The 144,179-nt window shown below is 36.3% G+C and overlaps 4 protein-coding genes across 4 annotated transcripts; all 4 read right to left on the bottom strand.

The window, feature by feature from the left end:
• Nucleotides 1-4,359: 4,359 nt before the first annotated feature.
• LOC146733694 (uncharacterized) lies at nt 4,360-5,343 on the bottom strand. Its single transcript, XM_085490900.1, has one exon. It carries the CDS (start codon nt 5,341-5,343, stop codon nt 4,360-4,362), a length of 984 nt encoding a protein of 327 aa, XP_085347026.1.
• A 65,846-nt stretch (nt 5,344-71,189) lies between these two features.
• On the bottom strand, nt 71,190-84,834 carry LOC102801840 (cytidine deaminase-like). Its single transcript, XM_006811630.3, has 6 exons — nt 84,712-84,834; nt 84,247-84,416; nt 76,855-76,971; nt 72,754-72,865; nt 72,027-72,084; nt 71,190-71,473 (listed from the first exon to the last, which is right to left on the bottom strand). The coding sequence occupies exons 2-6, from the start codon at nt 84,257-84,259 to the stop codon at nt 71,360-71,362; spliced, it is 414 nt and encodes a 137-aa protein (XP_006811693.1). The 5' UTR covers nt 84,260-84,416; nt 84,712-84,834; the 3' UTR covers nt 71,190-71,359.
• Nucleotides 84,835-87,530: 2,696 nt separating this feature from the next.
• On the bottom strand, nt 87,531-109,418 carry LOC100377212 (protocadherin Fat 4-like). The gene is made up of 27 exons (XM_085490899.1): nt 109,370-109,418; nt 108,861-109,277; nt 106,572-108,673; nt 105,162-105,266; nt 104,489-104,611; nt 103,542-104,289; nt 102,611-102,676; nt 101,969-102,522; nt 101,734-101,844; nt 101,254-101,437; nt 101,047-101,153; nt 100,279-100,519; nt 98,052-98,342; nt 97,743-97,876; nt 97,137-97,332; nt 93,024-93,235; nt 92,546-92,719; nt 92,165-92,282; nt 91,758-91,888; nt 90,736-90,857; nt 90,536-90,615; nt 90,034-90,133; nt 89,867-89,894; nt 89,346-89,482; nt 89,164-89,246; nt 88,332-88,406; nt 87,531-88,183 (listed from the first exon to the last, which is right to left on the bottom strand). Exons 1-27 carry the CDS (start codon nt 109,416-109,418, stop codon nt 88,158-88,160), a joined length of 6,714 nt encoding a protein of 2,237 aa, XP_085347025.1. The 3' UTR covers nt 87,531-88,157.
• A 1,559-nt stretch (nt 109,419-110,977) lies between these two features.
• Nucleotides 110,978-123,717, bottom strand: LOC146733693 (protocadherin Fat 4-like). The gene is made up of 18 exons (XM_085490898.1): nt 123,651-123,717; nt 122,532-122,582; nt 121,566-122,389; nt 121,082-121,186; nt 120,198-120,317; nt 119,141-119,882; nt 118,833-118,901; nt 118,476-118,630; nt 117,060-117,798; nt 116,685-116,750; nt 116,227-116,381; nt 114,699-115,437; nt 114,271-114,336; nt 113,877-114,031; nt 112,515-113,244; nt 112,345-112,410; nt 112,067-112,221; nt 110,978-111,736 (listed from the first exon to the last, which is right to left on the bottom strand). Exons 1-18 carry the CDS (start codon nt 123,715-123,717, stop codon nt 110,978-110,980), a joined length of 5,763 nt encoding a protein of 1,920 aa, XP_085347024.1.
• Between the last annotated feature and the right edge of the window lie 20,462 nt (nt 123,718-144,179).

Genomic DNA, 144,179 nt, shown 5'->3' with positions numbered 1-144,179 from the left:
ATTGATATTCCCACAGTTGGAAACATTCCACCGCACCGCGGTCCCTTACCCCAACCACTGTTGTACCCATGTTTCCCTCTGAGACCAGTTCCCTCGTATGCATCATCCAGTGTTAATGTTGCAGATGTAGATGCAGAAAAATACCAGGATCTGCTTGAAAGCCTGATTTTAACAGATGGTGAATCATTCGACTTGGAGCAGAAAACGCGAGATCAGTCGAAGAGCGAGTTGTGAAAAACATTGCGTAAACATAGAGTAACTGCTTCTATGTTTAGGAAGGTTTGTCAGGCAATGGACAAGAAAATCAGCAAGGCCATAGACAACATAATTAGAGACAAAATTGAGCCCAAGGCACCATCAAGTTTTGTGCAAAGGATGTTTGATCATGGTTTGAAAATGGAGCCAATCATAGCAGACAAGTATGTTGCCTACATGCACAGCATCGGGCATCCCGTACAGGTCTTTGACAGTGGACTTGTCATAAATGAAAATAATCTGTGGCTAGCAGCATTACCAGACAAAAAAGTTGTCGACATGACTGAAGAAAATCCATTTGGCCTACTTGAAATGAAAGCACCTGCCCATACCATGTACATAAATGTAACTCCTCTTGAAGCTTGCAACTCTCCAACATTTTACCTGGAAAATGTGAATGGGTTTCCTAAGTTACAAAACAACCATGGTAATGGATACTTTGAACAGGTTCAAGGGCAGATGGCCTTAACTGGTGCAAATTGGTGCGATTTTGTGGTATGCACAAAAAAGGCATGTCTGTTGAGCGTATACGATTTGATCAGTCTTTCTGGCTTGATAAGGTACAATGTCTAGAAGAATTCTTTTTCAAACACTTTCTTCCAGCATTACTTGGAAAACATGAAGATTAAAGATGTAGTCAAAGCTCACAAAAATGCATTTGATAGGCCAAGGGCATTGAATATCATGAACCTTAAAGGGACATTCACAGATTCTGCAGTGAGGGTCGGTGAAAATTTTAGATTTTTGTCTTTTTGGTCTTATATGGTTGCAAACTGATTAAAAACAAGAACTGCCAAAGCAGACTTGTATATACAATTCAGAAGTGCCAAAGAAACACATGTTTGAGTTTCTTTCGGGGTCCTGAAAGAAAAGATAACATTATAGCCAATGGAGATATGTAATACACATAATACATAACTTGGCAATGCAAAGTTAAAATTGACTGAAATTTTAGAATGAAGGTTTTCTTGGGTGTATCTACTGATACATGCCATTAAAAGTGGGAGTCAAAATCGGTGAATGTCCTTTTAACTTTGCCTATAACAAGTTGTAAAACAGGTTGAGATTAAACTTTACTCACAGACAAATGTAGAGTTAAAAGTTAAGTTGAAATGTTTATTTCAGTATTGTTGCTGTACACATAGTTATATGAAAGTGGTACACAAAATTTTAAAATACCGTAAGCAAAAATAAATCAATTGAAATTGTCACAAATAAACTTACTTTGGGAAAAGTAACTTGCCAGTCATATTAAATGGGTTCTGGATTTGTTCATACAAATTTGGCGTCAAACTATTCAGAACAGATGTTTTGCATTTCTGATTTTAACTTTCTGTGACCTACATGGAGTAGGTTTTGAAAAATCAGATCATCAGAAGTGGCATGTTACTTTGTGAATGAGTTTATAGGCCTATAGTAATGCAAGAAACATGCTGACAGTTCTTGACACAGTATCCCTCCCTGACCAATTTTGTGACTATTTTTATGTAATTTTTTCTCGTAAATGTTAACTCATTGGTGACTGGTAACTTGGTAAGATATGTTTATTGCAGGGGCAAGGAATTCAGTAACTTCAGACAAATTCAGTAACTCATGACAAGTAGTTATTGATCAAATATTGATTTTATTTTCACACTTTTTGACTGTAACACCATAACTGATGCCTCTACTGAAATAAAATGGAAATATCCATATGATGATTAATATACAAACTTGCTTTAGTATATGCAGGCTAATCAATTAAAATTGCTTTGCAACTGCAGGCAATCATTGTGAGACATTCCAACATTTACAGAGGGAACAACAATGATGGAAAAAATTGTTATTCATCACATTTTAGAAAGATGAAACTTATTTCACTGGAATAAAAAAAGGGGTTGTGAAAAACAAAAACAACTTTACACCATCAGTTTTGCGATCATTGTGCAAAATTGAGGGGATTTGTTTTGTGCCTCTGTATGAAATACCTCGGCTCCAAACCAATCCCGAGCTGATTTTACTCAATGACCACAAAAAAGATGGTACGCAGTTATTATTGTATAAAATGTTCCATTGCAATAATTATAAGTAAATAATCAAGAGAGCTCTGCAATGAAATGAATTATACAAAATAAAACACACTGAGTAAACTGATGAGGTTGTACAATGTTTTTTATTGCTGTTAGTCTACAGAAAATCTTTTTCTCCCACCAGCTATTTTATGGGCCTACATGTGTGCGGTTCTACTGTTTTTTGTCAACATTTTCTTTGCCTTTATACAGGTACAATTTGGTAAAATTGTGTGAATTGATAAAACACTGAATATGCAAATGATGGGTTACATGTATGTGCCTGAAGGGTCACAAGGCATCAGGGGTAGCACTCGGCTGATTTTTGGGGTCCTGGACTCGCGCAAAACCACTTGGGACTCGTTATTTCTGCCTATTTTTGACTCCTGTGTGCGAAGCACAAAAAGGGAGTCTTTGCAGTGTGCGCGCGCGCGCGCGTGCGTGCGTGCGTGCGATCTCAAGAACCATACATTGATTTTTGATGTAACTTGGTGCATAGATGCTCTGGGCCAATGCGCAGATTTATTTAGGTTTTGGTAAAATCCATGCATATTAATTACATAATTTGCATAATTAATTTTCAGCTATTGATATTTCAAGTAGTAATCATCACATTTCAATGAAATTTGGTACAGGACACTGCACAGACCTGATAGTTTTAGGCTAATTTCAGTATATATTAATTAGCTAATTTGCATAATTAATTAATTTTCAGCTTTTGATATTTCAAGTAGTAATCATCACATTTCAATGACACTTGGTACATAGATGTCATAGGACACTGCACAAACCTGATAGTTTTTAGGGTAATATGAGTACATATTAATTATCTAATTTGCATAATTAATTAATTTTCAGCTTTTGATATATCAAGTAGTAATCATCATGTTTCAATGAGACTTGCTACATAGATCTTCTAGGATTATGCAGAGACCTAATTAGTTTTAATTGGATATTAATTACCTAATTTGCATAATGTTCCACTGATATATAAAGAACCACAAATTGGATTTTAATGAAACTTTTAAAGAGAACTATGCAGAAACCCAATTAGTTTTTGGTAAATATTTATGCTTATTAATCTCCTAATTAACATAATTAATCAACACTGATATCTCAATTTCTGATCATCACATTTGAATAAAATTTGGTACATAAATGCTTTAGGACAATAGACAGGCCTGATTAATTTTGGGTTAAAATTTGTTCATATTAATTCTCTAATTAGCATAATAATTCATAATTTTTTGTTCTGTTCATATTAATTACCTGATGTACATAATTAGTTTTCAGCTTTTCTATCAATATCTCATGTACAAGTAATTTTGAATTAATTTTTAATGTGTCTTCAATACTCTCAGCACATGGGAGTTCTTTCTAAGCTTTCTTTGATTCATGTTGTTTTACCAAGTAAAGTTTGGAAACAATATTGACCTTAATCAAACATGTACATGTCCAGTGCAATATAATATCTTAACTCAATAACATTTTTTGAATATTTATATCTTGAGAAATACGAAAAATTAAAAAATGAGTCCACTGTCATTTACCGTATAACCGCCCAGGGCCCTTAACAAAGTCATTTTGCATGGGCCCTTATTTTTGAAACTGAAAGAATAAATTTCGAGTAAAAACAACCCCCTCTTCAAAGCAAGAACTTGCCCTAAATACCATGAAAAACTATTTTGTTGGAGTTTATTACCTCACATACATGATTGGAACCCATCGAGTGCAAATATCATGTACCATGTTTCACAAAAAAACTTGGGTGGGCGTTTATAAGGGCATGGGCCGGTTATTGGAATGAATATGGTACATGAATGACACTTTTTGTTACAAGCTCTCTCAAGATATTTGAAATGAAAACAGATTTAATTGTATGACACAGGTCTAAATAGTAATCTCATTTTCTTATTATTCAAATTTCGCAAAATATCAAATATTAAAAAAAATGAGTTAAGTATAATACGAAATGTAATCAAAAATAGCAACTCGATTTTCAAGAGCCTTATAGACGGTACATGTACCAACACCTTCCATTCAGTACTAACATAATTTATATTACAGAGCTAACATTGTCAATGACACACACAGGATGATCTGAAAGAAGTGGGTTCTGAAAGTTTGTCAGGATTGCACATACTGACCAAATCTGGTTGATGGAACCTGTCATATTCAGAGGAATTGGTGTGTCAAATATGTGGAAGTTCTTGATCCGATTTATTGCGCGCTCCACATGGATCCTTTCGGCTGCAATTTCTTGTGTTGCCAAGACTTCTTCCTCTGAAAATTGTCCCTTTCGTTCCAGAAATGGAGGAATGTTGAGCCTCACATTTTTTGCATCTACTTTTTCCGACAACAAATCGTCAATGAGGAAACCTTTATCGGCCATGACAACATCATTGTCACTGAAGTTCATACCCAAAATTCCACTTTCCTCTGTGATCTTTCGGTCAGATACTGATCCGGTGTACAATTTGCTGACAAATGTTACAGCTCCTGATGGAGCGATGCCAACCAGTCCTTTCACTGTACATGCACTTTTGTATTGGGAAAAGAACTCGCTGTTAAGTACTAGGGTTGACGGTGTTTCAGTTTTTATTTCAGTACAGTCTATAATCACTCTGGTGGTTGGGAACTTCTTCCTAAAGCTTTCAGGCATAGTTTGATCTATGGTCCTGCGATCAAGCCACATATTTAGACTTCCTAGTTTAAGAAACATTAAATTCACCCATGTTAAAATGTAGCGTGAAACAGTAGTTGTACTGATGCCAAACAAATGTGCAAGATGGAGCTCTGAGAAACCAGTTCTTAAACGCACAAGAGTTAAAAAGAACTGTTCCTGGTAATCCAGAGCTGGTGCTGGTCCTTTTTTGTGTGGTTGTGGCCCATCACAGTAGGAATGGTCCTCATGTTCATTTGCTGTTGTAGCAGTCCTTTTACATGAATACAACTCTATGTTTCCACCATTTTGCCCAGGATCTAGTAAATTGTAGATGATAGTACATACATTGTATGTGAACCCGGTGTAAAACTCCATTGATGAGTCATCGTTCTTAAACGTATTGAGTCTAAAGTTCAAACTGTTCTTGGCTCTTTCTTTTGCTTCTTAAAGTTCTTTTTGAAGTGTCTTTACATGCTCAACATTTCTTTCAGCTTCTAATGATGCTTTTTTTATATTTTCCATTTGGGTTTTTAGTTCCTCATTTTCTTTGCACAGGATATCTTCAGGTGTTTCTTCGTCTTGTTCAACATTGCTTGTACCTTCATATTCTTTGTTTTGTTCAAAATTAAGACAGCGCTTGGAAGGTAGTCTTCTTGTTTTACCAATTTTAGGAGTAAAATCAAAGACGGATGGCACAGCATTAGGTCTGAGTTTGCGGTTAATAGTAAACTGGTCAACAGTGAAGTCATCCTCGTGAAAATGCAAAGAACATACTTTGGTATATTTAGATATAGTAAAATGTTTGCCTGGGTCGCGTTTTATAGCATGAATCCATTTTAAACGTATCTGTTTCCGTGATGGTATCTTGTGGAAGCTAACTTTTCGGCCATCCTGAATTCTGTAACCGGCTTTTGGACATTCTGGAACGCAGCAATTGTGCACCATACTAGCTGTTCCTGAAAAATGAAAATACAAAACCAATATTAACACTGTTGTCAATTTAATCAAAGGCTAAAAATAAAATATACTACATGTATACATGTATGATGTACCTATAATGTACATGTACTATATACATGTACTAGTCCCAGTGACTTAAAGGGATATTCACAGATCCTGCAGGGAAGGTTGGGTGAACATTTTACATTTTTGGTCTAAATTGGTAGTGCAAACCCACAATGAACAATTTACAGTTATTTCACAGAAAACAACAACTACCAAAGCAGTTGCCCAGATAATTCTGTAGGGACAAAAAGTGGTCAACATCTGTGTATAACCCTTTATCAACAGGGGACCCTCATCATCTTTGACTTTGGTCTATAAAGCCTATTACAATTAATTATGAGTTTCCTGTTCATCGCCCGCGTCAGCATATTTAATTATTTTGCATTTTGGTTAAAAAAACAAAACGTTTCAAAAACATGTTTGAAATTCCTTTTGAAATTGATGCTTAATTCACCCCATTTCAAGTTGTCATTTGTAAATCGCAATACACAATGTTGAATTATCGTAAACAATAGTCTCTGGATCAAGCTTGAGCTGGATTGGTAGACAACATTCTAAGGTTATCTAACTTTTGCAAATATTGGGCTCAATGAGTCTACACAGGCCTTAAGCTAAGTGAAATTCAACCACAGCCTAAGCAATGGGTGTCTCTACAGTTCTGCTATTTATTTCTTTTTCCCCATTTATTAAAATGCACAGTTGTGTGTCAATGGTTCAATAAATTGTCCGTGTGGAATCAGATCCGCCACTGGTATCATGTGTTTTGCAACTGCAGTGGCAGTGCATTGCAGTAAGCTTATCCAATTGGCAATGCAAAGTACATGACTTTTCTTCTGAAATTCACCATGAAAAAGACCTTCAATTAGCAAAGCATAGCTCTACTTTTAACATTTTAAATATATATTATACTAATTGTAATTTAAAGCAACATACCTGCTGGCAAGGGTGCAAATCTTCCTTAGTTTTTACCGACTTGGTGTTCCACCCTGTGATTAGGTTGCCGCCATCTGATTTCAGTACCCAACTTGAAGGGAGCCCTCTGTTGACGATTGTAAAACAGCCATTCCTCAAAAAGGCTTATTCACATTAGTGTACCATTTATTAGCTGACGGTATAGCGCCACCTATAGTTCGAGTTGCATTTATTACTTTGTTTTTGAGGCAGCAGATAACGAACACACAGACGCAATTTACTGCGTGAGAGCTGGTGGAATTATTGATCTTCTAATACTTTTATGTCGCATCGTGTTTATTGAACATAGAAACTTCTGAAATACGACTATACCTAATTTGTGGTCGGGACCTACAAATACGGTATGAAATAATTGTTTTTGAGTGATAATGATAATTCATGTATTTGCGTTGGGGCATGAAATGTTTATTTACCGATGATGCAATAACATTTCCTTCAAAGTCCTGTTCATTTGATGATCACATCATTTTTGCTCTTGGTATTTCACAGATTACGCATGCCTAATGATTTCTAAGTGATTATTTGATATGTTAGTGATATATTGATATATTAGTGATAGTTGTTTCGCCAATAGATGGCGCTGTCAGTCTACCACTCATTGCATTGTCAATTTCAAATGCCATAATTAGAGTTGAGATGAGACATTATATTTATTGTTTCTTTTATTTATTTGCTATTTCAGTCAATCGTTCATCACATGTGTACTCATACTTCATTTGCAAAGTTAGGTTGTACTGAGCTATATTCGAAGGAAATAAACTGTCATCAATCATTACGGACATTTGTTTCATTATTGTGAGGAGGACGCATTGATGACGGAGTAACCCAGCTAATCGGCATATGAGTCTATAGACATTTTCGTGAGTTACTAGTAAAAACACAGGGCTCTGGACTACGCGTTTTAGGACGCTACAAGTTTTCTCTAGCAATTTTATACGCACACAATGTAATTATGCGTCTATTAATTTATTGTCACAGTATACATTTATTGAAGCATTTGACACTACACGAACACAAATTATGTAATGTGACCTCGATGTCACCCTTGGACAAATCTGGACAAGTGTGGTGAATGAACAGGTTCGACACCTGTCGGCATCTTTTATTCTATGTTTTGGCATATTACCTCAAACTTTGCAAATAGAAGTGTGCATGGAAAGAAATGGTGTCAATTACCTTTGTTTGAACAATTAGGCATTTTAGATATTTATAAACAAATTAGTACCTTAGTGCATGATACAATTTATGACAGATTACCACCTATTTTCCACAACTACTTCCCGCAGATCAAACATAATTATAACACAAGACAAAAATACAAATGTAATCTTTCTCTCCCCAAAGTTAAGAAAAAATGTGGTCAATCTTCTATAAAATATATTGGCCCGAAAATATGGAACACAATTCCGACTCGTATTAGATCTATACAGTCGAGAAACATATTCAAAAAAGAATACAAAAAATATCTTTTGTATACTTGGTGTTAACTTGGTGTTTTCTTGTACATAAAATGTATATACATATCTATATATTTATATATATATTTGTTTTCGCTATTTATTTGACTAGCCCTAATACTTAATCATTATGAATATTTATTTAAGAAGATGGGAATGGACTAGATTAGCAGTCACTTGACGGCTATTTTCCGATCCTATTCTCACTTTTGTTCTTGCATTGTATTTAGTTTTTGATTCTATTATTGTATTGGTCATAATAAGAATAAACTTATTTATTTATAACTGTAATAAAGGTGATTGACAGGTCGTCCGTGTTTACAATTCTGGGAGGTAAATAAGAATCTACCAGGTGTGCTTGTGATACCAAGTGATACAGGGTCCAATCATTATTCTGTGAGACTGCTGCAATCTCCTGCTATCAGCGGTGCCCTCCATAATAACAGCGTTCGTCTGCAAGCAAGACTCTTGTATTTTGTCGTTTTTGTGTTGCCGAAACCATTGACTGGCATCAATTTCCACATCCTTAATATGTGAGTTATCACCAATGTACACTTCCCCAGGCAATCAATTATTTTAGTGAATTTATTTATTGTATCATTCTGTTCTTTGTTTCTTGTAATTATTTTGAGAGGTATTAAAGCCAGGAGTTTTAACTTGATATTTTGCTGTATGTGTATTACATTTACAGTACAGTACTCTTGTTTACTACCCCATTCTCGCAGTAGACGTGCATAATGTCGTGCAAAGTGTGCTTTGGTTCATTACGAGCCACCGGTGAGTACATTATTGTTTAAATATACTCCCAATTGCATATGCAAATTTTGTGTTTGAACCAATCAAATCGATGGATTAACACCATCAATATACTAGTGTAATATAATATGCATTTTGCGAGTAATATACCATGTAATATCCACTTTCATTCAATGCAATGTGATCGAGTCTCAACCAATCACACCATGTGTAACAACAATGAGATGTGATAAATATCTGTATTATTATTACTATCATTATAAACTTTATTGCCATACTAGGCCACCGGCCCATCACAATCTCAAGTTTACATTTCTTGAAAACAATAATAATACATAAATACATAAATTAACTGTAATATAAAATACTGCCCATCAAGAGATTAATGTTAGTGTCTCTGACCTTAACTTTAAAGCTTGATACAGGAATTTTGACAAATTACAAAGTGTAATGGGTACCTCACTTGTTATTAATTTTATGAAAGTGTGGTGTCCCTGGTCATGTAATGACCAACGCGGTAATAGCTCGTCTCTGTAGGCCTGGTATATGGGACATTCGAAAATTCGGTGTAATTCATCTTCAATTATTCCGCTATTGCATACATAATACACATTTCCTTTCAAAACGATCTATATTATGCATACGGCCAGATTATATTGCTAATTGGTGACTCGAGCAACGAAGTGGCTCATAGTTGAGCATTCTTCCCACCATTCCTGTTGCCACATGTCCTTAATTCTTTGTGCAAAATTTGCGAAGATGCATCCCTTGATTGATCCACACTATCCCAAATCCAACCTATTCAAAATATCTCGAATATGCATTACCCAGTAAATTTTACCACGTTCGTCTTCCCGTACTAAAAGAAGATACGACTGCTTTGCAATCCTACAATCCTATTTTCTTTCATACATAATAATTTTAACCACCATTTGATACGTTTAATATATGTAGTACCCAGTAACGTCCTAGTTCACCTAATACAGCTAAATTTTGGGTACCCACTTTAACACCCATAAATCTTTTACAGTATTTATAATGGACCCGCTCAATACATTCATACTTCTTAAACCCCCAAACTTCAGACTCGTATATCAGAATTGGATATATCATATCACAATATGGAGAGCTTTACTTGCTTGGTCTGATAATGTTTCTGTAGCTTTGTGCCAAACATTCCAAACGTTTTCTTAACAATACCCCCATTTCTGAAAACAATGATTTTGGTTTTTGATAGATTAACCTTCATTTCCCATTTTTAATTAAATAGACTGAGGACGTTTAGCAGTCTCTGTAGACCTATTACAGTAACAGCAAATAAAACAATATCATCTGTATAAAGCAGAATAAACAGGTCTTTCAATTCCTGTGTTATTTGAATACCCATGTGACCAGCGTTTTCAAGCATTACTTGCAATTCATTTATAAATATAGCAAAAAGAAAGGGGCTTAATACACAGCCTTGCCTGACCACTACTAACACATGCTTTAACGTCTTTGTATATACTCTTTATCATTGTAAGCATTTTACCTTGTATACCATTTTCTAGCATAAATAAACAACAATTATTTATTAAAACGTGTGCAATACATTGTTGCGGGATTTGTGTGCTGGCCATTGAGGTACAGGTAGCCTCTCTGGGGATACTGAATTCAGATATGTAATGAAATAAAGGACAATATAATAAAGTAGTAAAAAATTAGAACTTTAACATTATAACACTGAAAAGTCAATATCCAACATAATAATGACACCAATAAAAACATTGTCAAAAATATAAATATTTAATAGTGAAGTGGGCACAAAAAATGTACGTCTTAATGGATATCCACCAAAAGGAGAGTAACTGCAAAATATTATTTTGAACAAAACATTAAGTATTTATAACATGTTTCAATAAACAATACATGCCTAAATAAATATGTATATAAGTACAACTAAAGTTTTTTGAAAGAAATTGATACAAAACATTTGTAAAACTGGGTTATTAAAGAGTTTATGACCTGAAATTACCACAAATTGGTCTGTTGCGTTTCCTTCTGATTTAGCGGCTCAAAACATGGTGATGACTCTGGAGGGACGCATATTATTATAATAATAATGAGTAGAGCGAATTGTAACCGGCAAACCAATGAGAGCACATCTTTTGATTCTATCTGATTTATGCAATTCTATTGCACAGCTTCACGCTTTTGAAAGTATTCAATTAGTGCATTCTGCACTGTCCCTGGTCATCATTAATATTTAATGGGAATTAATTTGCTGCAGAAATGACCAGTTGTGGAAATTTTGTGCGAAGCCATTTTTTGTTTTAATAGCCAAATTTCTATGGGGCTAGTTTAGTGGGTATTATCAAGGGGAAAACAAATTGACATTAGCGATGGCACTTGAGGAGGAAGTCCAGATATACTAATACTAACCAAATATTTATAACATTTTCAATAAAAAACTGTCATATATAAATATATATTAAGTGGAACATAAACATAAGTTAGAAAAAGGATTTTATTCAGTGTTTGAAAAAATGGGTTATACAATTCAGAGTTGAAAGTTCACAGGATATTTGCATTGTTTTTGTTTCATTCTTGAACAGTTGTGCATTAACTAGTCTGCTGTGAGAGTATTCGAACAGTTGTTTTTAAAGGAGGCTACATTTAAAATGTGATATGGTGGTTGAAGGCTTGTGCAGATTCTGACCTTAATAGAATGTGACGGACCAAGAGACGTTGCACAAAACAACATTCTATTTCCTTCACGTTTCCTACTTGTGTGCGTATTTTCTTTGTTCATTATCGACTTCGAAAAAAGGGCTTTTGTTTTCGGTCATTTGGGCGTACCAGTTAAAAAGAGGTTGCATTCGTCTGTTTTCTGGTTTGTCCAAAATATTTATAACAAACTCGCACAGATTTGAATTATATTATTTAATTGCTGGTATTTTGGAATTTAAGGAAAATAGTATGAACTAAGCATTCAAAATGGAAAGGAAACAAAAAAGGGAGCCAAAAAAGAGGACTATGTTTTTTTATTGCAAATCTTATTTTATTATGATTTAAGGTAGCGGAATAGTTTTTTGGGCACTTTTCACATTGTTTTTTTGAAAATCACAAGCATAGCACCATAAGGCATGCCACATACATTAGTGTATTTATTTTATTGAAAAAATAATATCTTGTACAAGTAAACTGGTTTTTTTCTTGTGTGCAAACAAATACCCAAGTTTTTTGTTTATCCAGTGTACACCCCATGAGTGCTTCTCATTAATATTCATGGTTAACAAACATAACTGAACTGGGGCTAAGCTATTTACAAACAACTGATAAGATATCTGTTTGTAGTTTACACACAGCTGATAAGATGTGTACACTGCTTCGTTTCAAGAGGAGGAACCTGTACAGCAAAAACAAAAAACACTTTCGAAACACAACAAATTTTGTATAAACAAAATTGTACATGAGTGTATCACATGTTACCGGATTTTGCCATAAATTCGCACGGGCCATTTAACGGCAGTTTGGTATTTTTTAAGATTTTTTTTTTAATATTTTGGGAAGACAAATTTATGTTCTAAATGTTATTTTTAAATGTGTTGTCAAAATAAAAGTACAATGTCACAGTTGGAGATTTTTTTTTATTTCTGTTTGATACATTATATGCTTTTTAGGATCAGATCAGGGGGACTTGACTCTTACCGAGTTCCGTGTTGATTGACATTCAACGAGATCCGAATTTTTAATTTGATGGCTGGTTTGAATTTATCCACTTTTACAGTGATCAATATAAGCGTTTGGAAATAGCATAATTATATTGCGTGAGTGAAAGAAGCCAGTGAAACAGCGTGTTCTATTTATTTCTAACGCGCGTGGTCGGCGTCTTTGATTGCGATTGTTTAGTATTTTTGTCTTCGAAATTTATCACTGGCTGCGTTTTTTTTGGGGGGGGGGGTCACGTCTCGCAACTGAAAGTCCAAGCTGACTTTGTTTTGGCTGTAAAACTAAAAGCCCCCAACGTCGGATTCGTCAGCGTCATTCACAAATACTTGAAGGGCATCTGTGATATCTTTACCTTCAAACTGTTCTTCTCCAGAGTTAGCTTCCCCAGCTAACACCTCTTGAAGTTTGCTGTTCAGTAATTTACTTTCATTGACTCCACCGTCATTCACAGCAGTTTTCGTTTCAACGGCGGTACTCACAATGTTAAAGGATGTTTCCCAAGATAGTACGACGTATTCAATGCGGAAGTGTGAATTATAAACAGACCAGAAAAGTTCGGTTAAAGCAACAAAAAGACGACAAAAAGACACTTTGAAGCCCCGTCATAGCCATAACAAGAAACCACGTGGGGTTGTTTAGTGTCTGTCAATATTTTAGAATACTGCATTTTCATTGGTCGAATTACGTTGAAAGAGTCGTCAATTGAAACAAATATTACAGTCTGTTGACAGTGATTGATCACTGTTATCATCATGAGAAAAAAAATTTATCCGCAATGTACTTGCTGTTGGGGAGCCACACTACGGTAGCTTCCTTTGCCGAGATCGCCAGAATCTTCACGATAAAGTAGCAAGTTTAAAACTTGATGCAGCACAATTATTTGCGAACATAATGGACTTGAATTTAGCTGATGGTGGTTGTTACTATTTTAAACCAAAATCAAACCAAAGTCCGACGTACCTGCAAAAAGAGTGCATGTAAATGTGCTGTACTAAGACGAACACTTTGGTGAGGAGGGGCAGCGTTTCCTTCGAATTTGTCTGAAAATCGCTTTAGGCTATTCAGGTAAAATGAAAATTAAACTTGCACGAACACTACAAAAGGTCCCTCCCGAAAATAACAAGTTCAACAAAAACGGACTCGTCGGATGATGATTTACAATATTTTCGTGTTGAAAATTTACTCTGCATTTCTTCCAATTCCACACATAAAAAAACTTACCCCACAGCCGTCATTCCATTTTCTTATTCTACCGTATTCTGCGCAAGTTTGCTCGCGGGAGTCTGATAATTATTGTCGGAAAGTGTTCTTGTGTCTCTAAAAGACTTTGAAACTTGTGGAATACTCAAGAAAATAAGTTTGCAAATAAAACGGCCCAAACATAAATACGCTATGTTGACAAACACTTCAACTGCCCAGTGTAGTATTTGTGTTGTTTGCTCCCTGCAAACAGAACCGCCCACTTTGCATAATCCCAGCTGTAATGAATGACGTCACCGTTCGTTATCAGCACAGACCGTGTCAAAACTCCATAGCGTGAAAGAAAACGGTAAAAATACAGTTTTTTCACAGACATAAATGTCGAATCGTGATTTTTTCTGAAAACAACCTTCAAGGTAATTTATTTACTACCAACCTATATAATTGTTGCTGCTAAAACGGGAGTTAACCTTGATTGAAGTTTAAAATCATAAAAGTGCCGATTTCTCGGTGTTCGATTTCTGGCAATTGCCGTTGACCTAATTTTAAATGGCGTTTCTGTGAGTAGCGCTACGATGTCGCCGTTTGGCTTTTCGTACTCTCGAATATGTTGGCTTCGTATCCGTATTTACATTTTTGCGAAATTCTATCGCGTATTTTCACAAACCTCGCGCAAACCACCGGTATACACTAACTTCAACACCAAAAAACGTGCTTGAAATTTTCCATTTTCGGAGAGGAAAAAAAACTTAATTTAAAAAATAGAAATACGGATTTAAACTTCATGACCCTTGCTTCAAAACAGTGTAAAGTTTTTGGCCGCATGCATAACCGTAGAGCTGACATTTAAAAATGTATTCACGTTAGTTAATTATCAGCCGCGCCGATTTTCAGAATCACGTGACGCTAAAACAAACACAATGTTCACAAAATATTAATAATACAAAAGTACAAGTCAAGGGCTTTCCAAACATAAATAGATTGTATAGGTTCTTGTAAAATTTACTCCGATTACAGATGTTTACATTTTTCATGCCAAAAAACTATCCCGCTACCTTAAAGGAGGAACTAAGTGTTAGAGAAATTAGTGAATGTTTTTGTTTTTGTATATTGTAGACTATTGTAAATGACTGCTCAGTCATCAGTAACACAGCAGCGACGTGGTCAGCTGTCAGTTTCTGACGTGGTGGTCTATCATGTTGAAGACTTCAACGTTGAAATATAATTAGTGAGGCAAGACCTAATGTCGAAGTGTTGTGGAAATGTGCTTTTTATTGAGGTAAGTATGTATCTGCATCATCACTTGCAATGGTGTGTTCTTTAAACTTTCCTCGTTAACAAATTATATCGTTTGTTTTTTTACAATTTCGCCCTTAATGCGCACCACATCTTTTTTTTGTAAAATGCACCTTTGATTTGTATGATATTGACTGGTTTGGGTGCATAATGAAACATAAATTTGTTTGGTACTAAAGTGTGAACTCGTCTTCGTTGTAGTTGTTATAGCAGGGTTGGACGTCAACATGATGCTGTTACGCTGGTTGTTTTTTCTGCTACTAGTAATAGATGATCTTTATAATTTGGAGCCAAAAATAATACAACTTTCACATATTTTGTTTGGCTGACTTGTAAGTAATGACCAAGTCTGTTGCCTGTAATGTTAACATCATGTATATATCCAACGGTTGGTAGTGATATTGATTCTGTCTGAGCAATTGCAGAGAGTATGGTATATCTAAATGGGAGAAACATTATCTTATTAATTAGTTTGAAAGTTTCATGAGAAAGAAAATAAGTATTGCGATTTCTTATTTGTATTCATCTTATTTTGTTCGCAAATATATAAAGTTATGTAGCACTGAATTCTGTAATTGCTTTGCATGGGGGTGAATATTGAAAAGATGAAGTAATGTTGTACTGATTCTATTCTTACCATCTGACTGGTGTGAACCACTTGTGTTCATTGGATCTGGAAATTAAATTAATATATATATATATATATATACATAACTTGACATTTGAAATGGTACATTTGTGTAGTTTAAACATACTTAAAACAAATGTTTCTTAGTTTTTGTTGTAATATTATAATGTATAATAAAGTGGAAATTAGCAAATTGGTTGAACATGCAGGCTTTGCTCTAATGTGTATGTCAAGTTCTGTTTCTATTTGTGATAATTTTGCCTCTGTTTCTGGTGGTTGTTTAAGAGGACGTGTTGAGATTTGAGTCATCAAAGGTTTCCGCCATGTTGTTTTGAAGTCGCGAGTTCACTCATTAGACTTCCTTGCAATCCGAGATATCCTGTGCTTGGGATGTCATTGTGTAGAGGCAGACATCACATCAATAAACAACCCATCACCTACGGTTGTGAAGGCGTTATATCATGTAAGACAACCTAGGACAATCACAGAAAGACCATTAAAGTATTTTAATACACAGTATTAGACATACAATATTCGCTCTCCTTTCCCTAAAAAGAGATTCCTTGTAACTGTTTATTCTGAATTCATTGGGTGATCTTTTTTAAAACATCTTATCTGATGTTAAAGAAAACAGTACTGCATCAAAATATATCTGTTCATTCATACCCATGCTTTATTACCAATTTTTCAAATGTGATATTATCTCCGAAGTTGAGATCATCAAGTTTGTAATGTAATGTTCTTTGAGTGTATTTCCTGTTTCCTCATAAATATCAATAGGTAATAAATTGAAGGCAATGGCAAACAACACCTAGACACAGCGACCATGTCATCAGTTTTCATCAGGAGTGTCATTTGAACATGTTATGTATCAGTGAATTGTTTTATGTCTTTATCATTATCAACCCCATATTGTGAAGCATCCTGATCCTTTTAGCTGAAACTCAACTCTTATAAAACAATCTGCAATTTCACCAATTGGATGGAATGCACTCGTGCATGAATAAACCGTTGAACAGAGTGTCAAAGTGACGTGCACAAGTAAAATGATCAGATTTTCATTTCATAACTTTTTTATGAACATTCTTACCAAGACTTTTCAGTAAGTGGGTTCATTTTGTCTCTGCTAATGACATGAAAAATGTTTGAATCCCATGCCGTTGTATCATGGCAAATATGTCTTTCTTCTGATTTTACAAATAAGGTAGTGTTTTCTCATCGTTTTCAATACTTTATTTTCTTCATCGTGGCAAACTATGTTTTTTACTTTTTCGCCCGACTGCAATTCACCAGCAGCTATTTCACATCGTTGTAAATTACATTTATGTAAACAACTGTGTCACTTACTATCATGGTGTCGTCAATAGTGCGTTCATACGTGCTTCAAAACTGTGTCATGTCAGTGACGATGATTATAATCTGACTGAGCCCTGTATGGAACGGTTTGACGTCATCTTCCGCAAAGACTGAAAGATAATTTAATAAGCACCTCAGTATAAACTAGTGGGGAGGGGTAAAAGCTCCATTATAATAATATTCAAATGTGTAAACTTTGTCATTTGTATCTTTGTAATCAAGTGCCACAAGTGTCGTTACTTCACCTAAAATGACCTTAGAGATATCATGAATTACGTGTTATTACTTTATAATTGAGATCAGAACGCACTGCTTTTGTATTTTAATAGTGATGTCAATACTCCCTGTTTACAAGTTGCCATGAAGCTCTTCCATACCATAATGTAAGTACGGACATTACAAACATATAACCAACGCATACACGATATTTGAACTCGCGACCACGGCAACGCGCCTTGCCCCTCTATGTAAACTCGCACCTCAGTACGCTCAGTCACCGATCCGAATATGGCGGCTCCAATGAATGCGTCACCACAGTGATTAAGAGAGATGCGTAATTGAGTGAAATAAGTGCCGTTCACAATTAACACATTCATGCTGTTAGAAAAACTGTTAAATGTTCATTTACCAAAAGTACAAGTACAAGGTTTCAAAACATTATTTAAACAAAAAGCTTCACAAATACAAACAAAATTATTATGCAATACAATTTTGAGAATTCTGGTGCACATTTTTATTGAGAATAATTGTCGGTAATGCACAAACATACAGTTGCAAGGTTAAGCAAATCATGCTGAAAGTAGTTAATTAATATTCCAATTAGATAATTAGGATGTACACATTATGTTGAACATACGGTCAAAGTTCGCTCGAGGTCGAAGATTGACAATACTTTAGCTTGTTTAAACACGATTTGACCCAGACAAACAGACCAAGGAAAGGATAAACAGACAAGGGGGACTTTACCTCCTATGTGTTTTGAACAAATAACATGAGCAAATGATTCACCAATATTTTTATAGGGAAATATGGCGCTCAAGTGTCTGAAGATTATTTTGTACTAGTAGGACTCATTCATTTCCCCTGAGTCTCGTTAAGCTTGTTGTTCTCATGCACCAGACCTTCATAATAATCAAGTGCAGTGGTCATTCTCGCCAAGGATCCGCTATACCTAATTAATATGACGAAACCAAATGTCATGAATAATGAACTAAATATGTCTATGTGCCTTCTACACTGAATCATCAAGTACCACACATCACACAAAACGTGTATGTGACATCCAACAAACATGAACAGATGAAAGCCATATAGTTCAAAAAAGGCGACAGTGTTTAGTTGTGTTTAGATGTTCGTTTGGAGGAGTATAAGGAATAATTGAACACTTTTTTTTATTGGGCTGCTTAAACCAATATCAACGCCGAGAAAAAAACGCTACAACAATCTAGGTTACAGAAAAAAGATAATATATGCGTGGCATATACTCCTCTCAGAATCGGCTGATAGTATACGCCATTCCTATAGATAGTATACGCCATTCCTATAGATAGTATATGCCATTCCTATAGATCACGCCCTGGGACACTTGTTTGACATCCAGATGACGTATATGGGTGAAAACTATAACAAGTCACAGCTTAAGTCATAAAATATTATTTTTGTTGTGCATCAATGATTTGTATCATATTAACATGCAGTTCATGTAATGTAGTGCTTTCTTCATATTATGTGGTGAATTTACCATGTGCATTTACGTTGTGTGGTACATTTATCATATTATATGGTACATATACCATGTTATATAGTGTATTGTCACCATAAATGCACCTCATAACACGATAAATTAACAATGAAATTACACGATGAATTCTCTACATAACCATGTAAATAAATTGAAATGTAGCATTCACTTTTTGTTGAATTATCTCAATGAAATACAACTAAACCATCTTGTACCGTTCATGGCAATAATAATACATGCACTGCTGACAATTTATTAGGGTTGTACAAACCCGTTTGTTCACCTAATAATACCTACCAGAAAATCCGTGGAAACAATAAATTTTATTTATTACTCGTTAGGCTTAATTACATATTACAGCTCCAAACAGAAACTATTAAAGAATATACCCGGGTCCAAAGGACAACATTCTCTAAAAAAAAAAGCCTCGCCTAAGGGGTCACCCCAGGGCAATCACGCACTCGAGGCCTGTAGTTTTCATTCTCCCAAATGGTACACCACAGCAGGTCGCTCGGAAGCTTGTGGGGAGATGGACATCACCTACCAAAACAATCCATGGAAATAATAAATTTCATTTATCACTTGTTAGGCACGCTCACCGAGGATGGGAAGCTTCAACGCCTGAAATGCACACATTTTTCGACACAAAAAAGAAGAAATGGTCAAAAACTTAGAGAAATCTAAAACTACTCGCTAACAAGGAGTCTTGACGTGCCATGCAACCAATCAGATGACAATCAGGGACTTGGTGCCTCAAATGTAGACACCCCCCCCCGCCAACTTAGGGAGCCTTACTAAGGCCTGAACAATAAAATAGGGCCCAAACAATTTTGATATATTAAAACAGTATATTGGTTGGGTTTGATAGCATAGATCGGAGCCAGCAACAACAAGCAAAAAGAGGCTGGTTTTGACTAAAGACGCCATCGCGTTAACGCTTTCGTGCACTATGCCCTTAGGTGGTGCAGGCTGGGTCCACAAAAACTGTTTGACCTGTGGCCACTGATCCCAACCTCTAGAGACCCACCTCCAACGCTTGGAGGTCTCCAAGGTAATAGTAATGAAGACATTCTGAAATCTCCAGAATCCTGCTCAAGCAAGACACCATACATCAAAGCCAAAGAGTTGGCTACTCTTCACTCTTCGTATGCCCTCAGCTAGTGACGTTCCAAACTGGTTGTTGAAGAAGCCGTTAAATTATACATCCCATGATCGTATCGAGTATCCACTGTGAAATGGTGATATTCGAGGCAGAATGGCTTTGCTTTCCCTGCCCATACAGACAAACATGTGCTTCTCGCCCCTGGACACCTTGGTGCAATCAAAGTACCAGCTCAGAGCTCGGACAGGACAATTCGTTCATGACGGTCCTCCGTGCCCACTATGTTCCTGAGGTGTGGGATGACGATCGCTTTCAGGTCACGTCCTGGGAATTGGTTCTTGGAAACACCGGTCACTGGTAGCATAGTGGTTGTCGCATCAGACTCATGATCGGTAGGCCTAAGTTCAAATCCTACCTTAGGCTGAACATCAAAAGGGTCGACCCCTACTCTGGGTGAGTGTACCACAGACTCAATGGAAAGGCCAATTCCACTGGCCGAGATTCATTCACTAACGAATGCGACTTTGGGGGAACCTTGGTTAAGGTCCGCAGATGCTTGTGTTCGACCGGGCCTGGTTGACGCGAGGATAGCGCATTACAAATTCCCATTTGACAGAGAGATGGCCACACAGCCCTGTCATGTAGTTCCAAACATGACTTCTGTGGCAAAATGCACTAGGTGTCGTCACTAACACTTGAAATTTGCACATACAAAAAAAAAAAGTCAGGTGAGACAACAGTGACACTGAATGTCCGGAACTGTCGCCTGGCACAAAAAATATTTAAAAAAAAAAAAAGCCCATCAGAGTCTTCAAAATAACTTGCAAACTCATAAAGGAGGCACATCCGTCAGTGAAGGACAGTGTTCTGATCTCTGAACGCTGCCTACCTAGCACCAGAGCAAAATAGAAAAACTGTTTTCATAATGACTTACTCCATGTCGCCTTTCCATAGGCTCATAGGGGGGTCGTAACGCCGCCAGGATCAACAACAAGTCCCAGTTGAGATGATTCGTTAGCCCTTTGGCGCACAGCATTTCAAGCGAAAGACTTAAACAATTGTAGCATAACCAAATTCGGGGCCGGTTTCAGTCCAGCAGATTCTGATAATACTGAATATAGATTTTTCTTGATCAAATAAATACAAGAAAAAATCGGCTACCTCGCTAATAGAGGGACGGAGATGATCAATCTCCCTTCCGCTACACCAATTGATGTAGGGTCTCCAACTGGAGTCTGGTGTTGTTCGACTGTGCCAAAAGCGAAACACTTGGATAACTTCTCAGAAAAGCCTTGTGATTGCATGAAGATGGAACAATGTGGGGCTCATCGGAGGGAGTACCATCCAGCTGGGACAGCAGGTCCAGAAGATCCGGCAACTCCCCTGGGGACATGACTAGAAGGTCCAGCAACATTAGGACCAGACCTTCACTGGACATTTGAGCACCACCAGTGTCTGAAGGCAGGTGAGCTCGAGCTTGGCATTCCAGTGATTGGAAAAGAGATCAACCTTGGGACCGTCCCAAAGACAAAAAAGGCGATCTACCACCTACTGGGGGATCTGCCACTCGGTGTTTGAATTTGTATTTGAATTAATAATGAAGTCTGTAACCTTAGATTCCACAGATGCATATTGAATATCATTTGGACTCCCAGGCGTACATAGGTGCCATTTGGCTGGCTCTCAAAGACATTATGGTCGAGATATGTTCGATTGCAGTTTGTTTTTGTATTTTCCTTTACATTCACTCTAACCATTGCATTGTTGGTTACACTATATCCGTCGCAATTGAATGCCTAGACATCAATATCCACAACATGATCAATTACTTTCAACCCAAACTCAAACATTTCACTGATGACATTATTTTGGTACATCCAAAGATAGTTTTCAAGATAAACTCCATAGTAGATCTCACCTCTTGTTGTCGAACCTAAATCGGTTGCATACACAGAAGAAACAAATGCATATATTTACTTTAAAACATTATTATAAATCTAGGGCTGATTTGATCACAAACCTCAAAATATCAAGTGCTTTATCGCGACTAGTTCAGGGGTGTAACAATGAATGTATGTGGGTCTCAAATCTATAGTGATTGCGAAGTATCATATCATTGATTTTGCGTGCGAGATCATTTCCAATGGAGACAACACAATTATTGAAATAAATTATAATATCCTGTTAGCTCGGTCATCTGATTACTACAAGTAGACTGAAATTCAAGAGAACAGCGTGATTTTACTTTATTTTAGTTTTACCTCCACCTAAAATAGTATTGACAACATATCTATATTATCAAAGCACTTAATGAACAGTTCAGAATAGAAACCTTGTTTTGCTTTCTACAGGACATTTGTGATCATATTCCGATATCTTTTGTATCTGAACAAGTAAATATATACCTGATATTTTATTATCACTTTTGAACATATTATTCAGCAGTTATCTACGTTATCTAAATTTTCTTTTGGGTTTATATATTTGAAAATAATGGGTTAGTGTTTATGTTATATACTCAAAAACATATTTGTGAAATTATTAATTATCTTATGACGGTCAAAGCTCAGCCCAATCTGCTTTGTCTAGGTAATCTTGGAATAACCTAATATTCCTTTTTGAATGATGTATAAAGGTTATTCGGTCGGGTTGCTAGAAATGAATTGCTAAAGATAGATTTGCGATAATATTGAAATCACCAACCAGAATGCATACCAATGTGTGTAAGGCATATCTTTTCTTTTAAATGAAATACATTGATGATATTTTTCTCTAATCATTCACTGAAATGTTATATTTACAATGGATAATACACATACAATTAATATGGAGTTAAGCAAGTGATATAACGAATGTTACCGACTAGAATGGGATTATGTAACCCGTTGAAGCATAGATGTTGGGTTATTACTCATGTATATATGCAAGCACTCAGTGAGAGTGGAATTATACACTCCATCAAAATGTGTATTGTCAAATTTAAATGTGAATAATTCGTCAATACGTGCACAGGTACAATGACAGTGTTTGTGAAAGCTGTTTTTACAGTGCTGCATTGAAGAGAACTGACTGACAGAGGAATGCTACTTATTGCCCGTAGATCAGTCTTTAAAAAAATGTATGTATTACTGGATAATCATTCCCGAGTTCTAGTTAGTCCCCGTTCGGACAAAGTCCGAAAACGGGGACTTATAATTCGGTCTTCGTCCGTGCGTCTGTGCGTCCGTCCGGAGTCATATCTCGCAATCCCTTGGACCGATTCCGTTCATTCTTTGCATGTGCCTAGTACTTTATGTGGGACATATGCACATGCAGCGGTTTAGCGATTCGATTCAAAATGGCCGACTGGCAGCCATCTTGTTTTTTGAAAATGTTGTATTTTGAACATGCTTTGCCAGTTTTCATTCAAACTTGGTACATAGATTATACATGTTAGGATACATGTCCATGACGATTTATTTGACAATTGGATCAAAGATGGTCGACTGGCAGGCATCTTGTTTTTTTGTTTTTTTATGCGGTATATTGGACGTGCTCTGTCAGTTATCATTCAAATTTGGCACATACATGTACTTTAAACATGTTAGGATGCATGTCCATGACAATTTGTTTCAAAATCTGGCCAAAGATGGCCGATTGACAGCCATCTGACTTTTTGGCCTTACTACTATATTTCCTCAATTTATGTACCATTTTTATTCGTATTTGGCACATACATCATACATATCAGTGTGTTTCATAATCAGATCAAAGATGGCCGAATAACGGCTGTTTTATATTTTTGGCCATATTACTACTACACGGAACACATGTTTTGATGTAAATAAACAATTTGTTGTATACGTCACTTGGAACTCAAGTTTCAAGGACACACTTGCGACAACCCCTCCTCTTTAATATGACGAGCACAAAGAAAACTCTCAAAAATTTAACGGGGACTGTGTCATTTTCAATGACTTGTTGATACATATATCTTCACAATCGTTTAGGAGAATTTTTGATATGTATTAGAGGAGTGGGAGTGTGGTGAAGACTGATATACAGAGACTCATAATGCAGACTGCACGTATTTATTGATACAAATAACTTATTTTATTCCGAGATTATTCCAAGTTTATTTTTCCTATGATGTAATTATTACGTAATTATTAATATTGGTACAATTTATATCGCATAAGAAGGATATTTATCCCAAACGATTATCATTTACTCACCAATTACAGTGTGGCTTTTGTTGCGTATGGAAGTTATTTTCACAAGTGATGCGGTGTATCCTACGGCCGTACAAAATAAGTGACTGCCTAAAGTACCATTACTGTTGTTCAAATTTCATTTCACTCGGCAAGTATATTCATGTACCCCAAGGGAAAAATATCATACTTCTAATTATTGTTTATTTCTGCTATGTTTCGAAAAACGCTACTACTTTGTTTGCTCTCAGACCTCATTTGCATATGAGCTGTGAAAATACCGATTTTGATTTCAGGGACGAATCAAAATAAACTGCAGTACATATGTAATAATTAATAGTATCTTGCATCTAATTCAAAATCACTTGACGAAGTGGTTATCAGTCACTTGTGGCCCATAAACACAATCGATCAAATACTAAATCGATCAAATACTAAAATCGACCTACTTAACAGTTTCTCAACTAATTTAGAAAAGTTGGTCTCCTACTTATCGTTCTGCTACTTGAAACAACCGACTCGCTATTTGAGATATGTAGGTGTTGAAATAGACAGAGAACGGGTGTTCAGTGCGAGTAGCACTAATCCGAAATAATACTTGATACGATGGTAAAACTGTTGTCGATCGAGCGGTAAAATTGGCTTTAGATCTAGTCCTAAAATGTACACAATGCGGGGCAATGTTTTTATATTCTTAACAACGTGAAATGATGCCATTATATTAAATAATCCTGTAATTATTGTCTGAAAATAAATAGTTCAAAAGTATTGCATAATTTATTCATTGCATTGTGTACATACTTTTCACTGTTATTTACCTCCATGTTTATCGACCGAGAAATCATATTTAGCTTCAAGAACAGTGAAAGTGAAGGCTGAAAATGGTAATTTTTGCAGATTGTAAATATTGACACTGGGTGAATGTTTGTGGTTTCAACAAAGGTGTATGTAAAATTGCTGAGAAATTCAGCGTTCATTTTAAAAAATCACTCACTGGCCGCAGTTTTCTTTTTTGTCGACACCACACTTGATGAAATAGATCCTCGAAAATGAGATTATGCGAGTTGATGCTGTAACTCACAAAAGGATTTGAATTAAAAAGAAAGTATGCATATTACAAGTTTCCAGTCGCCGTGAACTTCGATGGGATTTGTGTGTGTTTAGTGAATGGACCTGTTGCTCTGTTCCGCCATGAACTAGACACAGAAAAAATAAAAATGAACTTCTTTCTTGTTATCATGGCGTTAAACTTTGAGGGCAATGGTAAATGTTGATTGATTCAGGCCTGCTGTTAAATTGTATCAAATACGACAGTAAGATAATTTAACCAACAACGGGGTCAGTTACCGGTCAAATTGTGTAAATATTTTACAATTACAATGAAGCATAACATGGATAATAATTAATAATTAACGTGTTTTCGTTGATGTAGTACTTATTAGTAATTCAACTTCAGTTGTGCGAAAAAAACTAAATCTCGGTATCCATATAATTTCTAGCTTACAACGCCAATATCATTATACGGAAGCATATGCTAGTAAGATGTATTATTTTACTTTCATAAAATTTATAATTAATTAGAAATTGACGCTTTTTGATCACCGTTTGATTCTGTTTTGTACTCTCGATATATATTTAGATATAGCGCAGCATTTACACTTACACTTGGACCTGTCCTCTGTATCAATTACGACTGTCAAATAACTTACCGACAAATCGATGCATTAACACGCCCCTGGGATTGTGCTTTCTGTTAATTATTAGTGGAGAGTCAATACTACGACTAAAGAACGTACCGCATACTGTGTGGCATTCATTCAAACACTTATAAACCACATTGACATGCCCATCACATCGTGCTGTCGTTTTAGTTAGATTATATGGAGTATCGTTAAGTGTATTAAAAAACGTTTGTGTTCGGCTATTTGTTAGTCCCCGTTCGGACGCAGTCCGAAAACGGGGACTTATGTTTTGCCCTGTGTGCGTCCGTGCGTCCGTGCGTCCGTGATCACCTGTATCTCGAACATGCATGGACCGATTAAGTTCAAACTTCACTCATACATCACACATTATATGGGACATATGCACATGCATTTTTTTCATGAACCGATTAACGATAGCCGAATAGCGGCCATTTTAAGGCCGAAAATGCATCAAAATCGCACATTTTCACCATTCTGGACCCGGATCTCAGTTATGCATGGACGGATTTTGTTCAAATTTGGTACATACATTAAACATAATAGGACCTTGATGCACGTCATTTTTTTTTTTGGATCGGGTTCGAAATGGCCGACTGGCGGCCATTTTGTTTCAAAGAATTCAGTTCTGGATCCGTATCTGAGACATGCTTGGATTGATCGAGTTCAAACTTCACACACACAAGGTACATCATGTCACAAATATGTATGTGCATTTGTTTCATGATCTCATTAACGATAGCCAAATGGCGGCCGCTTTAAGGCCGAAAATGCATTGAAATCGCACATTTTCACCATTCCGGACCCGGATCTCAGTTATGCATGGACGGATTTCATTCAAATTTGGTACATACATTAAACATAATAGGACCTTGATGCACGTCATTTTTTTTTCCGGATCAAGTTCGAAATAGCCGACTGGCAGCCATTTTGTTTTAAAGAATTCAGTTCTGGATTCGTATCCGAGACATATCTGGATTGATCAAGTTCAAACTTCACACACACAAGGTACATCATGTCACAAATATGTATGTGCATTTGTTTCATGATCTCATTAACGATAGGCAAATGGCGGCCGCTTTAAGGCCGAAAATGCATTGAAATCGCACATTTTCACCATTCCGGACCCGGATCTCAGTTATGCATGGACGGATTTCATTCAAATTTGGTACATACATTAAACATAATAGGACCTTGATGCACGTCATTTTTTTTTTCGGATCAAGTTCGAAATAGCCGACTGGCGGCCATTTTGTTTTAAAGAATTCAGTTCTGGATTCGTATCCGAGACATATCTGGATTGATCAAGTTCAAACTTCACACACACAAGGTACATCATGTCACAAATATGTATGTGCATTTGTTTCATGATCTCATTAACGATAGCCGAATAGCGGCCATTTTAAGGCCGAAAATGCATCAAAATCGCACATTTTCACCATTCCGGACCCGGATCTCAGTTATGCATGGACGGATTTTGTTCAAATTTGGTACATACATTAAACATAATAGGACCTTGATGCACGTCATTTTTTTTTTTGGATCGGGTTCGAAATGGCCGACTGGCGGCCATTTTGTTTTAAAGAATTCAGTTCCGGATTCGTATCTGAGACATGCTTGGATTGATCGAGTTCAAACTTCACACACACAAGGTACATCATGTCACAAATATGTATGTGCATTTGTTTCATGATCTCATTAACGATAGCCAAATGGGGGCCGCTTTAAGGCCGAAAATGCATTGAAATCGCACATTTTCACCATTCCGAACCCGTATCTCAGTTATGCATGGATGGATTTTGTTCAAATTTGGTACATACATTAAACATAATAGGACCTTGATGCACGTCATTTTTTTTTTCGGATCAAGTTCGAAATAGCCGACTGGCGGCCATTTTGTTTTAAAGAATTCAGTTCTGGATTCGTATCCGAGACATATCTGGATTGGTCAAGTTCAAACTTCACACACACAAGGTACATCATGTCACAAATATGTATGTGCATTTGTTTCATGATCTCATTAACGATAGCCGAATAGCGGCCATTTTAAGGCCGAAAATGCATCAAAATCGCACATTTTCACCATTCCGGACCCGGATCTCAGTTATGCATGGACGGATTTTGTTCAAATTTGGTACATACATTAAACATAATAGGACCTTGATGCACGTCATTTTTTTTTTGGATCGGGTTCGAAATGGCCGACTGGCGGCCATTTTGTTTTAAAGAATTCAGTTCTGGATCCGTATCTGAGACATGCTTGGATTGATCGAGTTCAAACTTCACACACACAAGGTACATCATGTCACAAATATGTATGTGCATTTGTTTCATGATCTCATTAACGATAGCCAAATGGGGGCCGCTTTAAGGCCGAAAATGCATTGAAATCGCACATTTTCACCATTCCGGACCCGTATCTCAGTTATGCATGGATGGATTTTGTTCAAATTTGGTACATACATTAAACATAATAGGACCTTGATGCACGTCTTTTTTTTCGGATCAAGTTCAAAATGGTCGACTGGCGGCCATTTTGTTAAAGAATTCAGTTCTGGATCCGTATCCAAGACATGTCTGGATTGATCAAGTTCAAACTTCACACACACATGGTACATCATGTCACAAATAGATATGTGCATTTGTTTCATGATCTGCTTAACAATAGCGGAATGATGGCCATTTTAAGGCCGAAAATGCATCAAAATCACATATTTTCACAATTCCAGAACCGGATCTCAGTCATGCATGGATGGATTTTGTTCAGATTTAGCACAATGTGTTGTACATATGCAGGTGCATTTCGGTCATGATCTGCTTTGAATGTATATGTCACTCAAATATGAACGGAACGGGGACGTGTCATTGACAATGACTTGTTTTTATATGGAATATCAAACTGAGTTACACTGGACAGCATTTTCGCGAATCTCAGAGGTTACAAACCATGGCAGACCGTGGACCTACTGAGCGAATCTCAGAGGTTACAAACCATGATAGACAGTACGATAACACATGAGTGACCTTGAATTACCGATTGAATTTAGAAAATCACGCCCTGTTCCTTGTTTAGTTGTTGGCGGTGACACTGAACTGGGCGTAGTCTGAGGAAGCTTGATTCGCTAGGCAGATAATTATTACACTGTAGGGATACCAGGTTCGATTCAAAGGAATACACATTCATTTCACACAAAATGTGATTTAAGAAATACAACTTCATACTACAGTCATGTGTGAATCCATCGGAAAAAAATGGAATGTTATTAGTCCTACAAATAACGCACTTGTTCGATCAAAACATAATCATATGTTTTATAATAGCTACACAATTTGGTCGAAGGATACGTGGGGGCACGCAAATGTTTTATTTTGTTTCTCACATCTCACTGAAGTTTGTACGGGATTATGGTGTCTGCGACAAACCAATCAGCAGATTATACCAAGATGACAAACACAACGAATAATTGGCTTTTGGAGCTCCTCACTCTAACATCAAGTGCCAGTGTTAACTTAATTGTTACTATTTCGATTATTAAAGCATTATTATTAGTATCTTGCATCTAATTCAAAATTATTCGACGTAATTGATGTTATTATTGTACGTAATTGATGTTATTATGCGTACGAATGGTATTACCTGAAAAAAATGATACATATTCCAAGTGGTTATCAGTCACTTAGAGTGGCCCATAAACACAATCGATCAGATACTAAACTACTAAATCGATCAACTACTAAAATCAACGTACTTAACAATTTCTCCGCTACTTACCTATCTAACTATCGGTTTGCTACTAGAAACAATCGACTCGCTATTTGAGATATGAAATGAGTGTTCAGTGCGAGTAGCACTAGTCCGAAATAATAATTGATCTAATGGTAAAATTGTTGCCGATCCAGTGGTAAAATGGCTTTAGATTTACTCCTAAAATGTACTGAGTGCGAGGGCACAATACAAGTTTTTGTATTGTCAGCGACGTCGAGAAATAACGCTATTATATAAAATAGTCCCGTAATTGTTTTCCATATAATTGTTACGTAATTCATTCATTGCATTTTGTACATAGTTGTCATTGTTATTCTCCTCCATGTCTATCATTTATAGCTTTATGGACAGTGGAGGTGAAGGTAATTTTTGCAGATTGTAAATATTGACACTGTGTGGATGTTTGTGGTTTCAACAATGGTGTATGTAAGCTGAGGAATTCAGCGTTCATTTAAAAAAACACTGACGTTTAGTTTTCTTTTTTGTCGACACCACACTTAATGAAATAATCCTTTAAAATGAGATTATGTGAGATAATAGTGTAAAATGTAAATTTGCAAATAACAAGTTTTGGGTGCCGTGAACTTCGATAGGATGGCCTGTGAATGGGCCTGTTGTTGTTGTTGCCATGAACTAAAGACAGAAACAATAAAAATGAACTGTCTTCTTGTTATGGCGTCATGGTGCAATTAACAGGGAGTCACGATGCAGAAGCCGCGCACTCAAATGACTCATTGTTCTCTGATTATTTCAGCACCTATTCTGGGCAATTTTAGCCATTTTGAAAACTTCCGAACTTTAATTTGAGAGTCTCCAAGCACATTTTATCTCGTGTCCAAATCATTTCCAATTTCGCAATCGGTAGTTAGGTAGGTTTTCTTTCCATAGGGGTTTTTATACCGATGATGAAGAGTCACAATGTATATTTGACAAGTCACGGACCTTGTTTTTTTTTTTTTTTTGCTTGGGGTCATATCACTATTTAAAATAACCAACTGGCGGCGAGATCTAAGGGTAGTTTACGTCAATCAACTTTGCTATGCTGTCTGGGCTCTGCGAACGGATATCGAGTGATTAATACTTGATGGGATTTAGAAAGAACATAGAATTTTCTGAGTCAAAAAACTTGATTTCATAACCTTTAGATTCAAGCGAGGTTGGTTTTATATGGTCTTTTTTAACTCCAATCCCGGTCTTGCGATCGTTTACCGCCTACACCCGACGTTACACTGTCGTCATCACTCGCTCCTGGTCTCTCCGTCGTGCATACCCCCTCTCCCCACCTTCTTGTACAGGGGTACAAAATCACCAGCCTTTGCGACCGTTTACCGCTGCACCTGATGTTACCCTGTCACCCACACCCGCTTCCAGCCTCTTAGTGGTGCACATCTGCTTTCCCGACCCTCCAGTATCAGCTATTACAAAATCTCCAGACTTTGCAATCGTTTACCGCCCGATTCATTTCTTTTGGGAGTCTCACCAAGCTGGTCATTCTCATCCACTAGACCTTCATAATAATCACGTGCAGTTGTCATTCTCGTCAAAGGGGGATGTGTTCTCAAGCTCCGCTATATACCTAATAAGTATGACGAAAGCAAATATCCCATATGCATCGAATAACCAGTTTAATGAACTGAATAGGTATATGTGCTTTCTACACTGAATCATCAAGTACCACACATTATCCAAAACATGTACGTGACATCAAACAAACATAAACAGATGAAAGCAATGTAGTTCAAAACAACGACAGTGTTAGGATGTTCGTTTGGAGGAGTATAGGGAAAAATTTAAAACTGTGTGTTTTTTATTGGGCTGCTTAAAACAATATCAACACTGAGAAAAAAACGCTACACCAATCTATGTCACAGAATGGAGATAATGCATAATACACACATGGCCAAACCAGTGAACAACATATAATACTCTCAGAATCGGCTAATAGGTCAGCTTAAAATAACTTAATATTCGTTTTTGAATAATATCAAAATGTTATTTGGTTTGTTTGCTAGAAAGCAATTGCTAGAAATAGATTGTAAATTTTCGATTATTGAAATTACCAGCCAGAATACATTTACCGCCTTGATGTTAGAAGTTTACACATATCGATTTCAACCCATTTGTTTCTAGTGAGTATTTTTTGTTGCGTTTAAATGGTATATATTTGTATTTAACTTGCCAGACTTCGAACAATGCTAATATTTGTTACCTTTCACACGCATCTAAACCGAGGTTTTTGAAATTCCTGCTGAGAGATCTGTCATTGATATAAAAAATTTAAATTGTGGAATCGGGTTTTGTTGCAATCAAATAACAGAAAAGGCTGGAGTAGTATACTTCACAGTTGTCGTAATTATCTTTGCAGTCTTGAATTTGGACTCTGACAATTGACATTGAAGACATTTTTACAATGTTATATTTACTGATAGTTATACTACCCCTCCGAGTAGATTAACGGGAAATAGCGGCTCCTTTTGGAGCCTCGGTCTGGTAAAAGTCCGAGGCGCGCAGCGCCAAGGACTTTTACCTGACCGAGGCTCAAAAAGGAGCCGCTATTTCCCGTTAATCTACGAGGAGGGGTAGTGTAACGAAGTCATACTGCGAATTTGACGAGTTTTGCACGGCTTATTTTAAATCCTGTGGTCATGGCGGATGTTTACAGCGCTATTGTGTAAATCGCAATTCTAAACCAGGTGTCGTCAACCGCAATTATCAGCCGTGCTCATTGGCTATAGCAGATGTGTTGAAAAGCTCTAGCCAATCGGCATTTACTCAGCAGAGTTTGTTTTGTTTAACAATAGAATCCACCAACAGTGGACTTTAATGTATTACCATAACCAACACTGATTGGACCACGTAGAATTGCATATAAAACATTCGATCACGTGAATTTGGTGCTTATTTGTGAGAATAGTGTAGCACGTTGTTGGGTGAACTCCGGAGATCCGCCAGAATCATGTCCGCTCAAGAATTTGCTGCTCCGGAAATTGACTGGGATTTGGAAAACTGGTTGTCCCAAATTGATGTGGACGACGCCGAGGACTTTAAACTGAGCGATATTCAGAAAGAATTCCGTTTTTGGCCTCCAGTTGACAGCAAACAAGTCACCGAATACCAGCAGTCGCGCAGACAACCAGACAACTCGCAGCGCTACAAAATGGGGCGTCAAAACATGGAATGAGTGGAAAGAGCAAAGCAGATGACTGATATCGCTGGGATAAAAGGTTATCATACTGGGCATTCAGGAAAGGTACGTATTAGAATTTGCACTTAATATTATATTCACAGACACGATATGTCGGATTCATTTCACGCGATAAAGATTTAATGCAAACGGCTCTGGCGTGTTTTAAAACAGCTGAACGATTGAACGTACTATAACAATATGATGATATTTTACATTGCTATGAGGTGGACTGTTACAAGCTGTTGTACTTTCATATTGATACATTGTATTTTATTTTAATTAAACAGGTTACACAGGCAACTACGCTGTTCCGGCAAAATTTCGACGAGCAGCTAATAGCAGAAAGAACGGGTCACTCCAGTCTAGCAATTAGAAGCGACGAGCAGACGAAAGCGGTGTCAGACGCATTGCAGCCACCCAAACCGAAAACTGCGAAAGAAGCGAAAACACATGACATATCCACCACCCCAACAGACGAGGACAAATCTAATACCACTGTCATAACCGATTCTTCCCAAGTGTCCGTGAATTTTGTAAAAGGAAATATGAAACTTGAAATACTTTTTTAAAATGTATCGTACAATCGTCATTGCGTATTTAAATAATTAAATGAAAATTCCACCTTGTTCTTTGTTTTCATTCAGTGGCCACCTGTTATGTTAATCAGCTTTTCACTCCTGTTGTGCTCATGAATATTTAAATTAATCCATTCATTATTAACAGTCCCGGCTTGTTAATCTATTGATAAAACAGTACCGTTAACAAGAATGCATAATTAATTAGGTTGAAACTGTCCGCTAACGAAAGTAAGAAACAGTTAGAACAATGGGGACGAGACAAAAAGTAGTATAACAATGGATAATACACATACAATTAATATAGTTATGCAAGTGTTGTATAATATAATGAATGTTGCCGACTAGAATGAGATTATGTAATCTGTTGAAGCATAGATACTACTCGTGTATATATGCAAGCTATCAGAGATAATATTATATATTTGAAATAATAAGATGTGACTAATTGAATACTTTATCAGTAATATTACGTATGTTATATTTGAAGATTTCGCCAGTTATAAAATGAAAAAAAAATACAATATAAACACACATCCTGAGAATGTGATTTCAGAAATACTACTCCATACTACAATCATTGGAACAAGATCGAATAACGTACTTGTTTGATCAAAACATAATCATGTGTTTTATAATAAATACAAATCTTGGTCGGAGGAGACGATGTGTACATACAAATGTATTATTTTATTTCTTAAAACGAACGATTCTTTTGCTCTTGGAGTTCTTCACTCTAGCACCAAGTGTCAGTGTTAGTTTTCTTGGGGCATGGTGTCATGTATATAGACAAGCACTCGGAGAGTGGAATTATACACTCCATCAAAATGTGTATTGTCACTTAATGTGAATCATTTATCAATAGGTGCACGACTGTAATGAGAGCGTTTGTGAGATCTATTTTTACACTGCCGCTTTGAAGAGACCCGACTGACAGAGGAATCCTATTGATTGTTGTCCGTTGATCAGTTCCTACAAAGCTGTATGTTTTACTGGATCATTATTCCCGAGTTTATGTTGATACATATATCTTTACAATCGTTTAAGAGTGACTTCCGTTGTGTATTGGTTGTGGGAGTGTGGTGAAGATTGATATATAGAGACTCATAATGCAGATTGTACAAGTCAAGCATTTAGTGATACAAATCACATAACTTATTTTATTCCGAGATCATTCCGAGTTTATTTTTCCAATGATGTAATTATTATTATTATTACGTAATTATTATTATTGGTACGATTTATATCGCATAAAGATGATATCTATCCCAAACGATTGTCCGCCAATTACAGTGTCAGTGTTGAAATAATGTGTTAATATCTAAACCTAACAGATACAAGGTGTATTTCTGTGCTGAGATATCTATTCATACGGACCTAGATATAGTACATAGAGTGGGAGCTGCTGCGGAGTTAGAGAACGACTTTGAGTTAAATAATGCCTTTTTATAGATAGTTGTGTAAGGAGTGTATTTTAACTGTTATTTGATGACCAAAAGTGGTCAGTAATCGTGTACATCAATCATTCGACATGCATCGTCATTAGAAAATTGACACTCGTCAATGAAAAAGATGCGAACATGTCGTAATTTACGTAAGGTATTATATTGTGTTTTTATCAGTCCCTGTCGTATGTGCATTAGATGTTGTTGTAAAGTAAAGTCCAATAAATAGGGAGTTACGATGCAAAAGCCACGCACTCACATGATTATTTGTTGATTGAGGTCATACTATTGGTATTTCGAATACCCGACTGGCGGTGAGATCTAAGATTATTTTACATCGATCTGTTTTGAACTCTCTTATTGAATTAATACTTAGTGGAATTTGGTTTGGTGACTGAATTTTTTGAGTGAACTAAACTTAATTTTGTTTTAAATTGGTCGTCTTTTGTCGCAGATATAAAAACTTCTAATTACTTTTGTGTCACAACACGTCCCCTTAAGGAGAAAAGTTTAATGCAAGTTTTATCTATAGTGATTAACTAATTGCAAATTCTCCGAACCAACCTATCCGAGGAGATAACTTTAATGAACCCAACAAGCCATTACGTCAGGGCTTTAGAGCTAGCCGATGTAAGGCTATGTGTGCATCTTATATTTAGAACAGTCAAAATGTGTCGAGCAATAGTGGGTGAAAAACAGATGAAGCATCGCAGTTTTATTTCAATAGGAGACGAAGATGACGTTTAATTATGAGTGATATGCATTCAAACATGTGAAAGTCTCTACTTGCTGAAACAATCTTAGGCTTTAATTAATACATACAATCTCTCTGCCAGTATTATTATATTCGAAATAATAATATTCAATTAGTTCCACAAAATATTATTACGGTGTTTAAAGATTTCGTTATACTTGATAAACACAACAATCCAAGACTATAACTTCACATAGTATGAGGTTATACGAAGATACCTCAAAGTATACACGAAGACAGTACAGCGGAAGTATCGACCGACGCGCAGCGAAGGTCGATGCGACGGCGTACTGTCTGAGTGCATATTTTGAGGTATCTTTGTAATAACCTTATTATTATACATCTTTTCATTCTAAGGATACATCATGGGATGCCGAAATCCAAAAAGTTTAGATCAGAATCAGCGAACTTCTTTGTGTTCGTCCGGTCAAACCCTGGTGGCAGCCATGTTTATTTTTATTATTAGAAGACGCTTGCGCACGTAATAATTCCATTTTTGGAATTAGTCCTACAAATAACGTACTTGTTTGATCATGTGGACATGCAAATGTGTTGTTTTGTTTCTTACAGCGAATGATTCCTTTGCTCTTGGAGATAGTCACTATCACCAAGTGTCAGTGTTAGTTTTTTTGGTGCATAGAGTGGTGAACTTAATTGTTTCTAGTTCAATTATTGACGTATTGAAGTATTTCGCATCTAATTCAAAATGACTTGACAAAATAATGTACGTAATTGATGTACGAATTGTATTGCCTGAAAAAGGATACGTGTGCCAAGTGGTTATCAGTCACTTTGAGTGGCCCATAAACACAATCGATCAAATACTAAAATACTAAATCGACCAACTACTAAAATTGATCTACAATTTCTCGGCTACTTGAGAAATATCGGTCTCCTACTTATCAGTTCACCTATCGGTCTGCTACTTGAAACAATCGACTCACTATTTGAGGTATGTAGGTATTTGAAATGGACAGAGAATGACTGTTCAGTGCGAGTAGCACTAATCCGAAATAATACTTGATCTAATGGTAAAACTGTTGTCGATAGAGTGGTGCCTCATTGTTCACTGCGGCTGATATTGATTCGGCACCTAGTCTGGGCAATTCAAGCCATTGTGGAAACTTCCGAACTTTAAAGCGGGGGAGTCGTAACCTGCGCATGCGTCAGATGGTCACAGCGTGTCAACGTCTACCCATGAGCCTTTGCGTTTTAGCGTGTGTTGTTATCGTCGCTTGGGACTCAATTCCCGCGCGTGCGCAAGTAAAGGCTCTCCCGCTTTAATTTGAGAGTCTACTTTGTACACAACTGCCGGCCAAGCACATTTTATCTCGTGTACACGTTTTATTTTTCGTAATCCGTAGTTAGGCAGTTAGGTAGATCTTCTTTCCATGGGGGTTTATATACCGATGATAAAGCGACACGATGTATATTTGACAAGTCATGGACTGGTATCACATACCTTGTTTTTTTTCGTTTGGGGTCATATCAGTATTTAAATAACCAACTGGCGGTGAGATCTAAGGTGATTTCACGTCAATCAACTTTGTTATGCTGTCTGGGCTCTGTGAACGGTTATCGAGTGATTAATATTCGATAGAATTTGGAATGGACATTGCATTTTCCGATTAAAAAAAACACCTTGATTTTAGATACAAACGCAGTTGGTTTTATATGATATTTTTTGGTCCAGGGATATAAACACTTCTAATTAGCTGACGCAAGGCTATATGTGCATTGTATATTGAACACTCCTGTATTAGTCAACCGGAGTCAAGCAATAGTGGTTGAAAAAACAGTTGAAGTATTTAAATTATTAGTATTTAAAGTATTTAACAGCGGGTGAAGATGTTTGATTTTGGATGTTTTGCATTTTCTCATATAAATGGAGGCAATATGAGTTCTTTACTTGATAAACACAACAAGCCCAGACTATAACTACATATACAAATACATATACGGTCCTCAAGTATTAATATATTTAAAATAATAAGACAAAAGACCATGTATTCTTTCCCAGTAATATTATGTATGTTATATTTCAAGATTTCGTTATACAATCAAATTGACAAAATAAACACATATTCTCAAAATGTGTGAAATTTGATTTCAGATATACTAATTCATACTACAATCATGTGTGAATTGGATTCCATTGGAATAAATTCGAATGTTATTAGTCCTACAAATAACGTATTTGTTCGATAATCATGTTTTAGCCAATAACTACAAATATTGGTCGGAGGAGACGATGTGGACATGCAAATGAAATATTTTGTTTCTTACGTCTGGGGTTTGTATAGGATTACGGTGTCATACTATCTGAGACTACCCAATCAATAGAGTACACCAAGATGACTGACATAGCGAACTATTCGTTGGCTTTCGGACATTTTCATCCTAGTAGGAAGCGTCGGTGTTAGGTTTCTTGGTGTGTCGATGGATATACTTATGTTTCAAGTTCAATTATTGAGGCATTGAGATTTTGCATAACAATTCTGGCACCTGATTAAAAATGACTTGACGAACATTGTATGTAGTTAATGTTATAATTGATACGTAGTATTGGAAAAGAAAGAATACGTATTCGAAGCGGTTATCAGTCACTTACAGTAAGTAACCCATATACATAATCGATCAGCTATTTGAAAACAAATTGGACCACTAATTAATTATTTTTCCGCTGATTGAATATCGGTCCGCTATTTGGGAAAAATCAATCAGCTCCTTGAAGATTGACCACCTACTCGAAAATCGGCCTGCTATTTTAATCAATCGACCCACTACTTAAGTATGTACGCGTGTTGAAATGGACATAACACGAGTGTTCAGTGCGAGTAGCACTAATACAAAACAGTGTTGATCTAAGGGTAAAGTTGTTGTCGATCTAACGGTGAAATGTCACTAGATCCAGTGCTTAAATGCACACAATACAATATGAAAGACATTTATTTTATATTCTTAACGACGTCGAGAAATGAAGCGAGTATATAAAATAGTTCCGTAATTATTTCCTAAAAATAAACATTTCCATAAAATTGTTTATCGACCGGGAAATCATGTTAAGCTTATTTAGTGAACACTGTATGCATGTTTCAACAATGGTGTATGTATGCTGTGGAATTCAGCGTTCATTTGAAAAATCATCTTTATTTGTCGACACCAAACTCGAAAATGAGATGTAAATGTGCTGTAAACCACAACAAGATTTGAATTAAAAGAAAATTGCATATTACAAGGTCCATTGAGTACAATAATGCATAGTATTTGACATTCATCAACAATAATAATCACTATTAATAATCAACTCGTGCAAAAAAAACTATATCTTGGAATACGTATAATTTCTTACAGCGCCAATTGCCTTACGCCGAACAATATACTACTCAGATTTATTATTTCTCTTTCATGTGACCTATGATTATTTCGAAATCGACGCTTTTTGATCAACGGTTTATTCCACTTTGTCTTCTCGTTATCTATTTATTACCGCCATTAAACATAAATAATAAATAATGTATTCAGAAATTCCTGTAAAATATATATATATATATTGATCCTCAATAATACTGCAAAGTAATGTGTATTAAACGTGTGTGCATGATGTCACCATGATAACACATCTTTGTACAAACAAATGAAAGATGTCCCCATCTCATATGAATGAATTTAATTAAGTCCCAATGAATGCTTATAACATGTCAAACATGTGCATAATAGGAGAATGTATTTTTTAAAATGGTCAATGAAAGTAGAAATGATTAAACAATGTTATACACAGGTACAAACGGTTAGGTATACACTATTGTATATAATAATAATGCAGAGTTTATATAAATGTTTTATGAATGACTTATTAAAGATAAGTAAAGACAAAATGCAAATAAGTGTCTGTAATTTAATTAGCATAACTACGCTTGTTGACAGTGTGCTTAGAGCTACACGTGAAAGTCAGATGTTGCTTGTATCTTGTCCCGTCATCGAGTAGGAATTGTCTCATTTTTGTCCAGGGCAGATATTAATTCGGCACTTAGTCAATTTAAGCCATTATGGCAACTTCTGAACTTTAATTGGACTGTTACTTCGGTACACGACTTCAGGCCATGCAAATTTTATCCCGTGTCCCAATCTTGTTTTTCGCTTTTAGAAACATAGTGTGGCAATTTTGGCATATTCATAGTTTAAAATCAGAATGTATTATTGGAACGGCTAAGAAAAGATACTTATCCCACGCCATTAATTGTTACCCACCATTGACAGTGTGAATATGTAAATAGTGAGTTAATACCTAAACAGATAACAGATACAAGGTGTATTGCTGTGCTGAGATTCATACGGTTCATACGGACCTTGGATAGCGAAAGAGATAGAAGCTACTGACGGAGTTGCAGAACGCTTTTCAGGTAAAAAATAATATTTTAATAAATAGCTACGCAAAGAGGGGCTGCTAACTGTCAATTAAAAATCGGTAATTGATTTCAGTATTTATTCGCTATGCATCGACAATGAAAAATTGGCACTCGTCAATAAAACGAGGTGGACATGTGATTTGTATAAGATATTAATTATATTGTGTTTTTCGTCAGTTCCTCTTTGGAAAAAGTTGTTATTGTGTATTGCATTGGATATTGGTGTATAATCGATCAATAGGGAGCCACGATGCAGATTTCACAAGTCGTGCACTCAGTTGATTATTGTCACATGACTATTTTTCGCTTGAGATCATATCAGAATTTCAACAACAAAAAAACGACTGACGATGACATCTAAGGTTATTTTACATCAATCAACTGTGTTATGTCTGGGATCTGTTATCCAGTAATCAATACTTGATGGGATTTGGAATGGTCATTTCATTTTCTGATTAAACTAAACGAAAGTTTCTATTGTTGATCGTCTACTTGGTTTTACATGATGGTTTTTTTAATCAAGCAATCAGTTAAGACATTTGCGTTAGACTAGGCAAGGATACATGTACATTTTAACCGGTATCGAATAGTGGATGAAAAACAGATCAAGCATATTGTAATAGTGGACGGTTAATTTTGGGAGATATACCCTCACACATGTAAATGGAGTTTCTAACTAGCATTGGTTGCGATGTTAGGTGGCTTTGCGGTACGAACTGTGTCGCTTAATAATGGATACTTATCCTAAGCGGTTATCATTTACTCATAAATTAAAGTGTTCGTTTTGAAATAATCGGTTAATACCCCAACCTGTAAGTTCAATAGTTTGTCGTCGTATCTTTTTGTACCGACCTGAGATAGCGGAATCGATGTGTGCACTTTGAGATGGAGATCAGGAGAACGCTTGTAAGAAAAAAAAGGAAAAGGCGAAAACGTTTGTATAAATGACCTTGAGAACTCGAATTGAAGATATATTGGTGTATAGGTCCAATAAATAGGGAGCTACGATGTAGATTTTAACACGTGGCGCACTCAGTTGATTATCATCACATGACGACTTTTCCGTGAGATGAGATCGAAGGTTATTTTACGTCAATCAACTTTGTTATTCTGTCTGGGCTCTGTGAACGATTATCAAGTGATTAATACTTGATGGAATTTGGAATGGACATTGAATTTTCCTAGTAAACTAAACTAAACGTAATTTTATTCATAATAAAGGTTATTTTAACATTGCGCTTTTTGCCAGAGATATAACTACTTTTAATTTGTTTTATGTCAAAACATGACTTCTAAAGAAAAGGTTTAACGCAAGGATTTATCTAGAGTGATGAACCATTATCAAATTCTCTGAACCAATCAATTTGATCGAGTCAATCAGTGAGGGCGTTGGCGCTAGTCTGAACAAGGCTGCATGTACATTGTAACCGGTATAGAGTAGATGAAAAACAGATAAAGTATTGAAATATACTGTAACAGTGGACGGTTAACTTTGGGGGATATGTAAATAGGGCAGTATGCCAGAGTTTCCCACTTGCTGAAACACAAGCTTACAAGGTGTCGAGCAATAGTGGTTGAAAAACAGATAAAGTATTGAGATTTATTTTAACAGGGAAGAAAGCGTTGTTCAATAGTGAGGGATGTGCACACACACACGTAAATGGGGCAATATGCCAGAGTTCCATACTTGCTAAGACACAACAAGCATCGTACATATGACTCAGTAGTCATATCAAGACAGTATTAATATATTGGAAAACATATATTTAAGGATTTCGTGACTTATATAATTAAAAACTTTCACAAATCGCATTTTTAAGACGTGTAAAATAAGATTTAAAAAAATCTACTTTATACTTCAAACATATATGTACATCCATTGAAACAATTAAATCGTATTAAACCTACTAATAGCACAGGTGTTAGGTAAAACATAATCACGACTGGCAATAAGTACAAATCTTGGCTTGATGAGTCGATGTGAACTTGGTAATGTGGTATTTGGTTATTTACGAATCATTATACTGAGATTTGAATTGGATAATGGCGTCATAATGTCCATGACTTCGAAATAAGCAGATGTAAGATAAAGCAAACAATATATTTCATAATTTCTCATTGTTTTTGTATTTGTGCAAGTTATTATGGCATATATTTCAAAATGATGACGTCACGTAACTTAATACTTCACTTGACTTAACGCATTTATGTTATTATTACGAATCGATAATAATTCTAAGCTCACCAAATACAGTGTATGTATTGAAATAATGAGTTAACACTCAAAGCTAACAAATACAAGGTGCATGTGTGGGTCTGTATATCTATTCATACAGACTTAGGATAGCGAAATTAGATATGTGCAATTTGAATGGAAGCTACTGACGGATTTTGAGATCGCTCTTCAGGTAAAAAAAACAACAAAGAAAAACGTTTTTATAGATAGCTATGCAAGTGTTGTTTAACTATTATTTGAAGATCAGGAGTGATAAATAATTTTAAATATTATTCATTCTCTACACATTGTTAATAGAAAGTCAATAAAGCAAGAGGCGAACATGTGTAAATTTCCTATGGCACTATTCCATGCTTTTCGACACTTATGCTTTTTGTCTCTTGCTTGCTGCCCAGAGCTGCATCTCGGGCATCTGATGCAAATCTCTCTTAAATCTGGTAGGATTAATCCCTGTGGTCAGCTTATTTGACTCTACTTCAGACATATAACCCGTACATTAACTTTTTTTTTTGTGTTTTTTTTTTTTTTACAAAGCGGTGTATATACTTCCGGGTCACGATCCCGCCCAACAATAACGGGAATCGCATAACTTTCTAAACCAATCAATCTGACACCGTAACTTTAATCAACCGCTGTAATAACTGTGATTGCCGAGTTTCTATATGAAGGAGTCCTTCTAACAGCAACTGTTCATATTGAAAAGAGGTGCTGCATAAAACATGCAGATCACTAACTAACACAGTTTATCGATTTTCACATGCACGACATGGCTCCGTTCACTGTTGTATCTTATGTCAATTCGACTATCTTCGTCGCTAAATGATAGACACACAATCTTTGTATGCACTACTGTCGTGTTGAATGCCGACACTTTTAATTAACACACCGCGGTGATTAAGCTGAAAATGTTCAATCTTTAATAGTCGCACAATCACGCACAGTAGAACTTTATCTCATGGTACCAGTCTTTATCTCATGGTACCAAAGTGCGTAACACCCACAGTCACTTAAAACATCACCAATAAGTGAGCGGTGATATCAATGTTCGGCGCCGAGAACTCCCACTGACAGTCGGTAGAAATCATGGCGTTTCACGCTGTAGGCACGTAACCCTCAAGTCAAATTCAGTAGTCTTATTTGCACTTAGTCTTTGCTCTTCTCCACGGATCCTTACATATAAATCTGCTGGCAATTTATAAACTCTTTATTTATGATTACAACGCAGTCACACGATTGGTTCAAGTTCATAAAACACGGACTAGGGGGCGGGATGCTACATTGCGTCATTCCAATCGTGTGTCACCGTGAGCACTCACTTTCAGTCACGTTATATGGGAAAAGTTCACGATATAAATGTTTTCGTGAATCAGATAGTTCTATATTTATAAAGTATGATTGGAATATATAAAATATAGCAATTGATTAGCTGTTTATTCTATTTTATCTCGACAACTTTTAGAAACAATTACCATGGCACCGGGAATAACATTTCTTGCTATTCTCTGTACAGTCGCCGTTTTTCTTCCATGGACTCTGGGTGAGTGTTCATAAACGCTATTTTCAGTTGTTGTTAATAAAGATAATGTGGATACGCCATTTCATATACGTCATATGACCAAAGCATTATATTCCACAGCAGTTATTAAACAACAAAAACAAACACGTTTCAGGAGAATAAATCTGTCGTGATCAGACACTATTCTTTCAGTGAATTAGAAAAAAATATATCGAAATATTATTAGGTCGAAATTGATTTTCCGAAGTTATTTGCTATAAGAAGTATAATCTGTGATACATTTTGTACTTTAAAGATGTCGGAGAAGGCTACCAAATGACAACAGAGCCAACTGAAAATACAGACACATTTGTAACTACAAAACCCAATGTAAATACACAACCTTATGTAACTACAAAATCCAGTGTAACAACAGAACCCAGAGTAACTACAGAACCCAATGAAGCTACAGAACCCAATGTAAGTGCAGAACCCAATGAACCTACAATACCCAATGTAACTACAGAGCCCACTATAACTACGGAACTCAAAGTAACTACAGAACCCATGACAACTACAGAACCCATGGTAACTGCAGAATCAATGGTAACTACAGGACAAAATGTAACTACTGAATCAATGGCAACTACAGGATACAATGTAACTACAGAACCCATGGTAACTACAGGACACAATGTAACTACAGAATCCATGGTGACTACAGGACACAATGTAACTACAGAACCCATGGTAACTACAGGACACAATGTAACTACAGAACCCATGGTAACTACAGGACACAATGTAACTACAGAACCCATGGTAACTACAGGACACAATGTAACTACAGAATCAATGGTAACTACAGCACACAATGTAACTACAGGACACAATGTAACTACAGAACCCATGGTAACTACAGGACACAATGTAACTACAGAACCCATGGTAACTACAGGACACAATGTAACTACAGAACCCATGGTGACTACAGGACACAATGTAACTACAGAATCCATGGTAACTACAGGACACAATGTAACTACAGAACACAATGTAACTACAGAACCCATGGTAACTACAGGACACAATGTAACTACAGAATCAATGGTAACTACAGCACACAATGTAACTACAGGACACAATGTAACTACAGAACCCATGGTAACTACAGGACACAATGTAACTACAGAACCCATGGTAACTACAGGACACAATGTAACTACAGAACACATGGTAACTACAGAACACAATGTAACTACAGAATCAATGGTAACTACAGAACCCATGGTACCTACAGGACACAATGTAACTACAGAACCCATGGTGACTGCAGAACACAATGTAACTACAGAACACATGGTGACTACAGGACACAATGTAACCACTGAATCAATGGTAACTACAGGACACAATGTAACTAAAGAATCCATGGTAACTACAGAACACAATGTAACTACAGAATCAATGGTAACTACAGAACACAATGTAACTACAGAACCCATGGTAACTACAGAACACAATGTAACTACAGAACACATGGTAACTACAGGACACAATGTAACTACAGAATCAATGGTAACTACAGCACACAATGTAACTACAGGACACAATGTAACTACAGAACCCATGGTAACTACAGGACACAATGTAACTACAGAACCCATGGTAACTACAGGACACAATGTAACTACAGAACACATGGTAACTACAGAACACAATGTAACTACAGAATCAATGGTAACTACAGAACCCATGGTACCTACAGGACACAATGTAACTACAGAACCCATGGTGACTGCAGAACACAATGTAACTACAGAACACATGGTGACTACAGGACACAATGTAACCACTGAATCAATGGTAACTACAGGACACAATGTAACTAAAGAATCCATGGTAACTACAGAACACAATGTAACTACAGAATCAATGGTAACTACAGAACACAATGTAACTACAGAACCCATGGTAACTACAGAACACAATGTAACTACAGAACACATGGTGACTACAGGACACAATGCAACTACAGAATCAATGGTAACTACAGGACACAATGTAACTACAGAACCCATGGTGACTACAGGACACAATGCAACTACAGAATCAATGGTAACTACAGGACACAATGTAACTACAGAACCCATGGTAACTACAGGACACAATGTAACTACAGAATCAATGGTAACTACAGAACCCATGGTAACTACAGAACACAATGTAACTACAGAATCAATGGCAACTACAGGACACAATGTAACTACAGAATCAATGGTAACTACAGGACACAATGTAACTACAGAACCCATGGTAACTACAGGACACAATGTAACTACAGAATCCATGGTAACTACAGAACACAATGTAACTACAGAACCCATGGTAACTACAGGACATAATGTAACTACAGAACCCATGGTGACTACAGGACACAATGTAACTACAGAACACATGGTAACTACAGGACACAATGTAACTACAGAACTCATGGTAACTACAGGACACAATGTAACTACAGAACCCATGGTAACTACAGGACACAATGTAACTACAGAATCAATGGTAACTACAGGACATAATGTAACTACAGAACACATGGTAACTATAGGACACAATGTAACTACAGAACCCATGGTAACTACAGAACCCAATGTAACTACACAATCAATGGTAACTACAGAACCCAATGTAACTACACAATCAATGGTAACTACAGAACCCAATGTAACTACACAACCAATGGTAACTTCTGAATCAATGGCAACTACAGGATACAATGTAACTACAGAACCCATGGTAACTACAGGACACAATTTAACTACAGAACCCATGGTAACTACAGGACACAATGTAACTACAGAATCATTGTTAACTACAGAGCCCGATGTAACTACACAATCAATGGTAACTACAGAACCCAATGTAACTACACAATCAATGGTAACTACAGGACACAATGTAACTACACAACCAATGGTAACTACAGAACCCAATGTAACTACACAATCAATGGTAACTACAGGACACAATGTAACTACAGAACCCATGGTAACTACAGAATTTATGATGACTACAGGTAATTCGAATAATCACTCATGACATCCTTCAGATCTTGTCAGTTTTTACTATTCAAATTATTCATTTCCAACAAAACAATAACGCTTCAGAACGTTCATGGAAGCAATATTGGGCAAAGTCATTCAACAATATGGATAGTAATAATGCAACACAATCATAAAAATTGTTCTAATTGAACATTACAGATTTAATTCACTTTCGTGAAAATATTGAACATTCTTTAGTTTTTGCTATATTTCGACTTCATGTGATTTTGATAGTATTTTCCTTTGTTCACACTAGTCCTTTTCGTGTAGATTCAAACGAATGTATTGTACGTGATATTGGTAATGCTTGATGACTGTTGTCACTTTCAGATTGTCCTTTCATCAATCCCGAGGGTTACTGTTCAAGCAATTTGTATATATTTGGATATTATGAAGAAATTCCCCCTGCAGCCAACAAATCGATAGGGGACATCAGTAGCGAAGTCCCAGAAGGGGCCGTTGTAAACTACACAATAGTAGAAGAAGAAGAAAGCACAGTATTTAGAGTTGACTCAGATGGGGTTATATATCCACTAGTCCCATTGGACAGGGAGATAGTAGATGCATACACGTTTACCGTTGCTGCGACTGGTTGTCAGTTCACAAAAACTGTTCCTGTTCATGTAGATGTAATTGATTTGAATGACAATCGTCCAATATGGCAGCAAATGGATTATAATGTATCGTGGATTGATGGAACAGCTGCAGGTGTTGCAATTGTTATCATGTCAGCTACTGATTCTGACATAGGTAACAACAGTAGACTAAGTTATGAATTAGAACCACCGTTTGAGGAGTATTTTTCAGTAGTTGACAATGTGGTGGCCAACATCGATCAACTGTTTCTGTCCGAGTTTATAAACGACGACAGAATAACCGTTCATGACAATAAGTTCACATTTGCAGTTCAAGTATGGGACAACGGTGATGAACCCAAAAATGCAACTACTTTCGCAGAGGTACATGTCAGTATAACGAGTCAAGTAGAGGAAGGATTTGTAAACATTACACTGCAGTCAGTGTTTGTATATGAGAATCAGCCAAATGGAACATACGTCACTACAATTTTATCTGAAACAAGTGATGAATATGAAGTGATATTTGATGTTGCCGGATTGTATGATTTGTTTGAAATTGATCCAATAGATGTAAGTCTTTCTTTATTTTTTTCTTTATTTTTGTTTTTTCTTTATTTCTTTCTTTATTTATTTCTTTCTTTATTTATTTATTTTCTTTCTTTCTCTCTCTTTCTTTCCTTCCTTCTTTCCTTCCTTCTTTCCTTCCTTCCTTCCTTCCTTCCTTTTCATTGAGTGACCTTATGTCTTTATTAAACTAAATGTTACCACGTGCAGGGGAATTTGACAACCAAGAGAGTGTTTGACAGAGAGATGAAAGACAGATATCATTTGATAGTCAATGGATACATTGCCGATTATACAAAGTGCTTTACTTACCCGGTAAGTTGAATAAATAATTTATATCCGTGTTTAGATACTCTTCGCGGAACCTTTGTTATCATATGATATTTCATCATTAAATTGTATGTACACGTATGTTTTGCCTTGCATATCAAATGCTTACCAGTCCTACGCAAAATATTTTATTTCTCCATTGTCCATCTGATTATTTCTACCCAGATTGCTGAAGAACTGATCATAGACATATTGGACATGAATGACAACTATCCTGTATTCACCTATTATATGTCATCCGGCTCAGTTGCTGAAAATTCGCCACCCAATACAACAGTGATAATGGTAAGTGTGAGATCAAATTGAGTTGATTCTAAATGTGCTATTTCAGATGACTGATTTATTGATTGATTGATTGATTGATTGATTGATTGATTGATTAGTTCATTTTCTGATTGATTGAACTAGGTGCCCCTCATTGAAGCCACTGATGCCGATATCAATAACAACTCTGCAATAGTCTATTCACTGTCTGGCGATGGCAGTGACCAATTCCAAATCGATGAAATAACTGGCATCATTACAACTTCCAATAATATCAATGTTCTTGATTTGGACCGTGAAAAGCAAGATACGTACAAACTCACTGTTACAGCAGCTGATATGGGCGGTGATGTTGACAATTTCAATACTTCCATACCTATTGTTATCTATATCAGTGACGTCAATGATAACACACCGGAATTTAATGAGACATTATATGAATTTGAACTTTCAGAAGATACGCCTGTTAATTACGTCATAGGCACGCTAATAGCCGAGGATTATGACATAGGGATAAACGGTCGTGTATTATATTCTACGGTGGATGGTAGTCATGGTGATTTTGACATTGACACTTATTCTGGTGATTTATTCGTTACTGGGTTATTGGATCGTGAATCTATATCATCATACGTCATAAACATTTCTGCTTATGACACTGGAAATCCAATATTAGAATCGTACACAGTAGTCATTATAGATATACTAGATACTAATGATAATAGTCCAGTATTTAGTTCTGACTTTTATGTAGAAAGTATAGAGGAATCAGCGCCATTGGATGGTTATGTACTGACCGTGAGTGCAACGGATGATGATGAGGGAACAAATGCTAATATCATCTACTCTATCAATAGCACAGATTTTGTTATAGACTCGAATACAGGTAAGCATGATAATAACTACAGACTGAATGAATGACTGAGTTAGGATTGAGTGAGTGAATATGATTGAATTACTGTATGATAGAGTGTGTGAGTGAGGTAGCGGGCGAGTGTGTGAGCGACTGAATGAATGAGTGATTGTTGATTGATTGTGACTGACTGAGATTGAGAGTGAGTGAATGAGTTATTGATTAGAGGAGTGATTGACGATTGATTGTCGATTAAGTGACTGTCGATTGATTGTGACTGACTGACTGACTGAGTTAGTGTATGATAGATGAGTGAGTGAATCAGTCAGCCAGTCAATAATTGTCAGTGAGTATGTGATTGTCGATTGATTGAGTAAATGTATGAGTGCATGAGTGAGTATTGATTGATTGTTGTAAGTGAGTGACTTGACTGTGTGAAAGTGATTGAGTTAGTGTATGATTGAGTGAGTGAATAGGTGAGTGAGTGACTTTACTGCATGTGAGATTGATTAATTGAGTGAGTGAGTGAGTGAGTGAGTGAGTGAATGGTGTCAATTGATTGTGAATGAATGAATGAGTGAGTGAGTGAATAAGCGAGTGAGTGAATGTAAGTAATATTGCATGATTAGGTGATTGAGTGAGTGATGATTGTGTGAATGAGTGACACTAATGTGTGTGAAAGTGATTGAGTTAGTGTATGATTGAGTGTGATTGAGTGAGTGAGTGAGTGAGTAATGTCAATTGATTGTGAATGACTAAGTGTGTAAGTGAGTGAGTGTAAGATCAGGTGAGTGAGCGGGGGAGTAATTGAGTGAGTGATGGTTATTGATTGTGAATGAGCGAATGACTTGACTGCATGTGAGAGTGATTGAGTTTGATTGATTAATTGAGTGAGTGAGTGAATGATGCCAATTGATTGTGAATGGGTGAGTGTGTGTGTGTGAGCGAGTGAGTGAGTAAGTGAGAGTCATTGTCTGAATGTGTATGAATGATTGAGTTACTGTATGATTGAGTGATTGAGTGTTGATTGACTGAGTGAGTGAGTGGGTGAGTGAGTGAGTAAGTGAGTGTGAGTATGATTGAGTGTTAAATAAGTTGATAAAAATGACAAACTATAAAGATTTTGGGGGTCTCTTTTTTGCATGACATCATACCGTAATAATGATTCGGAATTCAAATTGACAATTACTGTCTTGACAGCAACCGGTGACAAATTCAGAGCAACGTGGATTCAATAGATTTATTGTACAAAGCTGCCATTGTTGCTTGCAGCTATATTGTTTATTTGATTTGTGTATGCTCGCAAAGCTATATACATTTATTCATTCACATGTCTCGTACTCACAGGAGATGTATCAACTCAACAGACTTTTGATTATGAAGATCCATTTGACAGACAGCATGTGTTTGAAGGTAAATTCCGAAACATAATTATACACTGTATTGCTCTGTTAGTAGCGTGTTCACTTACGATTAGGTAAACAAATTATATTATAACTAGTTACCTGTGTAAACCAGCGTGTGTAATAAAACTATTACACCTACATTAAATTTACATTAATCCGTCTTTAAGAAAATAAGAATATGATTTTAAAAAATATCACTGATTTTGTACTTTTGCCTAAAACTCCTTGTATGATTGGTAGCTTTCTCTAATCTGACAGTTCAGGATTTACAAAATCTGCCTCCTTGTAATAAATTACAGGTCTTTGGAAAAATTAGTGTAATCTAGGATCACTGTACAGAAGTGAACTGTATTATTCCTTTCCGATACGCGGTAAAACTTATTCATATGAAAAAATATCCTTCAAGATAATCCTGAAAAAAGAGATCATTCTCACAGATACTGACAATTTTGTCATTTCCTTAGTATATGCCGAAGATGAAGGCCAGCCACCTCTCACGTCTACAGCATTGATACAAGTGATGGTGTTGGATGTCAATGACAATGCGCCAATATTCAGCCAGGAAACATACAACTCGTATGCTCTAGATGGAATGCCTCCAGGATGCCCTATCGTCGTCACCCATGCCTATGACAACGATAGTAGCAGTAATGGCGAGATATCATACCATATAACGGAGAATACCACAGACTTGTTTAGGGTTGACTATAAAGGAGTTGTCAGTGTGACAGATATGGTGAACTACGATGAACTGATTGAGGACGGATTGCTGGATGATGATGATTCTCTGCAGTTTTTGGTTGTTGCTATGGACCATGGGATACCGAGTTATAACAGCAGCTGTACTATCAACGTGACAGTAATCGATATACAATTAGAGGGTAAATGTAGATATTACTGTTTCTATCTCACGCATCTGTAGGATATCAAATCAAAATACGGCATCTAAATTTATTCTTTGATTTTTAACTTTATTCTATTGATATTTGAGTGTTGGTTATGTGACAGCTTTGAGATTGTCTACACAATACATTTTGTCTTTCAACAGATGCCTCGTGCGCGACCAACATTACTTGGTATGGGACTAAATTTTATCAGTTTCAAGTGGAAGAACATTCTCGCGCAAACACGTTTGTTGGTGACATATCGGCAGAAGCGTACGATTTAGATGACCCAGTTTACTCAATACTAGAAGACTATGCTGACAGTGTATTCGACGTAAGAGATAATGGTCATATAATCACGGATGGTGATATAGACAGGGAAGTGAATCAGTCCATAACTTTCACTGTTGTTATTCAGAATCAATATAACTCTGTCACAGTGAAATACGTTCCTGTGCACGTAACTGTGTTAGACATCAATGACAACTTCCCCATATTTTCACCCATAATATATATTACAGAGATATTGGAATACTCAGCAGCGGACACCTTCATTTCCCCTGTGTATGCAACTGATTTAGACTCGGGGGAAAGAGGAGAGGTCAGCTACGGGGTTTACCTTGAAAACTATTTTTGGATGGACGGCAATAATTTACGGAGTGCCCAGAAACTTGTCATCAATGAAATGCTTGTGGCTGGGTTGGACGTAAATAACGACGTTGTGGAAATTGTTGTCTATGCATTCGACGGTGATGGACAAAGGGGAAGCAACAACGCAACGATTAGATTGAAACTAACGGGAAATACTCAAAATAACAATCGAACATATCTCGACGAACGTGTCTTTGAGAACCAGCCAGAGGGCACCTATGTATCGAATGCTGCAACAGATGCCTACGAGTCTTACGATATTCAATATGCATTTGTAGAATCCAACGTTGACGACTTCACAATTGATTCAATTACGGTAAGTGGGATATGTTGTAGTGGAAATTTACTCATCACAGGGCACCGGGATTCCACTGAGTCCCGTCAATTACTTCTTTTGCGAATTTCAGTCGCAGTGAATTATAAACTAACCTGTTCAAATACGTCTCGACAGGTATCTAAATCAAAAACAGGTACCGGTTCTTAAAGCAGGGGAGTCGTCGCCTGCGCATGCGTCAGATGGCCATAGCGTTTCACTGTTTACAAACTAACGTCTACCCATGAGCCTTTGCGTTTTTAGTGTGTGTTGTTATCATAGCTTGAGACTTATGATCAATTCCCGCGCATGCGCAAGTGACGACCCTCCCGCTTTAAGTATTTCCACCCAAACATTGTAAAATTCTAACCTGTATTCGATGACGTTTACTCTGATTTTAAAAGACAAATGTTCCTTTAAACCTGCAGAACCTATTCTAGCTGCCAATGTCTAACAGATACTTTGCATGTCAGTTATTCTATGTCGATGTTTGTATACATCATGTAGACATGCGCATTTGTGGTAGTGATCAGTGATTCAAGTTATGTTTATGAAAACCTGTGTATTTTCACTCATTTCGTCGACGCTCAAAATACTTCTGTTTCTCGTCCAGTGTATTACTGTCTTAGCGTTCTTTAATTTTTGTCGACAATTAAATTGATTAGTGCTTGAATTGAGTTTTCCTCAGCATGGAAAATATATCCCTGGATATTTGAAAGTTAAAACATGCGCGTGTTCTTCAAACTTCCAAATTTTCACTGATTTGAAACATTACACTTTTCCGAGAAAACGCTTTTTTTTTTGGTTTTCGTGACTACATTAGAAGAATACGTTTACAAGCACAAGTCGACAGAAGATCAACGCTCACAAATTCACCACCACGTAAACAAAATAATAACTAATTTACGTGCATTTTTTGGGTAAAATGTCCTTTTTTTCTTTTGACAAACCATGTTCCCACTGAGAAATGATTTTTTTTAGAAATTTACCATCAAGTAAGAGTTTTTGAAACAAAGAAAATGGTTTGCTTTCTTTGTATTCTACTTACACAGCGAATGCACAAAAATCAAGTTAGATGTCGTTTTAAGTTTAATATTGTTGTATGCACTTTTCAACAGGGGATAATTACAACAGCAAAACCGCTCGACAGAGAAGACAGATCTTCATATCAATATTCAATTATGGTCTATGTTGAAGATGAAGCTGTATGTCTCGTTGATCCGGTGAGTAATTGTTTGGAATAATGTTAGACTTTCCTAAAGCGTCACTTCCTTATAGAAGACGTCAATTACTTGACGGTGAATCAAGCCTTTCCTGTCGCGCCCTCCACCGACAAAGTGCTTATATGACGTAAATATGTTACTAGTATATGAGGTCCTTATATTCGTCGACATCGTTTTAATATAGCTATGATTATCACTGACTTGGTCATATACTAGACTTTGTGACGTAGGTTATTCTAATTGGTGATTTTCTCGGCATTGAACTTGTTAATGATTTACTATACTCTTGTGAACACAACTATACACAGTCGTCGTTTTAAACTAAATATCACCCGTTTATGTTAATTTGACGTCACATACACGTTTCGGTGTATAGTGTGGAACTTTATTGTAGTGGGCAGTTCATTATACTGAGAGTCCCATGCATATGAACTATTATGTTGTAGTGTAATAAATTCCAGTGGGTTTCATTGCGTCACTGCAGCAGATTATTCGCGATAATGTATTCCATTATTGAGCATCAATGCCCCGTAATATGTATGTAAAGACAATGTTGTTTTCGAAAAAGAATAAAAAGAGAAAATATTTAAAAAGAAATATTAAAAATTGTTAGATAACAAGTATTTATCAATAAAATCGGCGTCAAATAAAACGGTCCATTGCCAATAATAGCGGATTTCAATATCGAAATCCAGGGGCGGATCTAGGATTCTGGAATAGGGGGTTGGCGATGAGTTGGCCTAAGGCCAAGTTCGCGAGCGGCGGTGGCACGAAGCCCTGTTGGTTGTTAAAAATAGGAGGGCCGCCCCTCTCTCCCCCCCCCCCCTCTCGGCCCCCATCTAAATCCGCCAATAAAATCAGGCAATATTGTGAGGGCATCGTCGTTTGCTCTGTACGCTAAAGTGTGCCCAATCGAAGCGTTTCATTTAGTACGCGCGCTTCTAGATTCAGCGACTGACCCTGCTGGCCTTGTGGCCACCCAACTAGGTCACCCTGTCATGTCAATGGAGTAAGGTTAACCAGGGTGATTTTTTATCCAAGCAAATGCGATAAACGAAGTGGGGGTACGTATGTATGTATGTCTACGAGTACAGAGAGATGAATTTATTCTGTTTTCGTAGTGAGTAGTACTACACAATTTGCGAAACGAGATCGACGAAAGACCGACGTGACTTGTATTTCCTCAGCGTCGGCTCCCGGTAAAAGTCACAGTCCGGGTAAGTTTGCATAAACAAAAGAAAGTTACCGTGTTTTTTTTATTTATACAGTCGAATTAAAATTACTATTGGCTCTCCTTTTAGGATGGCTAAAACGCACTAGGTTTCCAGTCACGTTCGTTTGCTCGCTACGCCTGTAAGTTTCGTTTGGCTTCATATTATTCGTCAAATTTCCGGCCTCCCTTAAAATTTAGAAATAACTATGTCACAGGCAGGACAGTTGCCAATGACATTTATCTTGACGGTTTAAAAATACTCGCGGAATCGCACCCCTACGCACAGTCCGAGGGCGATGCAGCCGGTCCACGATCTAACGTAGTGTAGTGCAATGCGCGTTGTGGACACCGAGACAACGTACCAGTCATGGTGTACCGTTCGCTCGGGCGATCACTACAACGCTACTCCACACCAAACATCAGTCACTCGTCCTCTCGCAATGTAAATGATTTAAATACAATAATATTTGATGGATTAAAACTAGTTTCTTTCTTAGTTTTATGAGTTTGTGGAAAGAGTTTCGAGAAAGACATCTTAAATTATTCAGACTCACGGGCCAGTGAATATGAAACTGTTCTCTTCCCTATGGATTTTCCGATTTTTTGGAGGGCAGCAAATCCACTGGTATTGACAACGCTACAAAATAATAACATTAATGAACTCCCCACGGAACCCATAATGGACTCAAACACAGATGTCGCAAAAAGTGAGCTTTCGCCCATTATGAGTGGGCGGGTCGTTGATTATGGTTTAAATATTTGCTTTTGTCTAATTAGATTGTAGCAGAGCTTATGGTCACGGTTCGTGACGAGAATGACAACTCTCCATATTTTGCACGCGATTGTTATAAAGGTCGGGTGGATGAAATCGACCAGCTTGATGAGACTCCCCAGGGAGGGGAAGAAGTCCGTCTGGTAGGTGATAATGTTCAAACACTTGAGCGCCATACTTTCCATATCAAAATATTGGTGAATCATTTGCTCATGTTGTTTGCTCAAAGCACAAATACGGGGCAAAGTCCTGTTTGTCTGTCTCTTCCGCTCTCTGCTGTCTGGGTCAAATAGTGTTTGAACAAGCTAAAGTGTGGGTGAGCTTCGAGCGACTTCGAGTGAACTTTGACGTCTTCCGCTACAAATAAAGGTTAGACATCCACTCTAAGATAAACTTTATAATAACAATCTAATTGGCATACTAATTAACTACTTTTAGTGTGTTTTGCCTAACCTTGAAATGTGCATACAGCTTGTATATGACCGACAAGTATGTGCCATCAAAGTGTGCATCATAATTAGCAAAATTGCATAATTTATTTTTTATTTATTTATTTATTTATTTATTTGGTTTTGTATTTATGTTAATTCGTATACTAAAACTGATTATCAATTTCTTCACAGAATTATCGAATAACGTCAACAGACTGGGACTATGGATTGAATGCTTCAACAATATATACACTCGCTGGTGATGGTCACGAACAGTTTAAAATAGATGAAAAAACAGGTGTCATCACAACAACAGATGATGAATCTGTTTTAGACTTGGATCGGGAAGAACGAGATCGTTATGATTTGGAAGTGATAGTGTCTGATCGTGATGGTGTAGATGATCTAAGTCTTAGCTCTAGTGTCCCATTAATTATAGAACTACTTGACGTGAATGACAATTATCCACAATTTACGGAGGCTGAGTATTATTACGAAATCTCGGAGAACACGCCCACTGGATCCGTGATTGACGTTATTAGAGCCACGGATGAAGATATTGACAACAATGCCAGAATTAGTTTTGCAATTCATACGGGCGCTGATGGTCATTTCGAAATCAACAGAACCACTGGCGTTTTGAGCGTAACACACACTCTTGACCGTGAAACCAAAGCAACATATACATTTAACATTTCGGCGAGTGACCATGGCGTACCTATTCTAACTAACTTCACTGAAGTCATTATTGACTTACTCGATATCAATGATAACCGACCAACATTTACGCAAAGTGCGTATAGAGCCCAGCAAGAAGAAAGTGTCCCTATTGGAACAAGCGTGTTACAAGTAACAGCCGAGGATTCAGATGCAGGTTTGAATGGCCAAGTGATATATTCGGCACACACAAGCGATTTTGCAGTTAATAGTACTTCAGGTAATGCTCTTATGTCGCCTATGTGGATAATATTCTTTAACTGCAACGCTGTTTTCCTTCACATAACTGGTTTACTGCTGCTAATCGCTGTGAGGGCGCGTTCATTAAAAGATTATTCAGAATCAACATTTTCAGATCGGTAACTGAGCGTACTGATATGGACGTTTACTGACAGTGGTAGGGCGCTTCACGTGGCCGTGAGTTTGAATACAATGGCGGCGGCACGGGAGGGGGGTCCCCTCGAAGAAAATGTTGGGAGCGTCGCCCCCACCCCCACCCTCCAAAAATGAAGCTAAAACCCTTGTATGCCAGCAAAATTAATCTCTCAAAATGCAGGAAATAGCGTTTCAGAAGGTATAGATTTCAAAATTGAGCAGATTTCGTCTCCTGCCTCATGCAAATGTTTGTGCCGCCGCCTCTGGAATCGTGTATGTATGTGTGTAATATGCCTATATAATGATGTTACGGAAGAGTTTCGTCGCCAGAAGGCGCAACTTCTAAAAACGGTGCATTGACATCACTATCAAATATAAAAGCAGCGTGTACTTATCTCAGTTATGAAACAATAACAAAACTAACGTATAATCCATGACATATCTCTGATCATTTTAGGTGAAGTAACGACACTTGTGGAACTTGATTACGAAGATACAGATGGCAGAGAATACATATTTGACGGTATGAATTGTAATGTTATAATGCCGCTAGTATATTCCATTACCACTAGTTTATACTTCAGTGTTTATTAAATTGTATCTTTCAGTATTTGCCGAAGATTGTGGCGAACCGTCCCATACAGGCTCCAGTCAGGTTAAAATCACCGTCACTGACATCAATGACAATGCACCACAGTTTGCAGACACGTATAATTGCACTATTGACGAAACCATGATTGTAGGTGACATAGTTGTGATAGTAGAGGCGACAGATGCTGACAGTGATACCAATGGAGAGGTGACGTACTCTCTTGACAACAATGACTTCTCTATTGATGACAGAGGTGTGATTACACTCGCTAAAGATGCCGGGTTAATCGTGTGTGAAAATGAAGACTACTGTTCCGAGATAACAGTTACTGCACAGGATGGCGGTGAACCTTCTCTCAGCTCAAGTACTGACGTGTTTGTGTTAATGACTGACGAAGGTCGTGGAATGGAATTCAGTCAAGACGAATATTGTGGTAATGTTTTAGAAGAACAAGAGCCACCTATATATGTGCTAACAGTGTCTGTTACTAACGACGATAACGTGGAATACAGTATTGCTAGTCATGTAAACGAGTTTGAGATCAACTCAACAACGGTATGTACACATACTTGTTAAACTTTCACTCAGGTTGCGTGGTGCTCGCTAGCATTATGTACGTTGTGTCTTTTAAACGAGCATACAATGCTCAATATACGTCTAATATTTTATCAAAAGGGTGACATCGTCACTACAACGAAGTTGGACATGGAGCAAGAAGCAATGTATTCCATCTCTGTTGCGGCCTGTGATCCTGATGGACATTACTACGACGGATTTACTGTGGTAACGTGGCTTCTTTTTATTTCATTTTTATTCACATTCAGTAACTTATATTTAAGTAGGTTAGTTTTGATACTTGAAAGTGTAATTGAATGCCTTCGGAATCTGATTTCAACAGGTAAATATTTTGGTTAATAATATCAACGACAACAGTCCAATATTTGACAGATCATATTACAGTGGTGAAGTGGGTGAAGGAAATTACACAGCGTGCTATGTTGCCATAGTGACTGTGATAGCAACTGATGCGGATGTGGATCCCAATACTGAAATAACGTACAGCATAACAGATGGACATAATGGTATGTTGTTTATTGGTAGTGAATAATTTGTAATTGTCACTTTTTGAATTATCTTTCGTTGATTGAACGAATTGTTAAAATTGCTGTGCACATACTTTAATACGCATCTCTATTAGGTGAGTTCTTCATCGATTCGAATGGAACCATTTATGCTGTAGGAAATATTGACAGAGAAGAAATTGCTTTGTATACGCTAACAGTTATGGTATGTATTGTTTAAACTCTGGTATTTAGCATGTGTTACTGTCTTACCTCGAATTGTTCGTGTTCACGTGGTCGAAAACTCCACGTGAGGCTGCAATGTATCATTCGTTGACGTAATCAATATGACTTTAATGTTGTGTTAAAAACAGATGTAAAATGAAACACTGCAATTTTAGATTATTTTTAATATATTATTACAGGCTACAGACAATGGCGAAGAACCACAGAGCAGTACTGTTCCTGTAGACATCACAGTTACTGATCTCAATGACAACTCGCCTATATTCACCGAAAATAACTACAATGGTTTTGTTGAGGAAAATGCGCAGTATTACATCAAAATCGTCAAAGTGAGTGCAACTGATGCAGATGAAGGTCCCAATGCTGAAGTGTACTACACAATTTTGTGTGGGGACGACGGCGACTTTGAAATTAACAGTGAGTAGTTATTACCATGTTCACATGTGTGCCACAGAGCTGGCTTAACTAACCATGGTTTTAAATGGTCCTGTGTTCATACGAGTATAAAGACTAAACTGAGCCGGCTGACATTGAGGGCGTGTTATTGTTCACACGTACTAAAACCGTTTCTGTTAGAACCGATCCAGACTTGTCATTTTCAGAAAGACTTACAATAATTTGGCGTGGCACACGTCTTTCAACGCCGGCTAAACTATAAAGCTGGGCTGTTAATCTGCTTTTTGGCACACTATGCGAACACTATTTAAGCTTTTGTGAAATGAAATATAACAAGCAACTTTTGGAATGCCAGAAATACCCTCCCTAATTGACAAATTATATACGTATGAACTTGTAGAATAGGCTTGATGCGCCACAGTTGTTACACAGTGCAGTTGCTTATCACATATGCCTCGTTGGTAAGTTCCTATTAATGACCCTCTTCGGGTTTAGTAAAATTGGGGGGGGGTGAACAGCCGAGTGGTTACATTACTAAAGGTTTGGCACAGTGCACCACTCACTGCTCAAATAATTCTGCAAAACGAACTCTAGTGCGATGACTGAATCGCGTTCACTCTGAGAAATCACGATACTACGCGATTGTAGCAAGGAGGGGCTAGTAAAAATCAGAGAGTATCAAGCTAAAGTAATGCGTTAACTCGTCAAACCAAACCAACTCGAAGCTTACTTACCACAGACCAAACATGCTCGGACCCATGCCTGGCTGACGTATGGCGACAGTTTTACAAATAAAATGTAAATATTCTTTCTCTATTGTAAACACACAGCTGTGCTTATCTGGGAAATAATCATAATATTATTCCTTTACAATGTAAGTGTCGTCGATGATTACGCCCAAAGTAGTCGTTTCGCTCCACTCACGTGTTGTCGGTATAGTAATATAATACATGCATTTTAGCATTATCTCATGAACCCAGATGTTATATCCGTTTGTGAAGGAATTTATGGAATTACGGTGACATTCCGTAAAAAAAAAACATTTTACTAACTTGTTATATGTAAATGTAAAGATTTAAAGGTCACGAGCAACTATTTGTGCGGGGAGTGAAATATTTCATGTTTACATTTGTTTTTACATAAATACATAAATTTTAGCAATTTATGAATTTTTTTTTCTATTACGATCCACTCTTCTTCTATTATCACCCAAACATACAAACTTGCGTGAATTGCATACGCTGGTTTTACCTTGTAACAATTAATGTAATTCGCAGTGTATTATGGGATTATCGCTCCTACTGCAAATGCTAAAATTGATTACGAGATGAAATCGAACTACACACTGGCGGTTCAGGCGCAAGATGGAGGAACTCCTTCTTTAAGGAATGTTACTAGCGTTTACATACAGGTTATCGATGTTAATGATAATGAACCTACTTTCGTTGGTGAACCATACGATGTCGAGATACTCGGTAATGCAGATGTTAATACCACAGTGATTACTGTTGTTGCCGAGGACGCTGATTCCGGAGAGAATGGCAAAATCACATATACTATGGAAGGTGAGCTACAATATAAATTCCCACATGTCAGACTGATTCTGGTATTGTGCTTTTTCTTTCTACCTCCCCTCAGCATCGTACAGTTTAATGTTGCTTTCCCGTATTTCTAATTTTATTTCTGTAGTGAGCTAACTTTAGCTTCTCATATTACTGCTTAGCTGTCCGGCACTTTCGCCAATCATCATGATTTTACATTAACTATACAGATTACTGTTGCCACTGTTTTACGAAAATGTTCGTCATATATTTCTGTATGTAAACAATTTGAATATTCCCTTAATTCTACTCACAATTCCTTTAGGTTCAAACGTATCATCATACCAACATTCAAATGACTTATTCATCTAAAAACCACGTAACCACTGTGACAACATATTTTATTATTCATTTTCCATATAATACAAGGCTTTTTTTTCGGAGAAACATTGTCGCATCTTTTCAGATCATGGTTCAATATATAATCAATTCCTAGGACAATTCAAAAAAGATTTTAGCGAAAATTGTTCAGATTTTGCCTTTACATTGTTTTAATGTTAAACGCAAGAACGATAAGACCTGGTTGTTTGAACGGTGGTTTCCCATAAAGTGTTACAGCATTGATGGATTAGTACAACGCGAAAGTAAATAATTGCACCACCTCCTTATAGTCTCATGTTTCATTCGGCATGTGTCATTGACCTTGTCTACGCTGGGAATAATAAGACTCTCTGTCAGTGGTCACATTCAATTTTGTGAAAAACTGAAGTAGCCTATCTTTGATTGACATTTTGTTTTGCATTTCATTTGCAACATTTTGCTTTAAAATAACCATGCCACATCACAGAATGTTCTAGAGTATCAGTTTTCTGAATATTTTTAAGGGTTGGGTGGTATCTCTGTAACTACAATGTATGTCTGACTCACAGGCCTATTGCTTTTGTTCAAATAGGGTTTTAAGCTATATCAGACTTAGCTTTTTTGGGCCCATAGGGCTACCTCTTTTATTATTGTCCTGTTTTCTTCTTCTTCTTCTTCCTTCTCTATTCCGTAACTTTTTTCATCAAGTTGTTTTACAAAATGGCTGGAGCTAGAAGCCTGAAGCGTTTGGTGCTAACCATTTGGGACTGCTGCAAATAACTTTAAAAATGGCGATCTGCCTTCTTGTTTGACAGATAATTTGTTTTGAAATTTGGTATTACTTCCCAACTAGTATTACTAGTTGCACAGTGTTATGTACTATGCACATGCATAGCTTCAGCTCAGATTGAAGGATCTAATAACGGTGCACTGTGAGTGTTTTATTTCAGAATTGAGTTTTAAGGCGTGGCGAGGGCATGGGAATTTGTCTGTGCTGAAGCAATCTGCTCGCAGCATTTTGATCTGTCCAAATCTTTACTAACCATATTGGATTTAGGCAAAACCGGAAGTGCCGATTTGTTTATCCTTTCTGAAGATCATTGAATTGTTTTCGACATAAAATCTTATGTGCTACATTAATTTGCAATAAAATCTTTACTTTGGCTGCTATAACAGTGGCATTCAATTCGCATATTAGAATCAATGTATAAAGTTTGAGGATCATTAAATATTCACGTCACGTGATTTCCGCTATCTTAGATTTCTTCTAAACAGGGAATAATTTCATTTCCTTGATGCCACGTTTGTCTTATTGTTTTGAAATTTACCACGTTGCATCTCTCTACTTCAGACAGTAGAACAAATATTACTGACCAGTCTTGTAGTTTCATCGTCATTTTGACTTGTCGGCAAAAATGGCAGAAAATTAGGGAATTCAAATCAACTTTGCAATTGGCATGGAGCATGATTGGTTGAATAATTGGAGTAGAGATGCAAATTGAGGCGTTTTTGTTGTGTTGTTATTTACAGAAAGTTACTACTTTGATATTGAGAATGACACTGGGGATATATGGGTCGCACAAAATCTGGTTGGTGCTCTTGGTACACACGAGCTATCAGTCGAGGCTACTGATCACGGAGATCCGCCACATGCAACAACAACTCTGGTATGTTGGGATAATTTTGAGATAGCATATGTACCATATACATCAATCACTCTCCTTCTCTTGCGACAAACAATGCACTAACTCTGTTCCCAGGTTACAATAACTGTACGTGAAATCAATACCTACGCACCTGTATGTGATCCGTCAAATTACACTGCCGAAATAAGCGAAGATGCACCCGATGGTACCTACGTTGTCGAGGTTATTGCTACGGATAAAGATGCAGAAAATAATTCTACATCTGAACTTGATGGGTCTGGAATTGTCTACTATGAAATTGTTCAAGGCAATGACAACGGTATGTAGGAGTACAATACGTAGCCGTTGGTAGCCAGAAATAAAAGCGTGCCGCACCTAAATTACATCATATATGTACGGCTACAAAAATTAAAGCTTATCTCCATTGTCTTATAGGTTTCTTTAAGATAGATGCAATCACTGGTATAATACGAACTAGTGGTACGATTGATAGGGAAGTTGAAGCGGTTGTGTATCTTGTAGTATCGGCATATGATGATGGACTGCCGTCGAAACAAGACAATGCTACTGTTGATATCACTTTATTAGATGTCAACGATAATCCACCTTCTATTTATCCAGATGAAATGTTTACGTTTGTTTACCATGTACGTATCTGCAGGTTTGTTGTCAGTGTACTAGTATATGTATTGTACGTAGACATGTAGGAAGTCATGAAATCAGCGCCCCGACGCATTGTAATGCACTGGGCAAAATCATTGATATACGATTGTATACGCAGATATATATTTTGTGTATATTCACGGTATACGCAAGGAAGTCATGGATACATCAAAACAGACAGAAGAAAGCATGCTATTTTATGAACACCTGGCATAATTTCAGCTGTTGTCTTTATTTTTATTTTTTCTCCGAGGGACTTTCCAAGGGAAAATGTATTCACCCATATTTACAACAGTGTATAGTGTATGTCATCATATTTCTCGTTTTTTTTTTTTTTTTTTTTTTTTTTTTGCGTGTAGGATTCTCCTATTGGAACATTTGTTGTGGATGTCAATGCCACGGATCCAGATGCAATTGGAAGCATAACATATTCGCTGTTGACATTGGAGTCTGTCCGAGCCCTGTTCGATATTGATGAACAGACTGGGGTTATCACAACGAACGCAATATTTACCGTTAATACGGAATATTTGGTGAGAGTTGTTATATGCAATACACCATCTGTGCATTATAGGTTTCCTTGATATTCTGTTTGATTACTTCAACAAATTGTAGGACACCTTCAATATGTGTTCATGCATTCAAACAGATATGCTACGCATTTCATGGAACTTTATTGTGGTCACAGATTTACAAACATCGAGTTACCATATTTTAGAAACTATGTCAACGTATGTTAAACCACGCCCAATTTGTAACTAGATGTTCAATTAACGGAAAATCGATTTGAGGGGAACATAAATTTGTGTTTGCATTGATGGTTCACATTCAGTAACTGGGACAGTAAATCGAACTATGAGTTATATTCTTTGCTAACCCATTCGTATATTTGTCCCAACGCGCTTAGATACACACAGATACGCTTTAATTTGTTCAACAGTAATTCGAAATTCGTTTTGTCTACCTAAATCGCACAGAACGCAGCATTGAGCTTCGAATCGAGTTACTCGTTTATTAATAGCATATTCGACATGTAAAGTGATTTGCCTATCTAAGTTGTTATCTACATGAAATACTTGGCTTTGTCGGAGATTTGTGTGCCCATTGACATCCCCAATCCGCTGTTGATAAATTTTATACATATATTTATATTTAATAGTGGAATGTTCATTGATTTTTCGAACAAACTCGTGCCTGGAGTAGTTTCGTAAACTCCACAAAACAGTACATTTATATCGTTTTCCATGTTTAATTTTATGTGGTCACAATAGCGTATTATGAAACCATATTCTTAAGAATAAGGCTCTCTATTGTGATAGTTGAGGTCAGTTTATTTCTGCTTCATTTTCTTTTCTTTTCTTTTTTTGACGCCCGGGACGCTATTACGCTATATGGTCGTTGATTGTATTCAAATGAAGTCTATTGACTTGTTTTCAAAAGCCGCTTACTTTGTGGCAACTATGTGGCTTTACGTGTGTGCAAACAATTGTGGTTTCATTGTTCCTGTGTTTGATTATGCGAATTGATTTTTGGTCTCTGTTCACTGTTGTATGGCCAAAATGGTTCCACATCGTGCTTGACGATATGCAAAATAATACCAGTAAGAGCTGTTACATATATGACTTTATTGTTAAACTTCTGGTTTATTAAATAATTTAAGAATTGATTTTAGGCATCTATGTATGTTTATTATGAATATAGTGCACCGAAGAGCCCCTGCCAAATTAAGATAGAGTTAATTTGAATGACCCTGATTTCAATCTTAAATAAATAAATAAATTGGAGTAATATTTATCTTTATATTTATCTTTTATACTACAATATAATTAATATATTATAAAGTGCGGAACTTTGACCTTTCAGTTGATGGTTTCAGCGAATGACGAGCACCTTTTCCATGACGACCATGGGTATGTCTCGGTTGAAATACGTTATCGCGATCCAAACACAAACAGTCCGTTATTTGCAGAAGGTGAGTAAGTCAACATTTCATAATGATATACAAAATTTGTCTATCTGATTATGAATGTGACTCATACAAACGTCTTGTCAACTTTCGCGAAACAAAAACATTATGTAGTCATTAATCGTATATACAACGTATTTACGCGCTTAGGATGTATTTTCATGAATGTCATCAGAAAGTCAAATTGTGAGAAATTAAATTGTGCCACAAAGTTTTTTTCAGATTATTCGTCATGTCAAGTTGCACAAGAACACTAGTTGACCCATATGTTCAAGGTTAATTATTTCACCCCCGTGTACATTTTTGTTTCCTACAATCTGAGAAGTCTAGTTGCATCATTTGTGGTAACACAACGGTGGGGGGGGGGATTATCAGAACGGGATAAAATGATATAAATCACATAATTATTAATTTGTTTTTATTCTTGAAGTTTATAAGTGAGATTATTCCCAAAACATTAATGTGTCAGGTGATTTATGTGAAATATTTGATGATAGGAATTTTCATGAAAAGCAAGATATATGTTGGCCCTCTATTTCATTGGTTATTTATTTGATAACGTATTGACTAGCTAATGATTTAACGCGCGTAGATTCACAAGCATTAACACCCGAATTGCTGCTAGTCGCGCTAATTTGGATCCACGGCGACTCCAGAAGATTTTTCAATGTTGCTCGGATTCATTACCGAATAACCCAATAAAGCTTTATGAATGCTCTCGGAATGTGAAAACATATCTATATATTAGTTGTGCTCTTCCTATTGTAACGCACTTGTAACATTAATCGTGTCAGAGCAAACTCATATTGATTATTCCAATAAATTAAGATGACGAATGCTCAAAACTGTGTTTGAAATTACATAATTCCATCCTTGAGACAATGTTTGGCATATTTTGTAAATTATTATACAGATCTGTTGTGTAGATTATATACATTACGTAATCATATTGAATTTTCCTCAGATGAATATTCCACAGCGGTACCCGAAAATCTACCACCTGGTTCAGTTCTAGACCTAGACATCTTAGCTATAGATATCGATGATGGTGACGATGGGAGTGTGACATATTCACTTGCCTATGTAGGAAATGAGAGGGTAAGTTGATCACTGTAATGTGTCACCTCGAAGTCGATTGATTGATTATTTGAAAACACGTACATTATAATGATAGTATTATCTCCCCCCCCTCCATAAGAACACTTGGTTCTTGCATATTCATGTAATCGTTGTTTTGGTACGCAGGGAATATTCGAGATCAATCCAGTTACTGCCAATATATCCACTCTTTATTTGCTGGACTCCTTCGAGGTAACACCATTTTATAATTTGACTGTTATCGCTACTGATGGAGGTGAACTACCTAAGTCAAGGTGGGTGATGATGCTAAAACATTTCATACAGTACATGTGTCAAGTTTCCAATGCACACCTCTGTAATGGCGTGTGAATTGAAGGTTTTAATTGTTAATTTGTATTTGCAGTATTGTTCCTGTATACGTTATAGTCACAGACGTAGTTGACCCAACTACACCAAGATATTCGGAATGCCTGTCTGCAGAGGACACAAGTAATGCCAGTTATTATTTTAACAGTGCCAGTATTTATCTTCGCTATGTATTTCATTGAAATATATTTTATTAAGTCATCAGACCAAATGATGAAAATAACAAATCAGATACCACACTGGCCAATGGTGTTAGCTATGCAAAGAGACATATACAATGTAAAACAGTGGATAAACGTTCCAATAAATTGAGTGGCTTGTCATTGCGACACGCAATAATAATATTTTGCGGATTGACTCTTTAAAAATCAAATACAAACGTTCCAGGTGTCTCTTTCCATAATCGCACAATATATCCCGCGTTTGTGAATTTATATTGGAGGACCATTAAACTGTATGATGATTTGGATTATGATATACCTTACTGTGATTATACGTTACCCACCAATTGCATATACTTGCATAATTTTTCTAATGTTTATGCAAATACACGTGTGGCAACTTAAAATATAAACATTAATGTTGTCAAATTATAACTTGTAGAGACTTAACATTTTATTATAATTATTTATGTATTTCCCAAAAACTATTGCCTGATATATATATATTTTCTCCTGAAAAAATATTCATGTTTTTTATTTTGACTAATAAACATTTGAAATAAAATGTAATTTGTATGCAACATTTGTATAAAGTACAAACGCAGTTCATTTTTCTTCTTTTTTAGGTGCCTGTCAAATATTATTCGCCATACTTTTATCAGTTGTATGTTTTGCTACTGTTATTGCCGTCTTGTATTACTGGAAGTGAGTAACGTATAAATTATTTGATATTTTATGTTAGTACCTTACGATCACGTTATGAAATTCAGAAATATGTTGTGATAACATGTCTAGGAAGTATATACTTGTTATTGCATATATATTATATACTGTTTTTCATGAAACAAGAAACTTTTGTTTACATTACAGATCACAACAAAATTTGAAAGAAGGTAATCTGATTGAGGAATCTAACCAAGTGCATTTTTTTATTTTCTAATATTGTGTTTATAATTTCAACATTTTACGTCACAGTATACCAATTTGGTTTGAATGAAGTTATGTGCTCAACCTATAGAATCTGATGACAAAAACATTCAAATTAAAATTGAGTATTTTATTTATTAGAAATCCGTGCCAATATGACCTGGATCTCTTCTGTTATCGTTCCTATATTTAGGGATCCTAACGTTATTAATTTGCTAGGTAGCTTGATTGGTGGGTGGTCACGTGGTTCGGTGGATTTAAAAAGAGTACATTAATCATACACTCGGGGAAAGGGGGTCACATCGATGTGACTTTGCTGTTGTAGCTGTTACAACATTCACCTATCAAATTTCAATATGTATTGAAAAGGTGAAAGGTTTGTTGACAAAATGTTTGGTGCACTTGGTAATACACTGGACATTACACTATTTGCACGGAAATCGTTGGTGTGGTATGTGGAGTCAATGAACTGACACCATGACAAATGTGACAGTGTAGTGCATTTGGTCGTGGTTAACTAAATTCAAATTTTTGTATCTATTCTGTTCGGTGCAATGCATTACATTTTTGACAAAGTTTATTGATTGAATTTGCATTGGAACATTGTCGATTACAGTTTCACCTGAAAGATTACATCTATTCGAGTAACCATTTCCGAAAAAAATACTGCAATTCCGACAGTTTATCACAGGATATTTATTTTTCAGGCGACCCTATCTATGATTTTGCACTGGAACTGAGTAAAGAAATCTCTAAGAGTAAGTATTCATCACATTTATTAATTTTATTAATTATGTTCATAGACAAACTTTTCCAAAGAGTTTGATATTTTAACTTATAAAATAAACAAAAAGTTATTTTACGATTGTTTTATCAACTCTTGTATACAACTTGTAAAATTCTACTTTTTGCCTGCAAACCAAAAACAATTTATTTCATTAGTTTTTCTTGAAATGCCATTAGCTTTCTATTAGCATATTCTTCTTAACATAGTATTTGACTAAAAAAATTGTTTTTTTTTCAAATGTTAATAACATTTTAATTAAATTTGACCGTATTTTCATATTTCGAAGCGCAAAAATGTACTAACAAGTCTTGCTGCTATTATGCAATCTATTATAGACGAGCTTGAACGTATGAAGTTTGCAAGTCAAGCACATTGTAAAAAAGGGATGACTGAAACACAGAATGCATGCGGTTTTATCGTACAATTGTATGAAAGTGGTGCCATCGACCCCGAAGCCAATGATTTTAAAGTATTAATACATAGCTTACGTGCGGCTGAAAGAAGTGATCTTGCAAAGAAGGTGCCAGCTATTTGGGAACGTTTGAGGAAGGTGAGTAGATAATTTATATTTGCTTCAAGTTGTTCGGAGAAGATGAAATAACATGTTCGTTGTGACGATGCTTTTCACTTCCATTCTAGCAAAATAAGCAAAAGAATCAAAAGAAGCAAAAGAAGCAAAAGACTACCACTGTCACTACATAGACCATTTCACCACTGGAGATGTTCACATTATATCAGACTGGGACAAAGTGATGAATTACATGTCAAGATGAATAATCCAATATACTACAGTGTAAATGCTATTCTTCGTTATAATTACACTGTTTTAATGCTGGTTAAAATTTTCCATTATTATAATTTTTATTATCATTTCTTCTAGTTTAGGGATTCATAATTGATCAATAATACAATCAATCTCTTTATCACTCGAGTTTTCTTAGAATTTTCATTATGGAAACAATGTTGTTAACAGTTCCACTTCTTAAGGACATACAATGAGGTGATTAGTATTATACGGTCACTAATACTTTTATTTTGTTGAAAACAATTTTTACAGACACTTCAAATAAACTTAGAAATGTACAATTCTAACTATTTTCTTGGAAGGGTTTTACTGGATATTAGTAGCTTAGACAACTTTATTATTTCATTAAGACAGAGTGAAATATTGCGTTCTATATATTATAAGACATGTGTTATAATTTTTAGCATGAGTAATGAATATTTAATGTATAATAAATATTTACGCAATAGTTGAATTCTGCTTCCATTTTCATATATCGGAAGAAAGTTTACGTTGTTTTGAGTGAGTAATCTGGTGAGGACGCAATCACATTTAACAACTCAATCTGCAGCTAATAGGCAGAACAGCTGTTCTATCCGGGAAAAAAATACTATAAATCGTAAAATATTTAGTTCACTGAACTATTATTTTCTAATAACTATAAAACCAAGCGACCACGGAAATCAAAGCTGTCATCTCCCTAGTTCTGGGCGAAAACTATGTACTTATTTAATGTTATTGTTCAGCAGGCATACTGCTTAATAACTAATAAATGCCTCATGTCGGTTTCTCAACAACCTGTGTATATTAATTAGCTTATTTGCATTCTAAAAAAAATTTTGCCGGGAATACATTCTAACATACATTCAAAAAAAATATTGAAACAAGGTGCATGAATATTTCATTGCTTTGATTGACACAAATTATTTAAATAACACAGGCACAGCCTACACATATCACATACTATAAACGCTGCATGCTAGTATTTAAATAATTGTTTTAATAATGCTAAACGTAGTTTAATACAGTGCGTCGTTGTAATATGTATCATTAGACCAAATTTATACGTGAACATTTCAACAGTCCGGAACGTACAGTAATATATATATATATTTTAAATTATTTTATTTTTTATTTTAATTTCTAATAATCAAATCTTCTCAGCAAGCAGGTCTGCTGGTCCAAATCCCATTGGTAGTAGGTCATGAGGAAACTTCATGTATGTTAAGTCTGGTTTCACCATGTACAGGTCACACTCTCCAAACTAAAACACAAATTAAAATTACTAAAATATATTAAAATGTCAATGAAAGTGTTAAAGTATAAAATATTTCACAAAGACAAAATAATAAAAAAAAAGGATTCTCTAACTTGTTTCCGTAGATCCTGTGATTTCTTGTCATTTTAATTGGCAATTGGACAAAATACATTAAATTAAACAAATAGCTCGGTTAATGGAACATTTTTCTTTAGATAGTTAAATAGTCAGACACATTGAATATAAATTTGTAATATGCATTCCTGTGTTAAAGCTTGCTAGCTGCGACCATACTTAAATTAAATTCCAGTACAAAATACTCGCATGATTATATACCTGAACCATCAAGCTGTGGCTAACCATTGTTAGACAAACCAAAACTCAATAACACGAGTGAAAGCGCCGTTTATTAACAGATATCATAGAGATGATAGTGGGTGCATTTTTCAATAAAAAAGTTTTGTTATTTTTTGGAAGAGACTTTTGTTCTCAGTGAAGATACGACATTGCTAAATACACTTAACATCATTGCATAAACTATTCGTGCAATACCACGTACCTCTACTAAGAACTGTCTGCAAGGTCCACAGGGGCCTTTGAATTTGTCTTTAATGTCCCTGTAATGAATCAATCACGGTACAGTTTGAAACTGGGAAATTGAAGTACACGAATAAGGCATATTGAAATTGTTACTGCATACACTGATCAAGATAGACCTAGAAATCAAATAGTTGGTTTGAACTGACGCAAGGACTTTGATAATGAAAGTAATGAAAATAAGGAGGTCTAGAAAGTCGATACAGTTTTAGCTGTACTCATCCTACACTAACATATAAGTAGTTAAGGGTACACTATAGAGCATCTTGAGTAATTACGACTTCACAACAAAAATCCGTGCATAGATTAGCATACATTATCGTAATGACCATACAAGTAAGTCCGAATATGTATTTACATAGTTTTTGTTTTAGAGACATGCCATATTCGAAATGATGAATGATTGCACAGCCAGCCAAAGTTTGTACGACATTGGTTACGCCATCTTGGCGTCGGCGACGCTTTTAGTCGCTGGAGGGCGCCACTCATTGGAAATAGAAATGTACATTTACCAAAGGAATAGTGATTGCACCACTCATAACCGGGTTCGCCAGGTATCAACTGTATTCTTTCTTATTTAATCATTTGTCAGGCTCATAAATTATATAACATGGGTGTAGGCCATTAAAGTATAGACAACATGAAACGCCAAACTACCGGACAATGTTTTAGAAAACTTGATTACTTACGTTCCTACAGCTATGGCTTGGAATTTACGATGCCCCTCAGTGACTGCTTTGATTATAGCGTTTCTTTCGGCGCACATTGCTAGGCCGTAGCACGCGTTTTCTACATTACAGCCTACAGAAAAGGAGCGGAGCAATACCACAGTAATTGAAAGATTATTCAATATTGAAAAAATGTCATGTCCGTGCTTTTATGTAGGTGATTGAAAAACAATACCACAGTAATTGAAAGATTATTCAATATTGAAAAAATAAATCAACAAATATATTCTGTAACACATTGTTGTTTGTGTATAATATATACTACATATACATAAGGTAGCAATATTGATAAAACAATAAATGCAATTTTAACAGCATATACACCCTCTAAAAACTTGTATATAGGCGAATACGGTAGTTCATATGCCGTGCCAATAATTGCCAACGTCCAGTATCACTATTATGGGGTTTTTCCCATTCTGAAAAAGGCAGATAAAGAACACCCGACCGCAATCGTTTAGCCCACACATATGGCAACGTTTAGTGCAGTTCACAGGTCATTCACGTGTTATAAAACGTTATTAGAAAAAGTAAAAAAAAAACACAATAGCGAAATTAATCGAAAAGTAATCCCTCAAACAAACATTGGTACGGCATATGTAGTAGCGTATTCTTTCATATTAAATGTCTACTCCGGGTGCTATCTTGAAGCTTCAAACCAAACTAACAATATACTAGTTTGTTGGTATAACAAATACGAGTATTTGGGAAATATTATGGTTATATGGACACTTGGCTAGCTGATTAAAATCAGCTGCATCGCTCTGAGGCAGCACTATATACATAAGCATGTTACGTGCCAGGTAGTGATAGAGTTTTAGTTTACAGTATTTTCATTACGCATTGTTGGGTCATATTTATAATATGGATAAGAAATTTATTCATTCGAATCAATGTGCATTAAAATGCCTCCACATGGGTAAAAAATAATATGGCTTCTTCCCACTTCACTTTTTATGGATTTCTGCAGCTTCACTCTTCACATTTTATAAACAAAAATCAATTCACTTCATCATTTTTTATAACATAAATATTCTTCACTTCACTTCACTTTATATAAGCATTCAATTATTGTACTAATTAATATTACTCAGTAACTAGAAACTTTGCATTTCAGATACAATGATTTATTTCATTACAGATGTTATCAGGGTGAACAATCTTCATACTAATAAAGCACTATAGATTGTACTGCTGTGTCTGTTAGTCCCCGATTTGAATTATCAGTAGTCGAAAAACCGGCATATACATCATACCTTCTGTGCATCCAGTCATAATTCAGCTATATATTGTTTTTTGTCATTTTAAGCACATACATCTCATATTGAGGACATGATGCATGTGCAGGAGTTCATGATTGGACCAAAGATGTGTGACTACATGTATTTTATTTGTGTGACTACTGGTAAATGAGAAGCATATTATAAACCCTTTCCCTGCAAATAGACTAGTAATATCATCTTTGAAGTTCGGAAACAAATGCATACAATAGACATTTATCATGATGCAATCATTTATTTAAATTTCTTAAACATTCATAATTGTTACATAAACAAAATTTTTCATGTTACTTTCTGTTTTAAAGCTGGATGAAATGTTGTAAACATAGGGACACTATTTTAGCCATGCCGTAGTTGATTTATATTCTGAGTTGGCAAGTAATATTATCAATAATCATCAATACTTATAATAAATTTCAAAACAAGAATATGATAGTGCAATAAACTAATTCAGTGACCTGACAAGCTTAAATAGGTAGAAACTGGTTACGAACCAGTTGAGCAAGGCTAACCGAGTCGTGACCTCGATGTGGTTCGTAACCAGTCTTGTGATTGGTTGTTGACAAATGCTGAACAGGCCACGCCTCCAACTGTGCCATGCGTTCGGGCAAACCGTTAGGAATTCCTAAATGGAGTCAATTTGTGTAGTTTTCTTGATTTATTCTGCAGATATCGGTAAAATATAGGTAGGGCTTTGGCGAAATTTAAAGAAGCAACTAATATTCTTCAACCTGGTATTTTTTTTAGATTTTATTTTTCATTCCGTTCGTCTGTTTTTTCGAGTTTAAAAAATGTGAGCTGGCTGGAGCCTTCATCCCTTGTCTATTTCTTACACTAGATACCAGCCGATACCCCCCCCCCCGCTCATAGAGACTGCGTATTACAGTTGATTATAATTCCTGGGCTCCCTGTGGTCAGGCGATCGATTTTTCTCTCGCCCGATTTGCCAAATCACAGGCCCTGTCCAGTTTTACAGACCAACTCAAACACATGGCTGAGGAAATAAACAGCAAAATGGGTAAACAAAATCAGTAAACTAACCTTTTTATGCGTAGTCATGCAGTACTGTCAGTGCTCGTCAGTCGTTCCGAGCACCAGCTCGTCTGCAAAATTGTTCCGTTTTAGACTTAACAGACATGCGCAATCGCGATAGACGTCAGAGCTAGACATCTTCATTACATGCATTCTGATTGGTGTAGGGTACTTGACCGTCATTTGACAAGCGAATAAAGATGCGGGTAACATATTACGCTTTTAGTCCCTTTTATTACCAAGCAAGATTTTGTTGTGCGAAGCCGGCGATGTTCGGCAATGTATGCCATGTATGATATTTGTATCGCTTCCATATTTATAAGAAATTCACTTCAGTTTCCCAATTTTATAAAATAATCACATCGATATTCACTTTCTATAACTCAAACAGGTCAATTTTACAATTTTTATAAGATTTTCACTTCGTTTTTTTTTACAGTTTTTAAAAAGCATCACTTCGATTTTTACACCTTTTAAAGCGAGTACTTCGCACTTCGTTTTTCACCCATGTGGAGGGCCATTAAAACGAGCGAAGAATTCTGCAAAGTATGTAGTGGCTTTAGACGACCTACCAGTAGAGAGAAGATGGTAGAATGCCGTGTGTACGAAAAAAAATAGAGCAGAGCTAATTGACAGACGGAACAAGGGAATTAAGGCGAATGAGTCACCAAAAACAGGAGAATTGCAACGGACTAAATACCACGGAAGTTACATAAACAGTTCCTGATAAGTACTGTGAGTATTTACATGTGTATGCTGACTTAAAAGTGACTCTACATGACTGAAGGGCAGCGCACGCATATTGGCTTGGCGATCTTAGTATAAGATTGGAAGCCAAATTATAGCAACCAATTTCGACATTTAATGTGGCCACCTGCTTATTTACATTTGACAGCCATACCAGGAGAGCGTTTACGTATACATGCGCCGTTAAAGAAAGACATTACTGATAAACTTTGCTTAAATATGTAACACTTACAGATGTTGAACTTTCTAAATGAAAACTAAACTTAGCATAGCCATAAGCTATGGGATATATTCATTAGTATCCATAGGTGACAATGTAGGTAAATTTTATATCTATCACGAAATACAGGACAAAAACTAAATGGTTTGTTTGCTTACAAGCTTCACGCCTACTACATTAAGACCAAAAATAAACAGACTCAATATCTGAAATTGTTGCCTTCTGAAACAGATATTTTGATTTGTTCTCATTTATTCATTTATAAACATTTTCTAAATTGTTCTGTAATGTTGCATTTAAAAAAAGTGTACAACGCCGAAAAATGAATGGAATAAAAACGACCGACTTTTATCCGATATGTCACCTTAGATTAAAAAGAGCAAGAGCAAAATACTGGAGGTAAACGCATCCTAAAAACACAACAAAACTATAGATATCAAAGTAATATATTGACAGAGAGATAAAGAAAGTATTGTACATCATATATGTATTTTTCAGTTTTTTGGACCATTTTGTTTGATGGAAGAGGATTTTGTTTTTTAGCACATACCATAGAATTTCACAACATGACTTGCAGATTATACATATTGTTTTGTGTGGTAAACAATCTATACTGTTCCACATACCTATGTGTATAGGTTATGTTTACCAGTTTTGTCAATATTTAACGTTGAATATGACCTACATTGAACGCGACGTGTGTGACGCGATAGAAATGTGCAGTTGTCTTCGAATGGAAGTGTTCCTTGGACCTAATGTACTATATTTAATTTGTATACATACCTGTGAACATTGTCCCGTCCTCAGTTAGAACTGCACATCCTACTCTGAAATTGCTGTACGGGCAGTAGGCCCTCTCTTTAGCTTTATGACATTCCCTGATCAACGCCTTGAATTCCTCTGTCAATACATATATTACAAAATGACTATATATATGGGATTCACATGTCATGTATACCTAGAAAGGTTGCTGCTACTACATAATACATGATAGCGGTGGCATTGTCTACACAATGAATCTATTGTTAGCATGCATGCGTGTTATACTCCAGATAGATAACTGGTGACAATTTCCTGGTATTTTACTTAGAATAAGATAACTGGTCCAATATCATTAAAACTTAATTATTCATTGTAATTTTATATATTTTGTTTTTTGAAGTCAACACTCATCGCTGGGATATTGAGTTGAATATCACATTTTTTACAAAGTCGCTCCAAACACTAACTACTCACCAGTTATATCGCTTAGGGGATGTATACTCTATGTAGACTATAAATTGACAGCAGATCTTATAACTGAGCAAAGTTTTAATTTTGAATCTTAATCTTAATGTGTATTATAACGGTTTGGTAAGTGATTGAGGTCGACCCAGTGATTTTAATTATGAGTGCTTCTAACAGAAGTTGAAAAATTATTAAAATGAAAAAGTACAGATAATCACGTGATGTGCATTTATATTTATCAACTGATTGCCAGCCTTGTATACACTAACACGATATGAACTCATCAATCAGGTCACCAGCAAAGTCCATGTGATTCTCGTTAATTTTGGAATGGTTATCAAGCACACGCACATGTATCTCCAAGTTGTCACGTAGCAACACACTTATGTCAACATGTTGTACTGTATCTACCGATTAAACTAATGGCAAGTGTTATGACTATACATTTAGTCCAACAGAAAACAAACATAACACTTTTTACATCTTTGTGACAAACTGATCAAATGTCCAATAAACCTCGATCGTATATTCAGATTCATGACTATTATTATCAAGGAAGTTATTTCTGTCATCACGATGTTTTCCCCAGTTACCAGTTGTTGTCGCGTGTTTACATGTCATGTCAATGTCATGTTGATACCAAAAGGTTTCGGGTCACTAAAGTAAAGATTTGTCCGAGCCAACCATCCAATAGCGTTCAAACAATCAGAAACGCGCCGGGCCGAGTTCCATTGACAATGATTTCGGCCTGAGCCGAATGCGTTCAGAGGAACAAATTTGCTGTCTGGAGCCGAACTATAATAATTGCATGAACATTCGCCCGCCATTGTATTTATATAATAATAATGTTGATTTTGTTGACCAGTTTAATTATCTAGGACATAAAATAACCCGTGACCTGAAAGACGATGCGCACATTGATTGTCAGAAACGTGTATTCTGTGTGCGGACAAACATTGTGCTACGTAAATTTAACAACTGCAGCCACGAAGTCAAACCTTTGCTATTTGAAAATATTCTGTTCTAGCTTGTATTGCTGCCACTTATGGTGTATGTATGGAAAATCTACTGTTAATGACCTTCGGGTCAGTTATAATAACGCTTTTCGTAAACTGTTGGGGTACGCCCGTGACACTAGCGCAAGCACTTTCTTTGTTGAAAACCGTACAAATACATTTACCGGTTTATATAGAAAGCTAATTTAATCAAATAACCCAAGTATGTTTGTGAGCGTTTTTTTAAATAAATAATCGTCACACGGTGCCTGACTGAATTAAGACGCCATGTGCTGAATTCAATCCCATGTGAGATCTTTCCCGCCAGATTTTCAATGCTCTTTCAAAAAAGTAGACAAACCGAAAGGTTATAAATTTTAGTAGAACAGTTTAAATGTTTGCAAGAAAGTTACTGACAATTTCCAGCAGGTATGCTTCTCTTGTAGCTTCAACATATGATAAAACTGTCGTACCATACAAATGCAAATATTGAATTTCAGTCTGTTATACGGGCAGGTGGAAACATAACCAGCTTATCCATTTGAAGTCAAAAGCTATTTATATGTGTGTTCACTTCGCTTGAATCGCATGTGTGGAAAGATATTTTAAAAATGCAACACGAAAAAAAAAACATTTTTTTTTACTTAAAGCGGCGGATTCGTCACTGACGCATGCGTCAGGTAGCCATAGCGTGTCATTGTTTACAAACAAACGTCTACCCATGAGCCTTTAGCAAGGCTCACGGTTGCACGACTTTTGGCCACGATTTTGTCGTGGCATGTCATGCCATTTTTGGGCACGTACTGGGAAGCTCCCGCACTGTTCACGAATAGTTTATAGTGTCACGAATAGTGTCCATCAATGTACACATTGAAACGAACTGGCAAGACGTGTTCACGCATAGTTTACGCACTTCCCGCATTGGCACAACGAGTTTGCGCAATTCGGACTGTGTCGTGCCGACTTGGGCGCGCCATATAAAAGGGGGGCCTTCCTAACCCCTTGTTATTTTTGGATTGGCTTTGTTTTTGGCACGTTGTCTCCGTGAAATAAATTGTATGATAGCTGGCGATCTCTGGAATGGCGAGCAGTGTCCATGAAGCCCTAAAAATTTTCCTTCACCGACGCGAGCGTCACTGTCGCGCAGTAGTAAACTGCTCCTGCCACGCGCAAACTGTTCGCGAAGTGCATAAACTAGTCGTGAACTGCTCGTGCCATCAATATGTTAAGTACACGTGATCGTGTCAGTGAGAAGGCACCAATTCGTGAACATGTCGCGAACTATTCGTGGCAGTTCGTGACAGTCGTGGCATGGCGCGCACTGCCAAGCAGTGGCACGCATCGTCCCGAGTTTACGACCAGTTTGCACATAGTTCGCGACTCGGTCGCTTAATTTTGTTGTGACCAACATTTTGAACATTTCAAAATTCTCGTCCCAACATGGCACGCATTCACGACGGGTTTACGCACACTTCACGCCAGTTTAAAACTAGATTGCGCACTGGCACGACTCGAGTCAGTCTTGCCTTGGCGTTCTTAGCGTGTGTTGTGCGCAGGTGACGACCCTCCCGCTTTAATTATTTAACGAAAATATGGAGCAAAAAATGTATTTGAAGTTAAGGACAACAAATACATATAAGTTGATTATAATAATTATTTTAACTACTGGGAAAAGACAATATGAATTCTAACCATTGATGTGTATCCCATTCTTTCAAACATGTCAATATTAGAATGAACAACGCATATGCAATGCTGAACTAATTATGCTGATTATGGTAGGTACATGCCACAACATTTTCACAGACACGTTAAAAATGTCAGATTTGTGTCAATAGTACCTTCATACTATTGGCTAAACACTTAAGGATGCGGTAGAGTTATTTTCGTGAATTTTGCTTTTTTTGTTACTGATCAAAATTAAAACTGAAACACATCTAGAATACCTTTTTTTTTTAAATAAGAAAAACTACTTGTATAACGGGATACTGTACACTTTGTTTCTGAGATAAAAGTCTGGACGCAAACAATAACATTGACTTATTGCGTAATTTGAATAATCCCTTCAGGACGGAAACAGAGCACACTGAAGACGACGCGGTCATATCAACTCCGGCTCTAGCCCTGAGTACAGTCCTGTAGTTTGGCCTTCTTCCTCTGATCCTTCGGCCCCCACAGTCCTGAGAAGTCACATAGACCGAGGATTCAACACCCACCTACAAATTTATGGCGGAAAACCGTTCTGCAGTTTTCATGATTGTAACCAGCTAAAACATCTATCGACCAATCTAGCGTTCACAAATACTTTTTTGTGGCCGAAAAATGAACCTACAATACTGGAACGTTGGCGAAAGCTAGTTTTACGCAACGAAACAACGTTTTGTTAATAAATACGTCAAGAACAAGATGGCGGCGTATATTTTCGGTTGACGTTGGAAAATGTCAATTTGATCGACCCATGGAACTATAAACCCCAGGAAGAACAACGAAACTAAGAGGATTAAAAAAACTTTGTCTTACAGTGCTTTCGCTTTTGTTTCCACAACATTAGTCATACTCAATGTTAGTTGCCGCCGATACGCCCGTATCAACCGCTTTGCTGGAAACGGAAAACTTGAAAAAAATATTTCATATCTTCGTAGTAAAATATTTCGTTCACTACGCATGCGCAAACAAGTCGGTCTGCAGGATGACCTTCAGTGTACCGGAAATCATGCAACGGGTCGGAGTTTTAGCGAGTTTTCATAATTTTCAATGTCGTTTTTAGATTATTTCTTGTTGTTTTTCAACCCTCGAAAAAATAAGGTTGCGAATGTTTGCGAAACATGGGGTTTGGTATGCTGTTTGTTGTCGAGATGTCCCGACTTATTCCGTGTTTCCCTTCGATCGCCAGAAGTGGCAATGTGTTTTTTTTTCCCGTTGAATGTCGCTCATTTATCGGTGTTTTTGTCTTGGCGCCATTGTTTTTTTATGCTATAACCGAAACAACTCGATCACGTGATCCCCGAAGTCGCCCGATTGACTCCGAAAATGACCGATAGTCGGAGATACACGTTCATTTGTGTAAATCGGCTTATTTTTTAATGCAACGAAATAAACAGTCAAAATAAACATTCGTCATCCCGGCAACTATCATAGTTCAAAGGAAACGACGTGGTTGTTCTTCCTGGGGTTTATAGTTCCATGATCGACCCTAGTGGGAACTCTTATGTAATTTCGCTTCCAGTTAGGGTATTTAGAATAGTTGGACGTATCGACCTGCTTAATTTTTAACTGCAAAGCTGAATGCCTCTTAAATCGCCCGATGCACTCCTTCACAATAGTGTCGAATCCTCGGTCTATGCGACTTCTCAGGACTGTGGGGCCGAATGATCAGCGGAAGGAGGCCAACCTACAGGACTGTACTCACGGCTACTCCGGCTCCCGATCAATCACTGCGAACTTACGAAATCTCCAGTTCTACTACGACTGCTGCATCTTTTCGTTGTTTCGAAGATTTATCATGACACAAAAAAGAGGCCTCCAAGGAAAAACTAAAAACGCAGTTTAGAGGAAGCGAAACTTTACCTATAACAGAAACGCATTGCCGACAGTACAATGGGGTTCACACTTCAAGTTTGAGTATTCAAACCAAGAGGGTAAAATTTCGTCAGCAAAACATGATCAATTTCCATCTACCAAAAAGTCGGGCAGACAATTTAATATCAACCGAAAATCGGTATATTGGTCGGACGAGCAGTTGTGAGAGGTCGGCGAGGTTTGAAAAAACCAGTGTCTTGTGTGAGATTGCCGCCGGGCCACCCATCCACAAAGGTCCGTACAAGAACGCTGTTTCCGAAGTTGTGGTGGAAGCCGAGTGTCAGCTAGAACAAGACATAACGTCGGATGTTGTTGAGTTAATTAGCACTAGGGGTTGGCGTTTAGGCATGTCGACCTCTTTTTCCGGTTACTAAGCAAGCGTTTGTATAAACATAGACCTTAGAATCTCATTCTAAGGTCTATGGTATAACCATGGAACTATATGGTATAACAGACCACGCTTTGCAAGTAAACATGATTTGAATATATAATGAGATGACGTCATTTATCTCTCTAACTGTTCAACGTTATGCCGGGCCGCTGTGTACTGTAACAACTTCGCTTCTTTTTAGAGAAATACGGGCCCAACACTTTATAGTTTTAGATTTTAATACTGCAAGGCTATTAAGTGACTCCATAATATGTGTTTTGTTGTAAAAATCAGTCAATCTGATGCTTTAAATGTCCAAAATTAGCGCAACGTGACAAATGTTTTGTTTTTTTGCGTTTTCAGGCAGAAGAAATCTGACGCCATAGAGGTAATTCAAGTGAGTTGTGCGTCGTCAGAAATTGACCTACCTTCATGAAATTCACACACATTGATAACGTATTGGTACAGAATAAAACCCTTGAAGCATTTTTTGATAACTTCTCGCAATAAAAAATAAAAGGCTTTTAAATTCCTTGTCTATGGGTGAAATAACAAAAAAATATAAATTGATGTAATTGTAAACAAATATGCGATCCATGTTCTAACACTCTCGAGGCATTGACGGTGCTGATGCTGCCTTGATTTTTCAGCTTTCTTTTTTTACAAAACCCCTACGGTTTTTATACAAAACTCATTTTTATTCAAAATAACACATCTAGGTTTACTTAGTAATCACGTGACTAATTCGTGATACATGTCGCAGATCATTTTTTTCAAAAAGCCAGGAACAAGGGCTTCAAGAAAATATATAATTTGCTATGCCTCAAAACACTTTTCCCCATTTACTTTTTAGAGTATGATAACTCTACCGCATCCTTAATTAAAATAACACACATAAGGACAGATATTAAGAATATATATGAGATATTATTGAGATTCGAATATATTAAACGATTGAATAAATGTTCTAATAAATTGTCATATCGTTCAATTGAGTGTGCCTGTCCCAGAGTACCTGCAGGACCCGGAAGGGCTGGCAAACGGAACATACCATTTTCACTTTGGAATGTACGTGTCGACAGACACATTTATTTTGTTGGCATTATAATTAACGACACTGTATAACAAGAATAAAACAATATTACAATAATGACAGAATATTTTACGTTCTTTTGCTACTAAAACGACTCTATTTGCTAAATTCTCCGTTCAATGATAATGGTATGACCCAGCACTTTGAAACCTGACACCAAAGCTAAAAGTTCATTCTGCTGAACAGTCGCTTTGTTGACTGATTTCAACATACGTTCACGTAACAATATAGCACCAAATGTGAATGCGGCAACTATATTTTACTTGCAAGAAAAAAAAGAGTCTGAAATGAACTCTCCGATACACAGAAAACACATCAAATATCCTTGCCTTACGTTTGTAGGGGTATATTGTTTTAGCATTTTGTTTGTTTGAAATAGATAACAAATTCCTATCATATTGCAAGGGTCATGGGGGACAGAGGAATCAAAGTGATCATTTCGTCAAGATGCTTGGGGCTACACATGTTATCGCACATTTGCAACGCTCTATGTTTGATGAACAGTGAAGGCTGCCAATATGTATATATATATATGGGCCAATATATATATATAACATCGATATTTTTATATGTTTCACCAATTTATCTTTTTTATACACTCCCATAACCTTATTTGAAAAATAAAAACATTTGTTGTACACATTTAAGGCACTGCATGTAAGTATGCATTTAGGCGATATATCATAACATAACCTCATGTATCACACTTTAGTCACGTGTTGTGTGCTTACTACAACTGTAACCATTTTCCAGTCAGTAAGGTCAATTTATGTAGACCAACGTCTGCCAGGTTTGGTGCGTTAATCTGACGTGTAATGATTTTTGAGTTATGCCACTGGACTATTGGTCAAGCATTACAGTAATTCATATGAATATTGGGGCATTAAAACTCAGAAGTAAAACATACTTACTTGACGACTCCATGATTTACATAAGCTTGCAGAATGTGGCACACGACCAGACCCCAGTTTACTCCTTAGGTTATTGATTATTCGATGTATTCAGAATATGGGTGATCGTCTCCCTCTTCAATCGCTACAGCGGCAGTTCGTCTCAGCATATATGCAAGCGATAAAACGAGCTGAATAAAAACATTTGTTGTACACATTTAAGGCACTGCATGTAAGTATGCATTTAGGCGATATATCATAACATAACCTCATGTATCACACTTTAGTCACGTGTTGTGTGCTTACTACAACTGTAACCATTTTCCAGTCAGTAAGGTCAATTTATGTAGACCAACGTCTGCCAGGTTTGGTGCGTTAATCTGACGTGTAATGATTTTTGAGTTATGCCACTGGACTATTGGTCAAGCATTACAGTAATTCATATGAATATTGGGGCATTAAAACTCAGAAGTAAAACATACTTACTTGACGACTCCATGATTTACATAAGCTTGCAGAATGTGGCACACGACCAGACCCCAGTTTACTCCTTAGGTTATTGATTATTCGATGTATTCAGAATATGGGTGATCGTCTCCCTCTTCAATCGCTACAGCGGCAGTTCGTCTCAGCATATATGCAAGCGATAAAACGAGCTGAATATTTTTTTATATTTTTTTACGATTTTTGTTTGATTGACGGACGAACGGAATGAGATTTTTATTGCATATCACCGTACATCTAAGCTGTGTTAAGTTTAATATAACATAATAACACAAATATACATTCAATCAAATAATTTAGAAAATGCAATCGCAAAACGGTGACAAAACGGAAATAATAATGTAACAGCAGTATACGTGCTACTAATAAAGTGAAGTGAATGCTTTTTTGCGAACTTCGTTTACGGGGTCCGGTTTTATTTATTAACCGAGCGGAGCGGGTCGCCTATCAGCCTACCTGCTTGTCTAAAGTTTTGTTTTTCTAACGGCATTGAACAAATAAACTAGATATACTTGAGTAGGATGACCCGCCCTCTGTTTGTGGAAGAGTCCACCGAGATAACATGTTTAGCATAACAAAGCATTTGAATTAATGAAATGAATATGACGTCATGTTGACGGCCATTGCAATGGATATTCGCATTCACTTACGGATTTTCGCCGATTTCACCCTCCACGCAGTTTGTTTTAGTAAATAAAAATGACAAATTGTTGCGCAACCTCAATACCAATCAAATATCACAATTTCACAAAAGACAAAAATATGTTGTTTTAAGACAAACATCCAGGTAAATTTGATTTTTGTTGTTTTCTCAGGTCACACATCTGCACTATTTTGAACTTTTCAAGAAAAAGTTGGCGGTACTTCCTCTCGCAGTACGCGTTTGAAATTAACACCAAATATTGTCAGGGTATCAAACAATAAAAGTTTGACGGGGAGAATTTTTCTGCCATTTTGTATTGTTTTAAAGAAATAATTAGTATTTATGATAATTATTAGGAAATAAATCACATACAAACGTTCATCGACACTTTATAAGAATCTTTCACAGCGAAATTATTCTGAAAATCCCCAATCAAATGATTAAATCACCGGGACAGAACTTTTTGATTTGTAGATTTTGAGGGTCCAGTTAATCTCCAGTCACATGACACCTATGTACATATTTTTTGCAAAAAATGAATTATCAAATTTCTGCATATTTCAGCTTTCAGAAAATATATAGTTTGCCATAAATTAACGATGGGATTGCCCCTGTTGCTACCTTAAACAACCACTGCGATATGTATAACCCATATGATGAAGTTGATATACGTTATCAGTCTGTATAAGCCAACTTATACTCTTTCACCAGGAAAAGAATATATGTACAAATATCATTTTCCGTTACTATTGCCTCATTATTTGTATTATTGTTGTTATTGTTGTATTATTTGAAACCCATCTTAAATCTTCAACATCGCCTGAGGTGAGAAAAGCTGATATAGAAATTGACTGGTCCAAGTCTTCGACCGGCGGTGCCCTGCTTCAATAAAATATCAGGCCCATTGTCTCGGTACGCTTATCTCAGTACAACGGACACACGATGGCGTTTGATAGAATTCAATTAGTAGGCATATGTCAGAAAATGTCAGAAACAGGTTTTTTTAACATATTTACTATCAATTACAAATTATTATTTAATCTGAGTACTCGCGACACGTCAATATAGGAGAGTTCGGGTATCCAGTAAATTCATTCAAATATTGGAGAACAGTTAGAGAGGGGGTGGGACGGGGTTGTAAGTATTCGGGTTCTTCAGGTATTTTGTATAAAACTAACTTAGAAAAATTGTACAGAGCAAATCTGACGAAAATTGATTACAGAATAACATATTTTTCTCCACTGACATGAAAAAAACGATAATAAACTTCTCCGCATACTTAAGTTAAGGTAAGCACAAACCTAAAGAACCTACCCAATACGCAGAATGATTGCATGGAAGCCATCAATATAAAATGATGGGTTGGTAAGAACAGAAATAGGCAATGATTTACAGGGAGAAAACCGATGCCTTGTATCAAATTTGGTACAATCAGATTTTACAGAGTATAGATTGCTAGTGTCCTTGTAATGAGCTACATAGTAATAAGGGTGTAAAACGTAATGGCTATATTTTTTATTAGAATCATTAATCATACTAAGTATCTGTTTGGGTGGAACCTACTCAAAAATTACATTGGTCTAAAAAGATATTAGGCGGGAGGCGATGGTTCAAATACGTGTAATTAGTAACTGAACTAATGTACTTACAGGGTAAGGGTTAGAGTGAGAAGGCAATTAAACTTGTCGATTATAAATCCAAAATTAAATTGCCCCTATCATTTAAATACAAAAACAAGAGATTAGTTAAACGACTCCCGAGAAGCATACATGTGGATCATTATTACAAAGATGATGCACGACCACATAGTCTGGTGTGATGATTCCAGGTACTTCGAGTTTTCTCGGCAACAGTATGGACATGATTTTTTTGAATTTCCCGTCAATTTATATGAGGTAATTTGGTAATTAGTGTTACAATAAAATTAGACAATAAATATATAGGTATGTAAATATGTTTAGACGCAATGTTCTGGAATAATAAACCTGTCAACTGCTTCCTACCTGGGATAAATTTGAATGTTGAATCCCATTTTAAGTCATCCAAATCTGCTGCATATCGCCCGAGCGAGGAAGAAATTAACTGGCTCATGCATACCAAAATACTACATATTCATCGACCTGCCGCGGTTCATACAGCTAACAAAAACTAAAAGACATTTCATGTAGTTATTAACTTTGAATTTTTTTTATTTTCTGCCAGTAAACTAAATTACAACATAAACGAGCTGACTGATTATTTTGACGGAACAATTTTAAAGGTCATACCTTAAGGAGACGTTATCCCTTGGATTTCAAAAGACTGTGTAATATATACAGTACATGCACAAATAACGGAAAATAAATTAACGATTTACCCGTAGAAGTTTTCAAATAATTGGCTGTTAAAAATTGATAAAACAGAAGTATTTCATATAATATTACTTTTATATTAATTCATTATGATGTACAATGTTATACAATTCATGTTAAAACTAAAAAATAAATTAAAGACACGAATTTCTGGTGGACTATTTTAAAAGAAAAGTAAAATATTAGGAAATTAAATTCTAGTATTTAAAGAAAAAACATAATATACAGTAAGTAAGATGGGCTTGTCCATCGAAAGTAACATGATTTCCTCAATGTCTCTAAGTAGTGCATATTAACGACTAAATAATACCAACTAAGTATGTATCAAATTAAAACATACTTGAGCTAAAGCGATGTACATTCTAAAATTAAAAAAGATTTTTAATTTTTTTTTTTAAAGTTATTAATATTGTTGTGTAAATATTATATTATGATCATACTGTGTCTTCGACGCTATTCCCTGGAAACAAAACAAAACATAATTATAGCAGTATCGACAAGCCATTCTCCAAATATCTATAGTCTAGAAAAAACATACTGACAAAGTCGATGGAAGCGGAACATCACAACCCCCCACAAGGAATATGCAATATGTTATTTAGACTCACCACTGTCAATATACCCTTCAGGGTCAGTCAATATATCAGACTGAGGTGTTTCCATTCGGAGATACTCATCTTCATCTGCAGATAAAAAATATATATTAGGATTGGTTAGCTTCTGATATGCATATTGCACTTTTAAGGGGGTCATTATAATATTGCAATTCCGTAATATTATCTGATATAATATCTGCATCATTTCCACTTCTAAGAAACTGTTACACGCATTATTTTTTAACTCAGTATTGCCTTAACACAAATGACTGAGTTTGTGATAGTAAAGCTTCAGTTACAAATGTCAGTTAAAATCCAACGTCTACTGAATAAACATTTCTAACTCACACGAGCACACCTTTAAATATGTATCAGCGTAACACTGAAAACTATATAATTAAAGTGCACGATTTTCCTAACATTCGAATTTGTGCTGATGGAATTGTTGACACTTATAGCTTTAACAAAATAACAAAAACATGTATACTGTTCTGGTCTTCAGTACACTGTAAATAATTACGGAATATTTTCTGGCTCTGTTTACACAAATGATTAATGATTTTATCATAGGTCATGTAGTTGTGTGTATTTATTGCTAACGTTTGTACAATGTTTGGTTTAAAGTCGTAATCTCGTAATTGATATTCATGATTATAGTAGGACGCCATTTTTTGCTGCAGTCGAATAGAACCAGTCTTAAAAATGTCCCGGACATAAACGAAAAATAAAGCAAACATACTAGACCAATCACAACCCACAAATTAGCTCATTATTTGAATAACAGCATGATAATTCACTAGTGGATTGAAATATCATATCAACGGATGCGATTAAATATACTAACCATTCATATGCAAATACATATGACGGATTTCCGGATTCAGCTTCAGGTATTCAGAAGCAGACATAGCCTTGGCCCTGGGTATTCTATGTATGCATGCAAATAAAATAAAAGCATTAAATCGTTAACTTTATTAAAGCACATATTATGATCAGAGATATGTGTAGATGCACGTCTGAACTTACTCGTATGGCTCATCTGTGTTTATTTTCCCTGGCTCTAAATATGTATGATGTATAGTTTCTGAGCCGGTGTCGCCGTCCAACTGTTTACTCTTGTCGTTATTGTGAAGTGGTGTTCTAGGTGGTAGCTGGGGTGGATACTGTAGAGTAGAATGTGAGAATATGGAAAAATAGTAAATCAAGTAGACCATAAATACATCATCTTTTACTTAAAGCGGGGGGGGGGTCGTCACCTGCGCACGCGCAGGAATTGAGTCCCAAGCGATGATAACAACACACGCCAAGAATACAAAGGCTCGTGGGTAGACGCTTGTTTGTAAACAATGACACGCTATGGCAAACTGACGCATGCGCAGGTGACGACACCCCTGCTTTAATATGCTTCCTCAAAGTTAGAAGATTATTTTACATATAATTATTATAAATATTATTATTATTATTACATCATCTCGAAATAATCACACTACATAACGGTATATAAAACATTTGTTGAACATAAACTTGACACGGTGTACGCAAATTACCTGAACCGGGACTGATTTTCTCTTTAACCTGTAAAAAACAAACAAAACAATGTGGTGATAAAATCCTACATAACAAAGTATTGCACAATGCCAGTGTTATTATCAATCAAATACAATGCTCGCACTTTCTGTTTTATAAATAAAAGAACAATAAAACAGAATCTTACGTAACACAGTACATAACCGTTAGTATAACAAGAATAGCAGCAAGTATTCCAGTTGTTGATGACGTAGCAACGGCCCATGTCTTCGTCTGAGCACCACTTTCTGGGGTGAAAATGTGTATCAGAAGATAATAGAATTTAAAGTGATTCATGTGATTCTGGATCTTTCAGCTATCGTTTAAGTTCACAAATTCAAATTCACAAATTGCGTTAAGACAGTATTAAAAACGTAATATATAATCACCGGTTTTTAAAATTTCGCGATTTACATTGAAATCCATTAAATTAAATCCATGTGAACATAACAACAGAAGGCACTGTTTTCCTGCCAAGTTCGTGAATTTAAAACCCAGTGAAACATAAGTACAATTAAATGCCAGTAAAAATAAATGGTTTCACAGTATAATGCACAGTCATTCACAAAATATATTCTCAAAGATTAACGTGTATAATATACATGATTACAATATATATCGACATTGCCTTGTAACAGGTAATTACAAACCTGCTGCTGATGCTGTTGTGTTTGGTTCTTCTGTAGTATCAGTATCAGTATCAGTAACATGTATATACACAGTGACAGAACTGAAAGTATAATGTACGTAGAGACTTAGTACAATAATAACTAATATAAGTAATAACCATTCGTTTTTATATGTGTATGTTTATGAATGGTCATCGTGATTTAAATACTGTGAATATTACCTCGACTTTGGTTTATAGCCAGCGTCAGATGCAATAACAGTCAAATTATACCAATCAAAGTAGGGCAGCAATCTATCACGCGTAGTGATACTAGCAGAAGTCGCATTGATGGCAAATATCTTCTGAAGAGTAAACAAACCAGTGTTTAAAACCGCATTACTGGCAAAAATGTTAAGAACATATACGCGTAACTCCAAGAATTACATAATGTGTATCTGAAAAACTCCTGGTGGTATAACACTTGACACTTTCTGTCATGTCACAATCTGACGCTATCAGGCCTATATCCTATCGCAGTGGATCGTTTAAAAGTACTCAATTGCGGTATTGCAGAGGACGTATGATGTATTAGCTTTCATCTGATAGTTGGAGCCCGTGTTGACCCACGTGAACTCATTATATTGGTCGGCCCAGTTATTTGAAACCAGAAAATATCACATCGCCCGTTTTGTACGGTTTCGGCGACCGTCCTTATGAGCCCGTGTTAGGAAAAGCTTTGTTCGACCACACTAAAATTAAATGGGCGCTTGATCTATCAATCGGCGTTCCTGTAACAACAACTCGCATCCTTTTTTCAACAATAGATTGTACCGTATTATATCACGTCATAGCTTCACTGCTCGAAATCGCTGTGAAAGGCAACCCCCGGATGTGACATAATTTTGTATTAATAATATTAACATCAGTATGCGATATTACCATTTGATTGGCTAGTGAATGTCAGAGTCTTCCAATCGTATTACTTAAGTTTAGCTGGAAGTTAAATAATGAGAATAAAGGTCGTATTATGCGTTGGTTGGCCGGTGACGTCGGCCATCGTTCCGCATAGACGTCATTAGACTGACTCTATAGAGTCGTGTGTATTAATTAAAGTGAGCTTTTGTTTTCTCCGAAAAATTTCCCCAGTTATTTGACAATGTGGACATTCTGTTCCCATGTACTTATGTGACGATAGAAAGGGTCGACTTAATTATCACACAACACTCATCGTGCAATAATACAACAATTGACAAACTACTCACCCTGAAATTACCCTCACCCATTGTATAGGTGACTTTGCCATTGCTACCTTCATCAGCATCTTCAGCTTGAATATTAAGACCACTCAAAGTTGAATATACTTGAAGATCGTATGGAATAGTTGTGTTGTAAGCTGGAGAAGAAGGTAGAAACATATTCATTCTATATTGTCTTTTATAAGTCGCGTGGGAAATTTGAATAACACATAAATTAGTTGTATGAAAAACATACGGAGATATTAATTAGGTGTCTGTGAAATGATAATCACAATCATTTTCCAGAGACCAATATTAGAGAGATCAATGTAATGGTTAATAATCTTAAGAGTAATTAACCATCACTAACTATGCGTAAGTTTAGATGGTATTATCGAAAACCCACTAATATATATAGTGTTGTATGTACTTACAGGTATTAGCGTCATGTATGAATATCGGTGCATTAAGATTCGGATCGTTGTATACCACATTTACTTTAAAAACTTCACTCTTCGCATTGTTAACACCATCGTTGACATGAACAAGCAACTGTAAAACATATACGGAAATGGTACTCAAGTAAGCGTGGCATTAAAGCATATTATATCACACGAATCACACAAAGCACTGATTCTCCTAGCTGCCTAAATTTACCCCAAATGCTGTTAACAATACCAGTTTCTCTCAATGTAAAAGCAAAGTGCGTTGCAATTTACATTCTCAGGGTCGGGACATAGGAAAGGAACCTAAAAACACGTCATACTTTGCAGCATTTCCCTAATAATAATAATAATAATAATAATAATGCTCACGTAGTACACTTGAATCATCATCTTATTTGTAGTGGTGACAGCGCCTGTTTCGTTGTCGATATCGAACGACGTCTGCACGTCATACATTGAATGTTCCAGTGAAAACATTAAGCTTCCAATTTCATCCGGGTCTGAAGCAGTCACATTCATAACAAATGTGCCGTTTGGGGAATCCTACAGAAATGTACAAAGACAAAGGTCATGCGTAATTACGAGAATATAATGCATTGCACAACATATATAACCAAGACACTTCCTGTGCCATATACTCTGTTTATAATTGTTGTTTTTTTGTTCTATAACTGGGTTTTTGTCCGTTGACTGTAGCTCAATAACAAAAACTAATAAAAAGACAATAGCAATAGTGGGAGCGGATATTTAATGCCAAATTTCCAAATAAAATAGTGTCAACAAGATTTTGTGAAAAATGAAGGAGGCACAGTAGATAGCAGAAATACATAGAAACCAGCACACTTACATGGAATATATTGTAAGGGACATTTACTCTATCAATGACAGGCTGTTCGTCATTCACATCTATGATAGTGATCTGCACAACGGTAGTGTCGTTTTTAGGCGGCGTTCCTCCGTCATGCGCAGTTACCTCCAGATTGACGTATGCTGCAGTTTCGCGGTCAATTTCACCAGTGGTAAAAATTTCACCGGTAGTTCCGTTGATGACAAAAAATCCTGGAATACATTAATGTAAAAACGCACATGTAGTGTAAAAGTCTGTAACGATGTAGGCTGCATTCATAAAAGGCAACGTGCGGCATTGCTTGGTCACTAAAGAAACAAGTACTGTTAAAGTGCCTGTGAAATGGCTGCTATTTTCACGTCTAAAATTATCAATTAATACATAAATATTATTAATTTTTATGTTTCTAAGCATAAATTATTTTTTTTAAGTGAAAAAATGTGTTTTAAACTCAGTCTACAGCAACTTTATTTTTTGTATTTTAAAACGAGGCTCCTCATTAGCTATTCATTTCCATACAGAAATTCCCCTTGTGACGTCAGAAAGGGAAGTTGCTGGGCAGCTCGCATTGCCGATACGTGTAAATAAGGCAAATTTCTTGTGCAGTTTTCTCGTCTTTGACTAAATTGTCACTTATGTACTTTTTCGTCGAGGAAGAACGGGCCATAATGAACACTTGGATATCAAATTTGTTGCATGGGATTGAGTTAGATGCGAGATATGTCCGTTCTGGTGTGGCTGGTCGCAGTGATGTCACCGTCCCACGTTTGTAAACTATCGCTGAACCTCGGCACTGGACAACTTTTGAGTCGGTAAGAAGTTCTAGTTTTTTTGTTCTAGTTGAGCTTACTACTCTTTATAAAATATCTTATCGATAACTTCAAAGAGGTATGTGTGAATACTTTATTATGCTCGATAAACTTAGATCGCGAATTTCCTCAGAAATATTGCCTGCTTCGTTCAAACGTGCATTGGCATCCATATTGGATTTTCGTTCATGGTCGAAGGCGTGAGTGTCTCGTGTGGCCCGAATGTCATCGGCGTTTTACTTTATCACGTTTGATTTTTTTTTTGCACAAATGAAACTCTTATTTTTTACCACCATCAACAATTTCTGATATGGTTGTTGGGATCGGCCGACGTCTCTGTGGGCTGCTCTACACACGTAAAATGCCCAATGTTTTGACCTGGCTTCCCTTCACACGAAGCGCGGGTGTGCATTACATCCGCAAGTTTCAAAATTTTAAACGTAAATTTGAAAAATGTTTTGTGAAATAAAATTGACATATTATTATGAAAAGAAAATGAAGAAAAAAAAATTAATTATTTTTTGAATAATCGTTTGAGAGGATTGGGTGGCAATTGCTTATACTTATGTACTAATTGTAAATGTGTTCAATATTTTTTTCATCCATAATTCAAACACATATATAACATAATAATAGTTGCCTTTATTATAGTAAAAAAATATGCATCATAAAACGAATGAATTACGTATAAACAAATGCCAAATAAAGATTGTGACCTTATTTATTTTCTAATCCTCCACAGGTTAACAAGGGGATACTTGAAGTTCCTTGAAAAAGACTACAGATGTACTACCAGAGTGAGCAGTAACAGATTTATCAATATTTATGTCAGAGAATTATTTAGGACTTAAATTACCAAATCTTGGTTTTTCATAGATTCCAAAATCTGAAGATGTGTTTCCTTTTTTTCATTGTCACACAGTGTCACTCAATTAAAACCATATACTATAGTAATAGTAATCCATGTACAAATTATATTTTATTCACATTATTTTCCTCACATACATGTACTGACAATCCAATGTTTACATTGTCATATTTCTTTGTTCATCACAAGTCTAAATACAATTTGTGAACTGTGTAACGTAGCCTGTTTTTTATTAGCATAATTGTTGCAGCATCTGGAAATGTATTTACACTGTTATGTGAATCTTGTAGTGTGGCAATGAACTGCCGAGACTTTGTCAGGGTGGGCATACTGGCTGTTGAGTGGCAGGGGTGCATCATCAAGTGTATGTAATACACAATCTCCTCCAACATACAAGTCTAGTGTATTGAAGAGCTCTTCTACGTAATCTGTAAATTATAATGAGAGCATTTTGATTCAACAATAGTAGATAGAAAACCATAAAGAATCATATCATACATGCTCTATTGAAGTACATTTCCAGTAGAAGCATCAAAATTAAAATAAAAAGAAAACATATTTTGACATTCTAGACGTTAAACTATAGTGATCAATAAAATAGGGAAATAACTAAAAAAACGACAAATCACAGTTACTAAATAAATGACCGCCGCGTGGAAATAGATTCAGTTGAAATGGGTGAACGCGTCGGGTCACGACGAGGACAAGTGCGTGACTGGTGGCGTTTAATTGGATAACAAAAATAATTGAGAGCAACACACATACAGACAAATTCAGAGTGGACTCGAGTTAGCGTGATTGTCATACTTATTTACTTGGTGATAACGCATTGACAGCCAAAGCCCGGATTCTTATTCCATAAATGATTTATAGACATCTCGATCCAAGACATTTCGACCCAAATTGAACATCTCGACCCACCGCATCGACGCGACCCTGTCTCAATGTGGCGACGCGAACCTCTATTTAGTTCAACGTTGATCGACATCTTTTGATTCGAAACATCGTGTACTATCTACTAGTATTTCCAACGCGTGTGGTCGGCGCCTTTGATTGCGTTAATTTTGTTTTTTATTCGCGAAATCTATCACTGGCAGCGTTTGTTTTGTCATGTCTCATAACTGAAAGTCCAAGCTGACTTTGTTTTGGCTGTAGGTATGAAAAACGGGTCGGGATTTTTTGGGGTCGAGATGTCCAGTACCCCCATAAATTATTTCGCAGATCAAGCTAGAAGGAAAGTAACAGAGGTGTGAATTCGACATTCAACACCAATCACCGAACAATTCAGAAACTTTTATCCTGCGAAAATGAAAACAATTAGCAGTGTGTAAGGACTGCGTAATTTCCTGTTTGTCCGACGCTTCGTTTTCGTGTTACTATCAAAAATTATTGATACCTTTACATAACGCAAACTTAATTGTCTCTATAAAGCGATAATCAGGATGGCAAAAAAAGTCAAATGATTTGAAACACTTACCCGACGTCTCTCTCTCTTCTGAAATCCGCCTCAGTGATCATGGGCTGGTTCTGAATCTATTTTTTTCAAAATTGTTGGTATTGCGCCAGGTTTAAGTTGTCGGCGCTTCTCTTTAAAACCTAGTTGTTTTTTCACGGCCGAAGACAGTTATTCGAAAAAAGAATCTGAGGTGAAGTGGACACTACATATGACGCTGTAAGGAGAAGGTCCACCCCAACCTTTTCTCGTTGTTTTCACGGCTTTCGTCTACTGACGTCGCACCTTCGGATCGTTTGGAAAAGTGTGAATACTTACACTATGACTATACGTATTACTGCAACCGCCCACAACACAACGTTTAACCATCACAAACGTTTGTTCTGAAAACAACTTCTAAAAACTCTCTATCTCAAAAAAAAAAAAAAAAAAAAAAAATTGACAAAAAAAAAAAAATGCCGACCGAAAAATGTATATCGTTTAAAAGTATGTTGAATCACGCAGTGTTATATAAGTACAGCTCAGGAGTATGACTTCCTCTCATATTTTGGCATTTGGTGGCGCACTTTCGGCGAGAGTCGGAAATCCGGAAACATTCGACCGTTTCAGGATAGGTGGGCGTGGCTACAGCACGAGATATATCTTAAATTTACTTGGATAGGAGTAACTATTTTGACAAAAAAAATCAATAACTGCCCACTTCAGTAGGACACGGATCTAAAATAGTTAACGTGAGAGTGGGCATTGCACAGGCACTTTAAAGCGACGATAACAACACATGCTAAAAACGCAAAGGATCATAGGTGGACGCTTGTTTGTAAACAATGACACGCAATAGCCAACTGACGCATGCGCATGTGACGACTCCCCCACTTTAATATATGCATAAGCACAAGTCGTTTTATCCATACATGCGATTTTATGCACCTTGCTTCACATTAACTTATCAAATAGTTGAGTTGTCTGTGGAATTGTTGACTTACCATTGTCGTTACCGTCAGTTATTGTGAACTTTGCGCCCTCCACCTCAACTAAAGAGATATTTCCGGCATCTCGGTCAGTGGCGGTTACCGTGACGACATGCTCTCCAGCAGGGACGTTTTCAGTTACACTGAGCGAGTAAAACGTCTGATCAAACACAGGTGCGTATATGTTTGTTTCTTTCACAGAGATCGTGACCTAGCAAGTAATATGGTAATGATCTACTCATTATGCATCTAAGTGAGTTGCAATGTGTAATTCACTTGTACAAAGAATTTCGGCGAAAGGCTCGGTCTGTGGTGGTGCGGGCGAGGGTGACAATCGGAGTTATGCTATTTGTTAGAGGTAATAAACGCCAAGCGAGGGTATTTAGTAGGTGTTATAAGACTTCTCTAGAGAAAATTACGCTTGGTTATTATTTGCCCCAATTGTGCTAATTTTCTTCAGACAAAGAGGTCTTATATTCACTACCAAGTATCTGAGCGTATCAAACAAGAAGTAAGAATTTCCTGAAAATATAAAAACTAAAGACCGAAATCACTTCATTCAATCTAGTTTTGAATCGTATTAACTGCGTTTCAAAGCCACCAATTGTTTGAGAAACATACCTCTGTTGTGTTCCATTTCACTGGAGTGCCATTGTCGGATGCGTTGACAGTGAAAGTAAAATCTTTTGACGTGTCCAATTCTTTCTGTATTGTTATTTCACCAGTTTCATTGTCAAGATGAAAGTACTCAACGTCTGAAAGTGACAAAATAATCATTTTGATGAAGCCTGTAGGTGCAGGTAAACACAACGGTCTCGGTAATATTAATATCGCGATAACTAAACACCCCACAGTAACCTTGAAATTCACATAGAAAATATTTTCGTAAAATAATATTTAATAATGAATCGTGCTGAAAGCTACACCTACTTGTTGTGTAAGTTATTCTACCATTTTCCCCTGAATCTGAGTCGACAGCGAGAACAGTGATAACTAAGTAATCAACGGGTTCGTCCATTGAAACTTCCGCCACGTACGAATTACTCATAAAATAGGGGGTATTATCGTTGACATCAATGACGTATATATGTACTATCGCTTTGCTACTCAGGGGAGGGTTTCCAGCATCTGTGGCTTGGATAATAAGGGTGTAGTTTCTGCCCTCTGTGTCCTCATAATCGATCTGAGCATTCCAGGTTGGTTGGATGAGACCACTGTCAGCTACAACATATTAACATTTTTGAAACATGAATGGTTGAAATAAGTACGATGACAACTATTTATTTAAACTAGTGTTTGTGAACAAGGGTGTTTCACAACTGTTTTGGACAACATGGCCTTACTCGTGACATGGCTCAAATAATGTGATAATTTGAATTAATTTGACCAATTTATACATTCACGATATTTAGATTTTACTATATAATTTATATAATAAAGTTATTATAAAATTAGAAAAAATAATAAACGTATTTTTTTCACAAAACGTGACAATGAAATTATAGGATAAATCTTGATTACAAGAGCTACACTGAGTTTGTGATTAAATATTGAGGGTGCGCGTTATATCTAAGAAGAGCCCCAGTATAAGGGTTTATCCAAATTAAAACCTGTCGCCACAATCCATATATTAGTATATTAGGTAGCCTAAATGTTAATGCAATTAACAAGTTCCCGGCAAAAAACGCTGCGTTTTCACGTTAGGAAACGTTTGCAGATTTTTCCAAATGGAATATGCCATAAAAACCCTAGAAGTGTATTCGTTATGAAAAACGCAAACCCTTACACGTGTGAACTAATCGTGGACATGCTAAGCGTACTGATCGTGGATGTTCCGAAATTGTTCTTATAAAAATTGCCTATTAAAATGATTGCATAATGGTCAACTCATGATATTCACGCTGAAAATGACGTAGCCCGAAATATAAATAACCTCCGGAAACCCGGACAGCTTCAAAGAGCTAAGTACGCAGCTTTTTAGTCCCCGTTCGGACGCAGTCCGAAAACGAGGACTTATGTTTTGACCTCCGTGTGTCCGTGCGTGCGTCTGTGCGTGCGTCCGGACCTGTATCCTAGAAATGCCTGGACCAATCACAATCAAACTTCACACATACATCATACATGATATTGTACATATGCACGTCAATTTGTTTCACGATCTGATTCAAGATGGCCGAATGGCGGCCATTTTTGTGCTAAAAATCATCAAAATCAAGCATTTCTCGGCTGTTTACAGATGGATTTTGTTCAAACTTATATACATTATATACATTAGATATTATGCGACCTTGATGCAAATAATTTTGTTTTCCAGATAAGATTCAAAATGGCTGTCTGGCGGCCGATTTGTTTTAATGAATGGGCTTCTAGACCCATATCTCCGACTTGTTTTGACTGATTATATTCAAATTTTAAATATTCATTAAACATCATGTCATAGATAGACAGATATATTGGTTTGACGATCCTATTCAAAATGGCCGAATGGTGGTCATTATTGTGCTAACAAATCATCAAATATCAAGCATTTCTGGCATTTATGGATGGATTTCATTCAAACTTGGTACATACATTAGACATTACAGGTTCCTGATGCACGTCATTTTATTCTTCAAATTGGATTCAAAATGGCTGACTGGTGGTCATTTTGTTTTAATGATTGGGCTTCTAGAGCCATATCTCTTAAATGCTTTGACTGATTATATTCAATTTTTATATATTCGTTATACATCATGTTATATATATATATATGTATTCAAAATGGCTGATTTTGAATGCTGTTCCAGAGCAATATCTCTCAATATGGACAAGTACTTGTTTGACGATCAGATACAAATGTCAATCATTTTAATGTTAAAAAATCATATTCCTGACATGGTTATATTCCAGCTATATTACTATAAACAAAACTATATATCTTAAATTTGATAACTAACGGGGACTGTGCCATGCATGGCTTGTTCAAGTTAAGATGGTCTATTCTGCTTAGTATTTTGTTACAGTTAAAAACAGTCATATGTCTCATAGAAACGCCCCGTCTAACATATCCGTTGAACGTACTTTGTTTGGAGTCATACACTGTCGCGTATAAACGTTGCACGAGCATCAACTCATTATTCACGTATGATTACACTATCAGATACTATATCATACTCACGATTAATTCTGACTGCATCGTCGCCTCCGGACACAATAGCATAACTAATTCTCGCGTTGTCGCCTTCATCGTCGTCGGTTGCACTCACTGTAACAATATCTACACTGTACAGGGCATTTTCTTCAACCCATCCCTTATAAGGCACAGATTGGTTAAACTTGGGAACATTGTCATTCACATCCAGGACAGTTATTTCCACGCCAGTGGTACTGTTTAGTTGTGGGCTTCCATTGTCTTGTGCCTATAAAGGCAAACAAACGCGATGTGGTATATTAGTGTGACTGTAATTCAAGTATGGTCTGACTGTCGCACGCTGATTGGCCGTGCGAAGTGTAGTGAAATATATGTACCTAGTGTTATATCAAGGTTATGAATAATTCACGTAATCCGAATCTTCATAGCGATTTTCAAATGCAAGATGAAAAGGGTATTTCGAATAATGACAACAAAAATAGTACTAAATAACACGTTCGGGAAAAGTAGTGATTTTGCGAATAGCAGTTTTGCCATGGAGTCACAAAACAATACTCGCCAACACTATAAACTTTGAATTCTTCATAAATGTGTAAGAGGTGCAACAATAAATATCATCCTGGTTATGAACAGTTTATATAGCTTCTTTAATGACGGACACGCTGTTCTCTCTCTTTCGTCAATATAATATTGAAATCTGGTAACGGATAGCAGACAAGTCTGTTATTGACGTTTTATCCCCTCGTAAAGCGAATGTTGAACATAGTTGAAAACACTGTACTTAATTATACATACCATTACAGTCATAGTATACTTCGTGTTACAATAACTTGAATTGTATTCTCTGTCAATATTACTATTAGCATATATGTATCCAGTGGTCGGTTCAATGGCAAACACACCTAGAAAACACGATTCGTTAGAAGACATTTGATATAAACATAACGAGGATACTCAACTATTTTCCACTATACGCATGCGTAATTGTGCCGTAGAGCTTACCGTTATTACCGTCTGTTATGCTGTATTCTATGCCTGCGTTTTCATCTATGTCTGTGTCCGTTGCTGTGACTTGCAGTATATACGTATTCATATTAGTATAGTTACCTTCGTTTACCTCACCAGTATACCATGATAATGTGAATACTGGGTTATTGTCATTAATATCCGTGACTTGGACATTAACCTGTTTATGAAAAAAGAATGTTAACCTCCGCATTCCATTCAAATGTGATATATCTGGGACTGAGTGCATAAATTAGCCAATTGCGTTTAATTAGGTTTGAAAAACGATAAATAAAACGGTTTATGCGACCTCAGCTTTCATATACTATAACAATGTTTACAGTATCAAAAATAACATAATCCCCATACAGGTTTTTTGAAAAGAATAAGAATACGGATAGAAAACAATGAATAAAGTCTTTGTCATGATAAGCGTGGATATTGTATATATTGATATATTACGTATGGATAGCTTACCACAGCGTAAGCATCTTTTTTGTTAGTTCCACTCAAATCTTTAGCGACAACGGTGAACGAATGCGATTGTATTAACTCTCTGTCCAATAATTGCGTGGTCCGAATTTCGCCCTGTCACGAATGAATTCAAAAAAAAAGGATAATGAACTTTCATATCACAGTATTTATTGTTTATACAGTAATAAAAACGAAGACGGTGATGAAAATAATGATGATAATTACGAATAACGCGCACCGTGGAATTGTCAAGTTCAAAATAATTAACATCATTCGGAAAGCTGAACTCGACATTGTTTATATCTGCCACTGATACCGATACCACAGACGTCGATGCAACAGCGTCTTCGGCCACAAAACCACGATAATATGGTTGAGTAAATGACAACCTGGAGATAGCGTCACTTTCGATTTGCACGTGAACTATAGCATAGTTAGAGCGGGGTGGATTTCCGTCATCAGTCGCAGAAATATTCAGGTCGATTATACACGGGATAGCAGCACCAAGACAAATCTGGTCAAAATTAATTGTCCTGTTAGTTCTTACTATGCCTCGATTACGTTCAATGGCAAAATCGCTGTCATAATTTTCGAGGTCATAGAACACTGAACCATCATCCGCATCCGTAGCCTTAACAACCACAACGACTTCGTCGGCCAGCATTCCATCTCCAACAGTAGATTCGTATTCACTCTCTGTGAAGACTGGAGTGTTGTCGTTAATATCCGTGACCGAGACAGTTACCGTGGCTGTAGATACGTGGTAGGGTTCATTGTTATCAGCCGCAAACACTGTTAAAAAACACAGTAATGTTCAGAAATTAAAACAGATTCAATGTATTTATAGATATAAAGTCATTTTCACAAATAAAAAACATACCTTCAAACACGTGTAATCTATCAGATAGATCTTCATAATCAAATGTTTTGTTTGTTTTTATCTCCCCTAAAAATAAACAAATAAATAAATAATAATAATAAATTAATAATAATAAATATAAATAAATAACAATAAATAAATAAATAAATAAATAAATAAATAAATAAATAAATAAATAAATAAATAAATAAAATTAATAAAAATAATAAAAATAAATAAATAAAAATTATACAGATGGTTTGCACAGGATGCCTTAGAACTGACATCACTCCACATAACTGGTCGGGTCATGAAATGTGGAATACGATATTTTTGGCGCATTCAAACTGTAATATACTAACAAAATTAAATAGCAGACAACAGCACGTACAGCATGTCATTTAGAAGCATTTAGGTGCCAAGCGAACATGAATGTTCGCCACTGGTGTCGATTCAAATATATATATATATATATATATATATATATATATATATATATATATATATATATATATATATATATATATATATATATATATATACATATTGTACATATTGCTAACGTAATGGTCAGAACACGGATTGTCTCAATTTGCTACAACTAAACTGTATAACGACGATCTAATCAACTCATATATCAAATAAATACCCTAAAACGGCACATTACTCGATATAATAAATTGTTACTCCGACCCACACAGAACTCTTATTTCCGACAATATGTCCCGTGCTGTTTTCAGATGAATTATTCTAAGACTTTTATGATTCAGCCCAATTTGACAAGTACAGACCTGTCTAGACAGCAAAGTCAGTATAATTGTTGTGTCATACAAGTAATAACAATTATTAATATTTATTAATTGAAAGGAATTGATTGAAATTTTATGCAAGCATGACAGGTGTCTTTTACACCACTGAAACATGAATTGCAAAAGAAGTTCGTATTATTTACCTGTAGTTTGATCAATCTCAAACACAACAGTGTCCGCACTGTATATCACTTGACCATTAAGTCCGTCATCTGGGTCTTCCGCAATAACAGTTAGAACATGCCCACCAATGGGCTCCTCTTCCAATATATACGCACTGTTTTGCATCGTACTTTTGAATATTGGCTGGTTGTCATTGACATCAAGTAACTTAATCACAACCCGAGTAAAGTTTGTGTTAATTGGCTGACCATGGTCACTCGCCGATATATTTAAAATATACTGTGCTTTGTTTTCGCGGTCAATAGTGTTTGAGACGCTCAACACGCCTGTATTTCGGTTAATTTGGAAGTCGCCATCAGAGCCATCACGAATCTCAAAACTAACGGCTGCGTTGTTTTCTCTATCGATATCTGTGGCACTAATAACGCCAATCTTGTAGCTACTAGTAGTGTTTTCAAAGATTTCATAATAATACTCATTATGTGAGAATTGTGGATAATTGTCATTCACGTCAAGTAATACAATAGTTAATGGGACACTAGTGCTAAGACTTAGATCGTCTACACCATCACGATCAGAAACTATCACTTCCAAATCATAACGATCTCGTTTTTCACGATCCAGGTCTAAAACAGATTCATCATCAGTTGCTGTGATGACACCTGTTTTTCCATCTATTTTAAACTGTTCATGACCATCACCAGATAGAGTGTAGATCGTTGAAGCATTGAATCCATAATCACCGTCCGTTGACATTATTGGGTGTGGCTGTAATAAAATTTGTTATAATAAGTACAATTATTGAATTGTGCGTGATACGTAATTAAGAACGAGCTTTCCGTTCACTACAGTAGTAACGACATATGCATGGGAAACGATGATCAATCCCGCGAGTACTGCCACATGTGCTAAATACCATACGTACTATACAAACAAAACTATGTAGTAGATGAATAATTAAACATACCATATGAACTTCCATTCTATAAGAGGGATTTTCCATAATTTCTCCATGGTAGCCTTGTGTTTTTGAGAAGCTGGGATGATTGTCATTTTCGTCCAAGACCGTGATGTTAAGCTCTGCAATAATCTATACAACGAGCATTATTATAGTGATTATATTTTTTGCCAACATGGTGTAGAAAATTACTCATAAGCGGTGACACAATGCGATAACAACTAAGATAAGAGTGTATAATCATGATGCGTGTAGATAAAAAGCACGTTTATAAAAGCCAGATATATGCGGTGTTTCACACTGTTCTTCCTCTCCGCTCGAAAGATGGTTTCCGGTTGCTTAGCATCAGCAATACACATGCTGCAGTGGTTAATATATTGTGCATAACATACGTACATTATAAAACAACAATTCCTTGGTTATTGTACTTACGTACACAGGTTTTTATATATATATATATATATATATATATATATATATATATATATATATATATATATATATATATATATATATATATATATATATATATATATATATATATATATAAACCTGTGTACGTAAGTATATATATATATATATATACAACTGCTAGTTAGTGTGGATTAAAGAAAATTGAGGATTAATTGAATCTGCTCCAAATTGAACATTGGTCATCTTGTAATTAATGAAACATATTTACCGCGTCAGTTAAACAAACAACATCATCTTCAACATACACTTTAACAAAATATTCGTATGTTTTTCGGATCTCTCTATCAAGTGATCTTATTGTAGTAACTTCACCCTGTTAACAAATATGATCGGGATATTTATACAAACAAATTAAAACATAAAAACAACGGATGGTATAAAGACAATATTTTTGGATAATAGTTGACTCCCGTGTGCGATCTCAAGAACTGCTAGTCATATTCAATGAAATTTGATAGATAAATGCTATAGGATAATGCACAGTCGTGATCAATTTTGGGTAATATCTGTGCATAATGATATCCAATAGTTCTAATCACATTTCAATGAAATTTGGTATATTAATATTAAGACAACGCGACGACCTAGTTTGTTTTGGGTTTATTTACATCCACAACAATTACCTAATTTGCATAATAATATACTTTTCGGCATTCTAACGTTTATGGAGAATTATTTATCACATTCTGAAAAAAAAACCTCGGGACAATGCACAGGCCTGATTATTTTTTGGTTGAAACCATGCATGATAATCACCAAATTTGCATAATAATTAACCAATTTTCCAACTACATTTTAAAAAGACTTGATATATGAGTGAGTGCCTGGGGACAGCACTAAAGACTTAATTAGGTTTGGATTGAAACTCGAGCATACTAATTACCCAATTTGCATAGTATGCATAATCATTATATTCAATTGAAATTTAGTACATTGATGCACTGCGGTAATCCACAGACGTGATTAGTTTAATGCATATTAACTATCTAATGATTATTAACCAATCTCAACAAATCAGATGCCCTGGAATAAGATATACAACCAAATTTATTTTCAATGAGTATTATAAACTTCAATACTGTGGATCATATATTTTCATTTTTGTACATCTGAAATAGCAGACACATATTAGTCGCCAAGCTTCTTGTTTGAAAAGCTAATCTAAAGACACATGAATTCTTTTTAAAATTTCTTTAATTGTAATATTGTTTTGGAACAGCTATGGTTCATCTATCTTACGCACAACTTTAACCAGAACAGAACAGAGTTAGAACAGAACGTTGGGAGTCAAGATTTCGGAACTTGGAAATTCGACAATATTTTTTGGATATTTTAACGTCTAATAATGTGCTATACACATTTGATAATGGTCAATTTTGGATGAAGTAAGGGCATATTTCTCTCTGAAAGACATTTCGACATTGAGCTATACACAAGAGAAATTAAAAGCTCAAATCAAATTATTCGATTTCTGTGGTTGATGTACCTTTCATGCATTAAGCGAGATCTCGCAGTAAACGGAAAATCACTTTTTACATTGATTGATGATTCTGCCAATATAATTACAATTTGTTAGAATATTCATCTGTGCAGAAAATTGTGGCAAACTATAACCTACCGTTGTTTGGTTGATGTGGAAGTCGGTGGAATTGGGCTGACTAAAGCTGTATTTAACGTCATATTCCGGATAGGCGGTCGTTGTCACTGTCGCTATGTGCGTCCCATTGGGTTGATTTTCAAACACGCGAACCTTACGTTTTTCAAACGTGATTTGTTCATCTGGCGCCAGTGTGCTTATCTGCAACCATACTGTGGCATTATTGATGCTCATTCTACCGCCGCCATCCCTTGCATAAATTACAACCTCGACAATGTCATTATTGCGAAAATGTATGTTCTCATCAACCATTTCTTGCTTAACAAGTTTCTTTGTACATCGCAAGTTGTTGCCGTCCATCCAAAAGAAGTTGTCGAGTACTACCTTGTAGTGAACATTACCATTGCTTCCAGCGTCTAGATCAGACGCATGTACAGGAGTGATAAAAGTGTCCGTGGGGGAGTGTTCTAAAATATTAGCACTGTATGATGTATCCCCAAAAACAGGCACATTGTCATTAACATCTATGACATCAACGTGAACATAGACATATTTTGATATTGTCACTAATCGATTCGTTATCACTACTGTGAAAGTGATAGTGTCGTTAATCTCTCGGTCTATATTCACAGAAGTCGATATGGTACCATCTCCAGCAATGTCGAAAACACGAGCCGCATAGTCTTGTAATACTGAGTACATCGGATCATCCATACCTCGGGCCTCATTCGATATATTTCCAACAACGGCACCAGAAGAATTTTCATCTACTGTAAACCTATACCAATCGCTTCCACAAATGGAGCCATTCTGAAACGTTCCATTGCAATTCAATGTACTATATGGGTGTATCAATAAATCAACGCTTGCATAAACACTGCTCACAACGTTGCCTTTATCCATTGCGTAAATGTAAATGGTCTGGTGACTGGCATAATTACCGTCATTTAAAATAAGTTCATAGCGACTTCTTAAATTGTTATTGTCCATCCAGAATGTATTATTATGAGGTTCGGCAATATAGAATGATACTTCTCCGTTTGTACCTGAATCTGCATCAGTTGCATAGACAGGGACGATGAATGTGTCTACTGGAGAGTGTTCTGAAATATTTACACTGTATGATATTCGTGAGAATTCAGGTCGATTATCATTAATGTCTACCACATCCACATGTACGGGTATGTATTTTATAGTTGTATTGGTTTCACTCAAAATAACAATAGTCAGTTGTATATATTTAAACTCTTCTCTGTCTATACGAGATTCACCAACCACTAGAACACCCTCGTCGTGAACTTTAAATAAGAGAGCTGCATGATCTTGTAGGATAAAATAGGACGGATTTGAAATATCATACGCCTCTTCTGATATGTTTCCAACGAATTGACCAGGAGAAGATTCTTCTGTAACATTAAACATGTACCAGTCGCTTCCACAGCTAGTTGTGTTGAGACAAGTCTGATTATTGTCATCCAGTAGCTGAGTTATGTTTAAATTGATTGTTGCATTGTTGACGCTCAATTTGTTGCCACCATCAATTGCATAAACATCTAGCTCTACAATGTTGTCATTGACCAAAATCCCGGCATCGACCAGATCACTGATAACTAGCGTCTGGAGACTTCGCAAGTTGTTTGCATCCATCCAAAAGAAACTATCTTGCTGAATGACATAATATACAGTTCCATATAAGCCTGCATCTAGATCAGTGGCGTGTAGTGGAATGATGAAAGTACCAGCTGGCGAATATTCCAATACTTCTGCACTGTATGATATTGGGGAGAATATAGGTGCATTGTCGTTGATATCTAACATAACCACAACCACAGGGACGTATTTTGTTGCATTCTGATGAAACTGAATAACAACTGTGAACGTTATGGTTGAGTTTTCTTCTCTGTCAATATTATTAGTCAGTGTTACAATGACACCTGTATCACTTATGTTGAACACGTCAACAGCATACTCTTCCAAAACAGAATAAGTTGAATCAGGGAAGTGTTCTGCCTCCTCTGATATATTACCAACAAAGGTACCAGCAGGGGAATGTTCGTCGATTGTGAATTGATACCAATTACTCCCACATCCTGTTATATCTGAGACGCAGTCACCGGCATCATCTGAAAATGTCAAAAAACCATTTAGTTGTACTAACAATAAGAAGATAGAAGATATTATGTCAGGTTTATTTATGCATAATAACATTCTTCGACATCGGACTGCATTATATTGGGGGTATATATACCTTTCCTTCTGCTCGGCAGCAAATACGTCGATTTAAATTACGTAATTAAATTTTAAACCTACCCGATAATTCTACATTCACTACTGTAACGTTAACAGTAGTTGAGTTCTGTAGCTGTGAAGAACCGTTGTCCACAGCAACCACTAAAAACTGTAAAGCATCTTCATCATCCAGCAAACCATCTCTCAGTAGTTCATCGTAGTTTACTATTCCTGTTATAGTGACAACTCCTTTAGTGTCTACGGTAAACAGATCAGTTGTATTATCAGATATACGGAAAGAGATTCTACCATTGTCGCCACTATCGGCATCATCTGCATGGGTGACGAGGACTGGATAGTTATCCCACATGCCATTAAATATCATTGTATCATAGTGTCCTGCAGAGAAGATGGGTGCGTTGTCGTTGGTGTCCAAGACTGTCACTCTCACCAATGCCGAAGATGTCAATGATGGTTGTCCCGCGTCGAATGCGAATACTATAACAGAAAAATAAGGTAATTTAAATAACAGTGTATTTTTTTAAATTTTGAATGGAATTGATGTTGAAACCAGATGTATATTTACGTACCCAAGAATTCATGTTGTCTTTCGCTATCTTCTTCAAAGTCAAATATCATATTAGTCGTTATGACTCCTGTAAATATATGACAATCCAGTGAATCACCATATAACGAATCAATAACTCATGTACGCTTTACAGTTCTCTCGGGTTTGAAGTGTATTCCCATTCACATTATGACGTTTACTTTGTACATAACTTTGTATTGACAGGTATGGTAGACATTGGTAACGCATGATATGAGTTGTGTGCCGCACAAAATTAGTGAATTCAAGGTTTGGCAGGTGCAGAAATTCTAGACCCATTTCCAGAAATTGTGTATGGAAAGGGGGTTCGCATCTGTATGTAGCTTTAAAATGGCGGTTCAATATACGCCGGGTAAACACAACGGGATAGCGTAGGTTTACAGATCAAATCACACACATTACGTACAAAACAAAGTTTCAACTGCATTGCATTGTGTATATCGCTGAGCAGGGTTAATGTACCTAAATACAAAATTATACGCTATGGTATTTACTCGTGGATAATGCATACCATGAGATATTGAAATGACTGTTCTAATGTGTTTTTTGGCGCGAATCAACGTCAACATTTGCGATAGTTTAGAAGCTCCGTCCGATTGAGGGATCATGCAAAATATTTGGCCAAGTATAAAGTAGTGTTTGTATAGTTACGTAATACATTGTCGGTTCACAAATTATGCACAGGTATCTAAAATAGCAATTACTCTTTGCATATAAATACAAGTGTGGCCGGTATAAATTGACATAAATACAATGGGTTCACAGAAATAAGAGTCATGGTAGAACATAAGTTCAGGTTACCAGAGTACACATATGACAGCTATGGAAACCACAGTCACTTGGGGGCTGAAAATCAATAAATACTAATTTTCAATAAAAATCATCCGCTATACGTATATAAATAAACAAGTTGTGAAACACGGCACCGAGTAAATCGACACCCTGTCGGTTTCAAATGTCGATTTCTTACCTTAAAATGCGAAACAAAAATTTTAGAGGGGATCAGGTGTTACGTTAATAACCATTGTTCATAATTGCTAACTTGGTTTTATTCAAAACTGCACAAATCCCGCGTTTTCTGATGATATCCGACGATTTCATGAACGAAAATGGCCAGCAGCCAGAATCAAGGGGGATTCGCATAGAGTTCTGGGTAAATCAAGGAAATACTCGCTGTTACGGCACGTCTGATTGGCTGAAAATGAGTATGCGCACTTGATTTACCCATAACTCTGCGCGAATCCCCCTTGATTCTGGCTGCTGGCCATTTTCGATCATGAAATTGTCGGATATCACCAAAAAACTCGCGATTTGTGCCGTTTTGAATAAAACCAAGTTAGCGATTATGAACAATGGTTATTAACCTAACACCTGACCCCCTCTGCACTTTTTGTTTCGCATTTTAAGGTAAGAAATCGACATTTGAAACCGACAGGGTGTCGATTTACTCGGTGCCGTGTTTCACAACTTGTTTATTTATATACGTATAGCGGATGATTTTTATTGAAAATTAGTATTTATTGATTTTCAGCCCCCAAGTGACTGTGATGGAAACCCATGTGGCGGCAAAAGTCATGAATACGCAAACACATTAAAATAGATAACTATATAATGAAAAATAAACGTCACCTGTTTGGTCGTCAATTTGGAAATTGCTTGTATCCAGCATGAATGTGATGTCACTGTTTGTGAAGGAATCAGCATCGGTAACTAAGACAGTTAAAACATCGGAATTAACAGCCAGGTTTTCCGTGACATTGCCAACGTACACGTCACGAGTGAACGCAGGGTAGTTGTCGTTTACATCTGATACTCGAATAGTGACGTCAACCCAATCTTGCAACACGTGTTCACCTCCGTCCGAAACAGATACATTTAAACTGTATACAACTGTGTTTTCATAGTCAAGTTTATCAAGTGTGAAGATTTCACCAGTTTTGTAGTCAATGCCAAATTTTCCTTGCCCACCACTAGTCAAAATATAGGTTAGCCGTCCGTTAATTCCAATGTCGTCATCGCCTGCATGTACAACTCCGATAGTTGTGTGAATCGATGCGTTTTCTGCTACATTGAAATCGTACGATGATTGTAAAAATTCCGGAGAGTTATCGTTAATGTCATTAACTGTGACATTTACAGTGGCGGTCGCATCACGACTTCCTTCTAATCCGTCCCTGTCAGACGCAGTTACCGTCAACTCGTAGTCTCCTCTTGCTTCTCGGTCTAATAATCCAGTTGCGGTTATGACTCCGGTTCTTTCGTTTATTGAAAACGGAACGCCTCCATCTAACGAGTAGATAATTGAAGCGTTTGGTCCATTGTCTAAATCAGTAGCCATGACATCGCGAATCTACAAAATGAAAAAAAAAATGAAAATATCTCTCCCTTTCACAAAATGGCAGCCAGTGTGAAAAGACGACGATGCTATAGCGTATTACACATATTAACTTAAAGCGGGGGAGTCGTCACCTGCGCGTGTGCCAGATGGCCGTGTCATTGTTTATAAACAAGCGTTTACCCATGAGGCTTTGCATTTTTAGCGTGTGTTGTTATCGTTGCTTGGGACTCAATTCCCGCGCATGCGCAGGTGACGACCCTCCCACTTTAACGTGTTTATTGCATGTTAGTTATATAAACTTGAAGAGTTTCACTACTTATTTTGTATCTTAAGTTAGCTCACCATGATTACTGTTGTTCCTGCCACACTGCTCTCGTCAATATTACCATAGAAAACTGGCTCCACGAAATCTGGTTCATTGTCGTTTACGTCGACCACGTAGATGATAATCATAGCAGTCGATGTTTTGATGACGTCTCCCCGGTCAGCGGCAAATACTGTGAAGACAACGTGTTAGGGTAATTAGTAAAATGCATTTACGTTTTTTGTACACTGAGCCCAGTGTCCTTAAGCTTAAAACAAGTATGTCAGCGTAATACAATATATTAATGTGTACATACCTTGGAATGTGTATTTTCTGTTGTCCCCATCTTCGTAATCCAGACTTTGGTTGATAGATACTTCCCCTTTTTTGAGAGAATACAACTCATTACATATTCAACAATTGCTTTTGCGTATATATTTCAAAAAATGTAGTTTAATAAAATTACACGTAAATACGTTCAACTACCTGTTATCTCGTCCACGGCGAAGTCAGTTGTGTTTAGACTGTACGACACGTCGCCATTACTCCCAGCATCCGGGTCTGTAGCTGTCACTGTAAATAAATATGTCCCGGATGGTAGTTCTTCCTCTACCTCGGCTACATAAATGTTACTGTCAAACGCGGGTGTGTTATCGTTGACGTCTAACAATTGTATTTGTACTGTCGCGAAGTCTTGTAAGATCTCGACACCGCTGTCTGAAACCGTTATATTTATGATGTAGGTTTCCTCACTCTCCCGATCCAACTTGCTCAAAACAAAAATGTCGCCGGTGTTAGGGTGAATATTGAATTTACCGCCGCTCCCGTCAATAATAGAATACGTCAACCGAGAATTGATGCTGGCGTCATCGTCTACTGCACTCGCGTTCCCGATGCTATATCCAATCTCGGCGTCTTCCCTCACTGTAAAGTAGTATAACAAACCGTCGAACGATGGACGATTGTCATTAACATCACTGATTGTAATATGTACAGGTACACTAGTGTTGAGACTTCCTGCAGTCATGTCTCTGTCAAAAGCAATAACTCTCAATTCGTACAACGCTTTCACTTCTCTGTCTAGACTACTAGTCTTCGTTGTCATGACACCCGTCCTCTCATCAATTAGAAATTGATCACTTCCGTCGCCGTCAAGTTGATAAATAATTGATGCATTCATTCCTTGGTCTTCGTCTGTCGCTAAAATGCTTCGTAACTAAAACAAGATTCAGTAGTTCGAGGATGAGTAACTATTTGAAATGCAGATAATGACATCATCGGAGCCGAGAGTCAGACAATATATAATTATCATTATGCAATACTATTGTAGTGCTGACCCCCACACCCACCCCTCCTTGCAATACGCAATGACAGATACTACAGTATACTTATTCGCAGCTTTGATGTCATGTACACGTGATAGGTATTTTTGATGTTTTGAAACCTTTCACTTAGGTAACCGGGATTCGATTGTTCCCCTCGCTGGACTCACAAAAAACACGCACAAGCTCCGTTCATGTCCATTTAATTCTCCGCTTGTCCCCAGCTTTTCACCCGAGACAGCTTCAAATCACTTTTTTATTACTTGTCACCCATTAGCCAATTACAATACAGTATAAGAGACTTTAAGGCCTTGCCTTCAAACAAACAGCCAATCACATGACAGTTTTAAATTACGACCAACGTACCGTGTAATCTTAAAAATTGCAAACTCATGAGATGTCTCGTCTGATTTCGACTAGTTTCGCCATCTGGCCTTATCATTAACCTTTATCAGTATTTTAACCCCTATCAGTAGATGCCATGGCAACCACCATTAAGCTGAAATATAAATCATGATATACATACCATATTTACAGTTGTCCCGGCTACTGAGTTCTCATCAACGTTGCCGTGATAGAAATGCTCGGTAAAGTCCGGCGCATTGTCATTGATGTCAACCACCTGTATTTTGACAAAGGCAGACGACGTCAGGGCAGGCTCGCCTTGGTCAGTCGCGAACACTGTGTAAACAAATACGGGTACTGTGAGCACATTTCACGAATATGTCAGTCGTAGTAAGCACGCTTTTTGGACAAATTTGGTGGCAAACTGCAGATTTATTTAGAAAATGCGAGTAACTGAATTCTATAAACAATAAGGTCCATAACCACAGAATTAACGCTGTGTACTTATTTACGCACACACATTGCTTGTCAGAAATAAATGCAGCAATATTCCATAACACACAATAGAGAATTACCATAAAATTCATAAATTCGGTTATCTTCGTCTTCAAAATCCAACGATGTGCTTGTGGATATTTCACCTGAAAGATTGTATATATTTTATGAAAAAAAATTGTCAGTAATCCTACATCCGAATTCAGTTTAATTCTTCGAACGGCCAACTTTTAATCAACTTCGCGAATTTGATCTGCATATTTGTTTCACTGAATTGTGTAATGATTCAATTACAAATAATTATATGTAGTAACAAAAGTTACCAACGTCGTATTAAAGCGGGAGGATCGTCACCTGCGCACGCGCGGGAATTTAGTCCCATGCGATGGTAACAACAAGCTAAAAACGCAAAGACTCATGGGTAGACGCTTGTTTGTAATTTAATGACACCTATGGTCATCTGACGCATGCGCAGGTGACGACTCCCTGCTTTAAACCATTCACTTACCTGTTGTATCGTTTATAGCAAAGTCGAGGGTATCAAGACTGAAGACTATATCGCAATTACTTCCAACATCCGGGTCACTGGCTGTCACCGTAAACAAATATGTTCCGGATGTTAATTCCTCTTCTACATTCGATAGGTAAAAGTCAGTGTCAAACTCTGGTGTGTTGTCGTTGGTATCGATTACTTGAATATGTACCTCCGTGAAATTCCTGCGTATGACTTCACCACTATCAGATACGGACATGTTAATCGTGTATGCAGATTTGGTTTCGCGGTCGAGGTTACTTGCCACTAAGATTTCACCGCTGTCTGCGTCAACAACAAATTTCCCATCACTTCCACCAATCACGCTGTAAGTCAGTCGCGCATTGATATCTATGTCCTCGTCGTCGGCGTGAATAGACCCGACACTGTCACCAACATTGGCGCCTTCGCTCGTATCAAATGTGTAAAGGGTATCCTCGAACGCTGGATTATTGTCGTTGTCATCATTGACGGTGACATGTATGAAAACACTTGTGTTGCGGGAACCTTCCATCCCATTTCTGTCGAAAGCAGTTAAGATGATTTCATAGAAGTCAACGGTCTCCCGGTCCAAGTCTAGATTGCCACTATTGCTTGTTTCCAAGACACCTGTTTTGTTATCGATTCGAAACTGATCACTGTTATTCCCACTAATGCTGTATACGATCGATGAATTTAATCCCTGATCTACATCAGAAGCTAAAATGTCACGAGTCTGCAAGAACAATAATAATAAATGTGTGATCGTAATAATAGTATAAAACAGTAGTTGAATGAAAATAATCCAGCGGTAAATTTTTGGTAGTGGAAAGGTCAATGACAAATAACGAAACTATTCCTTTAGCTTATAGGGCGGTGGTCGTCGCGCAGCGTGCGTTCGAATTTCATGTAAACAAGCAACATGTTTTACGCGTGTTATGTACGTCGCTATAATCCGGGGGGGGGGGGGGTACTCCAAATCAGACCTGGTACCCACGCTGAAGTATAGCTTTTCAAAACAAACTCTAAACGTACTTATTAAATTATACCCTTTTTCAAGTGCAAAAACTTAAAATAGATACCCTATATACATACTAAAATCATACTGTTTCCAAGTTGGGGTAACATCATGAATTCATGAGATTTCTTTTTTCACATTTTATTAATATATTTTAAAGTATTCGACCCTAAACGTGGTACACGCGTATATGCGTCAAGTAACTAAATTACACCCCTTTTATATCAAACAGGACGTGGCGCGACGACCGCCGCCCTTTAATCGACACTAAATAAGCTATTGGCCAGGTTATCCGATGTAACCCGGTATACATGTACTTCTGTCTTGGTGCGCTGCATTGCTACATATCAGATAGGGGCTCGCGCAAATTTACAACGGGGATTTCCCTCCTTGAGTATATCTCATTGATACTTTATCAGGTTCATCGAATAGGTCAGGTCATCGCACTATAACACGTACACATACTGCAGTATGAAGCATACTAAACATATCCATGGTGCTACATACCATTATCACCGTCGTTCCTGGCCCAGAATTCTCTTCGATATTACCATAGTAGACGTGTTGTGTGAAAATCGGAGCATTATCGTTTGTATCAAACACGTATACTTTAACGAGAACTGATGACGTCATGGGGATTTCACCTTGATCAGAGGCAAATACTGTAAACGAAATCAGAACAATAAGCCACAATGAAGAGCGCCACTGCCAACCTAGCTAGTCACGCGATACATAAAATGAATTCCGAGTAATGAGGATGTAGCTGGACGGGGAACCCCCTTAGCGCATGACAATTAAAAAAGCTTAAAGCGCATTCTAAGCGACGATAACATCGCACGCTAAAAACGCAAAGGTTTCTCGATAGTTTGTAAACAACGACACGCTATGGCCATCTGTCGCATGCGCAGGCGACGACACCTGCGCTTTAAAGTTCTAGAACTAACTATAAACGGAGTACAACATACCTTGAAACTCGTATATTCTATTCTCCTCGTCTTCGTAGTCTAAAACTGTTGTTGTCAACACATCACCTACAAATAAAACAGGCCAAGAGGTGATACTACAGGTTTGTTGAACACGGAATATATTACCATTTATTTAATTTAGTCGGATGGGGTCAACAAACTCATGTTAATACTGAAATAAAAAATAATTAAATAATCCGGAACTACTTTTACACTTATAACATATTCGGAGACAAAATTCGAACGAATGCCGATCACTCCACTCTCACCTAAAGAAAGGCATGCATTTTTGATAAACACGAATCTTCGGTAATTGTGCACTTGTCGATTTACTTGTATGAGGTAACAAGAGTTCGTATTAACGCATTCACGTACCTGTTGTATCGTTTATGGCAAAGTCGGTGGTATTAAGACGAAACAGTATGTTGCTATTTCTTCCAACATCCGGGTCACTGGCTGTCACCGTAAACAAATATGTCCCGGATGGTAGTTCTTCTTCTACATCGGCCACATAAATATCACTGGTAAACGTTGGTGAATTGTCATTGACGTCAAGAACTTGAATTTCCACTTCAGTGAAGTCTTGTAGAATGTTAACACCGCTGTCTGAAACTGACAATTTTAGGATGTACGTCATAGTGTGTTCGCGATCGAGCTGGCTGGCAACGAAAATTGCACCATTTCTTGGATCGACGTCAAATTTCCCCCCACTTCCACTGACCACGGAATACGTCAGCCTAGCGTTGATGCCAGTGTCATTGTCGAACGCACGTACTCTCCCGACGACGTGTCCAATGTCGGCATGTTCACTTACGGTAAAGTTGTGATAATCATCAAAAGCCGGTATTTCGTCGTTGACGTCATTGATTTGAATGTATAGGTAGGCACTTGTGTTAAGGCTTCCGTCTAGCCCGTTTCTATCGCAGGCAGTAACGACTAGTTCATATTGATCGATCGCTTCACGGTCCAAATTGAGTGCAGTATCGTTGTCTGATGTCGTAATTATGCCAGAGATATTGTCTATCTGAAATTGGTCGCTACCTTCACCAGCGAGTGTGTAAACTATAGCGGCATTGAGACCAGTGTCGGCATCGCTAACTTCAATAAAACGATCCTGTAACATACAAATTAATACATTAACCTTTTCACTACCAGCTCTCTCTTTTCATCACAAATTCACAAAATAGTCCATTACTTCAGAAGATTGGGACAAAAATAGCCAAATGTTTCGAGTGAAAACTGAAAATTTACTCACATTTTGTCTGTTGGCTCCAAAATTAGGTAATATAAGAACAAGTGCAGACAAATTTGAACGTCGGATGGCGAAAAGGTTAATAACGTTCATAATATTCAACTGTGCCAGTCGTCCAGTGTATTTGACCACATATAGTGCATCATAAAAGAACTTAGCAAGAAATGGACGTCGAGGTCTCATCAAGAACGAGACACACGAGACCCCCCCCCCCCCGCCATATAGTTTATGTTCTCTTCACTATTCCAAGCACTATGTTTACATAGATCCCAGGGAATATTGACCGCGACAACAAAAGATAATGTATCATAGTAGTAAAGCAATTGTCGTGGCTCTCATAGTCTCAACGAGATTTCATTGGCCATTTGCATTATTCTAAAGTATAATAACAAATACATGCCAGCAATCATAGCATACATCAGTTGGAAAGACATGAGTTACACCATTTCATGGTCAAATTGTGTTACACGATTAAGAAACGTTTAACAAATAAAAGGTGTATCACCGCACAGTTTTAACATTTTTTTTAACTGACTTACAATAATAACTGTAGTGTCAGAGAGGGAATTTTCATCTATATTTCCATAATAAGCACTTTCTGTAAACTGAGGAGCATTGTCGTTGCTGTCGAGAATCTGAACTCTGACACTTGAAGACGACGTCAGTGCTGGGATTCCTTGATCGTTGGCATACACTGTAGACAAAATTACACGCAGCATTAGATAAATGTTCGTACGTAAGCATTTGTTGGTTGATGTCATTTAACGACTGGTGGCTGTTGATTTAAAGCGGGGGAGTCGTCACCTGTGCATGCTTTGGGACTTAATTCCCGCGCGTGCGCAGGTGACGCCCCCCGCTTTAAACATGGCGTACTAAAATGAAAAGTAATCTCTTACCTGTAAATTCGTAGTTCAGTTTTCCATTGTCCTCAAAATCATAGTCTGTGGAATTTGTAGTAATATCTCCTGAAAATGTACAGTTAAATGTTAAGAAAATAACAACCGGTTTCGAAAGAACGATGTAAAATAACCAATGTAAACCACGGTCCTGTAGGTTAGGTAATAATGGTGTTTAATTTGCTGTTGCATACATTACGACGGTAGCCGCAAAATAGCGAGTAACGTTTGTTTGGTAGACACGCTTTAACTACCAAATTGCAATCTGTCTTTTTTTTTTATAATATTATAATGTTTGAGCCACCCACCTGTAATTGGATCGATGGAGAAATCGGAGCTACTAGTATAGTAGCTAACGTTGGCGTTAATTCCATCATCGTCATCCGTCGCCCTCACAGTCAGTACATAGCTATCCAATTGTGCAGATTCCTCTATACTTCCTATATATAAGTCAGAACTAAATACTGGACTATTATCATTAATATCTAGTATATCTATAATGACTACTGTGTACGATTCTAATATTGGATTTCCAGTGTCATAAGCTGAAATGTTTATGACGTATGATGGTATAGATTCACGATCTAATATTCCAGTAACGAATAAATCACCAGAATATGTGTCAATGTCGAAATCACCATGACTACCATCCACCGTAGAATATAATACACGACCGTTCAGCCCTATGTCATAATCCTCGGCTATTAGCGTGCCTATGACGTAATTAACAGGTGTATCTTCATCCAGTTCAAATTCATATGATGTCTCATTAAATTCCGGTGTGTTATCATTGACGTCACTGATATAGATAACAATAGATATGGTAGTATTGAGGTTATCAACATCACCGCCCATATCAGCTGCTGTAACCGTGAGCTCGTACGTATCTTGAATTTCGCGGTCCAAATCAAGAACATTTTCATTATCGGCAGTTGTAATGATGCCAGTTATTTCATCGATTTGGAATTGGTCACTCCCATCGCCAGACAGTGAATAGACTACTGCAGCATTTAGATCAATATCGGCGTCAGTTGCTTCTATGAGTGGCATCTACAATATTCACAATAATTATAAGTGTAACATAGGCACACATCGTGACGATACTTGTGATGTACTTGTTAGCATATGACCATGGATGAAGACTGTTTCGTACATGCTTACACACAATTATTCGAGAAAACAAATGACAATTAAGATCAACTGTTCCGAATTTTGTTACAGTATTTGTTTTTAAGAATTGCCCAACTATCTGCACAATGGAACATTGTAAAATATGTGCGATTGCAACCTTTCAAGATAAATGCGACAACATTATTTAATTGCAAAAAAATGTTAAGCAATAACAAAAATACTTAAATATCTTACCATGTGTACTGTTGTATTTGGTGGTGAGTTCTCGGCAATAGATCCTGATGACGTATTATACCTAAATTCAGGATAGTTGTCATTCGTGTCCAATATATGAATGATGAGCTCCTCGGCAATCTGAACGCAGAAATTAAAAATGTTAAATAGCGCGGTAAAAACTGCAAAATATATATCGTTACGAAACTCAGAAGCAAGTGATGTGAATCGGAATTATATGCTTAGTTTCCTTAATCACGAACTCAGTTTTGTATTGTGGTAACTAACGTAAGATAATTGATTTGTACGAAGCGACCGCCCATTTCTAGAAATTCATGGTCGAATATTTACGGGGAAAAATCGGTGTTACATTAGACATATATACTTAGAGGAGTATCTGTATTTGTTTTATTACAACAAAGTGGGATCAAGTATGACAAGATGGCAGATATTCATGATGAAATTCGGATTAAAAAACGCGTGACATGGGGACTAGCAAGAGAGACCAGTAGCTTAAACGCCATTTGTAGTTGCTGACACATCTGAGATTAATGGTATCCCGTTAATTTAAAGTCATACATTTATTTGTATTCCTCAGAATCACAATTGAAAAACGTTAGAGTTTATAGTGAGTAACACGAGTAATTGTGATGTTTCGAGTGTAGCAGCAGCGCTTATGGTTCGCATCTCCAAACCTACAGAAGTGCTTGTCACTGAAATGTCACTAATATGCATCCGAACAAACTGCTCCTTCACAATAACCATATAAAAAAACACGCCCAGAACAATGGTTCACGTGCTCAGTACTGCTATAGGTACAGTAACTACACTTTAACATACTAGCGCTATTAAACTTTTCTAAATAAGAAAATATAAGTGTAAACAATAATGAAAAACATAATTACCGGATTAATGAAGCACTTTGTCGTATCTGTCATATGTCCGATGATCACCAAATGATACATACTGTTAACTTCTCTGTCCAATTGTACAGTTGTTGTAACATTTCTCTGAAATTAATAGTACGAAACATGCAATAGAGGAAGACGAACATGAACCAGAATACGATATCAGGCTAGTCTAGTACCCATTAGGTTTACTCGTTTTGCGATAACATGTTAACAGACGCCATAACTACTTTGTTCACACACTATATATGACAGGATGGATATAGATGGTATAAATCTTCCGCAATATTAATCGTTTTATTTTATATCAATGTGTATAACTGACACTGGTACTTGTAGTATTCATATTTATATCAATATAGACTATTGCATGCTGGGCAATCATTTCATTTGGTTTTATAATTGTTCGTTGGCTAAAGGACTATGCGTGCTTTTGTTTAGTACTAAAGTATAAAGCTTACTTTATGACGTCACTACTTACAGAGATTGGATCAATTTGAAACAATTCATTGGTTCCAGCAACTTCGAATATCACTTCATAGTCGTCACTTGTTTCGGATTGGATTGTTGTGATGTATGTTCCATTTGGCTGATTCTCGTATACGAATCCTGACTGCAAAGTAATGTTTTCAAAGCCGTCCTCGACTTGACTAGTTATTTTAATAGTTATTTTTGCAGTGTTAGCGGCTTTTTTGGGCTCCGAACCATTATCTTCTGCCGAAACTTGAACTGTGATCTCGTTCTCGTCAAAATTTAAGCCTATTCTTCCGTCGTTTTGAAAATCGGACAACCGAAGTTGATTTTTGTTGTATACTACATTGTTGTCTGTCGCAAAATAGTCATCGAATGGCGGCTCCACCACATATGTTATTTCACCGTTTTCAGCCAAGTCATCATCCGTAGCATATAGAACTGCAATTGTAGTCGCGGCAACTGTCCCGTCAATCCATTCCGCATAGTATTGGATAGTACTCCATGCTGGAGTCTCATCATTAAGATCAATTAAATTGACTTGAACAGGTATTGATTTTTCAAATTGACAACCGATTACTGTAACAGTAAAGGCGTATGTACCCATTACCTCCCTGTCTAACATTTTTAGTTGGGTGATAACCCCATTTGAGTCAACTGTAAAGGCTGTGCTAGCATCCCCATCGAATATTGTGTAGTTAACAATAGCTCCATTCGGGACTTCACCTCTGATGTCTCCTACATCTGGTGCGATAGAATTTGGAATTCCTTCGAAATGATTAAATATATACAAATTGCTTCCACAATGATTCGCGGCATCTATTGGTTGACAACCTGAATTTGAAAACAACAATTTATCAACAGTTTGATCGGACTATTGAGACATATTCTGGGATTTGCATACGACTTCTCACACCAACGCAATCGAAGATTAATGACATAGAATGTTCTACTCTACATCGGTAAGTTAGGTTACCTGATGTTGTCGTTGGTTCTGGTTCTGTTGTTTCACAACTAGTTTGCATATCTAAAACGACCAGAAAACATGTTAATTAATGCACATTAGATAATAAGTATTTCTGCAAATATATATATAGGTTTTTTAGTTATAGATACACCTAGATGTTACATTGGTTGCCTAATTTAGAGACATAGGTAAGTTAGGTTACCTGATGTTGTCGTTGGTTCTGGTTCTGTTTGACAACTAATTTGCATATCTAAAACGACCAGAAAACATGTGAATTAATGCACATTAGATAATAAATATTTCTGCAAATATATATAGGTTTTTAGTTATAGATAGCCCTGGATGTTACATTGGTTGCCTAATTTAAATAAATTTCGTGAATGTGGGGGGGGGGATAATGTATAGAGGAAAACCATAAAAGGTGTTGCGAGAGGTGACGGCGCCAGTGCAACTGTATTAGAGTAAGGTTACCCAACATTGTGTACTCATATTATAAAGATTTCAAATCTGCACTTTCAAATAATTAATTTAAAAATTCAATTTGAGACAAATATGTATTTGAAACGCTTTGAATCGAAAAAATATTAGCCTCCGCCGCTCAATCAAGACAGATAGACAATTCAGGACAAACTGCATGTGCTGAAATAGGCCGCAAAGTAGTAAAATGTCGGTAGAATTCAAATTTGTATTGTTCGGTATCACTCACAGCTGAATTTAACGCCACGGATTCGCTTGTTGCGACCCGAAGAGCGTCGTAAAGATGATGCTAGTTCGCCATCTTGGATTTTCCGTAATTTTTTTCTGAAGACACGTCCCTTCAAGCATTGCGACAATCATTTCGTAGTTCTACTTTGCGCAAACTCACTGAAGACATAAAATCGAAATATCAATCGCAAAGGTCGTGACTATCTTTTACATATACAATTCCTGTGTCTCACATAGCGATTACAAATACTTTGACCTGTCGATACAAACATTTCAAAGATACAATGTGATTTTATTCTCAAGATTAAAAGATATTATGATTTTATTTTGCCCTAACGACCGTGTTAAAACTGCACGAGTAGTGTTCTAAAGGTTGTTGATTTGTTTTAAGTTTTGCAGGAATAAAGAAAATGTGTTACGTACCTGGAATAAATACCAATAGGAGAGTTACTAGAACTTTTAAGATCGAGAATTCGAATAACTGCACCATGTTGAAATACGCGTAACATGCCCTACAATAAACGTGATATAAATAAGTTTAAGTTTTAAGCTGAGCTATATGCCAACGAAATAAAACATTGATGACAAATTTGTCTGAAAAGAGTATAAATGCGCGTATTTTGTGTGGGTTTCTTGAATATGAAGGTTAGCGATCTAATTAGGTATGAAGCTAAATCTAACAAGAACTGGGGTATTTTGAATGCACTAGCCACATGTTTCTTTCATTTCAAACATTGCATATTTAGTTTTTTTGTGAACAGAAGACTTTACAAATATGTTGGAATGCTGTACTTTTAATTTGCTAATACCGTTAACGTACTAACATAGATTTGAGATGGTCGTTCGAAATCCCATCGCAGTTTTTCCTTTTGTGTTGTTACATAACTTATTGTGTATAAAAGGTTGTGTATAAAAGGGCAATGCTCTGACCAAAAAGTTTTATCTTTCTGTAAAACAAATGAGATTGTGAAGCATAGCAAAGCTTGGCCAGTGGTATGATGGATATTGACAGTCTAGTCCATACATGCCGCTGAGCCGTAACGATAAACTATAAAAAAATTCTAATCCAAGTTTCAAATAATAATTCATAAACTTTTAATTTAATAAATGACCACATTATAAACAGATGCACATCAATTTGAAATAAACATATTAGATGAACACACAGATATACGCGAACTATAGATGAAAATTGAGTACCTACACATGTGCGTATCACACCTGATACACACGTTTCACGGTAAGCCACTTGTTGCCTTCCACTACAGATCACCTTCTTAGCTCATTGAATATTGTGGGTTTGAATGCAACCTCTTCAAAAAATAAAGAGAAAGTTGTTCTCTTCACTCTCAATATACTAGAACAGCCTCGTCCTAAAGCTAGTTCGTTTACAAATAAAGTATAACCAAATAACTGTGAATTTAAACTCAATCAATTTAAATGTATATTTAACATCATTCAATTATTTGTAATGTAGTTATTTTACTACCTACCTACTTTTTTACTGTGGTGTAATACATTTAAGTAAAATTAGCCTAGTCAGTTACATGTGAACCCGTAGTTTAACTTGAATATCGAAAACAGTTTGCAGTTATATGTTGTTTGTAATCATAATATGTAAAGTCTATTGCCATCCTAATTATTGTTAAAACAACAGTTTGTGAATAATGATGTTAGATTTTGTTGCATATATTCTTGAAACGTACCACGCAGGCAAACACATGACGCCTAATATAAATTAAGTCTTCAAAATGTCATTTCACTGTATCACATCGCGAAAACAAAATGTCACTTCACATGTCAGGGATGAACAATAATGTCGAGTCATACAATATAAAAATATACAATTAATAACTTATACTTGGCACAGAGATCCATTACTAGAAATGAAAGATACTTTATGGAAGGCTATTGTTTTCTACTGGAGTAGACCGAGTTAAAAATGTAGGGTTAATGATTGTCTCGTTTGTGGTTTTTTGTTCTCAGTTTCAAACTTATGCAGAATGGTTATGGTAGACTAACTGGTAAAACTGATTGAGGGCGCACTTGAAGTACATAATTATAAGTCGTATTACAGACGTTGGCCGATGCCGAATGATTAATGTACTACAATACCCATGCATATTTACACTACCATTACGCAGATCCAGCTAACCAGCGACAATCCAAACGTAGGTGGCTTCTCTAAAAATCTACGGTGTTATTTGCCCTAAATATATTGTCAAGTTATTGTTGAATTTTAATATGTTGAGTGAAGTCGCCAAAACTTCTATGTTATTGCAGAATCAACACATTAAAATATATCGAGCAAGTGAAAGTGAACACGTGTCTATTTTTCCCTGGAGAAAATGTTTGAAGTGTAAAAAAAATATAAATTCAGAAATGAGCATATCACTAAAATATTAATTGTCAATAATTATAACAATTAAATATTTACACAAAAGTAATTTTATTCGATCCATATATTCAATCTGTGAAAAAGACGACATCTTTTTTCTTTCCGTAAGTTCTTCTTTCGCGATAGCACATAACATTCATATTAGAATTTTCTTGAATATTTAGATGGTTTATCAAAAGTTCTAGTATGTGTGGTGTTTTATTAAGTGTTTGTAGTTAATACACGCTAAGTAATGACTTTTGATTAGCAAAGGTTTCATCCATCAAGTTGCTGAATATAGCAATATTAAAGCGGGAGGATTGTCACCTGCGCACGCGCAGGAATTGAGTCCCAAACGACGATAACAACACACGCTAAAAACTCGAAGGCTCATGGGTAGACGCTTGTTTGTAAACAATGACATGCTATGGCCATCTGAGGCATGCGCAGATGACGACTCCCCCGCTTTAAGTTGCTATGTAAAAATAGCACAGTTTTTACAATCAAACAGAATTTAAATAAGCAGTTTATATTGAGAACATTTTTTTCAGAAAGTATACTCATGCTGTATAACTGACTGAAAATTTGTTTGAAAAAAAATCTTACAAAATCCAAGTTGACATCAGTTTTGACTTGTTTTTTCACCGTGTGTATAAAAATCATAGCAAAATGCCATCTTAGTTTTAAAAGGTTGACTTAAAATAATAAAATAAATAAAATGATTGCTTATATCAACTCAGCGTCTACTTCATCATACACATAAACTATATGACCGTCAACTTAAACAATCCACTCTTTACCTGCTTTCATGTGAAAACACAAACATTATTATTTTTTAAGCGGGTCATTGTTTACAAACAAGCGTCTACCCATGAGCCTTTGCGTTTTTAACATGTGTTGTTATTATCGCTTGGGACTCAATTCCCGCGCGTGACGACCCTCACGCTTTAATACGTTGAAGAAGATTGAAAATCAACCTACAAGCGGTGAGATCGATTCTTGTATTTGCTGTGTCTTTGTTTTACCGTAATTGCATTGAGTGACGTTATTGCAATGAGGTCGTTATTTCAATAAGTTTATTGACTGGCTTACGTGCCAACTAGCTGGTAATCACAATATGACCTCTAAAGCAGGGGTACTACGCAATTGATTACTATATCCCCATATATTACCCTTTACCTGCAATTTATTGCGAAATACACCGTTTATATGCAATATAATGATAATATACTTGACATCAATTGTATTTTTCAATTCACGAATTCTGTGACAAAATCAGTCAGTTCTCAATTAACACATGTGACAGTTCAGTTTCAGTTGCCACGTGTGACAATCATTCACACTATTATACTCATTATACTAACAAACATGAACTGTTTATCTTCACTTAGTCATCTTAGAATCATTCAATTCCTACCATCACGTGGATAACATAATGCCAACCATACACTACTCCTGTACTCCTATTCCAGCTCATGATTGCTTATGGCAAAATGGAATTGGCTCAAATGGTCAGTATTAAAAAGGGAGGGTCGTCACCTGCGCACGCGCGGGAATTGGGTCCCGAGCGACGATAACAACACATGCTTAAAACGCAGACTTATGGGTAGAAGTGTGTTTGTAAACAATGACACGCTATGGCAATCTGGCGCATGTGCCCCGCTTTAAATTCAATTTTTTACCCTAGTGACTAAAGATTAACGCGTTGTTTAGTTGTTTTTGGACAAGTTGGGTTCAAATATACTATTACTGGGTGGTTTTAGCCTTCATAATTTCAATAAATCCCGTCATTGGTTATATTAAGAACACACTCTTAAATAATAAATACCTGTATTGCGTTCTATCCGTATGAAGTGCATTTGTTTGTATCCAACACTCAATATATATTTTTAACAATAACCCTTCCATTGAACTAGGCTAATATCTATTTAGATATATGGAAGTAATGTGTCATGATGTGCAGGTATTGCGATTACTTTTACTAGTAATTCTTATAAACATTAATGACCAATTCCAATAAGTAAAATAATGTTTTTCGATCAGGAATGTTGCACCCGACCAATACTGATACTGCTTTTAGAAATACAACAACCTCCAGCTGTAAGTCAGTATAGTAATTTTTTATATACTTGACAACGAAAACAGAATGCAAACCAATCCAAATAAATGTTAAATAAATTTGTTATTTTTCTACCATTGCTGTTAAATATGTAAAATATGGTCTATGGTTGCACTGTTGTAATGTAATGTTATTACAGTAGAGTCAATCCATTGGAATGACTTGTCCGTAGTGTAACCATTAAAATAATTGTACAAACAAACGAACACACACTTGTTTCAATGTGAAACATTTTATTCAACCTGGAAATTACGGCAATCACCTTGGCGCTGCAGACCGACGCTACCTACCACGAAGTCTTTCTTCGCCAAAAAAAAAACTCAGTTCGAAATGGCACTACGGCACAGTGACTAGATGATAATCACAGCACAAGCATTCATAATTTAAGAGTATGACCTAGATACAATCACGTACTATAGGGCGAAGTTTAAAACCTTATCAATTATTGCCAAATGTTACAACTGCATTCTAAATTATACTTTTGCATTTTATTACCTGATCATGCTTTAGTCTTAGCAATTTCGAACCTAATTTGAGTTGTTGTGTATGTAAGGGGCGGGTCGTTTATTGTTTTGGGTACACTCAGGACAAAAATAAATAGGGGCAAAATGTTGAAAATAATCCATATGACGATTACCATATTGGTAAATTGATTTTGCCTGAAGTAACATACTTTCAGAAATTAATTTTCTTAGTTTAAGAAATAAAAATGCCATGCAAGTTATTTTTCAGCCTCACACACCGCTATGTTTTGCACTCAAACAGTGTGCAAATCATTATTTCTGTTAACTATACGAACTGAGCACGCCACTATCGCGTGAAAAAGATAATGTGATACGCTTGGTTGGGTCCAAGTTCTTTTTAAATCTTCCATAGAAGATATACACTTGATTGTTAACAAACTTGAAGAGAGCGATGGACATTTCTGTGATTATTAAAAAAAAACATGTTATAATTACACTAAACTATAATGCATTTAATTGCAAAAACTGCATTTCAACGTGTCATGACTTCTTATGAATGTTCATTTCAAAATGAAATAGAAATGAATGAATGATTTATTATTATCTTGCCTATCACAATAGAAGCAGGTAAATCGAGCTTTGTTAAGCTGATCTTGATACATTACACGTATAAGGAGTTGAAGTTGAAGGTGAGGAGATATACTCAACCAGTCTAATATCGTATGAATGTCCTATACCATTGTAATCAGGTTTAACATACATTGCGATGTTATGGTTACACAAATAACTTCTAAACCATCATAACCATCGTCCAACACAAACAACTATATTTTGATATAATAATTGAGTTACAGGCAAAAGACTAAAACAGTTTCTCACTTCTGATATTTAGAAAGCTAGTGCATTTTAAAAAAAGTGCATATTTTGGCCTAATCAAGATTGAAATAGTGATACGCTCAGCAGTTGTCATTAATGATACATACAAAGACAAGAAAATACTTACATTGAGGAGCAAGAAAGTACATAATAAAAAGCCATACGTGACAGCAAATAATTACATAGTATACAAGTAATTGTATAGTGTACAACACAGGTATGCGTTGTCGTTTATTTCACTATAGCGTTTGAAAACAAGGAACACTTCATAGTTTCCAAGGTAAATGTGAGTCGGCATACCATGACGAAGTTTGACTCTTTTGAAATTCACCTATCAGTTGATTGCCTTGCTGATTAATGTGTGTTGTTGTAAACAACATGTAACGCCCCAAATGCTGTAGCTACTCAGGTTCAGTCCAGCGTGGCCGTCTGCGTGGAAAATTCGTTTTATAAATGTTACCTACATGAATGATTACACTAGCAAACAATGACGACATTTGAAACCTTCGATGCCATGATGCAATCCTAAGAAACTACAGTTTCCATTTATGCAGAAGTAGACTACCCACAGAAAGGATATTTGCATAAAACCTTGTAACGAAAAAATGCGTTCCTGATAAAAGCAAATAAGAATTATTTTCTACTCATATTAATTTGTGTGCATGTTGTTATATCTTGATTTAGATTCCCATGTACGGTCGAGTGCCACGAGTTTTAATGTATTCGGTGAAAAACACAAATGTTCACTTAAAATATTAGCGACAATGTACTCGTTGTGAGGCTGAAACTGTATGTCCAACTATTATCGAGTAAACATTTGTAATGTGGAGTGCAGGGTTGGCTCAATAAACGGTAATCATCACTTGTACTTGAGCGGTGCCATACAGATCATGACAGACTGAACAATCTTTGTCTGGTTATGGAGGACCTTTAACTTGTCCTATAATTTGCAGATAGGGAATATTTTCTATAAATATATTTCTACTCTTCTGGAAAAGGTGGGGTGATAACCCAACTCCATCATTTAGCATAACTGGAAGACTAATTGAAATGATTTTACTAGTGCAAGATTCGGATTCAAATTTAATAATAAACCGATAAAGAGAACAAATAGATCAATTTAAATTCGTAAACAAAATAATTTGCACAGAAAGTTCAGGCCCCTTAGCCCGTGTGATTTCGGGTTGAGCTTGACTCAGCGATGGAATCAAGGCACATTATTCACTGTAATATTTCCGTTTATCGCTGTGTTATCTCTTCATTTGCCATGTGGCTTATCGCCATCCTAACGCTACAAACTTGAAGAAGATATCAATTTTTAAGTGTAGATTTGGCTTGGTTCAGTGTATACAAATCGAACTTCTAGTTTTAATTTTGCTTTCATGTCGCTGTTGTCCAGAATAAATGGATTTCGTGAGTGTGTGGGAGAAACCTCGTTCCTGGGAAATTGAAGGTTTTTAATAGTTTAGAGAAATAATTTTGCTCCAGTCTCACCAGATCGCCATAGTGAATAATTAACTCGGTGAATCGGCATGGTTGTTGTTACCACGCTCCGAGGATTGGCCTTGGAAGTTTTTTGAACTTTGGTTTGTTGTATCAAGGACGGACTGCTAAATAATGTACACTTATATTGCTCTTAGGGGCCTGAATAAAATCAATGTATGAGTTATGTAGCTACAAATGACTGTGAATTTACGATGGTATAATTAGAATACCCACTTGTGATAATTAGGAATTTGCATCTTGTATATCGGAGCTATGCTTCACGCCGTGAATAATGGACTGTAACACACATGCTAATTGAAATCACGTAATTATTACAATACAATTCACGAACACACTAAGAACAAACTGAATATATCAACAATACTCGAGTATGACTATTCTGTGGTCATGAATACATATTTCGGAAAAGGCATTCTGTCATTTATATGTGTCAAGCCTGAACAATAGTGTTATCAATCATCGATTCCTGATCGATACAATGTCAATACTGCTTTCCCTAATACCACACATTGAGTTAAACTCAGTTTAAAATACACTGTATACAACTTTTCAAAGTCCATATTTATACAGTCTGAACCTTTCACTAACTTGGACTAATTTTTTTTGAACTATACACTGATTCGACAGTAATATATATAAATATAGCTGCAGGCAGCAATTACTGAATTGCAAATTACGGGTTGTTGAAATATGTTTTTATGGACATCATCATTGAATAATGGTTTTAACATATGTATTAATGAAGACATGTTTGGGAATAATTGACGAGATCACATGACCAGCTAATAGTGTATCCAAATCTCTGCATAGATGTACGCAATGCTGAGTTAATGGGTAATGTATGTTATTCTGATAAATTGAATGGATTTCAAGATAAAAAAAAAACGTTTTTAATTAAAAATAAACACTGCAAAGTGAATTCATCAAGCAATTACTATTTACCCTGCTAAACACGTACGTGTTCAACATTTGGGGTAAAAAAAATATTTCTTATAGGGAATCATATACCAGTATGATGTATAAGATAAGTTTATTTTCAACCAAGTTCCTATCCTACAGTACACATTAAGATCGCAATGCTGGCCTCATTAACCAAAAATTATTTGTTGGGGATTAAAATAAATTATATGAAATGTCATGTTTTGCTAAACGTAGGGGTGTTACTTTTAAGACTATTCTGATTTTTTTATTTGAACTATTGATTATCTTCATATTTGATGTACATATTTAGGGTCATTTCCTTTTGCATGACACCATAGCATAGTACCCATGACCACCAGGGGCAGTGGCACGAGATTTTGCATGGGGTGAGGTCTGCTCACCATTCAATTATGAAATCAAGACCCTCTGAAACGCCATTTCCTGAATTTTAGGGGCAAATTTTGCTGACATACATAATATAACACAACGGGTTTCAGCTTGATTCACCATGGCAACTGTGTGAGCCAATCTCTTGTATTTAAATGTGAAATGATAGGCCCAGGCTTACTCTTGCTGCTAGAAAAATCTGTTATCTGTTCAAGTTCATTCCAGAGATATTCTTTAACAATTATATTATTGTGGAGAAATATTTTACTTTAAACTTTAGTGTAACCACTCGAATGTGTCGAACACAAATTAGGATCATTTGTTATATTCTTGACATAAGGAATTTGACGGTACATGTTTATTATTTAAAAAGTGTTATAGATGGGAATTGGCATGTGAATACACAAAATATTTGTCACTCACTTTGACGATTTAGCTGACGTGTTATAATTATAATCGTAAGTCATAATTCAAACAACATGTCACCTCTCGATTGTCACGGAATCTAGCGCACTAACCAAGCTGGGACAAATGCACACGTATTATAATTGAGCACTCCTAATACTTGAATACAGTCGCGTAGGCTTAATCGTTGTTACGTTGGGAGCAGTTACGTGTTAATTATGGAAGCAGTCACTCAACAGTGGGGGTTATTTGATACACAACGTCACATTTTTGGACAGTATCTGATTATACCATGAAAAGAATGGCACAACTGAAAGATTCAGCAATCAGTTGTTTTGCCGGTGAACAGCGCTGAATGTATGTTATTTTATATGAATACAAATGATGTATTGTTCGCTTTGGTATTTGTTCATAAATAAGCGTACCACTTGACATTGATATGGTCCTTCCAATTCCCGTTTTGTCCGCGGAACCTCCCTCGAAAATTCACAGTAGCTCAGTTCGCTAGACCTGCTGTGGTTCAAGTTGTGGGTTCGAACACCTTCCGTTTCACCTTGACTAAAGCTACAGAGTCCTAGCCAAGGTGCAAGATCTGATTTACAATAGCAGTTTACAAAATGTGCTCCAGTTATACCGATGTAAAACTTATGTACAGTTAGTTTGCTGAAGTAATTAGACTTAGCGTATGAATATGACTGTAAAAAATACATGTTGATATAAATGGACCGGATTACAATATACGTAACAAAATGGAAATAATTAACTAGAACTAGGCAAAAATAAAACTATTCGATTGATACACTGGTTTATCGTAAGATTATATGACAGCAAATTGTATAACTGAACAATTACTTTGGACAACACAATGGAATATTTATGTTTATAAAAGTAGTGTTATGAAGGCGGAACAATACTGGCGTCCAATATATATATATATATATATATATATATATATATATATATATATATATATATATATATATATATATATATATATATATATATATATATATATATAATGATAAGAAAAAAAAACATATATTCTTCAATGAATTGCGGGGATTGTAGGTTGCTTAAACTGGCCAGGAAAAAAAACACTTCCAACTCCCTTCCGCCCACGTCGTGTTGAATTTGTGTGCAGACATGATGACAACAAATATGTTTAATAATTATTGTGTACGATTGTGTACGGACATGAACATAGCCACCAACATAATAAAATAATATAGCTCTGAAATATCAAACCATTTGTGCTCAAGATATTAACAGAACAATCTGCCAGAATAAGTAGATAGTTATTTGCAAATACCTTAAAAGAAAATAATTTGACAGCAACACATCGAATCACTCAGCAGAAACTTCGGTCTTCGCAACCACCAAATAAGGTTCCAAACTCAAGACTGCCAATGATGTGGTGTGTGTACGCCCACCCAGGTTTACGCTACCCTGGACATGTGAAGACAATAGTAAGTAAACACTTAATGGAAAGTTTGATCTTACGTCAGTAATTTATTGCTACACCTATTTTGCACGTGAACATTCAGTTCGTGAAGGGGTGAGGGTCACTCGTGCCATAAAATCAAAGCAGTTGTGAAATGCATGTAAATTATGAATATAAGTATGACGTCATTTCCGGTTTTCTGCGCCTCTTATTTGTTGAAATACACTCCAGCAGCTTGTCGGCATGTTCGCACCTGCTTCCCGACAGGCATGGTGGTTCATAATTCGTGATTAACAATTAATCAGGATCCATGTAAAAAAATCAGTGATCTGTCAGTATTTTAGTATTCACACAGTTTTATTGTCATCAATACATAACGATCTGGTTTAACTTGCTACTTCAGTATATACGAGGAAATCGATAACAGGTTTGTTTATTGTGTTGTGTTTTATCAAGGATTTCAGAAACGGTGGGTAATAAGGAAACATTTCAGAAACTATGGGTAATAAAGAAACAAAATAACGTAGCTCTCCTGGGTTCTACCGGGTTTGGGACTTGTATCGGCATTATATTAATTGTAATCAAATGTTCAAACTTAACTAGTTGCTTGTTTCTGTCATTGTATGTGACACATGGTTTCTATTCTATTATCGTTGTATTATCAACATGAATAATGAGTCGACCCTTTACTGTTTTACGTGCGTAATGTCACCCTGGCAACGATTGAATGTACACATCATGGCCAAGTTGATTATAAAATATATTACTTAATTAATTTGATCTCTATATCTGAATAAATAAATAAATAAATAAATAAATAAATAAATAAATAAATAAATAAATAAATAAATAAATAAATAAATAAATAAATAAATAAATAAATAAATAAATAAATAAATAAATAAATAAATAAATAAATAAACTTGACTCAGAATGATATGTAATTACCAAAGTCGCAATAGAAACTTCCCATCATTTTTATATTCATTGTTTTACCTGAATCAAGTTTTTTCGGGTACTATAATCAAAATTGTAATTGACATTTGCCACTGTAGCCGACAAATACTCAGCTACTTCAGTCATATTGTTGTCGACTGCTAATTGCAATACCTGGGAGTCAGCTCATTAATGAGATACAAGAGGACAGTTTTTCAGTTGCACATATAATATAAACTAGTATTTATTGACAAACGAGAGGATATAATATAATATAATGCGCATGCTATCAGTACTAACGAGTAATCATCTACGTGTAAACCTGCCTGTTTGTCGTGATCATATCACACCGATACTTCCGCTTGTATAGTCAGTCAGTGTTGAGCTTTCCAACACTAAACATTACGTATGGTTACAATCACCCTTACAGTCTGTTCGTCGGAACATTGGGGTAGTTTTTTAACAATACAAGTCAGTTAAAGTGCACACTTACATCGATTTAGAAATGGGTTTCTGATTCGTAATCTGGTCGCACTTGCAAGTACATGTATAAATTACAAGCTTGTTTAAATTTTATTATGTGGATGTGAAGATGGCATTTCTATAGTACACTGTAAATCTTGGGATTACTTTCATGTTTTTCATTCAAATACACCGTTATTAAAAGCACACTGTTTAAAAACATGTGTATTATAACACCTGTATTTTCTATCGAAACAGCAGTGTTTTAGGGAGTTAATAAAACACGTTTTGATGAAAATTAAGCACATTGTAAACACAAACAAATGCACTATTTCAATATAAAACGCTGAATGTTTTACGGGGACATAAATGTAAAGTGAAGTGAAGTCATTGAAGTGTTTATTAATACGACAATTGTGGACCAATGCATTCAACCTTATGCAAACAGTATTATCATCATTAAGTGAAAAATCTGGGTAAATATTATAGTATATGCAAACTAGACAATCACCAAAAGTGACATAATTCAAAGGCGTATTTTGATGGGTCATGACATTACCTTCAGAATTAGTTATATGTCAAGTACCAGGTTGTGAAATATTTGTTTGTATGTACCAACTTATAAATCAAAGCTAGTAATCGAGACACATGGTGAACTAAATAGATCGTGGTCTATTGGATTTTGATACTCCGCATTTGGTGAACGGTGGTCGTAGTTCCAATTCCATTTATACATACTCACATGTGATTTAAATGTTTTTCTAGAAAACTGTTAAATTTGAAACCATTCAGAAAGCAAAATCGCCAACAATGTTTCAATCCAAAATACCAGGCTGTGAATGTTTCGCAAAAAGTTAATGTATACTTTTGTGTTCATGGGAGTAACTAAAACACTTGTTTTATTTGAAGCACTTCCTAAAACAAACACACATGTAATGTCCAGTGGCGGCGCCATCGCCTCCGCCCAAATAAAAATCAAACGTGGGTCAGTAAGTTTTTCCTGGAGATGTCATTAAAATCAGCTATGTATGTCAGCAAAATTTGCCCCTCAAAATGCAGGAAATAGCGTTTCAGAGGGTCTAGATTTCAAATCTTTTCCGGGGAGCATCCCCCCTACCCAAGTGGAATTTCATAAAATATGATGATTACCATACACGTGTGCAAATTTGCGTATAATTTAAGTCCCTCTAAGTCCCTAATAATGCACACACATTTAAATGTTGGTTAAAAAATCTCATTAATACAATGTGATAACAAATATTGAACAATGATTTAGTTTGCTACTTCTTTGAAAACATTTTGAGATATCTTTCATAAACGACGGTGTTCATGATGAACATTATTATATGTTACGAGTTCAAGTAACAGGTAATTTGTGTCGTGTCCGCGTTCATTTGACGATTGAATTATATCATCGGAAGTATGTGGACAGACGTAATATTCGTTAAAGAAACAAAAACAACTTGAATCAAATGATGCCTTTTAGAAGGAAAGAAGGGACCGGAAGTTATCCTTAATAAACCTGGAATTATGATGATATTGTTACTCCTTTACGAACCATGTGGAAAGTGTACTTGATAGAGCCAGCCTCGCCCGCTGTGTACTGTATTGCCGCTTACAGAGGCCTCCATTCATTTCATTGTGTGCGCGTTGTTATGTTAACAGATTATTAAACTCAAACATTAACATGACCAGAAAATGCCATACTGAATAACTTCCTTGCCGGCATCCGCAAGAAACATGACCTGAGTTAAATATTCGTTAAAGAAACAAACAACAACAACTTGAATCGAATGATGCCTTTTAGAAGGAAAGAAGGGACCGGAAGTTATCCTTAATAAACCTGGAATTATGATGATATTGTTACTCCTTTACGAACCATGTGGAAAGTGTACTTGATAGAGCCAGCCTCGCCCGCTGAGTACTGTATTGCCGCTTACAGAGGCCTCCATTCATTTCATTGTGTGCGCGTTGTTACGTTAACAGATTATTAAACTCAAACATTAACATGACCAGAAAATGCCATACTGTATAACTTCCTTGCCGGCATCCGCCATAACCATGACCTGAGTTAAATAAAATCATAGAAATGTTAGACAGAATTTAACAGAAACATTCAGTTCAAATCGTATTAATGGTGTGTGGTCATATTTTTGTTTTCACATTACATGTGCGTTGCTTTATAACAAAAATAAAATTTTGCATCACATATTTCTGATTCAGATATTGCATTGCTTGAAACAACAACAATAATAATAATTAATTAACATAATTCACTGGATTTTGATAATATTATACTTTTCCTATTGTTAAGAGTAAATATCATAGCGACAAGATAATATTGCTTATATCTGGAATTAATGTTGTATTGTTAATATGGGTTACTGTTAGTTCAGTACCCTCGTCCTCTATGCCAAAAGAACACTCAGGCTGGTTAGGTAAATATAGTTTGAAAATAACACATTTCCCGTTTTAGGGGAAGATTTTTAAAGTGGTTTAAACAAACAAACAATCAAACCATTTAAGGAATAGAAAAGTGAAAGATTAATGAAATGAGATGAATATAAGTGTATATATGCAGATTCGGGAATTATGTGAGAATGGGATTGCAATGTCTTCAATGTATTTTCAAAAAGAGATTGGGCATTTTCATCTATGTCAATGAAGAAAGGGTTTAAAGATGTTATTGTTCGTTTCAGTTCATTAATCTTTTGTCTTGGGTATTGTATCTACAGTTTCAAGACCGGTTAAAATTTCACATATGTCGCCAACACTTTTAAACAACTATATATGTCTGTGTTTTTTTTAAAATGTTATACTCAAACTTAACTTATTAATGTTTATATTTAGGAAAACATACTTACTTTATTATGTGATTCGTTTATCGTATGTTATGATTACTGTACAATGGTGCAAAGTGCTTGATCCTAAAAACTTATCATTTAATATATTTTGCTCATTAACACTTTCCAAAATGATAATGTTTTTTTTTTACCATCTTATCAGTGGAATGTGTCTCTGTTACAAGCATTGTTAATATTCAGATTGTGTTTTGCGGGAAAGCAGTTTTCAAAGTATTGCAATGATCAACATTGTTTTCAATACATATTACTTATGAAAACACCTCTCAAACTGTGTGTCTAGTGAAATCACTTTTTATAGAGTTGTGATAGTATACAATTCATTAAAACATGTCTTCGGTTGAGACACGTGTTGTTACGTGTTGTGATAATAAACACAAAGTGTTGTGATACTAAGCACTTTTCAATACATGTTTCTGATGGAAACACTTTTCCAAATGTGTTTTAAGTAAAATCACTTTAAAAAGTGTTGTGATAATAAGCACCTTTTTATACATGTCCCTGGTGGAAACACTTTCCAATATGTGCAAAAACATCCCTCAACTGTTGCAATAAAAAACACCGAGTGCAAGTGTTTTTATCATATACAATTTTTGCAATAATGCAGATTATAGACATTTTAAGGTAGCGAGATGGGAAACATAATTTATAGTTTAATGGAGTTTAGGACTTTCCTCACCAGTTACTAAGCATGTAGTTATGGCAATGTATATGTTTTCAGAAAGCTGAGATATAGCAGAATACGATCATATATGTTTCGTCTTGATATTTGCTCAGGCGATTAAATTACGATCGTTCCCGTTAACCTCCTAAACGGGATTGGCCGTTTCTCGGTGTTCCTTTTTTCTATATTTCTGATCTTTTTACTGTTGCTTTATAAGATAATGATCTTTGAGAATGCGTCTCGAAATTCGTATGTGCCCCATAGTTCTGGAGATAAAGCCTGTTGAACTTTATGGACTAAATTTTACGAACGTCTTCCTGTTCCCAAGGCCGTAACTCAACGTCAACAGCTCACATAAACGTCCATGAGACATCATATTTTAGCCAATTTTGTGGCGAATAGATTGTGTAATTTATACATCGTTAGCGTAGAGAAAAGTGTTGAAAAATGACATCTTCAATAGTTATAATAGTCAAAAATTAGTTTCCGTAAAAACTCAATAAAACGTTTTTTCGAATTTGGCCACAGATAAACATCTAATTAATGACAAAATGTCGACCATTTCGATCATACTTTGTAAATATACAAGTATCTGATATGCGTGGAATGTTAAATCGTGAAAAATTGGTCGGTTGTTTCCTAAAACGTGACAAAACTTAGCAGTTACGTTGAAAGTGGGTGCTAACTTGAACAAGATGGCGTACCGCACAATTAATTTATTCAAGTCCCTTTGTTATGTTGAACAGCGTCAACAGTACAATCGGTTCTCAAAACATAGGGCGGGCCTTCATGACAGCATATATTTACTTACGGGATATACATGCCTTTAAGTACAGATATGTTTGCATTGCTCTCAGCCTATGGAGAGTGTACCGTTATCGGATTTGTTATAATCAGTTAGCTCTAAGTCAGCACTACCGGATTCGGCCGATACCCCGCCCGGGTGATCTTATGGAGGATTCGATTTTTTTTTTTAGAAAAATGTGGACCAAAAGTACGCCCGGGCGATGTTATGGCAAATATTACGAAGCCCATCTTGTCTGAAAAAATAACCCTGCGCTGATAAAAATGGTCTCAGAAAATGTTTAGAAAAAATAATGTTTCGCGTTGACCAAATATAATCGTTCAAAGTATAAATTCAAAGTGTTTTAATACGTTGGTGAGAGGTCGCATTTTACGTGAACAAGAACATGCACTAAGCAGGAAAAGCAAGCCAAAGTCGAAACGGGGTGCATCATGGACATGACATGACACAACACAACACACGATGCAACAACTGAGTGATCAGTGACATCATGTTGGGGTGCAATTGACCTTCAAGTACGTCTTTGCGAAACTTGCTGCGCGGCGATGCTGACTTCAAGTGTATGTTGACCGAAGTTTGACCCCAAATCACGCACTGAACTGGCGCGTTATCTTAGCAACTTTTTTCTTTCATGCTCCGCGCGTCGATCTCTTATATCCGACGGTACTGTAACTACGCAACTTGTATGCAACTCTGTACTTTGAATATATCAACATCGTTTACTTGGTGCACTGCTTTTCTAATTACGCAAATTTGTTTACAATATTTTACCAGCTCTGAATATTTAAACTTTGTAATGTATTGCTTTCATGATAACTACGCAAAATTCATTTTATCTTTTATTGGGTATTGGGTCTGTGAATATTTCAATATTACTGACTTGATAATGCGTTGCATTCGTAATAATTACGCAAACATAAACATGGGCGCATTTAAGTCACTAAAAAGGATAGTAGTCAGGTATCTACGGAAAGTAAAGAAAATATTTTAAATACTTGTGATTCATTGATGTTCCAATGGTGAATTATTTTATTCGAAATGAAGTGAATATGTAATATAAACCATACCATGCGTCAAGTTAAATTTTACTATAATATAATAAACTCTGGGCAGCGCACTTCGATCGCATTATTCACGTACATTTCGACTGAATTCTAATAACCACGTGTTTGAATTACGTGCGGCATTGGGTAATGACCTCCCGCACTGATATTTGAATTCTGGGACCACCCAACTTGACCCGTCGACAGAAACCGCTATATTCACGTCTATCTCCGCCAATTTTGTTTTGAGTTTTCTTATTTCATCGGTGGCATCTTGAAATTCTTGTCCTTATAGTCTTTTAGCAACGTCTAAAACTTTCTGAATATTTTCTCTGAATGTGGTTCCAGATATAATAGAGGAGGCGATAATCCCATATAGCTACTAAATTTACGCATTGCGCGACGACCCTTTCCAATGCCACAAGCCGCGATCACCAGCTTACGATTCACATCAAAAGAATGTCCACTCTTTTTTGACGCAGGATAAATGTCAGTCACGGAGTTACATTTTTGATTCCACTCTGCAGACTGACTATAATATGAGCCCAGGCCACTTTCATTTAGATATCTTTTAACGGCGTCAGACATTTTTCGGCGACCAGTTTTTTTTCATTTTAGAACCCCTTCCCACGATATATTAGGTTATTAATACACCGAGAAAAGCTTGAAATACTATAGTGTAATGTTTGTTTGTGCTTCGATCGCGTAACGGACACTACTTACACAGGATGTAATAAAGCTGGATGGTCAACAAATCAGTATGCAAATTAAATCCTTTGTCTTCAGTTTGTCATTCAACATGATATGTAAATGCATGAAGGACGTGTTCACCTACAACTAAGTTTCCGGGAATAAATTGAAATTACTCAACAAATGCATCGTGCACTGTAAATTCGGACCAAAGATAAAGAAAGTACACAATATAAGGTTGCATAATCCGGGATTTTTAGAAAAAAGTTTTTTTTTCTAGTTTTTCCCCTCTCGTGTTTTACCAAAAAAACAGCGGTGTTTAAATGTGTTTAATTATAAAACATTTAAATTGATATCAAATGTGTCATATTTTAAAACACTTATATACACACTGTATATGTATGTGATCTGCTGAACTTTTCACATTTATCGCCGGATTTGTGCCAGTGTTACTTGACACTGAATCATCTTTCACCGTCTGCTTCATTTCATTCAGGTGATGCCATATATAGATACAGAGCAATTGAAGTTTTCTTTTCAATCGACGGTAAATTATAAATTTAATTCACACTTAGTTACCAGAAACAACATCTTTTCGTTGTTTTCAAATATTAATTCAAATGCTTAAATGTTGGTCGTCGTGCAGTGAGTGTTTGAATTTCATGTAATCCAACAAGTATTTTCCAAGCGTTGAGTATGCCGCGATGGGTCACATTGTCGAACAGGAAGCGGTGCGACGACCACCGCCAATTAACACTTGTATATTGCTGGATACAATAAAATGATAGAGTATACGTGGAGCTAAAATAAGTAGCTCCATGGAGTATACAATAATGAACCAATGCACGTGATGGAAATTATACCAACTCGCTACAAATATTGAGGGCTCTTTACAAAGTCGTTCTTCAGAAAATTTGGATTTAAACAGATTTATTTTGCTATGTGTTCATTATAACTGTCGATGTAAATATTAGTATTCCTCTGGGTTGATTATTTTGACATCTTGCAAGGCAGTGACATGCACTTACTTGCAAATACTTCACAATCTATTTTTGCAGCTAGTAGATTGGTATAGTAGGTTGCAAAGCTTTTAAACAATATTTCGGCAAAGGTATGTTTCTTCAAAGGGTTAAATAAATAATTGATTTGATGTTTCTACATAAATACTACATGTACTTTATTAATCTCCAGGCAACTTCCCACATAATAAATTTGGTTGCCGTCGGTAAGGACATACGGTCGTAAAACTCCTGCACAAACAAATCCGCATATTTCATGTAAATATGCATATATATGTTTCAGTTTTCCTTAGCATTGGCAGGGGGGTGGTGGGTCGTAACCTCTTGTAATGAGAACCAGTGTGACTTGCTTGCCAACGGGATGCTAAGGTTTTCATAGTAAAAGTTACCAGTCACATCCGTTAATGTAATTTCGTTTTATTTACCCGGAAATCAAAAATCAATTTATTACTAATCTCAATCTCCCTAAAAAAAAAACGATTTTATGCCACAATTGCGTAAAGTCTATTGTTTGTTTTTGTTTTTTTTCAATAATATAAATATTATGTTTGTTTCTCGGTAACCCCGCTTTCACGGTTACCCGGCATTCGCCATATATACACCAACATACTATTTTTTGTATCCTCGGGGGCGGAGCTACGTCACAAGACGTTCCACGTTTCTAAGACGCGCACAACTGTATTTCTATCCTCGGGGGCGGAGCTACGTCACAGACAATCCACGTTGCTAAGACGAGCACCACTGTACCATGCATTTCTATGGGCTCTGTGCGCGCTGCTGTGGAACGCCGTTCGAGCCGGTGACAATTCGAGAAAACAACACAAACTCAACTTTGAAGTAATCCTGAACAACCAAATTTATATATGTTACACACGTAGAGCTAATCTTGTTACACTGTTCAGGGGAGTCTCAACAATCATCCCAAAGTACCGTTTTCTGCGAGTTTTTGGCTTTTGTTTCCACCGCGAGGGTTGCCAGGCGGTGAAAATGCCCGAATGTCCGCCCCCGGAGGATTGAGAAAACAAAAAACAAGGGACAGTACGCACAGTGGCGGAGGCACGGGGAAGAAGCCCTTCAAAAATCAAAGCTGAAACACTTTGTGTCAGCAACATTTGCCACTCAAAATGCAAGAAATAGCGTTTCAGCGGGTCTAGATTTTTTAAGAGGTAGTATGTCCCGACTCCCTAGAAAGGTCACGCCTTTGGCGTATTGTTGGTGCCCCCCCCGCAACATTTCGTGCCGCCGCGTCTGATGCAAGTCTAATTTTACGCGTAATCAAAAGGTCTATTTTCATTTTTCTGTTACAAAAATAATATCTTAGCCATGAGCCGACTTTTTTGGGACAGAAGAATCCCATGTACCGATGTTGACATCATTTGTAACGTTTTGCGGGCTATCGAAGCTGAAATAAACTCTTACGGCACGCACTCGTAAACTTATGTGGATTACAATTGGATTACAAGAGAACTGGTGATGGTTGTAGAACCATAACTGCCTCAGCTCAAAGACTGTTATGTAATACAAGGGAATGTAACGGGAAGTGTATTGTAGTGTTACCTCTGTGTAATTTACAATATATCCGCATTAATCTTCACTATTAATATAATATAAGGACAATATGGGAGTAGAAGCAAGGCTACGGAAATTTGCGAAATAGTAGTTAGTTAGAATTACCAGACATTGTGGGATATAAAGAAGTGGCATATTAACCCAACAAACATACTCGCACATATCCATATATACATGTCTTATTGTGTGGGGGAAAGCTGTCATGTACACATTCATAATAACTGGAAATGATTTCACAACAGAAAACAAGTGTTATTGCTGTAAATAATTATGAACAATAAAAACTGAAATTTAGAAAAACTATGAACAAAAAATAATGAAAGTCTGTGATTTTCTGCACAGTTTCCAGGAAATTATTAACCGAACCATAACATTTATAAAAAGCACAGTGCTGAGATTCACTTCGA

The sequence above is a fragment of the Saccoglossus kowalevskii genome, chromosome 16 (assembly GCF_978046115.1).
Source record: "Saccoglossus kowalevskii chromosome 16, keSacKowa6.1, whole genome shotgun sequence".
Lineage (NCBI taxonomy): Eukaryota > Metazoa > Hemichordata > Enteropneusta > Harrimaniidae > Saccoglossus > Saccoglossus kowalevskii.
The sequence above is the reverse complement of the archived record's forward strand: the minus strand, read 5'-3'. Positions and strand labels throughout refer to the sequence as shown.

Excerpts from the sequence above, each read along its gene's own strand:
- LOC100377212 (XM_085490899.1), bottom strand. The coding sequence starts at position 109,418 with ATGATATTTGACTTTGAAGAAGATAGCGAAAGACAACATGAATTCTTG. Across the intron at positions 109,278-109,369 it reads AAGACAACATGAATTCTTGG|TATTCGCATTCGACGCGGGA; the intron begins GTACGTAAATAT and ends TTTCTGTTATAG. Across the intron at positions 89,483-89,866 it reads GAAAATCAGTCCCGGTTCAG|TATCCACCCCAGCTACCACC; the intron begins GTAATTTGCGTA and ends TCTACTCTACAG.
- LOC146733693 (XM_085490898.1), bottom strand. The coding sequence starts at position 123,717 with ATGGTGCAGTTATTCGAATTCTCGATCTTAAAAGTTCTAGTAACTCTC. Across the intron at positions 121,187-121,565 it reads TTCAAATTGATCCAATCTCT|AGAAATGTTACAACAACTGT; the intron begins GTAAGTAGTGAC and ends TATTAATTTCAG. Across the intron at positions 116,382-116,684 it reads TAGAATATACGAGTTTCAAG|TATTTGCCTCTGATCAAGGT; the intron begins GTATGTTGTACT and ends TTTCGTTTACAG.
- LOC146733694 (XM_085490900.1), bottom strand. The coding sequence starts at position 5,343 with ATGGAGTTTTACACCGGGTTCACATACAATGTATGTACTATCATCTAC.
- LOC102801840 (XM_006811630.3), bottom strand. Across the intron at positions 72,866-76,854 it reads GGACGGGACAATGTTCACAG|GCTGTAATGTAGAAAACGCG; the intron begins GTATGTATACAA and ends CCTTTTCTGTAG. Across the intron at positions 72,085-72,753 it reads CAAGCCATAGCTGTAGGAAC|GGACATTAAAGACAAATTCA; the intron begins GTAAGTAATCAA and ends GATTCATTACAG.